Genomic DNA, 144,179 nt, shown 5'->3' with positions numbered 1-144,179 from the left:
TTCCAAGACGACAATGCCATAAGGATGCTTTATCCAAACTATTGGACGAATCGATATGCAACACATTATTTCTTAAGTTATCTACAATCATCACAATTTCATATATACCATTACAAGGTAATGCTTGAAAATAAAATACACTATTATAATAAGCATTAATACTGCCACTTTCATTATTAAAAAAAAGGTAAAACCTTGTTCATACAAACTGTGAAAGGAAATAATATTCCTCGCCATATCATACGAGTAGCAACAATTATTCAAATCTAATTTTAAACCATTACTAAGCAATAAATAATAAACTCCAATCTTGGTGACATGCGACTTTCCCCCAAATCCCATAATTAAGTTCATCTTCCTATGCTCCACATCCCTACTTCCTTTTATACCCTGCAAATCAGAACAAATGTCTAAACCACATCCTGTATCAAGGACCCAAGAATTAGCATGTGATGAGTTATTAGACAGAATAGTATAAATACCTGCGAAGGAGGGTTTGATCTTCCCATCCTTTATGTCCTGCAAGTATTCGGGGCAGCTTCGCTTCCAGTGCCCTTTTTCATGACAATGGAAGCACTCGACTTCCTTTGGATTGGAAGAGGGTGTGACAGAACCAACTTTGGTCCCACTAGATGAGGATCCAACATGGGACTTTCCCTTGTGACTCTTGGAAGGAGTCTTCCTCTTCTTTCCCTTTCCATGTCCAATTGCCAGGAGAGGGGCAGTAGCAGTAGGAGTAGAAACAACAGATTTTCCTTTAAGACTACTGTCAACAGTCCTTATAAGACCTTGAAGCTTTCTTAGAGTCACCTCCTCCTTGTTCATATGACAAGTCATACGAAACTGATCATAACAAGGAGGTAAAGAGTGTAGGATAATGTCAATTGCCAATTCTTCATCGAAATTGACATTCAGCTTTAGCAAGCGGTCCACAAACCTTTGCATCTTTTGCAAGTGGGCCGTGATAGACTCTCCATACTTCATTTTGGTAGTAATCATGGAGGCTATGATTTCATACCTCTCCCGCCGAGCACTTTGATGGTACCTTTCCATCAAATCGTGGTGCATTTCATAGGGCCAAAAGTCCTCATAGGACTTCTGAAGCTCAACAGTCATGGTAGCAATCATAATACACGACACCTTTGTCGCGTCCCTCTCATGGGTCTTGAACTCAACAATCTGTTCGGGAGTAGCAGTAGATTCATCAATCTCCTTCAGCTCTTTATCTAGGACATATTCTTTGTCCTCATAGCGAATGACCATTCGGATGTTTCGAATCCAATCATTGAAGTTCGATCCACTAAATATGACCCTCCCACATAGGTTCATGAGGGAGAAAGAGTCTGAAGGGTTTAGGTTTGAAGCAATGTTGGAAGACATCTGAAAAGAAAGACAAAATTTATATTAGATAATGATCCTTAATATAGCACCCAAATGAAATATTAAGGTTAAGACCCAATTGCAAAATATTTGAAGGTAGGTAAATGACGATTTACCAATTCCCATCATGAAAAATGAAATAGATTATTAAGTTTTAAATGAATTTTGAAATTCCTAGATTCTTTTGAGATTCATTGAACTTTTTCAATGGCATGTTTAAATCTCGATTGTGCCCTTCAAGTTTGTGATTGGGATACCGAGGATCACAAACAAGGTGTGAATAACCATGCAAATGTGCTTGGTACTCTCAATGTTACAAATCACCGAATCAATGTGCCGGTTAACCACACACGCTCCATTGATCCATGATTAACATCAAGCTACCCTTTGCCATCCTTGCCAATCCTAAATTAGTGTGTCGGTTAACCACACACGCTCCACTAACGACATAACAAGGTGCAAAGTGCAATTTCATGGAATAGCACCTTTTCACATTTTTTCTAAAGTAACTAAGATTAGGAATTTATAATAGTTTAGTTACTTTATAATTTCATTATACTTATTAATGAGAATTAACGTCCTATTCTACCTGTTCGGCTAACGACCCTCCACCAGTCAAGGAAGCGGTGGGTGAGAGTGAACACCCATTAAACCACCATTTTATAGGCAGTAACCTTATACCCCCCTTATAGACCGGCTTCGTGAATGAGGCCTACTAACGGTAAGACTGACTTGTCTTATATATATATATATATATATATATATATATATATATATATATAATTATTAAGCATTAATATTATAATAGTATAAAGGTTGAATTTTAAACTTTTAAAACTCTATGGTTTGGAATTAAAGTTTCACAAATGAGACTCTTCAAGTTCCAAAACTTGAGGGCAAGTTTTGTAACTTGTCAAGACTTTTGATTTCCATAACTTATGGGTTTTAAAGTTCCATTAATGAGACCTTTCAAATTCCAAACTTGAGGACGAGTTATGAAACCTTTCAAGACTCTTTGAATTCTATAACTTACATTAGTTAATGGTTTCATAAATCAATACGTTTCATATTCCATAACTTGAGGACAAGTTATGGAACTTTTTCAAGAACACATAAAGATCAAATTAACTAATCCCATTATGATATGATGATCATTTACCAATTTGACCTAATTTGATTCATAACTTCAAATTTTACAAATAACTAGTATATCACAAAAACAAGTAGTTATCTTAGAATTTGATAAACATCATATAATTGGATGGGGATAGACGTTACCATATCATTAAAATCAAATTTTATGAACCAAAACAGTTTGTGGTAATGTTCCAAATCCAAAACAGGCCAAAAACTCAAAAATTCTGCCATCAGATGCATCAACTCGTCGAGTGCCATAATGGACTCGTCGAGTTCAAGGCAAACATCATCCAAATCTTCGAGTTCAAATATGGATTCGGCGAGTTGGCCCTGGCAGAATCCCGAAATGCAGTTTTTCAGCTTTGAAAATTACACAATTGCATCAATACAATAGAAAACACCCATGTCTCTGATACCATTGTTGGGTTTTATGTACTCTAACATTCTTATGGTGCACATACAACCCTAATGCTTTGGATCTAAGTTTTGTCTAATTATACATGCAACATTATTTTCCAAAGCATGAAGCCTAAACTAGCATACAAAATTTGATACATGAATCATAATACTAGGTAGAAGATTACCTTTTGTGTAGCTGGTAAGACTTTAGCCTTGTGAGAACTTAGCACCCCATGTTTTGTGCCTCAAACAAGTCACAAACACCAATAAACAACTAGATGTATATGAGAGAGGCTAAGGAGACTCAAAATCGACTTCTCTTCTTGGAATGCAAGGTGGTGGTTGATTTTAGCTTATGAATATATATATATATATATATATATATATATATATATATATATATATATATATATATATGTGTGTGTGTGTGTGTGTGTAGAATATCAAGGGTCATGTGTAACCCTAATCCATACCCATATAGCTTATGACCCACCCATTTGATTTGGATAAATACTTCATGGATTAACCCATATGCCCATCACTAATCAAACCATGGATCATTAGCCCAACTCATATGTATCAATTTAATTAGTCTCTTTTGATCACTAAATTAATTCTTGATCAATACTAATTAAATAATATGATTCCTCAATTAATATATTATACTTATAATATATTAATAAATCATAAATAACCTCTTACTCAAATATCCATCTATCAAATTGTTCTGGTGAAGGCAACCCGAAATGGACCATGCTACTATCGGGTCGGGTACATACCAATTATAGTTATGGGCTTAGACACCAAATCCAACAGATTCGACTATGTGTCAGTTCCTATCCATGTTTGTCATCTTCTTGAATATTCACTAACACTTACAGTTTTAATGTGAAGTGTTTGCTCAATCAAGTTTTCAAACATCCATATACTAAATCTCGCTCTCTATGTCCTTCTTCCATCTTGCAACCTTAGGGCCTGTCATAGCTTCTAATAGCTGGCATACTCTGATTATTGCCTACCAGTGGCTTATATAACCTCTATCTAGACGACTAGTAATATGATGTCTTCTATCAAGTCTATTAGAAAGATTCGGAGGTATGCCATTTTCCTTAATAACTCATTCAATCTCGAATTGAATGTTAGGACCAACTTCAGGTTCTTCATTGGTTGAATCTTCATGGGTTTTCAAAAGCTTTGTAAGAAAATTATCCAAAAATTATTGTCGGGATGTCCAACGACACAACCAATCTATAATATTAGTCCTAGATTGTCGAGCACTTCAGAAAGAACATGAACCTCATAATCATAGACTTCCAAATGTACTTAGTAATGGATGAACCCTTACTCCAAATTTCAAAGAGTGTTCCATAACCTTCTAAATTGGTACATGACCAAGGACTCTTGTAACACTATTCATGGTACAATCCATGAATTGTTTTGTAAAGCATAATTCGACTCATCAAGCAACAAATCAAACAATTATTTATTTCTCTTCTCCAAAAACACTCACCGTGACATTGTTTTGACTAAGATGCTCACCAATCTTATTGGATACGAGTATCTTATATTTTGCCCATTTAATTCTCAAATTTCGCTTTATGAAAACTCTGAAAACCTAGAAGGTTCTGGTCTTAATGTCTATTCAGATAAACATGTTCACACAAAGTCAATTTTACTATGTATTGTGGTTTATTTGAACGATGCTTAGTGTGAACTAATTCCAACAGATATTTTCATCACCAAGAAATGTATTAATAATTTATCTTGATGAACATTATTTGCATTTACCATAAGACTCGCAACCTAATGATATCCAAGATCCGATCAAACTGGATACTTGGTAATGTATTTCATGTTTAGATGTTCAAGTCAACGATTCCACAAATACATTTTATCAAAACTTTTGGATGCATTTGAATTAGTATGTATTGCAGACAGTCTGAATGGACCATTAGTCAAAACTAATTCCAATATATATTCACACTATCACATAGTGCTTTTATCATCTGTCTTGACAAACATAAGTCACATTAGTCATAAGACTTGTGGTCAAATGATTTCCAAAATCCTATCCAACTGGATCTTTGGCAATGCAATTCTTATTTTCAAGAATATGATTCCACAATATTACATCTCATTCAAATACTTGAATCAACCTTTTGAATTGTTGCCAACATACTAGTTTCATATATTTCATGACTATTCTTTTGAACATATGAAATGTTCTACATTTGAATAAGTAAGACCATATACTAAACCTTTAGGAGATAACGAGATGTATTTTAGTCCTATGAATAGTAGCAAGAGCCCAATATGCATGATTAAATATACTTTTCCTTCTTTTTGTCCTCTTTACTCCTTTACAGTCACTACACATTCTTGTGAATGTCAGTACTTTACCCTTAGTAAAACACTTAAGAATTGGAAGTAATGTTCCAATGTCATTACGAATTATCATATCTAATCATAGACTAAATATTCACGAGTTTTTATTTGATCCTATGGATAATAGTATGGAATCGTAATCCACTATCAAATAATCATTTCCATGTTTTAGTCTTACCTATCAGACATATTGGGCTTTAATGCTTTCTTAGTCCTTTTCTTATTTTGGAAATGATAGTTTATCATAACAAGTCTCAGAATAAGCCTTCCCATTATCCTTGGCAATTGGGGCCTAATTAGGTTTATCACCATAAATCGTATGGGAAACTGACTTTCTTTCTTTTTAACACTTCTATTCATGATAGTGAATATGAGAGTATTTGAAGTTGAAGTTTATATGATCGGCTATGTTAGTCCCAAAGTGTTTCTACATCCATTCAACTCCTTAATGGACATTTATAAGTTGTTCATATCAAAATCGGAGCGAACTGATTATATGTAGATGGTTAGCTTAGTTGATAATCATAGGTAACTCCTAACTAAATGAAATTCCATTTCACTTCAATATGTTAATTTGATAATTGTTCTTAAATTTTTTGTAATGTGGTGGTTAGAGAAACCTTAGGAAGAGATTTTACTAATACATTATCTTTCTATTCATAAATGAGAACTATTCTAAAATACGTATTTGATCATCCTTCCAGCTAATCCTTTTGAGAGGTTTTTATCCTAGTGAATTTTAGTGGTTTATCTTGTAGACATCATCCAATTAATTCTATTATTGTTTGTTTTAATAATTTTTCTAACCCTAATTTATTATTTACTAAGGCTGGGATCCATATTTGGATTTGTTATGTGTACAAGGATGTCGTCAGCACACCACAAAGTTATTTAGGTAGCTAATGCACTTACTAATTTCAATCACTATGAAATTACTATATCTTTTGAGATTCATTGAAACTATTCAATGACATGTTAATATCGGATTTGCAGAACCTCTATTTGTGTTTGGGATGTAGAGGTCTCACAAATAAGATGATGAACCGACCATGCAACAATATGTCACCCTTGATTATGGCATGGTCCTCAAATTGGTGTGCTGGTTAACTACACACGCTTCACCAACAATACCATGACAACAAGCGACACCTCACTTTCTTCTTATATCTCAAATTTATGTGCTGGTAAACCACACACGCTCCATAAATAGACTATAAGGACCAAATGTGCATTATTCATGGATTAGCAACGATTCATATTTTCCTAAAACAACTAAGAATGATAATTTTGTATTAAGTACTTTTATTTGTTATACTTTTCACGATACATCATCTTATTGAACCCTTTTAGCTAACAAGAATCCACCACACAAAGAAGTGGTGAGTGGAAAGGATGTTGGATTAAGGTGTCTAAGCTCTTAACCAAATCTGTATAATTTGCATAATAAAAGTAAAGTCCTTTTTAGGCTGCCCTCGTAACCAAGAAATGGATTGGATTAATTATAGGAGAGATATAAATGATTTATTAATATATTATATGATTAATATATTAATTAAAAATAGTAATAATTAATTAAGAATTAATCATAATTAATTTGGAATTAATTTGGGGTTAAATAGTATTAGTTAGAGGTATAGGGACTGAGCTGTAATTGTTGAATAGTTGAACAAAATAGAGGATCTAGAACCACCCTAGGAGGGGACAGTTTTAGGGGCCCTAGATAGGATTTCTGGAAGCCTTTAAATCATATAAGGAAACTAGATAATTACTGGATTAAAATACTATTATTTTGAAATTCAAATTTAGGGTTTCTGGGAATATTTGGTAGCTATATAAATGGCCATACCCCTTGGATTTACGGCAACTATCTCCTTCCTCAAGAGAAATCTGATTTTCTCCCTTATCCCATCTCCTATATTCAATCATAGGGTTTCCTAGGGTTTTGGGTGTGACACATTAGAGGCTACCACACAATTGGAGCTTGTTTTCCAATGAGATCTTCAAAGTGTTTGATAACTTAATTCGAATTAAGTAAATGTATGTTTTTTACTTGTGATTTTCGATAATCATAGGGTTTTATTTTTGTTTCATCAAAGTATGTTGCTATTAATCATGAAAATTCGTAGATCTTGTTTTAGGTTTCATGTACCCTTAAGTGTTAAGTGAAATTCCGCAAGTACAATGCTTTTGTAACCTAAAAACTCCAATAAAAGACACTCATTCAACTGTCATTTTATAGGTCGTTTCCTTATACCTCTATTATAACATGGCTTCATGAATGAGCTCTAGTCTTAATTGGACTAACGATCATTAATTAAACATGTGAGGAGACATGTTGTATTATTATTTCACATATAGTAATCATATTACATATATAAATTTTGTTGGTTTTACATATTTGTTTACAATCTTTTATAATTATATGATTTAAATAAATTATCTTTAATTAACTAGTAATTAATTACTTTTAAATCATTATCTACAATTTCAAATTATGTAGGCATATTTATTCTCTTAGTCTAATTGTCCAATTTTAACAGATAAAAATAATACTTAAAACTAAAGATAAACCCTAAAATTTAAAATTATAGGCATAAATCCGAAACATTAAAAACTGCACTGTAACACCTAGTTTCCATGATGTTTCTAATTTTGGGATAATGAGTTGTAATTTGATCGAATAAAGGTCTAAGGCTTTAAAGGAATAGAGTTTAGACCCTATCAGATATTGATAATGTCGGTTGAGTGATTAAATCCCTCGAATTGTGCTTTGAAGCAAAGGGTTAAACAAGAAAAGTGATAATTTGGGCTTCTTGCATGAATTAATGGTTTTAGTTCGGTATGTTTTTAGTCAAAAGTAACTAGATAGAATTGTAGGGATTGTCAATACCTTTGCATGCATATAAAGATCGTAAAAAATAGAGTTGAAACAAATAAGTTATGATTGTTAGAAGTTGGAATGAATTGGAGCGAAAACCCGTCGCCACAGAGTGGAAAATTGTCTTCCACGACATGGAAATCGCCATGGAGTGGAGAATTGTCTTCCACGGCGTGGCAGTCGCCACAGAGTGGAGAGTTGTCTTCCATGGAATGGAAGTTGAACATGCTCAATCCCTTTATTTTGAGGGTTTTAAACGTATTTAAAAGTAAGGATTCATGTTTTAGGGCATTTTCTCAACCTCCATCTCATATAGAACTCCTTGCGAGCAACCCTAGCGTCCATCTTCATTATTTGAGCTTCTACCCTATCAACTCTCTTCTTTTGGTGCTTTTGGTGGTGTTTTGATGAAGATTGAAGATCAAGAAAGTTCTTTTGTTTGCAAGGAATGTTGTTTCAAGTTTGGATCTAACAAAGTCACTCTATTTCTGGACTATTGTGAGTATAAAGTTCATATCTTGCTCTTTAGTTCTTTAGATCTTGTCATTTTTGGTTTTCGGCACTGTTGGTCTATTTTATGGGTGATCTTGGAGTTGTGTGGACTCCAACATATTTTGATGAGTTTGGAATGCTTCTTGAACCTCATGGACTAGGAAATTTATGATCTTTTTCCTTCCCTTTAAGCCATACAAGTTATCTTGGTCCTTTAGGTTATTTTGGTATATTAAAGTTTAGATCTTGAAAGTTTATGGCATTATTATGGACAAAGTTGGAAATTTTATCGATGTAAACATCATGTTGATTCATATATGAAGGTTGGAGACTTAGACTTAATGGATTAAGTTAAGAAAGATGCATCCTTGGTCCCTTTGAGATTTAAAATCTAGATCTTGGTTGTTTGGACCATCCTAATGGATAAAGTTCGAAACGTTATCCATTATGAAGCTATTACGTACTAGATATGATGTTATGATCCTTGGTCTTTATGGATTAAGCTATTAATGAAGGAAAATGGAATTATGCCAAAGACGTGACCAAGGAAGGCCCACGACGTGGTGGTGCTCTGTATCTCGACTGTTTTGTCCTGACTTGGCCACGACACAGCTAAGATTTCACCATGGCGTGGCGGTCGTTGACTTCTGTTGACTGTTGTCCGTTGACCTGTGACTAGTTTGACTTTTGATAGAATTGAGTGTTTAACTAAGGACTAGTTCCGGTTTGGCTTTAGGTAGCTTGTGTTGACTCACCTGATGTTGAGTTTTGCTGTTGAGCCATTGTGGGTTAGCTCAGGTGAGTTTTCTCACTATACATTGTACTGCAGTATGTATCCGTGTGTGTATGATGTTAGTACATAGTGATCTGTTAGATTGGTAGATCTATTATGATTACATGTAATTGTTGGTTATTGTTTATATACATATGTCAACATATTGTGGTTGGGTTGAGGAGGTTCTGCTTTGTGCTATAGGCCAAGATATCTGGGCGATCCAGGTGTACTGTAGTCCTTGCGAGGTGGTCCAATCATACTGTAGGCCTAAAGGAGCAGTCCAATTATAATGTAGGCCTTGCGAGACGGTCCAGTTAGACCGTAAGCTCGGGAGAACGATCCATGCATCATGTAGGCCTTACGAGGCGGTCCAGGAAGACTGACGGCTCATGTGTGCATGCATTGTATGTGTATTGTTGTGTGGAGTATTTTGGGGAACTCATGTGACATCCCCTAATTTCTCGGTCAGAAAAGACCGATTTAATTTATGCTTTTTAAAATAAAATCAGAGAAATCTTTTTAAAAGATGTTGCGGAATTGGTCCCCAAAACAAAATATGATAAAAGTTTGTCAAAACCTTTCTTTAAGAAATATATAATTTCATTTCATGTCAAAACCTCGGGATGTCATGTTCCGATACAGATCAAAAGCATAAACAAGACATTATAAGCCTTTCAACAGTTATTTACAACTACTGGCCTATAATCCAAAAATCTCTCATCGTCCTCCAACTATGCTCAGGGTCTACTACCTGTAACATAAAAAGCTGAGTGGTCAGGCTTGGGAGCCTGGTGAGCATATAGGGTTTTCAACCCACAGTAATAATAAACTTATTAAGTTCACCAATCAACAATAACCCTGATTACCCGTTCCCGTTATCCTCACTTTACGTCCATAAACATTTTTCACAACGGACCTAGCCTAAAGAATATCATCGGGATGGACACTACTGCTAAGGGGTTTCCTCAGCCATACATTTCCTAAAGGCAACCATGAGGGGGATGGAGTACAGCGAATAAACACCCAAGTTCATTAACACCTACAGGTTGCGGGCCTGCTAATGTTTCCCACTGGACTGTCTAGAAAGTCTGTGGTCGTCATCCAAACTCCGCTAGATGACTGAATCTCAAATCACATCGAGACCTCTCATCACTTTATTTTATCACACACCAACTATCTACCCATGTTCTACCCAACATATTTGTAGATAAAAATATATATACAGTTTAAAACTTGTATAAAACATCAACACAACAGTTACCTCAAATAAACAATTAATATATTTACACATAACACGTATTTTAAGGTAAATACTTCATATCTATGTGTAAAATGAAAGTGACTATACACTCACTTGAGTTGATGATAATCGGGCAGCAATTCGTTTCCTAAAACGTTCGTTCCTAATAAAACCGATAGTTTTATTCAGAAACCGGGCTCTGCGAGGGTCGGGCTTCGAAACCGAAAAGATAAATTTTTCGGGCTTCTCGGGCTCTTCGTGGCGTATTCCGGGGGTTATAATCGATACCGGGGATTTGGGGGATGTTAAGATGAAGAAAATATGAAGAAAGGGGCTTAAAATGGCAAAACTCCAAATCTACCCGAGAAGGCTCGCATGACCCTTCTATTTATAGGGTCCGAAGTCGGTCTTAGAAGGAGAGGAGTCAGCATGCGAGGGCAGGTGGCATCAGGAGCAAAGGCCACGCGACAGCAGCTGGGCGAGGGTGCGCATGTGCTCGCACGTGATCTGCGCATGCGAAGCCTCGTTGTCGCCTCCTGATTGGACCGCGGCCTAGGGTCCGAAGTAGGGGGTTCGTGGCACTCTCGCTAAGGCTCGGACATGTGCTTAAGGGTACGTGTCGCCTTCTCAGTGGACCACTTCGGATCAGCTCACGAGATCGGAAGAATCAGCAGCTCGGACACGTGGCTCGCATGACTCACCAATTTCGGACACGTGGCACGTTCTAAGCGAGGGTGACGTGGCCGAAGCCACCTATGCGAAATTTCTCGGTTTTCGCGCCAAAACTTCTCAAATCCATTACTTTTGCATACGAGCTCCGTTTTTGACGTTCTTTATATGCACGCGTAGGTAAAATTACGCTCTACAACTTTCGTTTAGACTTCGTCGGCTAATTTTGACTTTAATTTTTATATTATTATTTTTAACAGACTGGGACAGGAAATCCGTTAAAAAATCATAACTTCTTCATCCGATGTCCGTTTTCGTCAGACTTTTTACCGTTGTGCTACTAATGACGAGACATTCGATTCTCGTTTAGGTCGTGTCGGCTAAAAATCACTCGATCTAAAATTCGAGTTTTTAGCTGTCTACTGCTAAGTTGAAACTTCGAAAAATCATAACTTCCTCATACGAAGTCAGATTTGGGCGTTCTTTTTATACCTACTCTCGGTTTAATGAACACTGTGAGTTTCGTTTAGATCACTAAGGACAAAAAGTAGTTTATCGAAAACTCACTTTTTACGACATTCGGCCCCGTGCCGGTTTGTCGCAAAACTTCGACAGGTCATAACTTCTTCGTTATAACTCGGATTTCGGCATTCTTTATATATCCGTAATCCTTGTCACGCCCACTACAAGTTTCTTAATAGATATCGGCTTTATCTAAAATTTAATTTTTGACGCTCATTTTTATTCTTAATTAATTAAGCCCTAATAATTAAGCATAAAACACATAATATTCACATAATCCCTTTTCATTTCTTCAAAATGAGTTACAAAGGTTAACCTAGACTATAATGTCGATATTAATGCCTAGACTAGAAACACGGGCATTACAACTCACTAAGCTTTGGCTTATAGGTTTTGGATGAAATTTTTTTTAGGTACTTATTGGATGGCAAAGGCGGGATTGTACACACGCACATCAGTCGTTTTATGATTCGAGATTCCGCAATGTTTTCCTTATAACTATGATTTTGAATTATGATTTATGAACAAATGGTTTGACTTGAAAGTAACTTCATCAAAGTGGGTATTTATTATCTTAAATAATTTATTCTAGACTTTGGGACATTACATGCGTAGGGCGCGTCGCGTCCAACATTGGGCGCGCTGCGCCTGCGATTAGCAAGTATAGTTTCGATTTTCACAGTTTTTCAATTTAGTGCTCATAAATAAAACCTAATGGAAATTATACCACTGTTGGGTTTTATATGCATCTTTACACTAGATTTAGCCAACGAAAACATTTAAATATAACCGTAAGTGTACATGCACCCTAGATCTAGGTTTTACTATTATGACAACCTACTTTCAAAACTATGAAATTAAACTAATAGGATGGATAGAATTACTAACCTTTAAAGTAAAATTATATTTACTTTGATTCCCATGTAGATATCGAATTTCTTGCAATCACTCAGAAGGACTAGCACTCAAAGTATAATGCCTCTAATGGCTCACACCAAATATTTTAAAACTCTAGAAATAAAGAAGGAAGGAGAGAGCACTTAGAGAAATCAGATTCTCTAAGAGTATGGATGAAAAGGAACGAATTTTATGAAGTACAAACGATTTATTTATAGCTGAGATAACTTGCAGGTTAAGCAGATTTGAATCAATTAGATAATCAGATTTAATTCAAATTCAAATCATTACCTTATCTGTTACATAGAAATTTTCTAGAAGGCTTCTATAGCCTCCAAAACTGTCCACCCCCTTTAGGGTTTCTAGAATGCTGCTATTGCTTAACTATTTAACTATCAATATTTAGTTCATGCATATTTAATCAATTCCTGATTAATTCTAGTTAATTACAAATTAATTCAAATTAATTCTAAATTAATTTTAAAAAGTTTCTAATTAATTTATCAAGCTATGATAAATTAATAAACTATTTTCCTCATTCTCTTAAATTTTTTTCTATATATTTTAGTTCTTGAAGGCAACCTAAAAATGACTTTGCTATTATTTCCAAAGTTAATACCAATTTAGCCATGACATTGGACACATATTTCCAACAGATTATGAGTTCAATTCTAGGCATATACTAAAAAAATAACATTAAATGAATAAATGATAAGAAAAGAAAATTGACTTAATAGGGTAATATTTTTATTTCGTACACATTTAGTGATTGTTTTTTTTTTGCCCATATTTGACCATTTAACTTGTTTTTTTTATTTCCACATTTAGTCCTTATAACTGACTACTTCAGGTTAAGCCAGAAAAAATGATTTAATGGGTAATATAATTTTCAACTTGTACACATTTAGTCGTTAATGTTTTTGTACACATTTAGTCTTTATGACTGGTTTCTTCAGATTTTACTCATAACATCCTACGTGGGACAATCATTAATGAGGTGTTCTCATACATGGATCGTTTTAACTTATTTCAGTAACCTATTTCATGAATTTGTCAAATAATATTGGTGCTCTAGTTTTCTCCAAGTAGAAGATATCTTCGGCTTCGGTTTCATCTATCTTCATAGCAGACAATGAGATTCTTTGTGATTGCTTCCTCCAACTCGAATTTGCACTTCCAAGACAAAAAAATCAAGGAAGATGCTAAAAAAATTGCACTTCTAAGACTAAATAACACCTTGACAAAAAGTTCCATCTATCTCCATAGCGCACAACGTAATTCTTTATGATTGCTTCTTCCCAACTCGAATTTGCACTTCCAAGACAAAGAAGCTCGTTGTTTGTTATAGAGTTAGATGAACCTGTAGCCGAATACATCTTATTTTTGGAGAAAACCAAGGCACCAATATTATTTGACCGATTCGTGAATTAGGTTACTGATATAAGTGAGTGGCGGACCACATATGAAAACACCTCATATGACTGTCGCACGTAGGATGCCGTGAGAAAAACTTGAAGAAAACGATCATAAAGACTAAATGTGTACAAAAACATTAAATACAAAATATGTACAAACTGAAAATGAAATTACCATATTAATTTTTTTTTCGACTTAACATGAAATAACCGATTATAAGGACTGAATGTGGAAAAAAATAAGTTAAATGGTCAAATAAAAAAAAATTAAATAACTAAATATATATAAAATAAAAAATACATTATCCTATAATAAGTTATTTTTTTTAAAAAAATATGCCGTTAATGGAAGGTATTTAATAAAAAACAAAAAGAACATAAGCAGCATCAAGAAAGAAAATATCTAGCAAAGTGGCAAAGCAGTAATTTCACATACAAAATGCACCGCTCATGGAGAAACAGTGGTCGCGAAATGAAACTACTATCTCTCTCATAAACTTTCTCTCTCTAAAACATGAAATCCTATCCATGGCCGCCCCTGGTTTTCCCTTGCCGCCACCTCCACCTCCTGCTTATAGTCTCATCATTCTCCCACTTTTCCACCACCAATTTTGTCCACACTTCAAATTTCAAAGAAGCTAACACACGGCTACTGTATATTTCTTAGAATTTAATCTTAGTTGATCGGTTGTCATACTGCTTTGTGATCGGATTCGGATCTGAGGTTTTTGATCGAGTTGTTTGTGTAGTTTAATCGATCGATCGATGACCATTGAGGTAAGGTTGGCTGGTGTGAGCAAGAGTATAAGGAAGAAAAAATGCTATCGGAAAACCAATAGTAAGAGGAAACAGTCTCCGCCGCGTCCGACGTCGACGCCGGTTTCGTTTCCGTTACAGAGGCTGTATATGTCTTGTAAAGACGTGTTCAAAGGCGTCGGAACGGTTCCTTCTCCTACCGACGTGCAGAAACTTTGCCATATTCTCGGTGAGCGATTTGCTTTTTTGGATTATAGTTTGCACGTTCGTTACAGTGATTGTTTGTTGCCATATTTGGATAAAGTTAGAATCTTACAATAGAACATCACCGAGTAGTCACTGCTAAATGCTAATTAACTTACTGTACCCCCTCATGTAGGAGATTCTTCGATTTGCTTTTGTCGACAAATTTCGTTCAACCTGTACTTGATTTGATATTATGCCCTAATTTCATCAATGGTCAACAATTCGATAACAATTTCCAATTTTACTTTTGTATTAGAAAACCACAATGCATAAAGTACATGAATTCGATCTCAATTCGTATGTAAAGATGTAATAGTCACTTTGTTCAAAATTGAAGTATAATTAAATCTGAAAAACTATATTTCTTGCTTTACATTCTTCATTACTTAACTTTATCATCAAGTCACCTTTTCTTAAATAGATCTGGATCTAGCTATATACACTCTTATCATCAGATTTATAACTAAGCTTAAATCCTGTTACAGATGGAATGATGGCAGAAGATGTTGGACTAAGTAGAAATCTGCAATTCTTTAAAACTAGAAGCATTGTAGGAGTAACTCCAAAAGTCGCATGTACTACCATATATCAATCTGAGAAATTCTCTGTAAGCATTTAGAAACATTTACAATTATCAATCATCTCATCTTAAAAATTTCTTAAATCTCGAAATTCATGTGTTTCTACTTTCTACAGCTATGTATCTTCTTTCTTCCTGCAAACGCTGTCATACCTCTTCACAACCACCCAGGAATGACGGTTTTCAACAAACTTCTACTTGGAAAAGTTCATATTAAATCATATGATTTGGTTAACTCCAGTGATTCAGATGACTCTTTATCCCCTTCACATAGTGAGTTTTTCATCTCTCTAATTATAAATTCAGGGTTAAGCACAATTACAGATACTAATTTGAATTTTGTGCAGTGAAATTGGCGAGTTTAAAAGTAGATGGCGTATATTCTGCTCCATGTGACACTTCTGTATTGTATCCAACTTCTGGAGGTAATATACATGCGTTCAGAGCTATAACACCTTGTGCGATTCTTGATGTGATGGGGCCTCCTTATTCTAAAAAAGATGGGCGTGATTGCTCTTATTACAGAGATATTCCATACACTACATTGCCATGTAAGAATAATTGAAGTGTTTTAATTTGATACCATTTTAATAAAGAAATGAAAAAGCAAATTAATTAATTTGAAAATGATGAAACTTTCAGATATGTCAGGAGAAGAGAGGGAAAGGGAGAGGGAGGGTTATTGGTGGTTAGAAGAGATTGAGGTGCCAAAAGAATCAGAAATGGAGGGGATTGAGTATATGGGTCCTCGGATAATTGAAACTCAAACTAGTAGTTCATCATAAATTCATAGGTGTTTTTTCAGTTGAAGCTTCATGTTGGGAGCATATGTTTCTGTGTTTTTTCATTTTTTTTTTTAAATTTTAAAGATGGGTGTATAGGTGTTGTTGGTGTAACAAGGTTTAATGGCTGTTTTTCTTTGTTAGTGCTATCACTGTTGATGCTTGGGGTTGGAAAAACCTAACTGATATTCTACGTGGCATAAATCAACAAAAAACAAGTTTTGGCTACTTTATGATCGATAAAGAAAAAAAATGGTGCCATGTGTCATGATGGAGAAAGTCATGTTTATGATCTCTTTAACTTTTGCACCAAATTTCTTGTCGGAAAAAGCACTGTCCGATGCATGAGTTAGCATGTTAAATTGTTTAATTTCATTAATTCATTTGTCATTTATGAGAATTTGATTATTAGTACTTAGAATGTTTAACACATTCGAGAATCTGATTATTAATCCGAGTATTTAAGAATAATTTTTTTGGTTTGTAGTTTGTACTCAACACGGGTTATAAGCTGCACGTTGCGGAGTGAGTTTAAGTAAGAATTGAAAATTGATTTTGTTGGAGAAAGTTTGAATGTGCGTGTGAAAATAGAGAAAACAATGTAGTTTCTGACTTTCTGTTTTTGCCGCACACAAACGACAATGTTGTACATACACAGTCATGAACAACTATAGACACAAAGAAAGTTTGGACAATATTCAAGAAAAAATTATAACGTCAAAGTCGTACATACAATCATAAACAACCATAAACACAAAGAAAGTTTCGACCCAAAAAAAAAATTGATGTACATACATAGTCATGAACAACCATAAGCAAAAAAAGAAAGTTTGGACAATATTCGAGAAAAATATAAAGGGGACAAAATAGAAAATCTGAAAGTTGTAAGGGGTTGCCGTATTTTTGGATTCGAGAAAAAAAAAAGTTAAAACAGTGACTATTTTTGTAATCGACCATTTGTGTCTATTTGAGAGAGAGAGAGATGAGTAATCTAACTCATATAAATGAATAATAACCAATATCATATTCTGGAGTAGTTATATTCATTCCGAAGTGGGTGATTGATGCTTGGTAGGTATCTGGTTCGGAATCTGACACCCGTACGTTTCAAACTGAAAAATTATATTCCATATTGTTTATTCTAGAATACGTATTCCGAAATATTTATGTTCATTCCGGAGTTGGTGGTGGTTGGTATGCATCAGGGCCCTAAGAAGAGCATATTTGTGTTTCATATGCCAATTCTAGCTGAATACGAACAATCGAATGAAGTCATTGTTATATTACCACTATTGATGGACAAACGACAAGTCGGATATTCACGAAACCATAACCGTATCCCATCCTAATGTGAATGCCTCATCCCAAGGTGAATGCCTGATAAAAAAAAACGCAATCGTTGCCTAAGGATCGGTCACACATCAGGAACTGTGACGCTAAGTTTCCCACAGATTCAACAAAAACTTAATCTTCAAGTAAGAGTAAGTCAAGTGTCAAAAGTAAGGGTAAGTCTAAAAGTAGATCTAATGTCAAAACTAGTCAAGAGATACCATTGATCTAAATTACTGGTAGTCATATTTGTACCAAATTATAAAATTCTAGAAATTCTTGTTTGGTCAGATATACTTGTTTTTGCTACATCATGATAAGGAAATTATTTACAACAAACACAAAAACACCATAACTTAAATATCAGGGAAATATGCAGCCTCTATCCATGACAAACTCTCAGTCCACCACAAAGCAACACACTCATGTGGAGTAGTCTACAACAGCTCGTTAGGGGAAGCTGCATAAAACAATATATTAATGTTATGTTATTTTCTCATAGAAAGTTATATATTATAAGGTTAACTAAGATACATACATTTCTAACATCAAGAATACGTTCACAATCAACAACGTGTAAACGCCTCATCCTAGGGTATGCAATTACCTGAGGGATCACACCCGGTATAGGGATACCAACCATCATACTGTTGGGAAATGTCTCCATAGTCCAAATCTACAAAATTAAGAAGTCAAACAAATAACTAACATAATAATGTTATAATAGTTGTTGCATAGAAATTGTTATGAAACATAATGGACATATCTTAAATGTGTAGACAAATCTATGAACAATATATGTAGGTCTATTGCCGACTCTTGGCTCGGTGGGGTTTAAATGCTTATCAATCTTATTAAAGACAACATACATATAAATCGAAAGTATCGTTCGATATATATATATATATATATATATATATATATATATATATATATATATATATATATATATATATATATATATATATATATATATATATATATATATATAGAGAGAGAGAGAGAGAGAGAGAAAAGTTCAATAGAGAACCATAATTATTGGTTCTCCAAGGAACCAAATCTTTTTTTTAAGTTCTAAAGCTTATTCTTTATCGAAAAAAAAAATTAAAAATATCTAAATTCATAACTTAACATTGTGAATGTTAAATATATTTTTCGGATTCACCGTGTGAATTTAGATTCACATTGTGAATCTTCAAAGATTCACATTGTGAATTTGACGAAAAATAAAATAATTTTATTTATCGAATTTGATATCATTGAAAAAAAGATAAAAAATTATGAATTTCTGTATTTTTAGTTTTTTTTTTTTGATAAAAAATAAGTTCTAAAAGTTGAAAAAAAGATTGGTTCCTTGGTTAATTATGGTTCTCTGTTGAACTTCACCATATATATATATATATATATATATATATATATATATATATATATATATATATATATATATAGAGAGAGAGAGAGAGAGAGAGAGAAGTTATATTGAGAACACGTAAAAGGTTTAGAACGCGAGAAAAGTTTATTTTTGTTATTTTGTCAAATTAATGTTCTTAAAGTGTAAAATTTTAAAATACGTTATTTTCCCTAGTTTATGCAATATTAAATTATTAAATTTTTTACTTTTAATTCGACTGATATTCATATCCAGTATAATTTGTACCTACCATCGTCAACTCCAAAATATTCATCTTCTTTCCTTCACCTTACAATCGTCACAGTTACAAGTTTCGTCTTTTTTGATTCTCCGATGATTTGCAAGCAATGTTAAGCTGGAATCGGGGGATCCTTCAAGATCAGTTTGTTCTTCCATAATATGCAACCAATGTGAAGCTGGAACGTTGGGATTCTTCAAGATCACTTGCGTTTTATCGTTCAATATCGTCGATATAAAAGCGTATGGAGGTCGAATTAAAAGGAGGTTATGCAGTCGGGAATCACAAGAGGTAAGTGCCTTTTACGTCATTGAGGATTTTTCAGAAATTATTTCGTTATTGTCATCAATATGTTGTTAATTTCACTTGGTATTCAATGATTTACATGAGTTTGCAATGTATACGCTCAATTTTGTCAAATGGTTCAAGGAAGATTTTTGCCCTATTTTCTCACTTATATGTTCACTGTTAACTTGTTTGAACAAATTTACAACATCGATTGATTATTATTGTATTTTTTTTCTTTTTAAATCATATAATTCGATTTGCATTATGTGAATGGTGTTATTGACATCACTATGTTGTTAAATTCAACTGACATTCATCGATTGAGATGAGTTTGCAATGTATACGGTTTGATTTTGTAAATATGTTCATGGATGTTTTTTGCCCTATGTTCACACTTATCTGTTACCTGTTAACTTGTTTGCACTACATTTATTCACCATAGATTGCATATAAATGTATGTCATTTCTGTTTTATTCATATAATTCGATTTGCATTATGTTTATGGGGGTAGTTAACAGGTAGATTATACTTATATATTTGTTATCATGTATGAACTACACTAGGGCGCATGAAAAGTGAGCGTATCCATAACAGATACTCACTCATGAAATTCAAAAATGATCCTTCAAACCCAATATTAATAGATATGGACGTAGATGCATCTAATTCTATCAGGACTACCAAAGTGCCAACCATTGCAAAACCTGTAGTTCTGATTCAAAGGTCAAAATTGAAATCTGGTTCAACTGTTAAACCAATTCAGAAAGAAGGTAGTTTTCTTATTATCTTTTGAATAAGTTATTACACCAAAAAGCATAGTCTTCATTATTTTTGTTTATGCATCAGTAGCAATACAAGGTCAACATTCGGGACATAATGTTTCTGATGAAACGCTTCATGAAAATCGTTCAAAGCACAAATGTGATCCACATTCCAGTTCCCATTCACCTTACAAAATTAGGTAACTCATTAATACTGAATTTTTTGAACTTGCTAGTGTAATTCATTTATCTTATTACTGACTTTTGACTAATGTATTGTATTTTCTTCCAAAAAATTTACAGATATTAGAAAAATGTTGTTTACGTCCAAAGAAAAATACCATCCATCACATGACGAATCTGATTTTGAAGACCCAAATCCAGTTCTCAGCCAAAATAAAAGGAAATCACCTCCACTTGTAAAAGTCAAAGTTCTGCAACATCAGGAGAAGAAAGCTAGAGCAGACGTGGCCAACCCTCAACTAATTAAAACCAAAGTTAAAGTCAAGAAATTGGAAAATAGAAAGTCAAAGAAGGGAGTCCATGTCGATATTCCAATACAACCAAGGCAAATACATATTCGGACGCCACCAAAAATATTATTATCCACAATGCACGGTCTGACCAATGGACAAAAGGAATATTTGTCATCAATTGGATTTGGTCCCCTTTTAAATAGAAGTAGATGGGTCGGCATCACGAATTGGGTACTATGCGGTCAACAACTTTGACCCTGAACGAATGGTTTTGACTGTCGAGCGGGGTGGGATACCAATCACTAGGCAATTGATACATGACATGTTGGGTCTCCCTTTGGGAAATATCAATAGCAATTCATTAAACTTCACATCCGATCAAGACAAAACTGTTGATTTGTGGTCTGCAATGTTCAAGTCAGAAAATGATATTAGGCCCAAAGGCGTACAAAGGGCGATTAAGAGATTAAAAGATGTTGGGTTATTGTTTAAAGTCAATTTTTTTGGTGCTCATTTGTAACACTCTTGGATAATCCAAGAGCATGGGCACATGTGATGTATCAATGCTTGCAAAGGTCTCAGAGGATTTAGATTAAAGCGACATAGATTGGTGTTCATATGTGCTAGAGTGTTTGAAAAATACAAAACATGCATGGAATCCTATGAGCGATACATCTTACTATGTTGGTCCTATTGTCCTCTTGACGGTACTTATCTTACAACCTAACATAATACATTAATTCTAATTATTCACTAATGACTTATTCACTAATGATGAAAAATACTTTATCACTATTGACTTATTCACTAAGTACTTATTCACTAATGATGTATTCATACTTTTTTTCTTGACATCTAAGCTGGTATACCCGGAGCATGTTTCATGTGATGCTGTTACGATCGAGCGTGGAAGACCTGCTATATGTTTCTGGGATGTAGAAACCATGCATTTACGTGAGGAATATGAAATCAGAAATGGTGGACTTGGTACTGGTGACATACCACAGGATGACAATGTGGAAAATGTCAATTCGGCGAATGGATCGGTTAAGGTTAGAAAATTTCCGCATCATTTTTTCATATTCATCACTTATTACTAATCTTTCATCATGTTTTTAGGAATACCTTTCCACCATTGAAAGTATGTTCAACAACCTAGTTGCGGATAATCATTTGTTGGACTCAAACCTGTTAGAAGCAATCGAAAAGCATCCTCTTATGTGTGATTTCTACGAATGGAAAGCCAAGATCAGAATATTCTTTAATGAAGCATCCGCAAAATATGAAGGAGGCAGTTGTTCTAATGATCCCGGCCATATTGAACCTTTATGCCAATGGTGGTCAGACAACTCAGAACAAATTAACAGGTCCTGTCAAATGGCAGAACATTCTGTTAAATTGTTCCACAATTCACCATTTCCAAACTTGAGCATCGGGTTGACACAAGAGTTTGCTGATATCATTATCAATTCACCATTGAAAGATATCATGAAACCCCAAAAGACCAATGTCCAAGTCCTCTTCCATTATCAATTGTTCAGTGATGACGGTGCTGCCAATGCAAGAAAGTTAAGGCCAAGAAATAAGCCCCCTGTACTACGTTCTTCGTTCATTTTACAGGCAGTAGATATAACCAAATGTATATCACGTGCTCAGAAGGACCTATCTGATTGGGTTTTCTCAACACAAGGTCATCCAAGGTATATACAAATTTCTACATAACTGATACAAAAAAAATTATTTATGTAAAGTTCATTTAACTTTTGACACGTTCTTTTATGCAGTGACGAACTGTTTCGGATCGGACATGTGCTGGTGTAGCTGCTGAACGCTTTCATGTAACGTCCCAAAATTCAAGGCCAAAACTTTCGTTTTAATTAAGTTATTATATAAAACCATCAGTATAAAAACATTCATATTAATATCTCATGTCAAAACCAAAGTGTCAATAATCAAAACATATTATCATAAAACCATATCAGAGTGTAATCTCAAAGATCTCATGTGCGGAAAACATAGTGTGATGCGCTGCGATCAAGCCGGCTCCTTTCCTTTGAAAACGAGTACCTGAAACCAAAACTGTAAACCGTAAGCACGAAGCTTAGTGAGTTCCCCCATCATACCACATACCACACAATCATATAACATACATATACTGCCAGGCATATATGGGTGCCCGACCTCCCCCTTCGGTCCTCTCGACCGGATACTGCCTAGCATATCTGGGTGCTAGCCTCCCCTTCGTTCCTCTCGACCGGATACTGCCTAGCATACCTAGGTGCTAAGCTCCCCTTCGGTCCTCTCGACCGGATACTGCCTAGCATATCTGGGTGCTGGCCTCCCCTTCGGTATCTTTCAACCGGTAACCGGGGATTATTTCATCCCCCTAACACTACCACATAAAAGCATAGCATAAACACATAAGTCATATACTGCCTAGCATATCTGGGTGCTGGCCTACCCCTTCGGTCCTGTCGACCGGTAAGTGGGGACTATTTCACCCCTACTACTACCACATAATATCATATCACATATATCATAATCTGTCTAGCATAGTTGGGTACTAATCTACCCCTTCGGCCCTATCGACCGGTAACCGGGGACTATTTCACCCCCTACTACCACTATCACATAACATCATATCATGCTAGCACATAAACATAACAGGTAGTAGCAAACATAGACAATTATCATAAAGACAATCATCTAACAACAACTCCTACTGGTGGGCCGGCATTGTGGTCGTAGACCCACCGCTACTGGAAGGTAACTCACCTCGCACTGCTGAAGTCCCCTAGACTCAACCCCACACTGTTGAAGTCCCGCAGACTCGACCCCAGCTGCTGGATGACAGATTCCCGATCTGTCAATATCAAAACATCACCCAATTAATAATTGGGTCCCAACACATAACCAGTAGTACATTCTTTGGATAATTACTACATTGCACCAAGCTTGGCTCATTCAAGCCCAAGGCCCAATCCATAGGCCCAAAGTCAATTAGGAATCAAGCCCAAAACATGGCCCAATTTTCCAAATTGGGCCCAGGCCTATACATGGTCTTATTCTAAGGCCCAACATCATATAATCATTAAGGCCCAAACTATGGACCAATTTTCCAAATTGGGCCCAAACCCCTTACATGGGCCTTACCCTAGGCCCATTAAATTATTCTAGTCCAATTGCTTGACTTTGGATGGCCCATTAATAACCCGATCATCAAGGCCCAATAAAGAGGCCCAATAATAAACCCAAATGAGATTAGGGTTTCACATAGAATGACAATTAGGGTTAGGTTTCCTACTTAACCCAATAAGGACTTAATCCATTAAGGACTTAATCCATTAAGTCCATCATTCTTCTAAATAAGTCATATGGTGTGATTGGGGCTTAATCACACAATTCCATTCCAATGTCCCAAAAGTGGGTCCCAAAGTCCAAGCTCATAAATCCAATATTAGGGTTTTCTAAACCCTAATTAGGGTTTCCAACCCCATCTTAGCCCAATAGGCCCAATAGCTAGGTCCTTAAGCCCATTAGGGTTTCCTAAGGTCAATTAGGGTCCATTAGACCCATTAGACACATGTTTGGGCTTTAATGTCAATTAGGACTTCATTAGGCCCAATAGGGTTTCACTAAGCCCATTAAGGCTTCTTTGGGCCCATTAGGGTTTCAAGCACCCCAAATGAATCAACATAACGAGACAAGGCACACCGCCACCCGGCACGGCGGCCGGTGGCGGCAGGAGGCGGCAACCACCACCCTAAGGTGGTGGTTTTCGGTTTTCTTTCATTAATCAAATTTTTTTACAGTTACAAAGCCCATCCGATCAATACACGCACACCCTAATCTAATTACAAACACATACACACGAAAATATACCCACCCATGGTGGTACACGGCGGCAGCCACCACCTCACGGTGGTGGCAGTGGCTTTTCCGGTCAAACGAAGTCACGCACAACACAAACACATGCTTCTAATTGTAACAAACACCCCAGCCACCCACCTGGTGGCGGCTGGCGACGACAGCAACAACGCGAGTGGTAACAACGGCGGCTTAAGGCGGCGGCTTGACGTTCGCAAGGTGGCAGAACGAAAGAAGAAGGAGACACGGAGCAGCTCCGACCGCGTCTTCCCGGTTGCAGCACAGTGACGGTTCACAGCAGCAACATCCGACACCGGCGACGGAACACCGTAGACGACGCGTCATCAGCCAAGAGCAGCAGCGACGCAAGACAGCGGTAGCAGATGAGTGGGGCGACGACGTTCCTGATGGTTTTTGGCTTCAACACCGGCGGGTAATGACTTCATCGGAGGTGGTGGTGTGGTACCGGAAATCGCAAGTGATGGTGGCGGCTGGAGGTTATGGTTAGAGAGGATAGCGGCTGCATCGTCCATTAGGGTTAGGGCAACCGGGGATGCGGGTTCATATATCCCGCTCCTAACAAACTTCCATCCATATTAACAACATCAGTCCCTCTTTTCCTCATTTCTTTTAAAATAAGGCCGATATTTACCATATAAACCCTCATAATCACAATCCCTTACAATTTAAGTACAATATTTACTTAACAGCCCTCCGCCTTGGAAATATTTTCAAAACTAATCCAGGATTTACCTTTTTAACCCCCGATTCCATAAATCTTTACAATAGAACCCAGAATTTACATTTTATCCCTTAGTTCCATAATTCCTTTCATATTGAGTCCTAATTGTTACCCATCAGCCCCTGTCTTCATAAATAATTATAAGCTGAGTCTGAAAATTACACTTTTAACCCCTAATCTCTTAAAGTGTGACAATTAGCTCTACGAGACCATCATTTGGTATATAATTATTTATTTTAGGGTTTCTATTCGTTCATTAATTTATTTATTTATTAAATAAATAAACATATCACTTATTCTCGGCTAAGGCTCAGCTAATCCCGCTGTGGGTGACTTGTCACTCCCCAATAAACCAGCTATTCCGTGCGCATATGCAACTAAAACACACATACTATCACTGCCCAAACGTTGAAACTGCCCGAACACTGAACTGCCTGAAGCAGTATACGCTACTACATAGTTGCTTACCAAAAGCTACCGAGACCTCCTGGGTCTCAATTCGCTTGCCAATCCTCTGAAATACTGGGTTTCCACCCAGCTGCGGAGCCAAAGGACTCCCTACTTAGTCGCCTCACACGACTTCTGAACGAAATCCTTCTCTGGAACTAGTTGCCACTAGTTATCATGCTGGTGTGACTCTACTAATTTCTGATCTAACCGATCGGGTCCATGCGTCGAATCCTGTCATCATGAAATCCAAGACTAAAAGTGATTGCTACCTGACCAATGGTAGCCTTATCTCACACGTCCTGAAGCAGTCCATTGCTTCTCTGATCTCATAACTGTAGTGACGTCCCTACAGTCTCATTTCTGGCTTAACCTGACCAATGGTAGCCTTATCTCCTCTGGCTCTTCTTCTTCTTCGTCCTCCATTTCCTCTTCCTCCTCAACCACTTCGGGGTCTTCCTCAGGATCTTCGGGGTCTTCCTCAGGATCTTCCTCGATCATCTCCTCGGGTTTTGCCTCGAGCCATCCAGCGTTTCCTTCATTAGGGAAGTAAGGATCTCCAGGTAGATGAAATCCCGCCATGTTGTCTGTACGAGAATAGGGGTGTAAGAGATATGAAATGAATCTAAATTGTCGAGTTATAAATCTACAAAATACTCCTATAGTATTTTTAAATGTTATGTTTGGTTCTTAGCGTATTCATTATAGGGTGATGTTAGGTTGTCAGATTTGTTGTCCACTACGACTATCCCCCAATATATGCAAGTCACTTCTCGGACAGATATAGTTGATCAGGCTATATCCATCCCAGACTTGACCACATATCCCAAGGCATACTCGAAACGTACAACTCCTCCTCTTTTACTTTATGTTTTTCCTAGCTATGACACTATGCGAGCATGTATGTATGTACTTATACTTTTAACAAGAAACCGTTTACTTTCTAAAAGTATAGCCATTTGAAAATGTTCAATCAGAGACTTTCAGTCCTAAATGTGTTTATAGTTTGTATATCTTATGTGGTTCGATATACTTAGTTCACTATAAACATTGCTCTGATACCAATCTGTCACACCCCCAAACCAAGGATGGCGGAAACGTCCGGGGGTGGAGGACTTCATGTATAGTATCATAACAACAAATTGCAATAGTGATCAAAGTAAACACAAACAACATAAATATAATTGAAAGAGTTACATCATTGTATGCGTTTACATGTTTCCAAATCAATTACATTATGTTGACAAAAATGAAATGTTTGACGCTTTACGTCCCATCCTCAAAAGCACTTGGTTACCTGTTTATTGATTTCCTGAGAATACAAGTAGTTTTGAAAGAGTGTACAATTAAGTTGGTGAGTTCATAAGCTTTTGAAAGCGATGCTAAAATCCTTTTCTTGTAAGTATGATGTTTGTTCGAGAAAGATCCCATATTTTCTTATGTAATGCATTGTAGCCTTAAAAATCAAGACCGAAGTGTACAAGTATTTTACCATACTTAAAGTAATTTTATGCAAGTTTAAATCGACGTAAACTCGTTAAATTTAGAAGTAAAACCCGCAAATCTTATGTTTTGTTAATACCACATGTGAGTTATTATAACCATACTATGACTCAGACGGCCTCGTAATACAACGTTCTTCAGGCGTCGCAAGTTAAATGACACTTGTCACCACAGACCTGCCGGTCTAGCTGTTGCATGCAGCTCAGGTGTGGGTTTGTCAGACCCAATATAGATCTATACAGAACTATCACGTTCTCCCTACAAGAGACTCTGGTTACAATTTACAGGACTTTTGATTTTGTTACATGGATGTAACACGAAGCGAATGTCTCACAAATTTATTCATTAACAGATTTACGTGAACTGAAAACCTTTGGTAAAGAGTTTGAAATGTAATGAAACATAAACTATACCTATTATAGTTTATTATAATCGTTTGTAATGTAAAGCAATATAAACTATTCTTCCGTAGTTTATCAAATGTTTGTATGAAATGGATGTAAACTTTGTTTATAACCTTAAACTAATTACCATACTTGTGAAGGTAAAATCCATTTGTTTTCTGGTGTATGTCATTACACTAAGACGAAATGACATATAATGTAAAAACATATATTCACATAATGATACACACCTTGCTCAACAAGTTACAAGGTACAAATGAAATTGATAGCATTTTTCTAGTATTAACATTTCTATTCTGTTGTTAGAAATTTTATAGAAAAATCATCAAAGATCCAAATCAGAATCTGTAAATTCTGAGAGTTTGGAAAATGAGTCTAGTTTGTTCATAAATTTTATTATGATTTTTAGTAACCTCCAACTTGTGTAAAAAGGTCCTTAATCACAGACTGGTCCGAATTTGTTCTTGAAATGATAGACATTTTTGTAAAAATCACCATAAATTGTATAAAAATCGTATGGAGATGTGCAAGTAGTCATTTTAAAGGTATGAACCTGAACTATTTGCACCTAATACAGTTTTGAAAACTAAAATGTTTAAGTTGACCAAAACAGTCCGTGAATGGAGTTAAACTTTTCTGATGAAGGCTGTTAAATAAGTTTAGTTATGTTCTTAGTGTTTTAACCTGTATTCCTCCCCTTAAAACTTAAGAAAAACATGAAAAGATAGGGGTATGAACTCACCTTGTGTGTTCTTAGTGGATGGATGTTGAAGTAAAGAAGTGTTCTACTCAAGAACACTAAGAAGATGCCTTGAAGGTTCGAAGATCTAACATGAATGTGATGATATTTATGTAAGATATCCATGATTTGAGTAGAAAGAAGTGAAATAATCTTGTGGAGGATGATAATACTTACCAATAGTAGAAGAAAAGCTTGGATAATGGCCTTGAATCTCGAAATTTAGAGAGAGAATTGAGAGAGAATGGTGTTTGTCTTTTGGAGGAAAAATGAAAGAAATGAGAGAATGGTGAGGAGAGATAAGAGTTTTCAGCCTTTGACCAAGAGTGTAGCTGGTCAAATGGTGGGGAAAGTACTCTTGAATGACCAAGTATGGTGGAAGGGCAATGGCTGGTCCCTGGAGTGGGTATGGGGTGGTTGCTTGTGTCATACACTAAAGTAAAGTCAACACTCCACCTCAAATATTCACCCACTAGATTTTATTCTTAAATAAAGATTTCCATAAAAATATGTTTAAATTATGAATATTTAGGGTCTTATATGTTAAAATATGATTTTTGGAGAAAATCCCGCGTTGAAATCACGAAAAACGGGCTTAATACGTGAAAATGGTCAAAAACCGGGAAAAATAGGCGAAAATCCGAAGTCTGGGCCGGAGGTTCGGTTCCTGATGCTTAGAACCGAAAGTAGGTGGGAGCCGAGAGGAGGGTTCGGTCGCTGGAGAGGAACCGAAGGTGCGAAGAGAAGGAACAGAAGGCGAGGCTCGGTCTCGGTGGCTATCTGCGAAGGTCCACAAACCCCGTTAAGCCATGATTAAGAGTCTTACACACCTCCGAAGGGTATGTAATAGTGTTTTATCGCTTTGCTACCTCACTTACCCCGATTAGGGTTCAAGAAATCTAAAAATACAACTTTTCATGTGATGATTTTTTATTAAAATAGTGAGTTGTACAGTAATTACATAAGGTGAACCCTAGTATACAAGTGTTAGTAGGGTTGATCGGTTTGACTTGTTGACTTTATTTGACTTTGACTAGACCAGAATTTTGACGGTTGTCACATCATCCCCCCCGATAGAAGGAATTTCGTCTCGAAATTTTCTTTTTGACTGGGACTTCAAGAATTTGGGAAGAGATGCGGATACTTTTGTTTCATCTGATCCTCGCGTTCCCAGGTGAATTCGGGTCCTCGCTTAGCGTTCCAGCGGACCTTTACAATGGGAATACGACTTTGCTTTGTTCTTTTGATCTCTCGATCCATGATTTCTACCGGTTCTTCCACGAACTGGAGACTCTCGTTGATTTCAATTTCGTCGAGTGGTATCACGAGGGTCTCGTCGGATAGACATTTCTTTAAGTTCGATACGTGGAAGGTAGGATGTACGTTATTAAGTTCCTGTGGCAAACGTAGTTTATATGATACCGGGCCAATCCTGGCAAGGATTTCGAATGGTCCGATATATCTAGGGTTCAGCTTTCCTCGCTTGCCGAAACGTATTAGACCTTTCTAGGGTGAGACCTTTAACAGCACACGATCCCCAACCTGGAATTCCAAAGGCTTTCGTCTGTTATCCGCGTAACTTTTCTGTCTGTACCTAGAAGCTTTTAATCGTTCTCGGATTTGAACAATCTTCTCTGTAGTTTCTCTTATTATCTCCGGGCCAGTGAGGGTGCTATTAGGGACTTGTCCCTTAGCTAGTTGCGTGTCACATACTTCAGCCCAACACAAAGGTGACCTGCACTTGCGGCCATAGAGGGCTTCGAATGGTGCAACCTTGATGCTAGTGTGATAACTGTTATTGTACGAGAATTCGACAAGTGGTAAATGGGTATCCCAAGCTTTACCAAAGTCTATCACACGCGCTCTAAGCATGTCTTCTAGCGTCTGAATAGTCCTCTCGCTTTGCCCGTCGGTTTGTGGGTGATAGGCTGTACTCATGTCCAGTCTAGTTCCCAAGGACTTCTGAACTGATTGCCAGAATCGCGAGGTAAATCGACTATCCCTGTCTGAGATAATGGATTTTGGCACGCCATGCAGTCGTACAATCTCTTTGATGTACGTCCTAGTCAGTTTCTCCATCTTGTCGGTTTCCTTTATCGGCAGGAAGTGTGCTGATTTGGTCAATCTGTCTACGATTACCCATATGGTATCTGTTGGATTAGGTGTCTAAGCCCATAACTATTATTGGTATGTATTCGACCCGAGAGTAGCATGGTCCATTTGGGTTGCATATCATTAGGACAATTTGTTAGGATGGACTTTTGAGAGAAGAGGTTATATATGATTTATTAATATATTATAAGTTCTAATATATTAATATGAAGTCATATGTTTTAATTAGTATTGATCAAGAATTAATTTGGAATTAATTTAGTGATCAAAAGAGACTAATTAAAACTATGGGGACTAATTATGGTAATTAGTTATATTTATATGTGTTGGGCTTATGATCCATGTTGGACCAAGTTTATGTATGGATACATAAAGAGTTGAGCTACATGAACCATGGATCATAAAATCCATGGATATGGGTTTGGGTTATACCCATGACTCTTAGAATTCAACACATATAAATACATATGTTATGACCTAAAACCGCCACCCCTAGTCACACCCTAGAGTGTGTGCATGTTCTTGGAGTTCATGAAGGTTTTAGAGTGCATGGAGATTCTCTCTCAAGTCCTACCTTTGTCCTTGATGTGTTGTGACTTCATTTGAGGCTTCCACACTATTGGGGCTAAGTTCTTAAGGCCAAATACATCAAGACTTCCAGCCACACAAAAAGGTATGTTACACTATCTAGTATTTTATGTAGTTTGTATGACAATTGCATGCTAGCTATAGGTTCAATACCTTGGAAACCATTTGCATGTATAATTAGTGAAAACATAGATCCAAGGTATTTAGGGTTGTATGTGCACCATAGGATGTTGTATTATACCAAAACCCAACAGTGGTATCAGAGCCAAGGGCTGTTTTCATGTTATACTTGCTGAAATGGCTGAAAAATCGAAAATTTTGGCTATCTGAGTGTTGGACTCGCCGAGTCCATGAAGAAATTCATCCAACTCGTCGAGTTGGTTCATGCACTCGACGAGTAGGACCCCCTGACAGCATATTTTCGACTTTTAAGGCTGGAATTGGACTAGAAACATTACCCTAAGCTGTTTTTTGTCTTGTAGACCTGTTTTTGATGTGGTAATGTTCATGCTAAACCAATTTCAAAGATAATTGTCAATAGATTCATGTTTTGTATTAGTTTAATGGTTAGGCTAATTTCATGAAAATTTTTGATTTGAATTGTCTTGTTCTTATGAGTTAGTTTAGATTAATAGAAAACTTATGTGATAATTTGTTTCCAATCCATATTAATCTTAAAGTTTCTCATGAAATGTGTTTTTGTAACTTGTCACCAAGTTATATGAAAAGTCACATTTATGATTCTTTAAAACTCATAAGATTTCCATAAGTTAGGAAAAATGAAGAGTCTTATTTTCTTGAATGATTTTAAAGTCTTCCATAACTTGTCCTCAAGTTATGGAACTTGAAGAGTTTATTCATTAAACTACTTTAAACTCATAGGTTATGAAAATGAAAAGTTTATTTTTCCTTAAATGTTTTTTAAAGTCTTCCATAACTTGTCCTCAAGTTATGGAACTTGAAGAGTTTTTATTAAAACTACTTTAAATTCATAAGTTATGGAATTGAAAAAGGTGTTTGAATTGTTCAAAACTTGCCTTCAAGTTTTGGAATTTGTAAAGTTTCCCCCCATGAATACTTTAGTTCCAAGTTAAACCTTAGAATTTTAATAGTTTAAAATTCAACCCTTATACTATTATAATATTATAGGTTTAATATTTATATATATGTATAAGAGTAAAAGTCAGTCTTACCGTTAGTAGGCCTCATTCACGAAGCCGATCTATAAGGGGGGTATAAGGTTACTGCCTATAAAATGGCGGTTTAATGGGTGTCCACTCTCGCCCACCGCTTCCTTGACTGGTGGAGGGTCGTTAGCCGAACGGGTTTGACAAGACTATAATTCTCCCTTCATTAAAAGTATTAATGATAAATACTAAGTAACTAAACACTTATTAATTCCCAATCTTAGTTACTTAGGAAAATGTGAATTTGGTGCTAACCCATGAAATTTACCCTTTGTACCTTACCAAGTCGTTAGTGGAGCGTGTGTGGTTAACCGGCACACTAACATGGACTAGTAAGAGTGGCGAAGGATAACTTAATGTTTATCATAGATCGGTGGAGCGTGTGTGGTTAACCGGCACATCGATTAGGTGATAATATTAAGGGTACCAAGTGAATTTGCATGGTTATTCACACCTTGTTTTGTGATCCTCGGCATCCCAGTCACAAAATCTGAAAGGGCACAATCGAGATTGAAACATGCCATTGAAAAGTTCAATGAATCTCAAAAGATCTAGGAGTTTCAAAACCAAATAAAACCTAATAATTTATTTCGTATTTCATGGTGGAAATTGGTGAATCGTCATTCGCCTACCTTCAAATATTTCATAGCTTGGATTACGGCATCCCTCTTCCAAGTCGTAAAATATTGTGTTGGGTCCTAGCCTTAATATTTCATATTGGGTGTTATATTAAGGACTTAAATCAACTAACTTGAATATCTCCCATTTTAGATGTCTAGTTTAGACATATATGATCTTCCCAAATCTCTTGGAATTTCACTTCCTCCACCCCTTCAATTAATTTCCCTAACCCACAAGTTCAAGGTCACTCAAGCCCTATTGGCAAGCAAGGTTTATGTATGATCACATCTTAAAGATGAAGTCACATATTGACAAGCAGGGAGAGTTGGGTGTCAAAGTCTTGAGAAAGTTGGATCTTCAATCACTTTCTAAGTCACATAGTGAGTTCCTTTAGAGCTACTATATGACAGACCATGACATCACCCTTAATGATCTTACCTATTTGCTTGGTGCTGCTGAGTCAGCAATGATTTTGAGCACTGGTTGCGAAGCTGGCCAAATTTACCTGATAGTCTGTAAGGACGGTAAAGTCAAATGTTTTGACTCTACTTCAGGTAAAAGTCCATTATCTAACTCTATTAAGTTCCTATTTGGAGATTCTTATTACATGATGTGACTAGATCACATTTTGATGTTTTAAGAATCAAAGTGAAGAGGAAGCTTAGAGGAAGAATTTTGAGTTGTTACTTAAAGAGTTGTGATAGATTGCTTAGGAATACATAACAACATAGTTTTTCACATGCATTTGCATTGTAAGGATAAGGTTTTCCGCAAAGTTCTAAAATAAAAGAAAAGGTTTTATTTTATTTTAAAATATCCTTACAGTGGCATTTGTGAGAATTTGTTGTTTATATGTTTCCATTGATAGCAATATTGGAAAATGGATTTGATTCTTTCGACTGTGGTAGTGTCATAATTTACCAAATAAGGAAAGATTCTCATCACCCAAGTTTCAGTTGGGTAGAAACTTGGAATCATGCAAGTTGTATGAAGAATGAGAATTTTCATCTTTGGAAAATTAAGACTAATTCCTTGTTTACATGTATATGTGAGTCAAGTGAAGGACTAAGGGATCGAGTACACATTCTTGTGCACTGGTTAAGCCCACCACAAAGATCGATAAGACTATTCGTCATGATTTACTAAAGGTTAGTAAATATGGTTATACTTACAAGTTTGGGTATATTCTGAAACATTGGAAAGGTATTAATGTTAGGCAAAACGAATAAGAAGAATCAAATAAGGCAGGAAGATAAAAGTTTCTCCAATCTGAAAAGATGGGAGAGTACTTGAGTATCTTGTTTTATGATTATCTTAGTGATTATGAAACCATATCACAATTGATTCTCTAAGGACATATTAGTGCATTTGTTTAGCTAAGAAGATAAATCGTGGATTGTTGAAATGGTTAAAATCAAAAAGATGAATCATACTTCGTTTCTAAACAAGTCTTAGAGTCATACTCCAAGATTGTAACTTGAGTGACACATCTTAAAGAAGGTTTATTAACACTAGTCAAATGTAAGAGTAAAAGGTGTCCTACTCTTGTACATTTGAAATTGGTAAGTTGTGATGTTTTGGATAAAACAAAGACCAACTAAGGCCAATTGTGTGAAGTGTTTGTCTTGATAAGAATCCGCACTATCCCTTGAATATTTGTTTGTCAAGGAATGGTTCTTGGCAAGAGAGTCTTATATATCAAGAGGACAGTGGGAGTCTTAAAGCTCTTAAAAGTTCCAAGAACTAATCAAGAATAAAAACCTGAAGTTCTTCACTAGCACACGACTTGAGGTTTATAACCTATCGTGTTGACATTTCTGTGCCCATTCCAGTTAAAGTTGGTTTTGCATTGGGTGCATAACAACTTGGAAGCAATGGCAGGCCCTTGTGCTGCCAAGTGGCAAGAAATTAAGATTGCACAAGTTCGGTCCATATGAGTTTGGATTTGTCACTAACCTTGTCTTGTGATTATGGTTTGACAAATTCACATGGATAGGAACACATACACCATAAAAATCTAAGTGTCATAAGGTTTCTCTCCGATTCATGAAAATGGTGGTGAGGAAACGCTTTCACTAAGTAGAAATCGTGAAGAGTACTCTTGAAATCTGGTCCAATCTGACACCTCAATCCATCTCCCCTGCTGTCAATTGAAGGTCTCAATCTTCACTCTGGCTAACGAATCCTCGTTCCCATTTCCAATCTTGCAGTACCACTGAACTCTAACCGAACAGAGCCCGTGCGAAAATACAATTCTCTTGATCATGCGATGACCAACCACGTATGCATCTAACACCCGCGACTGACACTACCCTCTTCATGTCACCAGCTCTGTCCTAGCAACGGTAGTGCCTTGAACTCCAAAGTTCGTCCATAGACAACTAACGACCATACATGAACAATGATAGAATCCCTGAACGTTGACCTCACTGGAGAACTACCACTCCAACCCTGACCGAGTATCCTCTAAATAATACTCCTACGTAGATCCCGACAAAGATCCAAAATGATAACGGTATGCGCGGAACCCACTCCGCAGGATGGCATATATGATCCTTGATAACCCAAACACTAGCAGAAAAACCGACCAGAGGTCTGACTTATCCAAACTCACTCACAATTCCAAAGCGATACATATTCCAAACGTCCACCTAATAGCAATGGAAAATGACATACCCGCAACATCTGGAGGAATACTGATCCCCTTTCTGCTGACATGACCAACCTCGCTACCCTATAGTAGCCTAAAACCTTGGAGCGACAAACTCCATTGTGCACTGCCCTGCACGCGTTGTAACACCGGGTTCATGGTATGATTTTATTTAAGTTTTTATCTTAATTTTGCCATGAACTCGGCGAGTCTGCGTCCCGACTCGCCGAGTAGCAGCAGGGTGGACACGGGATTTGAGCGGTGAACTCAGCGAGTCGATGCATGGACTCGGCGAGTCCACCTGTCTGGATGAAACTCTATTTTCAGACATTGCACCCTATTTTACCCATTCTAAAACACCCATTTCGTCCCATTCTCTTCCAGAAGAACTGTAGAGCGAAACCCTAGCCCATTTTGATCCTTGCGAGTGATTTTGGCTTGGTGAAGGAAGTTTGAAACTTAGAAGAAGAAGGAGGAAGTTGGAGGGTGCAAGGAAGTGTGGTAGATCTGAAATCTACCCTGAGAGAAGCTCCTAACCAGGTAAGAAAGCTCCTTCTTGATCCTTAGTACAATAGATTCCCTTTTTGTCCTTTATATGTGGATTGCAAGCCCTTAAAACCTCCCAAACTCCGTGTGTTTATGCCCTAGGGGCTTAGAATCATGGTTTGGAACCATTGCATGTCTCAGTTTTGGCCAGAATGGGTGAAGAGTCGAAGGGTACTCGGCGAGTGCCAAAGTGCACTCGGCGAGGTCCATGAAGATGGCCTTAGACTCAGCGAGTTGGATAAACAACTCGGCGAGTCCTATGAAGATTGTCTGGTACTCGGCGAGTCGCTCTTCAAACTCGGCGAGTCCCTTGAATATAGCCTTGAACTCGACGAGTTGTTCTTCTAACTCGGCGAGTCATATGATCAGTTACTAGGATAAGAAAGGTTTAAGTGTAGGAGGTCCAACCCTCCGTAGTCGCACGTGGAATTAGCAATTTAACGTGTAGCTATAGTCCCAGAATCTCCAAATCTCCAAGGATGATGTTCTGATGGAAGATTGGAGCGATTTGTGAGATCTGTTCGTCGGACTCGGCGAGTCCCCCCTTGGACTCGGCGAGTCCAGTCGCGGGTTTGTTAGTTGTCCCCGTTTAGCGAGTCAGGCTGACTCAGTGAGTGGGAACAGGGACCCGATGAGTCAGAGTCGGGCTAGACATAGAAGGACTCGGCGAGTCGCCATATGGACTCGGCGAGTCGCATTATGGACTCGGCGAGTCTAGTCAATCAGAAGGTTGACTTTGACCAAGGAGTTGACTTTGACCAGTCATTTGACCTTAAGGGTATTTATGAGCACCTAATCCATGTTTACGGATTTATAGCCGGAGGGATTACCGGTGCGGCAGCCAGGCGTAGTCTGAGCAGGTTTTCGGCGGCTACTCTCGAGGTGAGTTTCCTTCCAGTAGGGACGGGTCTAAGGCACCAAGGCCGGCCCATATAGACGATATGTTAGTATCGGAGTGTGGGCGGAGCCCTTATCTCATAGCTGATTTTGATTGTGTTATATGCCAGTATGATAGAATTGCTTATACTTGTTGTCTGTGTGATACTTGTATGTTATGGTTTAGTAGCGGAGTGTGGGCGAGGCCCGTATCTCCATGGATAGTAGAGTGTGGGCGAGGCCCGTATCTCTATGGGTGTGGGCGAGGCCCGTATCCCTTAGCTATTCATTATATAATTGCATGGTATGTGTCATTATGGGGGAACTCACTAAGCTTCGTGCTTACGTTTTATAGTTTTGTTTTCAGGTACCTCTTCAGCTAGGGGAAAGGAGCCGGCGCGGTAGCGGCATATCACACACTCTCATGTTTTCCGCACTATGGATTTTCTGGGATGTACTCTGAATATTTTACTATGATGTTACCGGTTCTCAGACATAAATTAATATTATGAATGTTTTGTAACGATGTTTTTATGTATTAACCTAATTTAAAAATGAAATTTTTAGCTGGTATTTTTGGGATGTTACAAGTTGGTATCAGAGCCCTGGTTTGAGGGATTCGGACACACCTTCGGGGGTGTCTGGACTCAAATCGAGGGTTTAAAAGATTTTTATAAAGAAATGATTTTCTAAAGACTAAGTAAAAGGGGTTTCTAAAAAGAACGAAGTGTGTGATGTGCGCGACCGGCCGAGCTCAAGTAAGTTTTCCCCAAAGTACCCGTACAAGTTTATGTTATGATTATCAGTTTTAGCTTCAGTAGAACAGCATGCTAGAATAGGACTAAGGATCTAGGAATGATGCCTTATGTGCCTGATTTATGTGTTTCAACTTATTGAGAATTGCATGCTAGTATTGAGTAGACAACAGTAGGATAGCCTGTTTAGGTTATGCCTGATAGTAGGAGCTTATCATTGTATGCTAGTACAATTTCTCGTTATGAGGATAGGTTTGCGTGAGTAGTTTCCTGTGTCCGAATGCTGCTTGCTTCGTGCTTAGTAGGGCTCGGAGTGATGGGAGTTAGCCATTATGTGAATACGTCACGTCACATGTGATCAGGGTTGAATAATCTAAGAGTGCTGGATTTGGACCTATTGCGCAGCTCTCGTTTGAGTCTAACCGTTATAGGGACGAGTCTCTTACTCGAAGGATTATCTGAGCCTCGTCACATGTGATGGTATTCAGGTGATGGCTAATTGGCATTACAAGGAGGCCTTCAGCAGCTGAGGACTGGTTTGGGTAGAGTCAGAGATTTCCCTAGGGCAAGCCTATGATGAGAGTAGTAGAGATCAGTAGCAGTAGAAGAGACTTGGTTGAGTTAAGGTAACTCTTGAGGAAAGTACGGATAGATGTGGAAGGTAGTGTGCGCCCGTACTACTGAAAGCAGAGGATCCGTACCCGACTCAAGAGGGGCCAGGAAGAAACCAAGGAAATTGTGGAGTATATGTGAGAACCCTCAACAGCGATGAGTATTCTGACAGTTATTGTGATATGTTTTCAGCATGGTGACGTTGCGCGAGATATCAGTTGGCAGTTCAGGTGCCGGGGAGGGATCTGGCTCTGACTCTGGAGCCGGGCAGCTTGATGGTCGGATGAGATAACTAAGATTAAATATGTATCAACATCATACCATATAATTTCATAAATTCAGCAATGATTTATAGATAACTAAGATTATACAAATTAGTGGAATAACAACTGTATATGTGTCACGAGTAAATTAGATACGTACATACAATTCATTATAATCATCACTGAATAAAATCATTAGTGATTAACACATTATTCAGTCATTATTAATTATCATATTCTTCCATTTAATAACTAGAGAACAACTAAGTAAATCACTATTGATTTTACTATTGATTTTATTTTCATTCACGATTGAATCATACATCAGGATAAATCATTTCAATCATTTCAATCAGAACTACATAAGAACAATAGTGATTATTACTTAATTCATTTTTATAACAAATGAATACATATCTTAAGTGATTGTTCATAATAACAATGTTCCATTCGCAAAAAAAATTAATAGAAATTAACAATTCTTTTTCGTTTTACATAATCATTAAAGAAAAAAAAGTATGAAATCAAAGTCATTTACCTTCACCTTCATCACCAATACCGATCAGTGAATTAAAGTAACCTTCATCACCATAAAAAAACCCCACCACCGGTGTGCTAAGTCACAGACGATTTCAATCAAAGTTATGATTTTATTGCGGGTATGAATCTTCCTCTCCCTATCAGCTTATGTTATGATTTTATTGTTATAGTTCTGCATCAGTAAGGATAATAATATTTCGGAATTTTATGGCCTGCTTATGATTGAGTTATATGCCATCTGCATACCTTGGATACTAGAACAATAGTTGAGGACATTCCCTGTAGAGTAGGTTACTTCAGATGCAGTATTAGTAGCAAGTATGAATAGGACTCGGTAGTGTCTCACTATTTTCAGGAAGGTGTTATTTGTATTTAGATCGGTTATATTCTCATCAGTGGTAAGCTTGAGTTCCCAGTAGGGTAACCAGAGGACGATAGGATAGTAGTTCGAAGATGTTTCCCCTTAAGCGCAGGTTCTCAGGATGCAGTCAATGAAGCAGGAACAATCGGGGATTGAAAGGTGCTCGACTAGTTGACAAGGCTGGTTTAGGTCTGATGATGGGTTAGTTGAAGAGCCAGCAGAGATAAATGTTGATTGTCAGCGGATCGAGCCTTTAAATGATAGGAGGGATGGGGAATCCTTTCCAAGACTGAGGAGCATCACGAGAAGCACCTGAGGGAGGTGCTAGAGACTTTAAGGAGGGAGAGAATTTTTGCAAGGTTCTTCAATTGTGAGTTCTGGTTGCGCGGGGTGCAATTTCTTGGGCACCTTGTCAATCAGAAGGATATTCAAGTCGATCCGGCCAAGTTAGAGGTCGTGATGCAGTGGGAGATTCCGAGGTCTCCAATTGAGATTCGGAACTTCCTGGGTCTAGCGGGTTATTACCGGAGATTTATTCGGAATTTTAGAAGTTGTGTGATCTTTTGGATTAGCTGGTATTGCAACCCTAGCAATGGTAAGCGTGGGTTCTAGGAGATTGGTCATGGGTGATCGGAAGGATTGAGAATCCTTCCAGTATTGTGTGTTGTGGAACGTTAGTTGAATCAAAGTGGGGGAGAATCATCCAAGGATTCAGAAGTAGGAACAGTCTTGAAACTGGGATAAGTTTCGCATGCTTGTGTGGAAGGAAGACAGCCCAAGCGGCTGTATGGTTAGAGGATAGTGCGAGAAGGAAGTTCGGAAAAACTTGCCAAAAAGGAGATCGTTTTCCCGTAGCATTCACTAACAGCCAAATAGCGTTAGAGTGTTGTAAGTCTACGGGTGTAGCCGTAGCATTCACTAACAGCCAGATAGTGTTAGAGTGTTGTAAGTCTGCGGGTGTAGCCATAGCATTCACTGGCAGCAGATAGTGCTTGAGTGATGTAAGTTTGTGGGTGTAGCCGCAACCTTCACTTGGTTGGTAGATAGCGTGAGCGCGTTGTTAGGACGCAGAAGGAACAGTAGTACCCACCAGTTCGGGTGTAGCAGTAAGGATATGAAAATCCACGGATTGGATTTCGGAATTACCCCGAAGGATTAGATCGGGTTGAGTCAGTGATACGACTGCAGGAATGCCACTGCGGTTGTGGCGTCAGGGAAGCAATGGACTATATAAGATTGCTTGTGATATAGGGCTACCATCGGTTAGGAGGCAATCACTTTTAGCCTGTATTTGGTGACGTCAGGATTCGACGTACGAACCCGATCGGTTGGATCGGGAGGTTGTTAGAGTCTCAGTGGCATGGAAACTAGTGGCAACTAGTTCTAGAGAAGGAATTTGTTCAGAAGTCGTGTGAGGCGACTAAGTGGGAGTCCTTTGGGTCCGCAACCGGGCCGGAACCCGGTATTTCAGATAATTGGTGAACTAACTGAGACCAGGGAGGTCTCGTTAGATTTTGGAAAGCAACCATGTGGCAGCATACTGCTTCAGGCAGTTCAGTGTTCGGGCAGTTTCAGCGTTTGGGCAATGTTAGTAATTGTGCCCTAAGTGCAAGTTCGGGCAGAATAGCTGGTTTATTAGGAAGTGACAAGTCACTCACAGCGGAACTAGCTGAGCATTGGCCAAGTATAAGTGATCTATAGGGATGTTCGGTTCACTTCCAGGTTTTGGAAGAAATTCCACGACGAGTTGAGTACTCGTCTGCATTTCAGCACCGCCTTCACCCCCAGACGGATGGCTAGAGCGAGCAAACCATCCAGACTCTGAAAGATATGTTGGGGCGAGGTTGGACAGAGAGTCATGGGGAGCACCGAAGTAGTGCTCAAGACGACAGAGAAGATTCAGCAGGTCCGGAGCAGGCTTCAGACTGCTCAGAGTCGGCAGAAGAGTTATGCCGATAGGCGCCGATCAGACCTGGAGTTCCAGGTCGGGGATATGGTTCTCCTGAAAGTGTCGCCGTGGAAGGGCGTCATCCGATTCAGGAAACGGGGCAATTTGGGTCCCAGGTATATTGGACCGTTTAGGGTTGCAGCCGAGTGGGCAAGGTGGCATATCGGCTGGACCTGCCAGCCGAACTCAGTCAGATCCACAACACTTTCCACGTCTCCCAGCTGCGGAAGTGCCTGGTGGACGATTCAGCAGTGGTACCTTTGGAGGACATCCAGGTTGATGACAGCCTGAATTATATCGAGCGGCCTGTGGCTATCCTAGACCGGAAGTCGAAGGAACTGAGGAACAAAAGGGTGGAGCTGGTGAAGGTGCAATGGCAACATCGGGAGGACTCGGAATGGACTTGGGAGCCCGCGGATGAGATGATGGAGCATTATCCGGAGCTGTTCCGGAAGGGAGCGGCAGACTTCGAGGACGAAGTCTAAAATAAGTGGGGGAGATTTGTAACACCGGGTTCATGGTATGATTTTATTTAAGTTTTTATCTTAATTTTGCCACGAACTCGGCGAGTCTGCGTCCCGACTCGCCGAGTAGCAGCAGGGTGGACACGGGATTTGAGCGGTGAACTCGGCGAGTCGATGCATGGACTCGGCGAGTCCACCTGTCTAGATGAAACTCTATTTTCAGACATTGCACCCTATTTTACCCATTCTAAAACACCCATTTCGTCCCATTCTCTTCCAGAAGAACTGTAGAGCGAAACCCTAGCCCATTTTGATCCTTGTGAGTGATTTTGGCTTGGTGAAGGAAGTTTGAAGCTTAGAAGAAGAAGGAGGAAGTTGGAGGGTGCAAGGAAGTGTGGTAGATCCGAAATCTACCCTGAGAGAAGCTCCTAACCAGGTAAGAAAGCTCCTTCTTGATCCTTAGTAAAATAGATTCCCTTTTTGTCCTTTATATGTGGATTACAAGCCCTTAAAACCTCCCAAACTCCGTGTGTTTATGCCCTAGGAGCTTAGAATTATGGTTTGGAACCATTGCATGTCTCAGTTTTGGCCAGAATGGGTGAAGAGTCGAAGGGTACTCGGCGAGTGCCAAAGTGCACTCGGCGAGGTCCATGAAGATGGCCTTAGACTCGGCGAGTTGGATAAACAACTCGGCGAGTCCTATGAAGATTGTCTGGTACTCGGCGAGTCGCTCTTCAAACTCGGCGAGTCCCTTGAATATGGCCTTGAACTCGACGAGTTGTTCTTCCAACTCGGCGAGTCATATGATCAGTCACTAGGATAAGAAGGGTTTAAGTGTAGGAGGTCCAACCCTCCGTAGTCGCACGTGGAATTAGCAATTTAACGTGTAGCTATAGTCCCAGAATCTCCAAATCTCCAAGGATGATGTTCTGATGGAAGATTGGAGCGATTTGTGAGATCTGTTCGTCGGACTCGGCGAGTCCCCCCTTGGACTCGGCGAGTCCAGTCGCGGGTTTGTTAGTTGTCCCCGTCTAGCGAGTCAGGCTGACTCAGTGAGTGGGAACAGGGACCCGATGAGTCAGAGTCGGGCTAGACATAGAAGGACTCGGCGAGTCGCCATATGGACTCGGCGAGTCCAGTCAATCAGAAGGTTGACTTTGACCAAGGAGTTGACTTTGACCAGTCATTTGACCTTAAGGGTATTTATGAGCACCTAATCCATGTTTACGGATTTATAGCCGGAGGGATTACCGGTGCGGCAGCCAGGCGTAGTCTGAGCAGGTTTTCGGCAGCTACTCTCGAGGTGAGTTTCCTTCCAGTAGGGACGGGTCTAAGGCACCAAGGTCGGCCCGTATAGACGATATGTTAGTATCGGAGTGTGGGCGGAGCCCGTATCTCATAGCTGAGTTTGATTGTGTTATATGCCAGTATGATAGAATTGCTTATACTTGTTGTCTGTGTGATACTTGTATGTTATGGTTTAGTAGCGGAGTGTGGGCGAGGCCCGTATCTCCATGGATAGTAGAGTGTGGGCGAGGCCCGTATCTCTATGGGTGTGGACGAGGCCCGTATCCCTTAGCTATTCATTATATAATTACATGGTATGTGGCATTATGGGGGAACTCACTAAGCTTCGTGCTTACGTTTTATAGTTTTGTTTTCAGGTACCTCTTCAGCTAGGGGAAAGGAGTCGGCGCGGTAGCGGCCTATCACACACTCTCATGTTTTCCGCACTATGGATTTTCTGGGATGTACTCTGAATATTTTACTATGATGTTACCGGTTCTCAGACATAAATTAATATTATGAATGTTTTGTAACGATGTTTTTATGTATTAACCTAATTTAAAAATGAAATTTTTAGCTGGTATTTTTGGGATGTTACACGCGTTGCACTGACTCTGGCCCTGCTGGCCCTTCAACCGATGATCAGAAGTCATGGGTCTCTTCTCGGGATCCTCTACTATACCCACCTAGCACAACCCTCTCTTTCTAGGGTGCTCCAAATCGATCTCGCATCTGCAACTTCTTGGAAATCATATCCTTCAGGGTCTGACACCCTGTCACGCTCACTATCTCGCTTGCCAATGGGTAAGCTGAAACAACTGGAACATCCTCTGTCCCCAAACTGGGTCACAAACTCTTCCCTGAAGCTTCTTAGATTCTCCAAGACTCTAACTAATTCGAGTATGGATCCTATGCTTTAAGTAGTACGGGCCCAATACTACCTTCCACACCTATCCATACTTTCCTCAGCAATCCTCCCGAATCCTCCAAGTCACTTCCTCAAACTGTTACACCCAAGTCTCACTGAACCTCACTACTAACTCACTGAAATATATCCTAGGCTTCCCTAGGTTCCCGACTCACCCAGTCCTCAGCTGCTGAAAGATTCCCAGTAATGTCAACTAGCAACCTCATGAATATAGCCACATGCAACAGAGATCAGATAATCCTTCGAGTAAAAGACCCATCCCTAGAACGGTTGGACTCAGACAAGAGCTGCGTAATAGGGTCAAGTCTCTCACTCTGAGATTATCGGGCCTGTGTCCCATGTGACTTAGCATATTCACTTAATAGTTAGCTCACATTACTAAGAGTCCCACAAAGCACAAAGCAAGCAGCATTCAGACAATGGAAAATCTAACCATCATATTCTAATCAGATCATTCTATCCTCTAATCAGGAATCTGTACATGCAATTCAAAGGCTCATACAATCAGGCATAACCTAAACAGGCTATCCTATTACTGGCTGATCAGTACTAGCATGCAAGTCTACAAGCACATACAATAGGCATATAAGGCATCCTCCTAGATCCTTAGCCCTAATCTAGCATGCAATTCTCATAACCATATCATATCATATCATAACATAACATGTATGGGTATCTTGGGGAAAAATTTACTTGAGCTCGACTGATTGCACGCATCACACACTTTGTTCTTCTCAAAGTTCTTTTCTCTTTTCAGATTCTTTTCAAACTCTTTTTTTTTATATAAAATGGTTTTACTTTTGAAAATTTTCATACCAAGCCCTTAGTTTGAGTTCAGACACACCCGAGAGCATGTCCGAATCCCTAAAACCAAGGCTCTGATACCAACTTGTAACGTCCCAAAATTCAAGGCCAAAGATTTCGTTTTAATTAAGTTATTATATAAAACCATCAGTATAAAAACATTCATATTAATATCTCATGTCAAAACCAAAGTGTCAATAATCAAAACATATTATCATAAAACCATATCAGAGTGTAATCCCAAAGATCTCATGTGCGGAAAACATAGTGTGATGCGTTGCGATCAAGCCGACTCCTTTCCTTTGAAAACGAGTACCTGAAACCAAAACTGTAAACCGTAAGCACAAAGCTTAGTGAGTTCCCCCATCATACCACATACCACACAATCATATAACATATATATACTGTCAGGCATATATGGGTGCCCGACCTCCCCCTTCGGTCCTCTCGACCGGATACTGCCTAGCATATCTGGGTGCTAGCCTCCCCTTCGGTCCTCTTGACCAGATACTGCCTAACATACCTGGGTGCTGGGCTCCCCTTCGGTCCTCTCGACCGGATACTGCCTAGCATATCTGGGTGCTGGCCTCCCCTTCGGTATCTTTCAACCGGTAACCGGGGACTATTTCACCCCCCCAACACTACCACATAAAAGCATAGCATAAACACATAAGTCATATACTGCCTAGCATATCTGGGTGCTGGCCTACCCCTTCGGTCCTGTCGACCGGTAAGTGGGGACTATTTCACCCCTACTACTACCACATAATATCATATCACATTTATCATAATCTGTCTAGCATAGTTGGGTACTAATCTACCCCTTCGGCCCTATCGACCGGTAACCGGGGACTATTTCACCCCCTACTACCACTATCACATAACATCATATCATGCTAGCACATAAACATAACAGGTAGTAGCAAACATCGACAATTATCACAAAGACAATCATCTAACAACAACTCCTATTGGTGGGCCGGCATTGTGGCCGTAGACCCACCGCTACTGGAAGGTAACTCACCTCGCACTGCTGAAGTCCTGTAGACTCAACCCCACACTGCTGAAGTCCCGCAGACTCGACCCCAGCTGCTGGATGATAGATTCCCGATCTGTCAATATCAAAACATCACCCAATTAATAATTGGGTCCCAACACATAACCAGTAGTACATTCTTTGGATAATTACTACATTGCCCCAAGCTTGGCTCATTCAAGCCCAAGGCCCAATCCATAGGCCCAAAGTCAATTAGGAATCAAGCCCAACACGTGGCCCAATTTTCCAAATTGGGCCCAGGCCTATACATGGTCTTATTCTAAGGCCCAACATCATATAATCATTAAGGCCCAAACTATGGCCCAATTTTCCAAATTGGGCCCAAACCCCTTACATGGGCCTTACCCTAGGCCCATTAAATTATTCTAGTCCAATTGCTTGACTTTGGATGGCCAATTAATAACCCGATCATCAAGGCCCAATAAAGAGGCCCAATAATAAACCCAAATGAGATTAGGGTTTCACATAGAATGACAATTAGGGTTAGGTTTCCTACTTAACCCAATAAGGACTTAATCCATTAAGTCCATCATTCTTCTAAATAAGTCATATGGTGTGATTTGGGCTTAATCACACAATTCCATTCCAATGGCCCAAAAGTGGGTCCCAAAGTCCAAGCTCATAAATCCAATATTAGGGTTTTCTAAACCCTAATTAGGGTTTCCAACCCCATCTTAGACCAATAGGCCCAATAGCTAGGTCCTTAAGCCCATTAGGGTTTCCTAAGGTCAATTAGGGTCCATTAGACCCATTAGACACATGTTTGGGCTTTAATGTCAATTAGGGCTTCATTAGGCCCAATAGGGTTTCACTAAGCCCATTAAGGCTTCTTTGGGCCCATTAGGGTTTCAAGCACCCCAAATAAATCAACATAACGAGACAAGGCACACCGCCACCCGGCACGGCGGCCGGTGGCGGCAGGAGGCGGCAGTCACCACCCTAAGGTGGTGGTTTTCGGTTTTCTTTCATTAATCAAATTTTTTTACAGTTACAAAGCCCATCCGATCAATACACGCACACCCTAATCTAATTACAAACACATGCACACGAAAATATACCCACCCATGGTGGTACACGGCGGCAGCCACCACCTCACGGTGGTGGCAGTGGCTTTTCCGGTCAAACGAAGTCACGCACAACACAAACACATGCTTCTAATTGTAACAAACACCCCAGCCACCCACCTGGTGGCGGCTGGCGACGACAGCAACAACGCGAGTGGTAACAGCGGCGGCTTAATGTGGCGGCTTGACGTTCGCAAGGTGGCAGAACGAAAGAAGAAGGAGACACGGAGCAGCTCCGACCGCGTCTTCCCGGTTGCAGCGCAGTGGCGGTTCAAAGCAGCAACATCTGACACCGGCGACGGAACACCGTAGACGGCGCGTCATCAGCCAAGAGCAGCAGCAACGCAAGACAGCGGTAGCAGAGGAGTGGGGCGACGACGTTCCTGATGGTTTTTGGCTTCAACACCGGCGGGTAATGACTTCATCGGAGGTGGTGGTGTGGTACCAGAAATCGCAAGTGATGGTGGCGGCTGGAGGTTATGGTTAGAGAGGATAGCGGCTGCATCGTCCATTAGGGTTAGGGCAACCAGGGATGCGGGTTCATATATCCCGCTCCTAACAAACTTCCATCCATATTAACAACATCAATCCCTCTTTTCCTCATTTCTTTCAAATTAAGGCCGATATTTACCATATAAACCCTCATAATCACAATCCCTTACAATTTAAGTACAATATTTACTTAATAGCCCTCCGCCTTGGAAATATTTTCAAAACTAATCCAGGATTTACCTTTTTAACCCCCGATTCCATAAATCTTTACAATATAACCCAGAATTTACATTTTATCCCTTAGTTCCATAATTCCTTTCATATTGAGTCCTAATTGTTACCCATCAGCCCCTGTCTTCATAAATAATTATAAGCTGAGTCTGAAAATTACACTTTTAACCCCTAATCTCTTAAAGTGTGACAATTAGCTCTACGAGACCATCATTTGGTATATAATTATTTATTTTAGGGCTTCTATTCGTTCATTAATTTATTTATTTATTAAATAAATAAACAGGGTGTTACATTTCACATGGAAGGTTTTTTCCCCAAATGTGAACTGTTTGGACACGTACTGGATTGCTGGAGTCATCTATTAAATTTCGATGAAGATTTGCGTTCCAATCTATCTCCTCGCAGACTATTTGCCACTACCACGTTGACAGTACAATCTCAATAAACCCTAACATTCATTAAGTATGGCATGATATAATCATTTATGCTTGCACATACATGAGTTCCACATTTTCACATTATACCTTCAAATTCATCTTCCTAATACACTACTCATATTCATTATCAACAACCTTTGTACTTACTTTCTATATCTTCTTCACAGAGTTTGTATCTCGAAAATAATGCGTTAACAGAGGAAGATCGTCAAAAAATATTTTTAGAAAATTTGAGCCTTTCCACTGACGATTTTGATGCAACACTGCACGATGTTCAATTAGTATGCTTCTATATCCACTTTATATAATTACTTAGTTAATACTTTAGCAGATATTGATGTAAGTTTTAGTTAGTGCATTGACAATACCAACACTAATTTTTTTTAATCATATCCTTAATATTTGTTTCAGCTATTCCTACCAGTCGTCCGTGAATTTCATATTTTCCTTTTCGTAATCGACTTTTAACAACTTGCATTTTGGATCATTGACAACATCAAAAGAGATGAAGACACCCAGGACACATATGGTCTGCTACCAGATCTCATTGTAAGATACAAATACAGACCACTATTATTTTTATATATAAATGCATCCTTTTTTAAAATATAATCCTATATTATTTCCAGCATTCATACATGAGTGACTATTTGCGGCCTATTCTCCATCCAAATGTTGAACCCTTTTCACATGTCCCAAGACAAATCCCCCAACTATCTTGGGCAACAGTAAAAAATAGCATTGACTGTGGTATTTTTACGATGCATCACATGGAAACGTTCATGGGTGGAAACATCATAGATTTCAAAACTGGATTCAAGTGAGAGTCGATTGCACATGACAACCAATTATCCAGACTAAGGGTTATATATCTGTACAAAATAATTAATTCTGACTACAACCTGCTGAAGAATTCAATCCTTCATCAGGTCGTAGAATTCCAAAAGCTTCCTGCATCTAACCGACAACAAATATTGAAAGATGCTGCAACCAGGATCCATGACAGATTGATTGAATTTGGTTAAATAATGTTGTATTAAGAAGTCTTTTTTGTTTAAGGTCTGGGAAGATTAGTAGGTTATTTACTTTTAGACTAGTATGAAGATGGAACAATGCAACTTATTTGTCTCTATTTTGCTTTTTGATTATGTACCTTCCTTTTTTCTTTATATTATATGAAAATATCTTTTATTATTCTAAAATGATTGTATCTTGTGGTTATTGTTAATCGAAACTAATATCTTAGAGTTTTGTAGCTGGCTTTTATATTACATACCCAAAATGTTACCACATGTTGGATTAATGTTTTAGACTTTTACATAATAGGATAAGCGGGTGGTACGATTTTAAAAACTGTGATTAAATTAGTTACAACCCAACTTATTTTTGTCATAAAAACATCATAAATTATGTGCATAACCAACTAATACATCACTACACATGTACCATGTATAGCCTTGTCCTTTTTTATTTTACTCCACTAAACTAGCAATAGCTTTAACATTTTATAAAATCACATACCCAATCAAAACAAACATTACAAGCATCAAACCATATCATCCTATATGATAAACGTACATAATCAACACACGCATCACCATCTCATAAAATATCATGGTTGTATACAATCGACACAAACATCACCAGCATCATACTATCTCTAATAGATTCAACCAAAACTTATGCGATAAAAACTAATTCAACATAAATAAAACAAACTTGTATTATTCAATTGAAAAAAATCCAATGCATAAGTTCAAACATAAGTCATACCATAAATACTAAATTATTAATGATAAACAAAACATCACTAAACTAACACTTATCCTAACTACAATTGGAATTCTCACGCGCAATTCTTACTTTGCAAGTCCTCCAATTATGATTCACATATAAGTTTCATCCTGTGCACTTTCGTGAACCACTTTTTGAAGATGCAGATGCCTTCTCCGCTGCACTAACCATCCGTTTCTTAGTACCACTTCCTTTTTATGTATCACTGAGGGGACATTAATTTCTATGTGGTCTGGAATACTAACCCAAAATAGTCTAAACACAGCTTCATCTCTTTCATCCAATCCAATAGTATTAACCGGATCTTGCTCAAAAACCCTCCTCATCGTGCGTGTGTTCTTCACAAAATCTTTTAATTTTTCCTTATCATTCTGAACACGCTCCAGACAGTACTCTATGTTACTATATGCTTCGGTTAACAATTTAAAAGTTTCATCTTCCATTTCACCAAGCCCATTCTTACTGACCAACAAATGGCTAGAAATAATATCCCTTCTCCACCTCCGCAGAATATATTGCTTCGGTATCTCCTCAATATGATTATTCTTCTGAACTGCAAACACATGTCGACACAAAATACCCATTCGCTTGAAGAGTTCACATGCACATTTTACTTCCTTTTCTGGCAACTTCAGTTCCACCTACAACAAAATTCTAATTCATACATTTGACACATTTTTTTTTAAATTCGTTTGTTTACATTCTTATTAACATTACGGCTGCTTGTACATTCAGATGAATCTTATGAACTAACCTTACACTTTGTCTTCAATTGTCTTCTTTTGTCCAAATGTGTAATCATAACTACCTGCCACCCATTAATATTTTCTACGCTATCAATTGAACAGTTCCAAGCTCCTTTGTATATCTCCTTTCGAATTTATGCAAAAACTGTATTTGTGGACACTTTTGCTGCATGTTGCTCTAATCCTGTGCCCATCCAAAATTTATGCTTTATTCTCTTAGTTTCATTATTAAGATGACGCTGCGTGTTACGCTGTTTTCCAATCGTCGTGTCATAGTTAACCATGAAATACAAAAGGAAATTCCCATGATGCGCGTACTTATTAAAAAACGAATTTGCACTTTCAGACCTGGAAGTTGTTTTCATCAGTCCATGCATTGGCATGTCCTTAAACTAAGTTGGTATCCATGAAGTCCGCCTGCGATACATGTCTTTAAACCATCGTTTATCTTGCAGATTGTAATCCTTCATCAATGATTTCCACGCTAATTCGAACTCAAGCGGATCCATATATATATATATATATATATATATATATATATATATATATATGTTCCATAGTAGTTTGTTGAAGCGTTTTCTGAAATCCGTGTTTTTCAGAATATCCCCACTAACCTGATACACAACCATTTTGTGGTCAACACATATGCTTGTTATACTTCAAATTACCCACACATTGTAACATATAAATGTACATTCATCAACAAAATTCATATTTGATTATATACTCACCACATGTAATCCACTTACCCATATAACATACCTTTGCCTGTAGTTTTTTTGTTATATGCCATAAGCATAATCTATGCTTGGCGTTCGGGAATACAGCTTCAACTGCCTGCAAAATCGCTGGATCCTGGTCTGTTGACACCAATGTTGGTTCTTTTCCATGAGCTTTTAAAAAAGCTTCAAGCAACCAACGATAAGACTCAATTTTCTTATTACTAAGTAGGCCAGCACCAACAGTAACATATCTTTTGTGATTATCAATAGCTCTAAAAGGGACAAATACCATTCCATACCCGAATACAAATAGTGGTCATTATTAATGACATCATACAAACAAAATAATCAAAATATACACATCATACAAAATAACACTAACAATAACACTTACTTATTTGTTCGGAAGGTAGCGTCAAAAGATATCACATCTCCAAACTCCTTGCAGAACACCTTATCTGTTTCATCAGCCCAGAACAAAGCATTCAACACGCTATCCACACATTTGTACTCAAAAGAATAATCCGGAAAATCTGTTTTCCTATCATTCATTTTATTCACTACCAACTGCGCATCCTTGTTGCCTATAATGTTACCCAAATTTTTCCTAAAATTTTTGTAATCACTCTCTTCAGGACCAACACACTCATACCCACCTTTTAACGCAACACGAAGTTTATGCGCCTTTATTGCACCAACATTTGATGTTGTTGCGCGGATAATAAACTCATTGTCCGCATAATTTAATTTTCTAGCTTTTTTTGAATGTTTGTGCTCTTCTGTGGTATAAAGAGGGTGGTTGTGCAGCTCTTGAAACTCTCTAATTTGGAACTCATTTGTTCCAATACTAACACGTTCAAACTTTATCAATGCTTTACAATCCGTTACAATAAAGTTTGAGTTTCTATGTTTCCTTCCACCATTGTCTGTATCCAGTGTATCCAGGCTTCTCTATCTGGTATTTTCCCTGCGCGATTGCAAACAACATACTTTATCTTTATTGATTTCTCATGTCGAAACCTTGAAGTTGTGTTCAACCGAACATCAAACCCAGCATGCTCTGCATATTTTCTATACATATTGATCGCATGTTTTAGTGATTCAAAGGTAACCTGATCATCAGGCATAAATTCTTTCGCGACACTAGGTTTCTATAGCTTAGATGATCCACCTGGTGAATATAAAATGCTATTGTTGATGCATTCGTTCATTCAATCAGATTCCGCACCTAATCAAAACCGTTCCAGTTTAATTTTATTTTTATATATAATAATTTTTTTTAACACTAAACAAAATTCATTACCATCACAATCATCAACACTTTCAACCGATTCATTGTCACTTTCATATGTTGGATTAGTGTCTAAGCCCGTAACTATATTTGGTAAGTACTTGACCCGGTTGTGCATGGTCCTTTTGGGTTGCCTTCACCATAGCAACTTGACAGGTTGATTTATATAGAGAGAAGAGATATTATTATATTAATATGTTAAAGGAATAATAATATTATTTAATTAATATTAGTCATAAATTAATTAGGAATTAATTTGGTGACTAAAAGAGGTTAATTGAATAAAGGGGCTTAAACTGTCAAATGTGTGATAGTTGTGTTTTTGGGCTATGAATCCTTATGGATATTAGGGTGGCCGAATTTTAGGGTTAGGATATCTTAAATTCGTCCAAGCCTTATATCTAGAAGGATCCTTGGATTGCTTAGGGCCTAAGTTATTCAATTAGGGTTAAGGATGTAACCCTAGTAGCTCATAGTATAAATAGACCCTATGGGTGAGAGAAATCGGCCACTCTTGTAAGAAAGAAACCCTAGAGCCGATTTTCTCATCTCTCCTCTCTCTCCAAATCATCCTCTTGCTAGTTGGTGTTTGTAAGCCATTAGAGGAGTGACAATTGTGACTCTAAGCTCCAAGAACAAGAAGATTCAAGCAAGCAACTTAAGGTATTCTTCTAGATCTGATTTCATGTGTTATGTTTCAATTGTTATCTCTAGATCTAGCATTGTAAGCCTTGGAAACATTGCATGTTCAATTAGAGAAACCTAGATCCAAGCATTAGGTTTTGCATGTGCACATAGGAAAGTTCTTATGGCTCAAACCCATCAGTGGTATCAGAGCCTTGATTGATTTCTATTGAATTGATGCTTTGGTTGATTGCTTTTTGCATGGAAAAATCGTTTTTGTGCCCCTGACTGATGAACTCGGCGAGTCCCATTGTGGACTCGGCGAGTAGCTCCAACTCGGCGAGTTCATAATGGAACTCGGCGAGTTCAAGCGTCAGTTAGAGTAGATTTCGGGATTTCTTGCTGTTTTGCTTGAGGATACTTGCCTTAATTGTTATGGGTCATTAAAATCTGAATTTTATCATATATTTGAGTATATCCTTGACCAAACAAAAGATAATTGCCATTTGATTGAATAATAATTTCCTTATATGATTATAATAAATTATTTGAATGAAATTGGTAAATTGTCTTGCAAGTTATATTGACTAGGTCAAATTTAGATAATCATTAAATTAATTAGTTAATTTATATTATTTGCTATTTGATCCTTTATGTTTTGAAAAGTTCAAAAACTTGCCCTCAAGTTTTGAAATTTAAGTTTTGTGATTAAAAGTTTAATTTGAATAATTTAAATTTCAAACCCTAGAATTTTACAAGTTTTAAAATTCAACCCTATACTTATAATATTATAAGATTAATATATATATATATATATATATATATATATATATATATATATATATATATATATATATATATATATATATATATATATATATATATATATATATATATATATATATATATATATATATATATATATATATATATATATATATATATATATATATATATGTGTATAACTTAAATGCTAGTCTTACCGTTAGTAGGCCTCATTCACGAAGCCAATCTATAAGGGGGTATAAGGTTATGGCCTATAAAATGGCCGTTTAATGAGTGTCCATTCTCACCCACCGCTTCCTTGATTGGTGGAGAGTCGTTAGGCGAATGGGTAGGATCGGGCAAACCCTTCCTCATTAAAAGTATAATGAATCTATATTAAGTAACTAAATGTTTTTACAAAATTCCCAATCTTAGTTACTTTAGGCAAAAAGTGAATTGATGCAATTCCATGAAATTACACTTTGTACCCTTGCTAAGACGTTAATGGAGCGCGTGTGGTTAACCGGCACATTAATTGGGTTCTAAGCAAAGGTGGCAAAGGGTGACTCATTGTTTGTTATAGTTCAATGGAGCGTGTGTGGTTTACCAGCACATTGAATAGGTAACTGTAACAATGAGGGCACCATGTATGTTTGCATGGTTATTCACACCCACTTTGTGATCCTCGGCATCAGAGTCACAAACGAGAGGGGCATATCGAGATTTAAACATGCCATTGAAAAGTTCAATGTATCTCAAAAGATCTAGGAGTTTTCAATACATTTAAAACCTAATTTCTTTTTCGTTTTTCATGGTGAAGAATTAGTGAATCGACATTCACTTGCCTTCAAATTATTTACTTATTAGATTACGGCATCCCTCTTCTAATTAGTAAATAATGTTGTTGGTTCCTAGCCCTAATTTTTCATTTGGGTGATTAATTTGGGAAATTCATTTCTAATCAAACTTTGTTCTTTTTCCATTTCAGATGTCGAACGCAAACAACAACACTTCTGGGTCAAACTCCTCTGGTTCATTCTCACTCATGAACTTGTGTGGGAAAGTGATCTTCGATGGGACCAATTTCAGTAATTGGATCCGCAACATTCGCATGGCCACTCGCTACGAGGACAAAGAGTATGTCCTCGACGAGAAGCTTAAGGAGATTGACATTGAAACTGCTACTGTCGATGAGATCGCGGCCTACGAGGCCCACGAGCGTGATGCCACGAAAGTCCATTGCATCATGCTCGCGACTATGACTGCTGAACTTCAAAAGTCCTATGAGGACAAGTACCCCTACGAGATGCATCAGGATCTGCTGGAACGCTACCACCAGAGCGCCAGGCAAGAAAGGTATGAGATCATCACTTCGATGATCACTACCAAAATGGGAAATGGAGAGTCTCTTACTGCCCATCTACAAAAGATGCAGAGATATGTTGATCGCCTGCTGAAGTTGAATGTGAACTTCGATGAAGAGCTAGCAATTGACATTATCCTTCACTCATTGCCTTCCTGCTATAGCCAGTTCCGCATGACCTATCACATGAATAAGGAAGAAGTATCTTTGAGCAAGCTTCAGGGCTTGTTGAGGACTGTTGAGAGCAACCTCAAGGATAAATCTGCTACAACACCTCCCACTCCAGCTGCTGCCCCTGTCTTGGCAATAGGGCAAGGGAAGGGTAAGAAGAGGAAGGCCTCCTTAAGGAGCCACCACAAGGGAAAGTCTCAAGATGGCACCTCTTCTAGTGGAACCAAAGTTGGTTCTGCTAAACCCAACTCAAACCCCAAGGAGGCAGAGTGTCACCACTGCCACAAGATAGGGCATTGGAAGAGAAGCTGCCCAGAATATCTGCAGGCCATCAAGGATGGAAAGATCAAGCCATCTTTCGCAGGTATTTACACAATTAAATCTAATAGTTTGTCACATGCTACTTCTTGGGTTCTTGATACAGGATGTGGTTTTCACATATGTTCTGATTTGCAGGGACTAAGAAGAAATAGGGATGTGGAGCGTGGAATGATGAATCTGATCATGGGAAACAGAAGATCGTCGCCTGTGACCAAGATTGGAGTTTATTCCTTAGTGCTTAGTAATGGTTTAGATTTAAATTTGAATAATTGTTGCTATTCGCCAGATATGGCTAGAAACATCATTTCATTTCATGGTTTATATAAACAAGGCTTTAGATATTCATTTGATAATGAAAAGGGTTCTATTTATGCTTATTTTAATAATGTTTTATATTTTTAAGCATTGCCTTGTAATGGAATATATGAAACTGTGATGGTTGTAGACAACTTAGGAAATGATGTATTATGTGTGAATTCTTCCAATAGTATGGACAAAGCATGCTTGTGGCATTGTCGCCTTGGCCATGTTAACAAGAAACGCATAGCCCAACTCTAAAAGGATGGAGTTTTGGAGTCATTCGACCTTAGGTACGATGACGTATGCGAATCTTGTTTACTTGGAAAGATGACCAAGTCACCCTTCACTGGCACTTGTGCGAGGGTGAAGGTTTATTGGATCTCATACATACAGATGTATGTGGACCCTTTAGATCCACCACAAGGGACGCAAATCGCTTCTATGTGACTTTCACAGATGATTATAGCAGATATGGGTATATCTACTTGATCAAGCACAAGTCAAAAACCTTTGAAAAGTTCAAAGAGTTTAAACAAGAAGTGGAGAATCAATTGGGCAGGAAAATCAAGATGCTTCGATCTGATCGAGGTGGAGAGTACCTAAGTCTTGAATTCCACGACTACCTCAAGGAATGTGGAATAGTTTCACAATTGACGCCACCTAGGACACCACAATTGAATGGTGTAGCTGAGAGGCGTAATCGAACCTTGCTAGACATGGTTCGTTCCATGATGAGTCGTGCTTCACTACCTATCTCATTCTGGGGGTATGCCTTAGAGACTGCCGCCCATATCCTTAACTTAGTACCTACGAAGAAGGTTGCCAAAACACCTCACGAGATATGGACAGGAAAGGCTCCCTCGTTAGCACATATCAAGGTTTGGGGTTGCGAGGTTTTCGTAAGACGGGAAACTCACGACAAGCTCAAACCTCGTAGTGAGTGATGTATTTTCATCGGTTACCCACAGAAATCATTTGGATATCTCTTCTACAGACCGAGTGACAATGTTTTCTTCGTTGCGAGAAGAGGGGTTTTCCTAGAGCGAGAACTCATAAGCCAAGGAGACAGTGGGAGGCAGATCGATCTTGAAGAGCTTCAAGAATCGAGCGATGAAGGAACCTCTAACACTGGCGCTCAACCCGAGGAGGAAACTCCAGTTGAATCGATTGACGAATCCTTACCTCTTAGACGTTCCGAAAGAGTTAGTGTTCCACCCCAGTTTTATGGTTTTCATATTACTATGGAAGGGGATACGTTCATTAGTGATAGTACACTAGTGAATATGGACGAACCTAACAGCTATAAAGAAGTCATGGCAGGCCCAGAGTCTGCAAAGTGGAAAGAGGCTATAGATAGCGAGATCCAATCCATGTATGACAACCAAGTTTGGAATTTGGTTGACAATGTACCAGGTCGTAAGACGGTCGGGTGCAAGTGGATCTTCAAGAAGAAGACTAACGTGGATGTAAACATGCACACTTATAAGGCGCGATTGGTTGCGAAGGGTTTCACTCAAACTCCTGGAGTTGACTACGACGAAACCTTCTCACCAGTTGCGAAGATAAAGTCTATCAGGGTGATGCTGGCCATTGCTGCATTTCATGACTATGAAATATGGAAAATGGATGTCAAAACCGCTTTCCTTAATGGGAAGTTGGCTGAGGATGTTTACATGGCTCAGCCAGAGGGTTTTGTCAATGCGAAGCATCCCAATAGAGTGTGTAAGCTTGAGAAGTCTATTTATGGACTTAAGCAAGCGTCTCGCAGATGGAATCTTTTTTTCGACGAGAAGGTCAAAGAGTTTGGTTTTATGCGAAGCGAAGATGAGTCTTGTGTATATGTCAAAGCCAGTGGGAGTGTAGTAAGCTTCCTCGTATTGTATGTCGATGACATACTACTCATAGGAAACGACATCCCGACACTGCAGGAGGTTAAGTCCTGGCTCGGGAAGTGCTTCGCTATGAAGGACCTCGGAGAGGCTTCCTATATTCTGGGAATAAGGATAGTGAGAGACAGAAGTAAGAGACTAATAGGACTTAGTCAGAACACTTACTTGGACAAGGTACTAAAACGTTTTAGTATGGAGAATTCAAAGAAAGGGGAGTTACCAATCCAAAGTAATGCCAAGTTGAGTAAGACTCAGAGTCCGAGTACTGAATTCGAGATAGCAGAAATGAGCCGAGTACCTTACGCTTCCGTAGTCGGCTCGATCATGTACGCTATGACTTGCACTCGCCCTGATGTGGCCTTCGCTTTGAGCATGGTCAGCAGATATCAAGGGAACCCTGGCAGAGCGCATTGGATCGCAGTCAAGAACATTCTTAAGTACCTTCGGAGGACCAAGGAATGGTTTCTAGTCCTCGGTGGAAGTGATGACTTAAAGGTGCGAGGGTACAGCGACGCCAGTTTTCAGACTGACAGGGACAACTATCGTTCGCAGTCGGGCTGGGTCTTTACCCTCAATGGAGGAGCAATAACGTGGAAGAGTTCCAAGCAGGAAACTGTAGCTGATTCAACGTGTGAATCAGAGTACATTGCAGCAAGTGAAGCATCAAAGGAGGCTATATGATTGAAAAACTTCATTGGAGACCTTGGAGTTGTGCCAGCCGTAAAGGAGCCCATGGAGATTTTCTGTGATAATGAAGGAGCGGTTGCCTTGACCAAGGAACCAAGAGATCACGGTAGATCTCGACATATCGACAGAAAATATCACTTTATTCGACATCGGGTGGAAGAGGGCCTCCTCGTAGTGAAGAGGGTATCGTCAGAAGATAACCCAGCAGATCCGCTTACGAAGGGACTGAGCAGGGTTAAACATTTGCAGCACGCTAGGAGCATTGGGCTAAAGGACGATATTAGTTTAGATTAGATAGTTTGGAAACATGTAATAGATAAGTTGTTATTAACATTTGATGATGAAATAAAGGAGTATTAGTTATTAGTAATGTTACTGTCTTATGTTAATATTTTACCTATTATTTCATTTTGCATGTTTTGACTTCCTGAATAATTAAGTTATTTGATAATAATCGAATTATTCGAATGGTCCACAGTCGTTCATATGTTGGAAGTAGATATGAATGAAGACTGTCATGAATTGGTGTGTAGATTGTCTAAAGTGTATTAGACATAGCAAAGGTTTGCTACAACGTTCATGAGTGCTTATGAACTTGATTTGAGCATTGGAATAAACCCACACTTGCCGGAATCACTTCATGGAATCTATCACGAGTGATCGCAAGATGGTAATATCATATGGTCTTAAAACCTAGATATATGGTTTATTGTTTGTTAATTGGTTATGCATTGATAATGCGCAAACGCATCAGTAACTTGATGTTATAAAACGTATTGTTGTGTGTGATTTGATTAGTGGATAGTAGATGCATATAAGTCGAAGTTTATCTGTTCCTTTTATCCTAAGAGGGTAAAAGCGATATCAGGGCCCCTCGATGATTTGATTTGACTTATGTGTCGGGCCCGGTCAGGACTGAATTGATGTGTTCAATTAAGTTCTATGTCAAATAAATCTGAGATCGAGAAACCAATTGCAGGACAATAAGTATGACCATGTTCCATGTAATTGTCCGCACGATATCTAGAACAGAGGATTATACGATCCCTTATCTGAAGGACAGGATATTGATAAGATCAGAGTTTGACAGCGCCTTTGAGAGCTACGATTGCTAATCGGATTGTGTTTGCATTTATAGTTACTAGACTTATCCAAGTGGGAGACTTTTGGATTAGTGTCTAAGCCCGTAACTATATTTGGTAAGTACTTGACCCGGTTGTGCATGGTCCTTTTGGGTTGCCTTCACCATAGCAACTTGACAGGTTGATTTATATAGAGAGAAAAGATATTATTATATTAATATGTTAAAGGAATAATAATATTATTTAATTAATATTAGTCATAAATTAATTAGGAATTAATTTGGTGACTAAAAGAGGTTAATTGAATAAAGAGGCTTAAACTGTCAAATGTGTGATAGTTGTGTTTTTGGGCTATGAATCCTTATGGATATTAGGGTGGCCGAATTTTAGGGTTAGGATATCTTAAATTCATCCAAGCCTTATATCTAGAAGGATCCTTGGATTGCTTAGGGCCTAAGTTATTCAATTAGGGTTAAGGATGTAACCTTAGTAGCTCATAGTATAAATAGACCCTATGGGTGAGGGAAATCGGCCACTCTTGTAAGAAAGAAACCCTAGAGCTGATTTTCTCATCTCTCCTCTCTCTCCAAATCATCCTCTTGCTAGTTGGTGTTTGTAAGCCATTAGAGGAGTGACAATTGTGACTCTAAGCTCCAAGAACAAGAAGATTCGAGCAAGCAACTTAAGGTATTCTTCTAGATCTGATTTCATGTGTTATGTTTCAATTGTTATCTCTAGATCTAGCATTGTAAGCCTTGGAAACATTGCATGTTCAATTAGAGAAACCTAGATCCAAGTATTAGGGTTTGCATGTGCACATAGGAAAGTTCTTATGGCTCAAACCCATCATCATATTCATCAGATCTATCTTCGTAGCCACCTTCGAGTGCTTGTGTAGAGTTATCTGTTCCACCAAAACAATTATACCCGCTATTGATTACATTACACTACAATGTTTATATAGTCTTGATTAAACAGTAACATCACAATGGAATACAACTACCATTATATAACTACATTATAACCGTTCATGAAATACACAAAACTGTTTTGATTTATAAATAATTGTGAACATTAATGATCATCACATTATTCTATTTACTAATCACTTAATAACTACAGTAAATCATTATTGATTAAACTTTAACATCTCGTGCAATTGTTCACTGAACACCCACAAAACCATGTGTTTCATTTTCTGCTCAAATAAAACAGATACCTATAGATCACCATAAAAATGTTTTAAAATTTGCATCATTACAAACATATAAACACATAAATTTATCCACAACACATCATAGAATATCATATATTCTTCAATGATTTCATTACAACTAAGATTATACACCTTATTGGTATAAGATATGTATTTGTGTCGTTATATTGTAGTGAAATCAATTGTATTCATTCATGACTAAATCAAATATATATATATATATATATATATATATATATATATATATATATATATATATATATATATATATATATAATCAAGTATAATCATAACTACATTAAATCATTAGTGATTTACTTCCTATTCAAATATGTATCAACATCATACCATATAATTTCTATAAATCAGCAATGATTTATAGATAACTAAGATTATACAACTTAGTAGAATAATAATTGTATATGTGTCACGAGTAAATTAGATACGTACATACAATTCATTATAATCATCACTGAATAAAATCATTAGTAAATCACGATTAAATTAAATATGTATCAACATCATACCATATAATTTCATAAATTCAGCAATGATTTATAGATAACTAAGATTATACAAATTAGTGGAATAACAACTGTATATGTGTCACGAGTAAATTAGATACGTACATACAATTCATTATAATCATCACTGAATAAAATCATTAGTGATTAACACATTATTCAGTCATTATTAATTATCATATTCTTCCATTTAATAACTAGAGAACAACTAAGTAAATCACTATTGATTTTACTATTGATTTTATTTTCATTCACGATTGAATCATACATCAGGATAAATCATTTCAATCATTTCAATCAGAACTATATAAGAACAATAGTGATTATTACTTAATTCATTTTTATAACAAATGAATACATATCTTAAGTGATTGTTCATAATAACAATGTTCCATTCGCAAAAAAATTAATAGAAATTAACAATTCTTTTTCGTTTTACATAATCATTAAAGAAAAAAAAGTATGAAATCAAAGTCATTTACCTTCACCTTCATCACCAATACCGATCAGTGAATTAAAGTAACCTTCATCACCATAAAAAAACCCCACCACCGGTGTGCTAAGTCACAGACGATTTCAATCAAAGTATCGAAATTTTTTTCCAACGATTACAATAATATTGTTGTACTCTCTTGCAAATTACGATTCCACTCCAAATGTCGGAGCTATGGTGTGCAGAATCAACCAATTTGGTTCCATTTATGTTTATCCAATAAACGTTTTTCATCGTCCAGGCTTCAATCATGGAAAACGGTTGTTACATGTTTATTTAATAAATTTAGGTTATTTTCATGTTGCCTAATTAATACTGATGTAAATATGAAATTTGCTATTTAGACCCTTAGCAAACGATTGGTCCACATTTGTTCTCGCGTTTCTCAACTTTTTAGTGTTCTCAATATAACATATCCCTATATATATATATATATATATATATATATATATATATATATATATATATATATATATATATATATAATTTTATACCTGTTAAATTTGTCTAAATAGAGACGAGTGCAAGATATTCATCACTAACTGGTTGTCAAGGGTATCTGCCACAAAATTCGTGCTCTAACATATATAGTAGGGACACTTGCACATCGTCTTCATCTTGTAATTGATGAAGTGAGTAATGAACACCTGAATAATGTCAACAAATTTCACTAATTTTGAAGGCAATACAAATGGAAAGACACATCGTCTAAACTTTGTCAAAGATGAAGTAGCAGGGAAATAGTCTCCGATTCGTATGTCCTGTCATGCTGCAATGAAAGAAATTATAATTAGGCATTTGGTGCATATTCTGGACTTTAAATACCTATGTTCCGGAGAACATTCCAGAATAGCATTTCAGATTGAGGCATTCCGGAATACCATTCTGGAACAGTTCTACGCATTCCAGACTTGTTCTAAAGATTCTGGACACGATCTTTGTCTTCCGGAGTCATTTCAGACTATTTCAGAATTAGGTTTTTTTTTTACAGATTTGTTGTTCTAGTGCACACAGATACCCATATAATCTTACAGTAGACTAAAAAACTACTAAAATTCGAAGAGCAATAAATAGTTATGTAATCGCACTAAATCATACAAAAAAAACGAAAATATCTACTTTTTAACATATAATCATAAATAAAAACATATAATTATAAAAACAATCGACACATACCACAAAAACTGAATCTCTTCATTGTTAGAAGAAAACATTGTTTGAGTTTGATGTCCGAAATGTTGTCTGGAATGAATGTGAGTTCAAAATGGAGCCCTAAATGAAAGTGAGTTCAAAAATGTTATTTATAAGGAAACCATATTACTGGTCAGATCACTATACTCGTTTACTCATTTTAAAATACAGGGTTGAAATAGGTATTCCAGACCGAATGTTCATTTTTCAATAATTTTTTTTTGTGGTTATTTAAAAAAAAAAAGAAAAAAATTTGTTACATTACTCAATTTCTAAAAAAAAATCTTAGGAAATTAGCTACCATTTTGTCAAATAGTAATGTACATAGCTTAATAATACAAAAACAAAAGGCATGTTTATGCCTTCGTAGATATCTTTAATTTCGCATTATTGTTTCTTTAGGAAAAACTTTATTGCTAGGAGAAGGTTATAGTTAAAGTTTTTAGATTCACAAAGCACTTGTCACTTGATACCATTGGATCTGAATCTTTGATTAGAACGGAGGGAATGGATTCGGCAAAGAGCTCGACGATGTTGAGTTGGCTTGGCAGACACCGCATCAAGAACTCGACATGTCGAGTTCGAGCATCCAATTCTCTCTCTCTCTCTCTCTCTCTCTCTCACACACACACACACACACACACACAAACACACAGAATTCAAATTTTACCTATCTTTTATTTTTATTCATATATCACAACTATTATCAATCTTTACAACTTTTAAATCTTCATCTCTCAAACCTTCAACCCTAATTTACCTTTCTCAAATCTCAATTCCATCTTAGCAATATAAATGCTCCGAGTAGTGGGAAATTTGTGATAAGACCATGAATCCCGATAAAAGACACAACTTTGGCCGGTGCATGAGTTTGTGTATCGGAAGGCCATACCGTCGGCAACACACTCAATGAGGGGATTTTTGGACGAGAATTACCACACATTTTCTCATCGAAATGAATCAATGTAATTATTGTTCGAAAGATCAAATGTATGCAAAATGGAAGTCCACGAACAAAGTGGTATCGGATTTTAACACTTTGTTTATTAACTTGAGACTCATTATGAAGATGATGGTGAGAATGATGTAGATGACATCATTTTAAACAAAACTCTTCAAAATTTCCGGTTAGGAAATGGAAAAGCTTTCAAATATTTGGAGTTTTGAAATGTTGGTAAGGAGTACATAAAGCAACTTCCAACGTAACACTAATTGTTATTTTTATGTTATGTTTTAATTTAGTGCTACCTTTCAATTTCAAGTACTATTTTAATTTAATGTATTTAGAGTATTTTATAAAATTTTATTAAGTTAATGACTTGCCATGACAAACCAATCTTTTCAAATGACAAAAACTCGGAGAGGCATGACAAAGGTGATGTGGTTATCATTTTATAGAAAAAACAACATGACAAAGTTGATATCACACCCTCTGTCCTTAATACGACTAGATATATTGGAAAATTATATTTTGTTTTTCATAACATAACAACCCAACATCTTAACTCTTTCAAAATTTGAAAGACAATCTTGTATAGAAATCAGGTCATGTCTTTTATAGAAGAAACCTCCCTTTGCAATAATCATGAGCTGAGTGTGAAATGTTAAAACGAGTTTACGTTTTTACCACTAAGATTGTTGTGTGCTACATTCATGACTTACTAAATTTAAGATTTCGGTATGTTTGACAACATCCCCACACGCCACAGGCAACATAAATCTTGTGCTATCTCATGTGCGACAACCATGACATATGTCCCACAAACAAACCAACTCAAAACACCCTTTCACATAATGCAAATCCATTTTCCCAAAACACCCAATAAACAAATAATTATAAATAAATATATTAAATCACTTCCATCAATATTATTATACAAGTTTATTACTCCCATCAACACAAAAAAAAAACCCACTCTCTTTGTAGCTTCTCACACCAAAAAACCCTACCCAACCTCTCACAAGATTTATGTGTTAATCTTTCCCTTTTCTTTCATATAACCACACCCCCTAATTATCTCCTCAAGTGTCTCCAAAACCCCACACTTCCTTCCTTCAATCCCTCCACCATGGCCGACACACATCGGGACCCACCACCACCAGGCACTCGCCGAGGAGCCAGAAAACGAACCGCCGCCGCCGCCCCATTTGAAGCAGCAACATCCGAACCAGGCTTAATCCCAAACCCTCCTTGTGGAGCATGCAAATTCTTAAGAAGAAAATGTGTCAACGGGTGCATCTTCGCACCCTACTTCGGGTCTGACCAGGGTGCAGCCCGGTTTGCAGCAGTGCATAAGGTGTTTGGCGCCAGCAACGTGTCCAAACTCCTTACGCACATTCCAGTGAACCGGCGGCAACATGCAGTCGTGACCATCTCTTATGAGGCCCAAGCCCGCTTGTCGGACCCGGTCTATGGTTGCGTCTCAACCGTCCTTGCTTTACAACAACAGGTACACAACTACACATGCAAATATGCATGTAATACACTAATAGTAATACCACTTGTATTAAAACATAAATTGTTGTGTATAGAAAAAAATTGTTATGTTCGAATCAGCTGCTTAAACATATGCAGACTGTATATAATGTTTGTGGTGATAGGTGGCGGCGTTGCAGACCGAATTAGCAATGGTGCAAAACCAGCTGATAAACAATAGACTAATAGTGGCAAATGCACTTCAGAATTCACAACAACAATTGGAACCCATGCATCATCTTTCATTGTTGCAGCCTGCGTATTCGAATGCTTCTTCTGCTTCGAATAATATACTTAACATGAACAGCTTTGATTCTAGCTTGAATAATCTTCGAGATGATCATCAGAGTGGAACTCTTTCACAGAGTTTTAATCCTCTGCAACTATGTCAACCTTGTCATGGTGAGGAAGATGACGACGAGGAAGAAAGTGGGGACCCTTTGGCCTTTGCCAATCAAATTCTCCAATCACGATGATTATTGATTTTATTTTTCAAAGTGGTCTTAACAATGATTATGCAATTATGACTTTAAGTTTGCATTTTCAGAAAATGGAATAAAAAGAACCTCTGTTTAATGTGGTTTTGTTTCTTTTTCAGATAATCTACACAGAACGACATAATACGCAAACTTTGAAAGTTAATTTGATATAAAAAAGAAACAATCTTTAATCTTTATATAGGTATACAAAGTTTTATACATCATTTACACATTCAACCACTTTATGTCTTTATCCATACAAAAAATACCTACACTAACTTGATATAAGAAAATCATTTGATAATCTTGAAGAATCTGTGATGTTTTCAAGAAAATGTCATACCTTGCTGACATCATGTATGTTCAGAAGGCATGATTCCTGTGCAACAACTGGTGCCACAAAAACACTTTGACCCATTTGGATTCAAACCCGAATCTCCATAACTAAAAGTGAGTTCTTGATCTTTTAATATATCTTCGGATGCAAAGAAGCACACGCGAGGTAGTAAAGCACCTGAGTTTCTTACCAAAACTGTTGAAAGATTCCCACCATCACAAGAATGGTTTATGAATCGTGCAATGTTGCCAATTTTTGTAGCATCAATGTTGATTCTCATACATGTGTTTCCGGATGGAAGATGTTCTCTCACAACTAAAAGAGCTGATGTGTGTTTGTTTGTGGATTTGAGTTTATCATATATTTCTTGACGCTTTCTTGCTTCTTTTGTTGTCAAAAGTTCACCTGTCAAACAATTACACTACCCATTTATTTACACTTTAATTCATTATGAGATAAAAAATAAACAATATGGTTATGTATTAATGTATGTAGGTCCTCTGTGGGTGTTTTTGGCTCATGAAACGCCCACCTAAAAGCCAACATATAGTTGTTGTATGTCCATATTTACAGCAAGCAGCACATACTTAAGTGGCATGCCAAGAATTAGGACAATTGTGAAAGCTTAAATGGCACAAACCAATGAAACTAGATTGGATTGCAATTTGAATAGATGTATGATTGTATGTAGGTCCTTTATGGGCATTCTGCTCTTCATTATGCCCATCTAAAATCCCACATTTTTATGTTATTATTTGTCCATGTTTACAGCGAGGAGCACATACTTAAGTATCCTGCTAAGAATTAGGACAATCGCAATGAATATGTTCATAAATGGAAAACTATAACGGTAGACATTTTCACAAACAGGTTACCTGCATATTCGCAAATGAATTCTCCACTTCGAATAAACTGATCCGCATGTAAGCCCCAACCTTTCCCCGGACTTCTAACGATCTTCAATCGGATTGATATACCTCTCTGGGACACTCGGTTAGAACATTCCAAATCGCAAATGCAACCCGACCCGCATTCCCATCTCAACCCGGAAAAGTTCTGCCTGGAGCACGGACACCCCGCCGAATCGTTACCGCATCTATCGCATTCACACCTAGCACCATCCTCAAGCGTCGGAGGAAGAATCAAACCTAGGTCTCGTCGTTGGAGAGGATACAAACCCCACGGCTGGCGGGGTGGGTCGTCGTAGAAACTTAGGACTTGAGTCGGAGTATAGATGAAGTATGCATATGGATGATTGTCCACGGTGGAGTTAGCGAAAGGAATGGGGAGCTTCTCGGAGTTCCTACAGGCGTCGGATGACCGGACGGCGGTAACGGATTTGGCTAAGAGATGTAGTGTCTTGCAGGTTAGCGAGATGGCGGATAGCTCCACCGGATATAGGTATGGGAGAACATAAGGAGCGGCATCGGATAGTTGCACAACCCTGTTCGGTTTCTTTCCATTGTTGTTGCTCATTGATTTACGACTCTAGGTTTTTTTCCTTATAAAAGGAGACATTGCAGCTTTGCTTACAGAGTTTAACCCTAGAAAGAAGTCCATGGAAGAGAAGTGTGGATATGAAATGGACCGGGCAAGATCCGAAATGACCCGCTTTCTCTTGCAATGCAAACAAATAAAACTCGAAAAACTCTACTTTTTTTTAAAGAAAAAAACTAGTGAAGAGACCCATGCTTTCCCATGGGTCAGAAGGTTTTTTTTTTTTTTTAATGAAATAGAATATCTTTGAAGAAATGATTTTTTTTTTACTTTTTGATGATTTTCATTCAAGAAAGATACATGTATTCTTTTTAATATTTCTTTATAGAATAAAATGATATGCTATAATTAGAAAGCTCAAAATTGTAAACCATAAAGAAATTACATTGCTAATACATTGCTATAATGAGTGAGAAAATGAATTTACATTGCTAAAACAAATAAAAAATAAAGTACATTGCCTATGCTGGCTAAAAGAGTAAAGTCCATTGTTATTCTTGCAATTCAAATGGAGTTTCTTGTTTTCTAGGCGTAGCCAACAAAAGCGATTTTGTTTCGTCCTTTATGAAATTTGGGATCCCTTCACCAGGATAACTGTTAAAATTCTTTGTGAGTTGGTAGTGAAATTACCAATTAGCCCATTGTAATAAGCAGTGTTGCAGAAATCGGCGTAATCTGTCGATTAATCGCTAATCGGACCTTCACCGATGAGATTTATTGCTAATCGGTCACTATAATCGGGTTTGGTCAATACAGGTCAAAGTCAGAATTAATCGGACCTAATCGGACATAATCGGACCTAATCGGGTCTGGTCAACGCAGGTAAAAGTCGGACCTAATCGGCCCTAATCGCCGATTAATCACTTTTTTGTAGGATTAAAATTAGATTTATAAAATTTTGAAATTTTTTCTTAATAGTTAATGGTCCCCGAATAATCTCCCGATTAATCCCCGCCTAGCCGATTAATCCCTAATTGCTAGTTCACCGATTAGCGGCCGCTTAGCGATTTCTGCAACCATGGTAATAAGTAACAGAACAAAATGCAATATAAGAGGCCAAATCATGATTTCATTATCCAAAAAAAAAAACTTCAAGAACGTTTCACCAATCTAAGTCTATGGTCTTACTACAGAAAGAAAACTCTATTATCTCATTAAATAACTGAACTCGTGACTAAATCACAAAAAAAAAAAAAAAAAAAAAAAAAACAGCTACAGCGAACCTTGTACAAAACATACCTTAAGTGTTGGGAAGCTAATCAGCCTTCACCTTCATCCCACCTCCCATACAGTGAGAAATAGATCAGTATCTAGAACTGCTATTTTCTTTCAACTAAGGTAGTAACAGTTGTAGATTTCCTGAAAAAGAAATCAAAATAAGTGAAATTAACTTAAAAAAACTTTATATGACTTTAAAAAAAAAGCTCAGGTAATGGACACATAATCTGTGTAAAATCCCAAAAAATAAAAAGTTTTCCAGGAACCTTGTACAAAAAGCACCAGTAGACCACGACCTCACTTGTTGACTGATTATATTCTCCTTGTTGGACAGCTTTTGATGCTTTTTTTCTTTTGGCTTTTTCTTGCGGCTTGTATTCATCTTCCAGATGCAATGTATCATAGTTGATGGATCTTAAATAGCATTTGTAAGCATATCCAAACTAAAACATATCTGATTGAAAAATAAGGCAACAGATTTAAAGAAACCTTTATTAATTTAAGTCATTTTTGCATATCACTCACTAACATGTTTCCTGGTAGCTTGCCATGTCATTTGTTAATTTTACTAAAAGTTGATGATAAATAAATAAATAAGACCAAGTAATTATTTAAAATGAGCTTGATGTTTTATATTTTTAGGTATAAAATATTATTTGAAATTAGTCATAATCTTGTTGATGTTTATTGATGTTTGATATTCTCAATTCAACAGCATCCACCACCACAAATACTATAAAAATAAATAAATAAATAAAACAGATTTCATCAAACAAAAACTTTACATTACCTTGTTTAAAAGGGCAACGAACAGGAGCTTCACCAATATGCATTTCCAATCCATAACTATTGCTACCTTGAAAAAAAAATGAATTACACTTTATAAAGAATTTTTTTTTATATAATACCAATTATTAACTATATACTTGAATTAAAAGGGCTTTTACTTGTTATTGCCACCACAAAGTACAAAGTTGTTACATATGCCATTTCTGATTCAGCAATGTTGATGAAATCATTAAATTTCTAACGATAGCATTTATTATATATAAAATTATAAAAAGTAAAAGTAACTTCATAAGAAGGCTTATCCATTTACCTTTTGAAAAACTTCAAAGACAGGGAAACCATTAGTAGATGCAGCAAATTCATGTTCAAACTTTTCCAGTCCCTTAATAAGTGACTGCATTTGTTCTGTTAATCATTTAAATTGTATCTACACGAAAGGTCTTTCATTTATCATTTTCTTTAAAAGAAAATAAGATTATATTCAGGAATCAAAAGCGTAGGATTGGAAAATTATGCATACCTTTCATCATGTTTGTCTTGAAAACTCTTCACAAATCAAAATATACCCATGATAAACAAATAGTAAAGGCTTCTAGGCATTTCATCGAATAGTTGGGGTGTAGAAACATGAAAGAAAATCCATGAAAAACTTACAGTCACAAATCCCTAATTCCTCAATTGACCAGTCACATATACCACCTATAACACATAACACAACGTACCCACACCAAAAAAAACACCATTCTTCTTCCCATTTCGCATAAAAAAACCAAAAAATTACGTCAAGCAAAGCTTATAAGATGTCAAACTTAAATACTAAAGTTGAAAGCAAGTTCGAATTTGTATAGTCAAGTAGAGCAAAAATCGAAAAACCCAAGTCAATTAAATTAAGAACAACCACCACAAGAGAGTTAACATCTTTCTCTATTACCTCCCCAAAGAAGATACCACATAGACATCACTTTGGGGCCATTGGAAGCTGTGAAGGAGAATTTCGATAATGTAAGGTTGCTAACCTGTGTGAAGAAGTGTATGTTGGTGAAACTGTTGGATTAGTGTCTAAGTCCATAACTATTTTGGTATGTACTTGACTCGATTATGAGCATGGTCCTTTTGGGTTGCCTTCACCATAACAACTTGTAGGATGAATTATGGAGAGATAGGATTAATTATGATTTATTAATATATTATGAGAATAATATATTAAAGGAGAAATCATATTGTTTAATTAATATTGATCAAGAATTAATTGAAAATTAATTTTGTGGTCAAAAGAGATTAATTAAACTTAGGGGACTGGAATTGTAATTATAAGATAATTGCATTTGGGCTATGGATCACCTTGCAATATAGGTTGGACGAATTCTATGGGAAGCCCATAAGGAATTCGTCTAAGGGATGTTCTAAAAGGAGTCCAGGGGCTGCTTAGGGCTTAAGCAGTCAGATTAAGGTTTCCTAGTTGAAAACCCTAATGGCCTAACTATATAAGGACCCCTAAGGCCCCAAAAACGTGATGAATGAATCCCTTAGGGTTTCTGGACGTTTTTGTGCCTCTTCTTCTCCTCCTTCTTCATCCTTATTGCTTATGGTGTTTGTGACTCCATTAGAGGTGCAACATTTGAGGCACTAAGCTTTCATAAGTCAAGATCAAGAGGAATTGAGATTGTTATTGCTACATAACAATCAATGTAAGATCTAAATCCTATTCTTATGTTAATATCGATTATCACATGCTAGGTCTAGGGTTTATTGCTTTGGTACACAATGTTGTATGTTTAATTAGAAAAACCTAGATGAAAGCAATTAGGGTTACATGAACACCATAGGAATGATGTTATGCTTAAAAGCCATCAGTGGTATCAGAGCCTAGGTCGTTTTTCTAGTTGAATAGATGCACAAGTGAACTGCCAAAGGATCAAAAGTCGAATTTTTTTACTGTCTGCACCGCCGACTCGGCGAGTCCATCAGTGGACTCGGCGAGTCCATCAGTGGACTCGACGAGTAGGCTGAACTCGGCGAGTCCAGGGTGCTGTTGACGGAATTTTCGATTTTTTGAGCAGATTTTGTTAAAGATAATTACCAAAACTCGTTTTTATTGCCTAAAATCGATTTTCTATGTTTGGAATGATTATCCTTATCAAAATTAATGAATTTGGTTAAATATGGATAATATAGGATTATTATTATTAGTCAAATATTTGACATATAAGATTGAAAAGTTTCAATTTACATCCTTAAGTTTTATAGTTTAAAATTGAACTTAATAGTTTTAGTTTTGAAATTTAAATAGTTAAACCTAATTGTTTTGAAAGGTTTCAAAACTTGCCCTCAAGTTTTGGAATTTAATTTTTGATTAAAAGTTTAGTTTTAAAATGATAAATTCTAAAACCCTAGTTTTGAAAAGTTCAAATCACACCCTTATGGTTTTATTAAATTAATTAAGTGTATAATTAAAAGAGAGTTTATAAATCCATAGTGATATGGTTTACATTTAATTAAATTAAAAAGTGTAATTTATTAAATTAGACCACATAGTATTTTAAAAGTGTAAAATACACCCTTATACTATATATAAAATTAAAATGTCTAATATTATATATGTATAACTTAAATGTTAGTCTTACCGTTAGTAGGCCTCATTCACGAAGCCGATCTGTGAAGGGGGTATAAGGTTATGGCCTATAAAATGACCGTTTAATGGGTGTCCACTCTCACTCACCGCTTCTTTGATTGGTGGAGGGTCGTTAGCCGAACGGGTAGGATAGGGCAAACCCTTTCCATTAAAAGTATAATGAATTATAAAGTAACTAAATGTTTTTAAAAAATTCTCAATCTTAGTTACTTTAGGAAAAAGTGAATTTGATGCAATTCCATGAAATTACACTTTGTACCCTTGCTAAGACGTTAGTGGAGCGTGTGTGGTTAACCGTCACACTAAATGGGCTCTAAGCAAAGGTAGCGAAGGGTGACTCGATGTTTGTCATATATCGATGGAGCGTGTGTGGTTAACCGGCACGTCGATTAGGTGACTGTAACATTGGGGGCACCATGTATATTTGTATGGTTATTCACACTATGTTTTGTGATCCTCGGCATCCCAGTCACAAAATGAGGGGCATATCGAGATTTAAACATGCCATTGAAAAGTTCAATGAATCTCAAAGGATCTAGGAGTTTTCAATACATTTAAAACTTAATCTTTTTTTCGTTTTTCATGGTGGAAAATTAGTGAATCGTCATTCACTTACCTTCAAATGTTCTGCAATTTGGATTACGGCATCCCTCTTCCAAGTTGTAGAATATTGTGTTGGGTCCTAGCCTTAATATCTCATTTGGGTGTTTTATTAAGGACTCAATCAGTCAATCAACTAACTTGAATTTTCTCCCGTTTTGTAGATGTCAAAGTATGACAACTATGGTCTTCCCAAATCCCTTGGAACAAGCTTTCCACATGAAGATGATATTCCACGATTCGATCGAGGAACAAGAGATCGTGCTTCACTTCCTCCACCTCCTCCTATTGTTCTCCCTAACCCACAAGTCCAAAGGCTTGAAAAGTTCAAGCTCACTCAAGCCCTTTTGGCAAGTAAACACGGAGAAGGAAAGTCAGTGTGTGCACACGTCTTAGAGATGAAGTCACACATTGATAGGTTAAGAATGTTGGGAGTCGTTGTCTGTGAGAAGCTGGCTGTTGACTGGGTTCTTCAATCGCTTTCTGACTCATATAGTGAGTTCGTAAGAGAGTACTATATGATAAACCACGACGTAACCCTCATCGATCTCACCTATTTGCTTGTTGCTACTGAATCAGCAATGATTTGGCGCACTGGAGAAGCAAAGTTGATTGGTGGATCTGCCTTCCAAACCTCCATGGACATAGGCAATGGCAACGAAAAGCATGCCATGGTCGAAAAGTTTGATCATAAGAGAAAGGCAAAGTCTGAGGTAGTTCTGTGTGCTGTTCCAAAAGAGTCAATTTGCTTTTATTGCCAAGAGAAAGGGCATTGGAGACGAAACTGCCCTGTCTACCTGAGAGATCTAAGAGATGGGAGAGTCAAGACGTATGGCTCTACTTCAGGTAAAATCCATTAACTAACTCTATAAGTTCCTATTTTTTATTCTTGATACATTATGTGATAAGATTACATTTTTGATGTTTTGAAGGATCGAAGAAAAGAGAGGAAGCTTAAAGGAAGAAGTGTGCTGAATCTGATCGTGAAGAAATGGATCTCGATGGCTATCTGCGAAGGTGCGAAGAGAAGGAACAGAAGGCGAGGCTCGGTCTCGGTGGCTATCTGCGAAGGTCCACAAACCCCGTTAAGCCATGATTAAGAGTCTTACACACCTCCGAAGGGTATGTAATAGTGTTTTATCGCTTTGCTACCTCACTTACCCCGATTAGGGTTCAAGAAATCTAAAAATACAACTTTTCATGTGATGATTTTTTATTAAAATAGTGAGTTGTACAGTAATTACATAAGGTGAACCCTAGTATACAAGTGTTAGTAGGGTTGACCGGTTTGACTTGTTGACTTTATTTGACTTTGACTAGACCAGAATTTTGACGGTTGTCACATCATCCCCCCCGATAGAAGGAATTTCGTCTCGAAATTTTCTTTTTGACTGGGACTTCAAGAATTTGGGAAGAGATGCGGATACTTTTGTTTCATCTGATCCTCGCGTTCCCAGGTGAATTCGGGTCCTCGCTTAGCGTTCCAGCGGACCTTTACAATGGGAATACGACTTTGCTTTGTTCTTTTGATCTCTCGATCCATGATTTCTACCGGTTCTTCCACGAACTGGAGACTCTCGTTGATTTCAATTTCGTCGAGTGGTATCACGAGGGTCTCGTCGGATAGACATTTCTTTAAGTTCGATACGTGGAAGGTAGGATGTACGTTATTAAGTTCCTGTGGAAAACGTAGTTTATATGATACCGGGCCAATCCTGGCAAGGATTTCGAATGGTCCGATATATCTAGGGTTCAGCTTTCCTCGCTTGCCGAAACGTATTAGACCTTTCTAGGGTGAGACCTTTAACAGCACACGATCCCCAACCTGGAATTCCAAAGGCTTTCGTCTGTTATCCGCGTAACTTTTCTGTCTGTACCTAGAAGCTTTTAATCGTTCTCGGATTTGAACAATCTTCTCTGTAGTTTCTCTTATTATCTCCGGGCCAGTGAGGGTGCTATTAGGGACTTGTCCCTTAGCTAGTTGCGTGTCACATACTTCAGCCCAACACAAAGGTGACCTGCACTTGCGGCCATAGAGGGCTTCGAATGGTGCAACCTTGATGCTAGTGTGATAACTGTTATTGTACGAGAATTCGACAAGTGGTAAATGGGTATCCCAAGCTTTACCAAAGTCTATCACACGCGCTCTAAGCATGTCTTCTAGCGTCTGAATAGTCCTCTCGCTTTGCCCGTCGGTTTGTGGGTGATAGGCTGTACTCATGTCCAGTCTAGTTCCCAAGGACTTCTGAACTGATTGCCAGAATCGCGAGGTAAATCGACTATCCCTGTCTGAGATAATGGATTTTGGCACGCCATGCAGTCGTACAATCTCTTTGATGTACGTCCTAGTCAGTTTCTCCATCTTGTCGGTTTCCTTTATCGGCAGGAAGTGTGCTGATTTGGTCAATCTGTCTACGATTACCCATATGGTATCTGTTGGATTAGGTGTCTAAGCCCATAACTATTATTGGTATGTATTCGACCCGAGAGTAGCATGGTCCATTTGGGTTGCATATCATTAGGACAATTTGTTAGGATGGACTTTTGAGAGAAGAGGTTATATATGATTTATTAATATATTATAAGTTCTAATATATTAATATGAAGTCATATGTTTTAATTAGTATTGATCAAGAATTAATTTGGAATTAATTTAGTGATCAAAAGAGACTAATTAAAACTATGGGGACTAATTATGGTAATTAGTTATATTTATATGTGTTGGGCTTATGATCCATGTTGGACCAAGTTTATGTATGGATACATAAAGAGTTGAGCTACATGAACCATGGATCATAAAATCCATGGATATGGGTTTGGGTTATACCCATGACTCTTAGAATTCAACACATATAAATACATATGTTATGACCTAAAACCGCCACCCCTAGTCACACCCTAGAGTGTGTGCATGTTCTTGGAGTTCATGAAGGTTTTAGAGTGCATGGAGATTCTCTCTCAAGTCCTACCTTTGTCCTTGATGTGTTGTGACTTCATTTGAGGCTTCCACACTATTGGGGCTAAGTTCTTAAGGCCAAATACATCAAGACTTCCAGCCACACAAAAAGGTATGTTACACTATCTAGTATTTTATGTAGTTTGTATGACAATTGCATGCTAGCTATAGGTTCAATACCTTGGAAACCATTTGCATGTATAATTAGTGAAAACATAGATCCAAGGTATTTAGGGTTGTATGTGCACCATAGGATGTTGTATTATACCAAAACCCAACAGTGGTATCAGAGCCAAGGGCTGTTTTCATGTTATACTTGCTGAAATGGCTGAAAAATCGAAAATTTTGGCTATCTGAGTGTTGGACTCGCCGAGTCCATGAAGAAATTCATCCAACTCGTCGAGTTGGTTCATGCACTCGACGAGTAGGACCCCCTGACAGCATATTTTCGACTTTTAAGGCTGGAATTGGACTAGAAACATTACCCTAAGCTGTTTTTTGTCTTGTAGACCTGTTTTTGATGTGGTAATGTTCATGCTAAACCAATTTCAAAGATAATTGTCAATAGATTCATGTTTTGTATTAGTTTAATGGTTAGGCTAATTTCATGAAAATTTTTGATTTGAATTGTCTTGTTCTTATGAGTTAGTTTAGATTAATAGAAAACTTATGTGATAATTTGTTTCCAATCCATATTAATCTTAAAGTTTCTCATGAAATGTGTTTTTGTAACTTGTCACCAAGTTATATGAAAAGTCACATTTATGATTCTTTAAAACTCATAAGATTTCCATAAGTTAGGAAAAATGAAGAGTCTTATTTTCTTGAATGATTTTAAAGTCTTCCATAACTTGTCCTCAAGTTATGGAACTTGAAGAGTTTATTCATTAAACTACTTTAAACTCATAGGTTATGAAAATGAAAAGTTTATTTTTCCTTAAATGTTTTTTAAAGTCTTCCATAACTTGTCCTCAAGTTATGGAACTTGAAGAGTTTTTATTAAAACTACTTTAAATTCATAAGTTATGGAATTGAAAAAGGTGTTTGAATTGTTCAAAACTTGCCTTCAAGTTTTGGAATTTGTAAAGTTTCCCCCCATGAATACTTTAGTTCCAAGTTAAACCTTAGAATTTTAATAGTTTAAAATTCAACCCTTATACTATTATAATATTATAGGTTTAATATTTATATATATGTATAAGAGTAAAAGTCAGTCTTACCGTTAGTAGGCCTCATTCACGAAGCCGATCTATAAGGGGGGTATAAGGTTACTGCCTATAAAATGGCGGTTTAATGGGTGTCCACTCTCGCCCACCGCTTCCTTGACTGGTGGAGGGTCGTTAGCCGAACGGGTTTGACAAGACTATAATTCTCCCTTCATTAAAAGTATTAATGATAAATACTAAGTAACTAAACACTTATTAATTCCCAATCTTAGTTACTTAGGAAAATGTGAATTTGGTGCTAACCCATGAAATTTACCCTTTGTACCTTACCAAGTCGTTAGTGGAGCGTGTGTGGTTAACCGGCACACTAACATGGACTAGTAAGAGTGGCGAAGGATAACTTAATGTTTATCATAGATCGATGGAGCGTGTGTGGTTAACCGGCACATCGATTAGGTGATAATATTAAGGGTACCAAGTGAATTTGCATGGTTATTCACACCTTGTTTTGTGATCCTCGGCATCCCAGTCACAAAATCTGAAAGGGCACAATCGAGATTGAAACATGCCATTGAAAAGTTCAATGAATCTCAAAAGATCTAGGAGTTTCAAAACCAAATAAAACCTAATAATTTATTTCGTATTTCATGGTGGAAATTGGTGAATCGTCATTCGCCTACCTTCAAATATTTCATAGCTTGGATTACGGCATCCCTCTTCCAAGTCGTAAAATATTGTGTTGGGTCCTAGCCTTAATATTTCATATTGGGTGTTATATTAAGGACTTAAATCAACTAACTTGAATATCTCCCATTTTAGATGTCTAGTTTAGACATATATGATCTTCCCAAATCTCTTGGAATTTCACTTCCTCCACCCCTTCAATTAATTTCCCTAACCCACAAGTTCAAGGTCACTCAAGCCCTATTGGCAAGCAAGGTTTATGTATGATCACATCTTAAAGATGAAGTCACATATTGACAAGCAGGGAGAGTTGGGTGTCAAAGTCTTGAGAAAGTTGGATCTTCAATCACTTTCTAAGTCACATAGTGAGTTCCTTTAGAGCTACTATATGACAGACCATGACATCACCCTTAATGATCTTACCTATTTGCTTGGTGCTGCTGAGTCAGCAATGATTTTGAGCACTGGTTGCGAAGCTGGCCAAATTTACCTGATAGTCTGTAAGGACGGTAAAGTCAAATGTTTTGACTCTACTTCAGGTAAAAGTCCATTATCTAACTCTATTAAGTTCCTATTTGGAGATTCTTATTACATGATGTGACTAGATCACATTTTGATGTTTTAAGAATCAAAGTGAAGAGGAAGCTTAGAGGAAGAATTTTGAGTTGTTACTTAAAGAGTTGTGATAGATTGCTTAGGAATACATAACAACATAGTTTTTCACATGCATTTGCATTGTAAGGATAAGGTTTTCCGCAAAGTTCTAAAATAAAAGAAAAGGTTTTATTTTATTTTAAAATATCCTTACAGTGGCATTTGTGAGAATTTGTTGTTTATATGTTTCCATTGATAGCAATATTGGAAAATGGATTTGATTCTTTCGACTGTGGTAGTGTCATAATTTACCAAATAAGGAAAGATTCTCATCACCCAAGTTTCAGTTGGGTAGAAACTTGGAATCATGCAAGTTGTATGAAGAATGAGAATTTTCATCTTTGGAAAATTAAGACTAATTCCTTGTTTACATGTATATGTGAGTCAAGTGAAGGACTAAGGGATCGAGTACACATTCTTGTGCACTGGTTAAGCCCACCACAAAGATCGATAAGACTATTCGTCATGATTTACTAAAGGTTAGTAAATATGGTTATACTTACAAGTTTGGGTATATTCTGAAACATTGGAAAGGTATTAATGTTAGGCAAAACGAATAAGAAGAATCAAATAAGGCAGGAAGATAAAAGTTTCTCCAATCTGAAAAGATGGGAGAGTACTTGAGTATCTTGTTTTATGATTATCTTAGTGATTATGAAACCATATCACAATTGATTCTCTAAGGACATATTAGTGCATTTGTTTAGCTAAGAAGATAAATCGTGGATTGTTGAAATGGTTAAAATCAAAAAGATGAATCATACTTCGTTTCTAAACAAGTCTTAGAGTCATACTCCAAGATTGTAACTTGAGTGACACATCTTAAAGAAGGTTTATTAACACTAGTCAAATGTAAGAGTAAAAGGTGTCCTACTCTTGTACATTTGAAATTGGTAAGTTGTGATGTTTTGGATAAAACAAAGACCAACTAAGGCCAATTGTGTGAAGTGTTTGTCTTGATAAGAATCCGCACTATCCCTTGAATATTTGTTTGTCAAGGAATGGTTCTTGGCAAGAGAGTCTTATATATCAAGAGGACAGTGGGAGTCTTAAAGCTCTTAAAAGTTCCAAGAACTAATCAAGAATAAAAACCTGAAGTTCTTCACTAGCACACGACTTGAGGTTTATAACCTATCGTGTTGACATTTCTGTGCCCATTCCAGTTAAAGTTGGTTTTGCATTGGGTGCATAACAACTTGGAAGCAATGGCAGGCCCTTGTGCTGCCAAGTGGCAAGAAATTAAGATTGCACAAGTTCGGTCCATATGAGTTTGGATTTGTCACTAACCTTGTCTTGTGATTATGGTTTGACAAATTCACATGGATAGGAACACATACACCATAAAAATCTAAGTGTCATAAGGTTTCTCTCCGATTCATGAAAATGGTGGTGAGGAAACGCTTTCACTAAGTAGAAATCGTGAAGAGTACTCTTGAAATCTGGTCCAATCTGACACCTCAATCCATCTCCCCTGCTGTCAATTGAAGGTCTCAATCTTCACTCTGGCTAACGAATCCTCGTTCCCATTTCCAATCTTGCAGTACCACTGAACTCTAACCGAACAGAGCCCGTGCGAAAATACAATTCTCTTGATCATGCGATGACCAACCACGTATGCATCTAACACCCGCGACTGACACTACCCTCTTCATGTCACCAGCTCTGTCCTAGCAACGGTAGTGCCTTGAACTCCAAAGTTCGTCCATAGACAACTAACGACCATACATGAACAATGATAGAATCCCTGAACGTTGACCTCACTGGAGAACTACCACTCCAACCCTGACCGAGTATCCTCTAAATAATACTCCTACGTAGATCCCGACAAAGATCCAAAATGATAACGGTATGCGCGGAACCCACTCCGCAGGATGGCATATATGATCCTTGATAACCCAAACACTAGCAGAAAAACCGACCAGAGGTCTGACTTATCCAAACTCACTCACAATTCCAGAGCGATACATATTCCAAACGTCCACCTAATAGCAATGGAAAATGACATACCCGCAACATCTGGAGGAATACTGATCCCCTTTCTGCTGACATGACCAACCTCGCTACCCTATAGTAGCCTAAAACCTTGGAGCGACAAACTCCATTGTGCACTGCCCTGCACGCGTTGTAACACCGGGTTCATGGTATGATTTTATTTAAGTTTTTATCTTAATTTTGCCATGAACTCGGCGAGTCTGCGTCCCGACTCGCCGAGTAGCAGCAGGGTGGACACGGGATTTGAGCGGTGAACTCAGCGAGTCGATGCATGGACTCGGCGAGTCCACCTGTCTGGATGAAACTCTATTTTCAGACATTGCACCCTATTTTACCCATTCTAAAACACCCATTTCGTCCCATTCTCTTCCAGAAGAACTGTAGAGCGAAACCCTAGCCCATTTTGATCCTTGCGAGTGATTTTGGCTTGGTGAAGGAAGTTTGAAACTTAGAAGAAGAAGGAGGAAGTTGGAGGGTGCAAGGAAGTGTGGTAGATCTGAAATCTACCCTGAGAGAAGCTCCTAACCAGGTAAGAAAGCTCCTTCTTGATCCTTAGTACAATAGATTCCCTTTTTGTCCTTTATATGTGGATTGCAAGCCCTTAAAACCTCCCAAACTCCGTGTGTTTATGCCCTAGGGGCTTAGAATCATGGTTTGGAACCATTGCATGTCTCAGTTTTGGCCAGAATGGGTGAAGAGTCGAAGGGTACTCGGCGAGTGCCAAAGTGCACTCGGCGAGGTCCATGAAGATGGCCTTAGACTCAGCGAGTTGGATAAACAACTCGGCGAGTCCTATGAAGATTGTCTGGTACTCGGCGAGTCGCTCTTCAAACTCGGCGAGTCCCTTGAATATAGCCTTGAACTCGACGAGTTGTTCTTCTAACTCGGCGAGTCATATGATCAGTTACTAGGATAAGAAAGGTTTAAGTGTAGGAGGTCCAACCCTCCGTAGTCGCACGTGGAATTAGCAATTTAACGTGTAGCTATAGTCCCAGAATCTCCAAATCTCCAAGGATGATGTTCTGATGGAAGATTGGAGCGATTTGTGAGATCTGTTCGTCGGACTCGGCGAGTCCCCCCTTGGACTCGGCGAGTCCAGTCGCGGGTTTGTTAGTTGTCCCCGTTTAGCGAGTCAGGCTGACTCAGTGAGTGGGAACAGGGACCCGATGAGTCAGAGTCGGGCTAGACATAGAAGGACTCGGCGAGTCGCCATATGGACTCGGCGAGTCGCATTATGGACTCGGCGAGTCCAGTCAATCAGAAGGTTGACTTTGACCAAGGAGTTGACTTTGACCAGTCATTTGACCTTAAGGGTATTTATGAGCACCTAATCCATGTTTACGGATTTATAGCCGGAGGGATTACCGGTGCGGCAGCCAGGCGTAGTCTGAGCAGGTTTTCGGCGGCTACTCTCGAGGTGAGTTTCCTTCCAGTAGGGACGGGTCTAAGGCACCAAGGCCGGCCCATATAGACGATATGTTAGTATCGGAGTGTGGGCGGAGCCCGTATCTCATAGCTGATTTTGATTGTGTTATATGCCAGTATGATAGAATTGCTTATACTTGTTGTCTGTGTGATACTTGTATGTTATGGTTTAGTAGCGGAGTGTGGGCGAGGCCCGTATCTCCATGGATAGTAGAGTGTGGGCGAGGCTCGTATCTCTATGGGTGTGGGCGAGGCCCGTATCCCTTAGCTATTCATTATATAATTGCATGGTATGTGGCATTATGGGGGAACTCACTAAGCTTCGTGCTTACGTTTTATAGTTTTGTTTTCAGGTACCTCTTCAGCTAGGGGAAAGGAGCCGGCGCGGTAGCGGCATATCACACACTCTCATGTTTTCCGCACTATGGATTTTCTGGGATGTACTCTGAATATTTTACTATGATGTTACCGGTTCTCAGACATAAATTAATATTATGAATGTTTTGTAACGATGTTTTTATGTATTAACCTAATTTAAAAATGAAATTTTTAGCTGGTATTTTTGGGATGTTACAAGTTGGTATCAGAGCCCTGGTTTGAGGGATTCGGACACACCTTCGGGGGTGTCTGGACTCAAATCGAGGGTTTAAAAGATTTTTATAAAGAAATGATTTTCTAAAGACTAAGTAAAAGGGGTTTCTAAAAAGAACGAAGTGTGTGATGTGCGCGACCGGCCGAGCTCAAGTAAGTTTTCCCCAAAGTACCCGTACAAGTTTATGTTATGATTATCAGTTTTAGCTTCAGTAGAACAGCATGCTAGAATAGGACTAAGGATCTAGGAATGATGCCTTATGTGCCTGATTTATGTGTTTCAACTTATTGAGAACTGCATGCTAGTATTGAGTAGACAACAGTAGGATAGCCTGTTTAGGTTATGCCTGATAGTAGGAGCTTATCATTGTATGCTAGTACAATTTCTCGTTATGAGGATAGGTTTGCGTGAGTAGTTTCCTGTGTCCGAATGCTGCTTGCTTCGTGCTTAGTAGGGCTCGGAGTGATGGGAGTTAGCCATTATGTGAATACGTCACGTCACATGTGATCAGGGTTGAATAATCTAAGAGTGCTGGATTTGGACCTATTGCGCAGCTCTCGTTTGAGTCTAACCGTTATAGGGACGAGTCTCTTACTCGAAGGATTATCTGAGCCTCGTCACATGTGATGGTATTCAGGTGATGGCTAATTGGCATTACAAGGAGGCCTTCAGCAGCTGAGGACTGGTTTGGGTAGAGTCAGAGATTTCCCTAGGGCAAGCCTATGATGAGAGTAGTAGAGATCAGTAGCAGTAGAAGAGACTTGGTTGAGTTAAGGTAACTCTTGAGGAAAGTACGGATAGATGTGGAAGGTAGTGTGCGCCCGTACTACTGAAAGCAGAGGATCCGTACCCGACTCAAGAGGGGCCAGGAAGAAACCAAGGAAATTGTGGAGTATATGTGAGAACCCTCAACAGCGATGAGTATTCTGACAGTTATTGTGATATGTTTTCAGCATGGTGACGTTGCGCGAGATATCAGTTGGCAGTTCAGGTGCCGGGGAGGGATCTGGCTCTGACTCTGGAGCCGGGCAGCTTGATGGTCGGATGAGATAACTAAGATTAAATATGTATCAACATCATACCATATAATTTCATAAATTCAGCAATGATTTATAGATAACTAAGATTATACAAATTAGTGGAATAACAACTGTATATGTGTCACGAGTAAATTAGATACGTACATACAATTCATTATAATCATCACTGAATAAAATCATTAGTGATTAACACATTATTCAGTCATTATTAATTATCATATTCTTCCATTTAATAACTAGAGAACAACTAAGTAAATCACTATTGATTTTACTATTGATTTTATTTTCATTCACGATTGAATCATACATCAGGATAAATCATTTCAATCATTTCAATCAGAACTACATAAGAACAATAGTGATTATTACTTAAATCATTTTTATAACAAATGAATACATATCTTAAGTGATTGTTCATAATAACAATGTTCCATTCGCAAAAAAAATTAATAGAAATTAACAATTCTTTTTCGTTTTACATAATCATTAAAGAAAAAAAAGTATGAAATCAAAGTCATTTACCTTCACCTTCATCACCAATACCGATCAGTGAATTAAAGTAACCTTCATCACCATAAAAAAACCCCACCACCGGTGTGCTAAGTCACAGACGATTTCAATCAAAGTTATGATTTTATTGCGGGTATGAATCTTCCTCTCCCTATCAGCTTATGTTATGATTTTATTGTTATAGTTCTGCATCAGTAAGGATAATAATATTTCGGAATTTTATGGCCTGCTTATGATTGAGTTATATGCCATCTGCATACCTTGGATACTAGAACAATAGTTGAGGACATTCCCTGTAGAGTAGGTTACTTCAGATGCAGTATTAGTAGCAAGTATGAATAGGACTCGGTAGTGTCTCACTATTTTCAGGAAGGTGTTATTTGTATTTAGATCGGTTATATTCTCATCAGTGGTAAGCTTGAGTTCCCAGTAGGGTAACCAGAGGACGATAGGATAGTAGTTCGAAGATGTTTCCCCTTAAGCGCAGGTTCTCAGGATGCAGTCAATGAAGCAGGAACAATCGGGGATTGAAAGGTGCTCGACTAGTTGACAAGGCTGGTTTAGGTCTGATGATGGGTTAGTTGAAGAGCCAGCAGAGATAAATGTTGATTGTCAGCGGATCGAGCCTTTAAATGATAGGAGGGATGGGGAATCCTTTCCAAGACTGAGGAGCATCACGAGAAGCACCTGAGGGAGGTGCTAGAGACTTTAAGGAGGGAGAGAATTTTTGCAAGGTTCTTCAATTGTGAGTTCTGGTTGCGCGGGGTGCAATTTCTTGGGCACCTTGTCAATCAGAAGGATATTCAAGTCGATCCGGCCAAGTTAGAGGTCGTGATGCAGTGGGAGATTCCGAGGTCTCCAATTGAGATTCGGAACTTCCTGGGTCTAGCGGGTTATTACCGGAGATTTATTCGGAATTTTAGAAGTTGTGTGATCTTTTGGATTAGCTGGTATTGCAACCCTAGCAATGGTAAGCGTGGGTTCTAGGAGATTGGTCATGGGTGATCGGAAGGATTGAGAATCCTTCCAGTATTGTGTGTTGTGGAACGTTAGTTGAATCAAAGTGGGGGAGAATCATCCAAGGATTCAGAAGTAGGAACAGTCTTGAAACTGGGATAAGTTTCGCATGCTTGTGTGGAAGGAAGACAGCCCAAGCGGCTGTATGGTTAGAGGATAGTGCGAGAAGGAAGTTCGGAAAAACTTGCCAAAAAGGAGATCGTTTTCCCGTAGCATTCACTAACAGCCAAATAGCGTTAGAGTGTTGTAAGTCTACGGGTGTAGCCGTAGCATTCACTAACAGCCAGATAGTGTTAGAGTGTTGTAAGTCTGCGGGTGTAGCCATAGCATTCACTGGCAGCAGATAGTGCTTGAGTGATGTAAGTTTGTGGGTGTAGCCGCAACCTTCACTTGGTTGGTAGATAGCGTGAGCGCGTTGTTAGGACGCGGAAGGAACAGTAGTACCCACCAGTTCGGGTGTAGCAGTAAGGATATGGAAATCCACGGATTGGATTTCGGAATTACCCCGAAGGATTAGATCGGGTTGAGTCAGTGATACGACTGCAGGAATGCCACTGCAGTTGTGGCGTCAGGGAAGCAATGGACTATATAAGATTGCTTGTGATATAGGGCTACCATCGGTTAGGAGGCAATCACTTTTAGCCTGTATTTGGTGACGTCAGGATTCGACGTACGAACCCGATCGGTTGGATCGGGAGGTTGTTAGAGTCTCAGTGGCATGGAAACTAGTGGCAACTAGTTCTAGAGAAGGAATTTGTTCAGAAGTCGTGTGAGGCGACTAAGTGGGAGTCCTTTGGGTCCGCAACCGGGCCGGAACCCGGTATTTCAGATAATTGGTGAACTAACTGAGACCAGGGAGGTCTCGTTAGATTTTGGAAAGCAACCATGTGGCAGCATACTGCTTCAGGCAGTTCAGTGTTCGGGCAGTTTCAGCGTTTGGGCAATGTTAGTAATTGTGCCCTAAGTGCAAGTTCGGGCAGAATAGCTGGTTTATTAGGAAGTGACAAGTCACTCACAGCGGAACTAGCTGAGCATTGGCCAAGTATAAGTGATCTATAGGGATGTTCGGTTCACTTCCAGGTTTTGGAAGAAATTCCACGACGAGTTGAGTACTCGTCTGCATTTCAGCACCGCCTTCACCCCCAGACGGATGGCTAGAGCGAGCAAACCATCCAGACTCTGAAAGATATGTTGGGGCGAGGTTGGACAGAGAGTCATGGGGAGCACCGAAGTAGTGCTCAAGACGACAGAGAAGATTCAGCAGGTCCGGAGCAGGCTTCAGACTGCTCAGAGTCGGCAGAAGAGTTATGCCGATAGGCGCCGATCAGACCTGGAGTTCCAGGTCGGGGATATGGTTCTCCTGAAAGTGTCGCCGTGGAAGGGCGTCATCCGATTCAGGAAACGGGGCAATTTGGGTCCCAGGTATATTGGACCGTTTAGGGTTGCAGCCGAGTGGGCAAGGTGGCATATCGGCTGGACCTGCCAGCCGAACTCAGTCAGATCCACAACACTTTCCACGTCTCCCAGCTGCGGAAGTGCCTGGTGGACGATTCAGCAGTGGTACCTTTGGAGGACATCCAGGTTGATGACAGCCTGAATTATATCGAGCGGCCTGTGGCTATCCTAGACCGGAAGTCGAAGGAACTGAGGAACAAAAGGGTGGAGCTGGTGAAGGTGCAATGGCAACATCGGGAGGACTCGGAATGGACTTGGGAGCCCGCGGATGAGATGATGGAGCATTATCCGGAGCTGTTCCGGAAGGGAGCGGCAGACTTCGAGGACGAAGTCTAAAATAAGTGGGGGAGATTTGTAACACCGGGTTCATGGTATGATTTTATTTAAGTTTTTATCTTAATTTTGCCACGAACTCGGCGAGTCTGCGTCCCGACTCGCCGAGTAGCAGCAGGGTGGACACGGGATTTGAGCGGTGAACTCGGCGAGTCGATGCATGGACTCGGCGAGTCCACCTGTCTAGATGAAACTCTATTTTCAGACATTGCACCCTATTTTACCCATTCTAAAACACCCATTTCGTCCCATTCTCTTCCAGAAGAACTGTAGAGCGAAACCCTAGCCCATTTTGATCCTTGTGAGTGATTTTGGCTTGGTGAAGGAAGTTTGAAGCTTAGAAGAAGAAGGAGGAAGTTGGAGGGTGCAAGGAAGTGTGGTAGATCCGAAATCTACCCTGAGAGAAGCTCCTAACCAGGTAAGAAAGCTCCTTCTTGATCCTTAGTAAAATAGATTCCCTTTTTGTCCTTTATATGTGGATTACAAGCCCTTAAAACCTCCCAAACTCCGTGTGTTTATGCCCTAGGAGCTTAGAATTATGGTTTGGAACCATTGCATGTCTCAGTTTTGGCCAGAATGGGTGAAGAGTCGAAGGGTACTCGGCGAGTGCCAAAGTGCACTCGGCGAGGTCCATGAAGATGGCCTTAGACTCGGCGAGTTGGATAAACAACTCGGCGAGTCCTATGAAGATTGTCTGGTACTCGGCGAGTCGCTCTTCAAACTCGGCGAGTCCCTTGAATATGGCCTTGAACTCGACGAGTTGTTCTTCCAACTCGGCGAGTCATATGATCAGTCACTAGGATAAGAAGGGTTTAAGTGTAGGAGGTCCAACCCTCCGTAGTCGCACGTGGAATTAGCAATTTAACGTGTAGCTATAGTCCCAGAATCTCCAAATCTCCAAGGATGATGTTCTGATGGAAGATTGGAGCGATTTGTGAGATCTGTTCGTCGGACTCGGCGAGTCCCCCCTTGGACTCGGCGAGTCCAGTCGCGGGTTTGTTAGTTGTCCCCGTCTAGCGAGTCAGGCTGACTCAGTGAGTGGGAACAGGGACCCGATGAGTCAGAGTCGGGCTAGACATAGAAGGACTCGGCGAGTCGCCATATGGACTCGGCGAGTCCAGTCAATCAGAAGGTTGACTTTGACCAAGGAGTTGACTTTGACCAGTCATTTGACCTTAAGGGTATTTATGAGCACCTAATCCATGTTTACGGATTTATAGCCGGAGGGATTACCGGTGCGGCAGCCAGGCGTAGTCTGAGCAGGTTTTCGGCAGCTACTCTCGAGGTGAGTTTCCTTCCAGTAGGGACGGGTCTAAGGCACCAAGGCCGGCCCGTATAGACGATATGTTAGTATCGGAGTGTGGGCGGAGCCCGTATCTCATAGCTGAGTTTGATTGTGTTATATGCCAGTATGATAGAATTGCTTATACTTGTTGTCTGTGTGATACTTGTATGTTATGGTTTAGTAGCGGAGTGTGGGCGAGGCCCGTATCTCCATGGATAGTAGAGTGTGGGCGAGGCCTGTATCTCTATGGGTGTGGACGAGGCCCGTATCCCTTAGCTATTCATTATATAATTACATGGTATGTGGCATTATGGGGGAACTCACTAAGCTTCGTGCTTACGTTTTATAGTTTTGTTTTCAGGTACCTCTTCAGCTAGGGGAAAGGAGTCGGCGCGGTAGCGGCATATCACACACTCTCATGTTTTCCGCACTATGGATTTTCTGGGATGTACTCTGAATATTTTACTATGATGTTACCGGTTCTCAGACATAAATTAATATTATGAATGTTTTGTAACGATGTTTTTATGTATTAACCTAATTTAAAAATGAAATTTTTAGCTGGTATTTTTGGGATGTTACACGCGTTGCACTGACTCTGGCCCTGCTGGCCCTTCAACCGATGATCAGAAGTCATGGGTCTCTTCTCGGGATCCTCTACTATACCCACCTAGCACAACCCTCTCTTTCTAGGGTGCTCCAAATCGATCTCGCATCTGCAACTTCTTGGAAATCATATCCTTCAGGGTCTGACACCCTGTCACGCTCACTATCTCGCTTGCCAATGGGTAAGCTGAAACAACTGGAACATCCTCTGTCCCCAAACTGGGTCACAAACTCTTCCCTGAAGCTTCTTAGATTCTCCAAGACTCTAACTAATTCGAGTATGGATCCTATGCTTTAAGTAGTACGGGCCCAATACTACCTTCCACACCTATCCATACTTTCCTCAGCAATCCTCCCGAATCCTCCAAGTCACTTCCTCAAACTGTTACACCCAAGTCTCACTGAACCTCACTACTAACTCACTGAAATATATCCTAGGCTTCCCTAGGTTCCCGACTCACCCAGTCCTCAGCTGCTGAAAGATTCCCAGTAATGTCAACTAGCAACCTCATGAATATAGCCACATGCAACAGAGATCAGATAATCCTTCGAGTAAAAGACCCATCCCTAGAACGGTTGGACTCAGACAAGAGCTGCGTAATAGGGTCAAGTCTCTCACTCTGAGATTATCGGGCCTGTGTCCCATGTGACTTAGCATATTCACTTAATAGTTAGCTCACATTACTAAGAGTCCCACAAAGCACAAAGCAAGCAGCATTCAGACAATGGAAAATCTAACCATCATATTCTAATCAGATCATTCTATCCTCTAATCAGGAATCTGTACATGCAATTCAAAGGCTCATACAATCAGGCATAACCTAAACAGGCTATCCTATTACTGGCTGATCAGTACTAGCATGCAAGTCTACAAGCACATACAATAGGCATATAAGGCATCCTCCTAGATCCTTAGCCCTAATCTAGCATGCAATTCTCATAACCATATCATATCATATCATAACATAACATGTATGGGTATCTTGGGGAAAAACTTACTTGAGCTCGACTGATTGCACGCATCACACACTTTGTTTTTCTCAAAGTTCTTTTCTCTTTTCAGATTCTTTTCAAACTCTTTTTTTTATATAAAATGGTTTTACTTTTGAAAATTTTCATACCAAGCCCTTAGTTTGAGTTCAGACACACCCGAGAGCATGTCCGAATCCCTAAAACCAAGGCTCTGATACCAACTTGTAACGTCCCAAAATTCAAGGCCAAAAATTTCGTTTTAATTAAGTTATTATATAAAACCATCAGTATAAAAACATCCATATTAATATCTCATGTCAAAACCAAAGTGTCAATAATCAAAACATATTATCATAAAACCATATCAGAGTGTAATCCCAAAGATCTCATGTGCGGAAAACATAGTGTGATGCGTTGCGATCAAGCCGACTCCTTTCCTTTGAAAACGAGTACCTGAAACCAAAACTGTAAACCGTAAGCACAAAGCTTAGTGAGTTCCCCCATCATACCACATACCACACAATCATATAACATATATATACTGTCAGGCATATATGGGTGCCCGACCTCCCCCTTCGGTCCTCTCGACCGGATACTGCCTAGCATATCTGGGTGCTAGCCTCCCCTTCGGTCCTCTTGACCAGATACTGCCTAACATACCTGGGTGCTGGGCTCCCCTTCGGTCCTCTCGACCGGATACTGCCTAGCATATCTGGGTGCTGGCCTCCCCTTCGGTATCTTTCAACCGGTAACCGGGGACTATTTCACCCCCCCAACACTACCACATAAAAGCATAGCATAAACACATAAGTCATATACTGCCTAGCATATCTGGGTGCTGGCCTACCCCTTCGGTCCTGTCGACCGGTAAGTGGGGACTATTTCACCCCTACTACTACCACATAATATCATATCACATATATCATAATCTGTCTAGCATAGTTGGGTACTAATCTACCCCTTCGGCCCTATCGACCGGTAACCGGGGACTATTTCACCCCCTACTACCACTATCACATAACATCATATCATGCTAGCACATAAACATAACAGGTAGTAGCAAACATCGACAATTATCACAAAGACAATCATCTAACAACAACTCCTATTGGTGGGCCGGCATTGTGGCCGTAGACCCACCGCTACTGGAAGGTAACTCACCTCGCACTGCTGAAGTCCTGTAGACTCAACCCCACACTGCTGAAGTCCCGCAGACTCGACCCCAGCTGCTGGATGATAGATTCCCGATCTGTCAATATCAAAACATCACCCAATTAATAATTGGGTCCCAACACATAACCAGTAGTACATTCTTTGGATAATTACTACATTGCCCCAAGCTTGGCTCATTCAAGCCCAAGGCCCAATCCATAGGCCCAAAGTCAATTAGGAATCAAGCCCAACACGTGACCCAATTTTCCAAATTGGGCCCAGGCCTATACATGGTCTTATTCTAAGGCCCAACATCATATAATCATTAAGGCCCAAACTATGGCCCAATTTTCCAAATTGGGCCCAAACCCCTTACATGGGCCTTATCCTAGGCCCATTAAATTATTCTAGTCCAATTGCTTGACTTTGGATGGCCAATTAATAACCCGATCATCAAGGCCCAATAAAGAGGCCCAATAATAAACCCAAATGAGATTAGGGTTTCACATAGAATGACAATTAGGGTTAGGTTTCCTACTTAACCCAATAAGGACTTAATCCATTAAGTCCATCATTCTTCTAAATAAGTCATATGGTGTGATTTGGGCTTAATCACACAATTCCATTCCAATGGCCCAAAAGTGGGTCCCAAAGTCCAAGCTCATAAATCCAATATTAGGGTTTTCTAAACCCTAATTAGGGTTTCCAACCCCATCTTAGACCAATAGGCCCAATAGCTAGGTCCTTAAGCCCATTAGGGTTTCCTAAGGTCAATTAGGGTCCATTAGACCCATTAGACACATGTTTGGGCTTTAATGTCAATTAGGGCTTCATTAGGCCCAATAGGGTTTCACTAAGCCCATTAAGGCTTCTTTGGGCCCATTAGGGTTTCAAGCACCCCAAATAAATCAACATAACGAGACAAGGCACACCGCCACCCGGCACGGCGGCCGGTGGCGGCAGGAGGCGGCAGTCACCACCCTAAGGTGGTGGTTTTCGGTTTTCTTTCATTAATCAAATTTTTTTACAGTTACAAAGCCCATCCGATCAATACACGCACACCCTAATCTAATTACAAACACATACACACGAAAATATACCCACCCATGGTGGTACACGGCGGCAGCCACCACCTCACGGTGGTGGCAGTGGCTTTTCCGGTCAAACGAAGTCACGCACAACACAAACACATGCTTCTAATTGTAACAAACACCCCAGCCACCCACCTGGTGGCGGCTGGCGACGACAGCAACAACGCGAGTGGTAACAGCGGCGGCTTAATGTGGCGGCTTGACGTTCGCAAGGTGGCAGAACGAAAGAAGAAGGAGACACGGAGCAGCTCCGACCGCGTCTTCCCGGTTGCAGCGCAGTGGCGGTTCAAAGCAGCAACATCTGACACCGGCGACGGAACACCGTAGACGGCGCGTCATCAGCCAAGAGCAGCAGCAACGCAAGACAGCGGTAGCAGAGGAGTGGGGCGACGACGTTCCTGATGGTTTTTGGCTTCAACACCGGCGGGTAATGACTTTATCGGAGGTGGTGGTGTGGTACCAGAAATCGCAAGTGATGGTGGCGGCTGGAGGTTATGGTTAGAGAGGATAGCGGCTGCATCGTCCATTAGGGTTAGGGCAACCAGGGATGCGGGTTCATATATCCCGCTCCTAACAAACTTCCATCCATATTAACAACATCAATCCCTCTTTTCCTCATTTCTTTCAAATTAAGGCCGATATTTACCATATAAACCCTCATAATCACAATCCCTTACAATTTAAGTACAATATTTACTTAACAGCCCTCCGCCTTGGAAATATTTTCAAAACTAATCCAGGATTTACCTTTTTAACCCCCGATTCCATAAATCTTTACAATATAACCCAGAATTTACATTTTATCCCTTAGTTCCATAATTCCTTTCATATTGAGTCCTAATTGTTACCCATCAGCCCCTGTCTTCATAAATAATTATAAGCTGAGTCTGAAAATTACACTTTTAACCCCTAATCTCTTAAAGTGTGACAATTAGCTCTACGAGACCATCATTTGGTATATAATTATTTATTTTAGGGCTTCTATTCGTTCATTAATTTATTTATTTATTAAATAAATAAACAGGGTGTTACATTTCACATGGAAGGTTTTTTCCCCAAATGTGAACTGTTTGGACACGTACTGGATTGCTGGAGTCATCTATTAAATTTCGATGAAGATTTGCGTTCCAATCTATCTCCTCGCAGACTATTTGCCACTACCACGTTGACAGTACAATCTCAATAAACCCTAACATTCATTAAGTATGGCATGATATAATCATTTATGCTTGCACATACATGAGTTCCACATTTTCACATTATACCTTCAAATTCATCTTCCTAATACACTACTCATATTCATTATCAACAACCTTTGTACTTACTTTCTATATCTTCTTCACAGAGTTTGTATCTCGAAAATAATGCGTTAACAGAGGAAGATCGTCAAAAAATATTTTTAGAAAATTTGAGCCTTTCCACTGACGATTTTGATGCAACACTGCACGATGTTCAATTAGTATGCTTCTATATCCACTTTATATAATTACTTAGTTAATACTTTAGCAGATATTGATGTAAGTTTTAGTTAGTGCATTGACAATACCAACACTAATTTTTTTTAATCATATCCTTAATATTTGTTTCAGCTATTCCTACCAGTCGTCCGTGAATTTCATATTTTCCTTTTCGTAATCGACTTTTAACAACTTGCATTTTGGATCATTGACAACATCAAAAGAGATGAAGACACCCAGGACACATATGGTCTGCTACCAGATCTCATTGTAAGATACAAATACAGACCACTATTATTTTTATATATAAATGCATCCTTTTTTAAAATATAATCCTATATTATTTCCAGCATTCATACATGAGTGACTATTTGCGGCCTATTCTCCATCCAAATGTTGAACCCTTTTCACATGTCCCAAGACAAATCCCCCAACTATCTTGGGCAACAGTAAAAAATAGCATTGACTGTGGTATTTTTACGATGCATCACATGGAAACGTTCATGGGTGGAAACATCATAGATTTCAAAACTGGATTCAAGTGAGAGTCGATTGCACATGACAACCAATTATCCAGACTAAGGGTTATATATCTGTACAAAATAATTAATTCTGACTACAACCTGCTGAAGAATTCAATCCTTCATCAGGTCGTAGAATTCCAAAAGCTTCCTGCATCTAACCGACAACAAATATTGAAAGATGCTGCAACCAGGATCCATGACAGATTGATTGAATTTGGTTAAATAATGTTGTATTAAGAAGTCTTTTTTGTTTAAGGTCTGGGAAGATTAGTAGGTTATTTACTTTTAGACTAGTATGAAGATGGAACAATGCAACTTATTTGTCTCTATTTTGCTTTTTGATTATGTACCTTCCTTTTTTCTTTATATTATATGAAAATATCTTTTATTATTCTAAAATGATTGTATCTTGTGGTTATTGTTAATCGAAACTAATATCTTAGAGTTTTGTAGCTGGCTTTTATATTACATACCCAAAATGTTACCACATGTTGGATTAATGTTTTAGACTTTTACATAATAGGATAAGCGGGTGGTACGATTTTAAAAACTGTGATTAAATTAGTTACAACCCAACTTATTTTTGTCATAAAAACATCATAAATTATGTGCATAACCAACTAATACATCACTACACATGTACCATGTATAGCCTTGTCCTTTTTTATTTTACTCCACTAAACTAGCAATAGCTTTAACATTTTATAAAATCACATACCCAATCAAAACAAACATTACAAGCATCAAACCATATCATCCTATATGATAAACGTACATAATCAACACACGCATCACCATCTCATAAAATATCATGGTTGTATACAATCGACACAAACATCACCAGCATCATACTATCTCTAATAGATTCAACCAAAACTTATGCGATAAAAACTAATTCAACATAAATAAAACAAACTTGTATTATTCAATTGAAAAAAATCCAATGCATAAGTTCAAACATAAGTCATACCATAAATACTAAATTATTAATGATAAACAAAACATCACTAAACTAACACTTATCCTAACTACAATTGGAATTCTCACGCGCAATTCTTACTTTGCAAGTCCTCCAATTATGATTCACATATAAGTTTCATCCTGTGCACTTTCGTGAACCACTTTTTGAAGATGCAGATGCCTTCTCCGCTGCACTAACCATCCGTTTCTTAGTACCACTTCCTTTTTATGTATCACTGAGGGGACATTAATTTCTATGTGGTCTGGAATACTAACCCAAAATAGTCTAAACACAGCTTCATCTCTTTCATCCAATCCAATAGTATTAACCGGATCTTGCTCAAAAACCCTCCTCATCGTGCGTGTGTTCTTCACAAAATCTTTTAATTTTTCCTTATCATTCTGAACACGCTCCAGACAGTACTATATGTTACTATATGCTTCGGTTAACAATTTAAAAGTTTCATCTTCCATTTCACCAAGCCCATTCTTACTGACCAACAAATGGCTAGAAATAATATCCCTTCTCCACCTCCGCAGAATATATTGCTTCGGTATCTCCTCAATATGATTATTCTTCTGAACTGCAAACACATGTCGACACAAAATACCCATTCGCTTGAAGAGTTCACATGCACATTTTACTTCCTTTTCTGGCAACTTCAGTTCCACCTACAACAAAATTCTAATTCATACATTTGACACATTTTTTTTTAAATTCGTTTGTTTACATTCTTATTAACATTACGGCTGCTTGTACATTCAGATGAATCTTATGAACTAACCTTACACTTTGTCTTCAATTGTCTTCTTTTGTCCAAATGTGTAATCATAACTACCTGCCACCCATTAATATTTTCTACGCTATCAATTGAACAGTTCCAAGCTCCTTTGTATATCTCCTTTCGAATTTATGCAAAAACTGTATTTGTGGACACTTTTGCTGCATGTTGCTCTAATCCTGTGCCCATCCAAAATTTATGCTTTATTCTCTTAGTTTCATTATTAAGATGACGTTGCGTGTTACGCTATTTTCCAATCGTCGTGTCATAGTTAACCATGAAATACAAAAGGAAATTCCCATGATGCGCGTACTTATTAAAAAACGAATTTGCACTTTCAGACCTGGAAGTTGTTTTCATCAGTCCATGCATTGGCATGTCCTTAAACTAAGTTGGTATCCATGAAGTCCGCCTGCGATACATGTCTTTAAACCATCGTTTATCTTGCAGATTGTAATCCTTCATCAATGATTTCCACGCTAATTCGAACTCAAGCGGATCCATATATATATATATATATATATATATATATATATATATATATATATATATATATATATATATATATATATATATATATGTTCCATAGTAGTTTGTTGAAGCGTTTTCTGAAATCCGTGTTTTTCAGAATATCCCCACTAACCTGATACACAACCATTTTGTGGTCAACACATATGCTTGTTATACTTCAAATTACCCACACATTGTAACATATAAATGTACATTCATCAACAAAATTCATATTTGATTATATACTCACCACATGTAATCCACTTACCCATATAACATACCTTTGCCTGTAGTTTTTTTGTTATATGCCATAAGCATAATCTATGCTTGGCGTTCGGGAATACAGCTTCAACTGCCTGCAAAATCGCTGGATCCTGGTCTGTTGACACCAATGTTGGTTCTTTTCCATGAGCTTTTAAAAAAGCTTCAAGCAACCAACGATAAGACTCAATTTTCTTATTACTAAGTAGGCCAGCACCAACAGTAACATATCTTTTGTGATTATCAATAGCTGTAAAAGGGACAAATACCATTCCATACCCGAATACAAATAGTGGTCATTATTAATGACATCATACAAACAAAATAATCAAAATATACACATCATACAAAATAACACTAACAATAACACTTACTTATTTGTTCGGAAGGTAGCGTCAAAAGATATCACATCTCCAAACTCCTTGCAGAACACCTTATCTGTTTCATCAGCCCAGAACAAAGCATTCAACACGCTATCCACACATTTGTACTCAAAAGAATAATCCGGAAAATCTGTTTTCCTATCATTCATTTTATTCACTACCAACTGCGCATCCTTGTTGCCTATAATGTTACCCAAATTTTTCCTAAAATTTTTGTAATCACTCTCTTCAGGACCAACACACTCATACCCACCTTTTAACGCAACACGAAGTTTATGCGCCTTTATTGCACCAACATTTGATGTTGTTGCGCGGATAATAAACTCATTGTCCGCATAATTTAATTTTCTAGCTTTTTTTGAATGTTTGTGCTCTTCTGTGGTATAAAGAGGGTGGTTGTGCAGCTCTTGAAACTCTCTAATTTGGAACTCATTTGTTCCAATACTAACACGTTCAAACTTTATCAATGCTTTACAATCCGTTACAATAAAGTTTGAGTTTCTATGTTTCCTTCCACCATTGTCTGTATCCAGTGTATCCAGGCTTCTCTATCTGGTATTTTCCCTGCGCGATTGCAAACAACATACTTTATCTTTATTGATTTCTCATGTCGAAACCTTGAAGTTGTGTTCAACCGAACATCAAACCCAGCATGCTCTGCATATTTTCTATACATATTGATCGCATGTTTTAGTGATTCAAAGGTAACCTGATCATCAGGCATAAATTCTTTCGCGACACTAGGTTTCTATAGCTTAGATGATCCACCTGGTGAATATAAAATGCTATTGTTGATGCATTCGTTCATTCAATCAGATTCCGCACCTAATCAAAACCGTTTCAGTTTAATTTTATTTTTATATATAATAATTTTTTTTAACACTAAACAAAATTCATTACCATCACAATCATCAACACTTTCAACCGATTCATTGTCACTTTCATATGTTGGATTAGTGTCTAAGCCCGTAACTATATTTGGTAAGTACTTGACCCGGTTGTGCATGGTCCTTTTGGGTTGCCTTCACCATAGCAACTTGACAGGTTGATTTATATAGAGAGAAGAGATATTATTATATTAATATGTTAAAGGAATAATAATATTATTTAATTAATATTAGTCATAAATTAATTAGGAATTAATTTGGTGACTAAAAGAGGTTAATTGAATAAAGGGGCTTAAACTGTCAAATGTGTGATAGTTGTGTTTTTGGGCTATGAATCCTTATGGATATTAGGGTGGCCGAATTTTAGGGTTAGGATATCTTAAATTCGTCCAAGCCTTATATCTAGAAGGATCCTTGGATTGCTTAGGGCCTAAGTTATTCAATTAGGGTTAAGGATGTAACCCTAGTAGCTCATAGTATAAATAGACCCTATGGGTGAGAGAAATCGGCCACTCTTGTAAGAAAGAAACCCTAGAGCCGATTTTCTCATCTCTCCTCTCTCTCCAAATCATCCTCTTGCTAGTTGGTGTTTGTAAGCCATTAGAGGAGTGACAATTGTGACTCTAAGCTCCAAGAACAAGAAGATTCAAGCAAGCAACTTAAGGTATTCTTCTAGATCTGATTTCATGTGTTATGTTTCAATTGTTATCTCTAGATCTAGCATTGTAAGCCTTGGAAACATTGCATGTTCAATTAGAGAAACCTAGATCCAAGCATTAGGGTTTGCATGTGCACATAGGAAAGTTCTTATGGCTCAAACCCATCAGTGGTATCAGAGCCTTGATTGATTTCTATTGAATTGATGCTTTGGTTGATTGCTTTTTGCATGGAAAAATCGTTTTTGTGCCCCTGACTGATGAACTCGGCGAGTCCCATTGTGGACTCGGCGAGTAGCTCCAACTCGGCGAGTTCATAATGGAACTCGGCGAGTTCAAGCGTCAGTTAGAGTAGATTTCGGGATTTCTTGCTGTTTTGCTTGAGGATACTTGCCTTAATTGTTATGGGTCATTAAAATCTGAATTTTATCATATATTTGAGTATATCCTTGACCAAACAAAAGATAATTGCCATTTGATTGAATAATAATTTCCTTATATGATTATAATAAATTATTTGAATTAAATTGGTAAATTGTCTTGCAAGTTATATTGACTAGGTCAAATTTAGATAATCATTAAATTAATTAGTTAATTTATATTATTTGCTATTTGATCCTTTATGTTTTGAAAAGTTCAAAAACTTGCCCTCAAGTTTTGAAATTTAAGTTTTGTGATTAAAAGTTTAATTTGAATAATTTAAATTTCAAACCCTAGAATTTTACAAGTTTTAAAATTCAACCCTATACTTATAATATTATAAGATTAATATATATATATATATATATATATATATATATATATATATATATATATATATATGTATAACTTAAATGCTAGTCTTACCGTTAGTAGGCCTCATTCACGAAGCCAATCTATAAGGGGGTATAAGGTTATGGCCTATAAAATGGCCGTTTAATGAGTGTCCATTCTCACCCACCGCTTCCTTGATTGGTGGAGAGTCGTTAGGCGAATGGGTAGGATCGGGCAAACCCTTCCTCATTAAAAGTATAATGAATCTATATTAAGTAACTAAATGTTTTTACAAAATTCCCAATCTTAGTTACTTTAGGCAAAAAGTGAATTGATGCAATTCCATGAAATTACACTTTGTACCCTTGCTAAGACGTTAATGGAGCGCGTGTGGTTAACCGGCACATTAATTGGGTTCTAAGCAAAGGTGGCAAAGGGTGACTCATTGTTTGTTATAGTTCAATGGAGCGTGTGTGGTTTACCAGCACATTGAATAGGTAACTGTAACAATGAGGGCACCATGTATGTTTGCATGGTTATTCACACCCACTTTGTGATCCTCGGCATCAGAGTCACAAACGAGAGGGGCATATCGAGATTTAAACATGCCATTGAAAAGTTCAATGTATCTCAAAAGATCTAGGAGTTTTCAATACATTTAAAACCTAATTTCTTTTTCGTTTTTCATGGTGAAGAATTAGTGAATCGACATTCACTTGCCTTCAAATTATTTACTTATTAGATTACGGCATCCCTCTTCTAATTAGTAAATAATGTTGTTGGTTCCTAGCCCTAATTTTTCATTTGGGTGATTAATTTGGGAAATTCATTTCTAATCAAACTTTGTTCTTTTTCCATTTCAGATGTCGAACGCAAACAACAACACTTCTGGGTCAAACTCCTCTGGTTCATTCTCACTCATGAACTTGTGTGGGAAAGTGATCTTCGATGGGACCAATTTCAGTAATTGGATCCGCAACATTCGCATGGCCACTCGCTACGAGGACAAAGAGTATGTCCTCGACGAGAAGCTTAAGGAGATTGACATTGAAACTGCTACTGTCGATGAGATCGCGGCCTACGAGGCCCACGAGCGTGATGCCACGAAAGTCCATTGCATCATGCTCGCGACTATGACTGCTGAACTTCAAAAGTCCTATGAGGACAAGTACCCCTACGAGATGCATCAGGATCTGCTGGAACGCTACCACCAGAGCGCCAGGCAAGAAAGGTATGAGATCATCACTTCGATGATCACTACCAAAATGGGAAATGGAGAGTCTCTTACTGCCCATCTACAAAAGATGCAGAGATATGTTGATCGCCTGCTGAAGTTGAATGTGAACTTCGATGAAGAGCTAGCAATTGACATTATCCTTCACTCATTGCCTTCCTGCTATAGCCAGTTCCGCATGACCTATCACATGAATAAGGAAGAAGTATCTTTGAGCAAGCTTCAGGGCTTGTTGAGGACTGTTGAGAGCAACCTCAAGGATAAATCTGCTACAACACCTCCCACTCCAGCTGCTGCCCCTGTCTTGGCAATAGGGCAAGGGAAGGGTAAGAAGAGGAAGGCCTCCTCAAGGAGCCACCACAAGGGAAAGTCTCAAGATGGCACCTCTTCTAGTGGAACCAAAGTTGGTTCTGCTAAACCCAACTCAAACCCCAAGGAGGCAGAGTGTCACCACTGCCACAAGATAGGGCATTGGAAGAGAAGCTGCCCAGAATATCTGCAGGCCATCAAGGATGGAAAGATCAAGCCATCTTTCGCAGGTATTTACACAATTAAATCTAATAGTTTGTCACATGCTACTTCTTGGGTTCTTGATACAGGATGTGGTTTTCACATATGTTCTGATTTGCAGGGACTAAGAAGAAATAGGGATGTGGAGCGTGGAATGATGAATCTGATAATGGGAAACAGAAGATCGTCGCCTGTGACCAAGATTGGAGTTTATTCCTTAGTGCTTAGTAATGGTTTAGATTTAAATTTGAATAATTGTTGCTATTCGCCAGATATGGCTAGAAACATCATTTCATTTCATGGTTTATATAAACAAGGCTTTAGATATTCATTTGATAATGAAAAGGGTTCTATTTATGCTTATTTTAATAATGTTTTATATTTTTAAGCATTGCCTTGTAATGGAATATATGAAACTGTGATGGTTGTAGACAACTTAGGAAATGATGTATTATGTGTGAATTCTTCCAATAGTATGGACAAAGCATGCTTGTGGCATTGTCGCCTTGGCCATGTTAACAAGAAACGCATAGCCCAACTCTAAAAGGATGGAGTTTTGGAGTCATTCGACCTTAGGTACGATGACGTATGCGAATCTTGTTTACTTGGAAAGATGACCAAGTCACCCTTCACTGGCACTTGTGCGAGGGTGAAGGTTTATTGGATCTCATACATACAGATGTATGTGGACCCTTTAGATCCACCACAAGGGACGCAAATCGCTTCTATGTGACTTTCACAGATGATTATAGCAGATATGGGTATATCTACTTGATCAAGCACAAGTCAAAAACCTTTGAAAAGTTCAAAGAGTTTAAACAAGAAGTGGAGAATCAATTGGGCAGGAAAATCAAGATGCTTCGATCTGATCGAGGTGGAGAGTACCTAAGTCTTGAATTCCACGACTACCTCAAGGAATGTGGAATAGTTTCACAATTGACGCCACCTAGGACACCACAATTGAATGGTGTAGCTGAGAGGCGTAATCGAACCTTGCTAGACATGGTTCGTTCCATGATGAGTCGTGCTTCACTACCTATCTCATTCTGGGGGTATGCCTTAGAGACTGCCGCCCATATCCTTAACTTAGTACCTACGAAGAAGGTTGCCAAAACACCTCACGAGATATGGACAGGAAAGGCTCCCTCGTTAGCACATATCAAGGTTTGGGGTTGCGAGGTTTTCGTAAGACGGGAAACTCACGACAAGCTCAAACCTCGTAGTGAGTGATGTATTTTCATCGGTTACCCACAGAAATCATTTGGATATCTCTTCTACAGACCGAGTGACAATGTTTTCTTCGTTGCGAGAAGAGGGGTTTTCCTAGAGCGAGAACTCATAAGCCAAGGAGACAGTGGGAGGCAGATCGATCTTGAAGAGCTTCAAGAATCGAGCGATGAAGGAACCTCTAACACTGGCGCTCAACCCGAGGAGGAAACTCCAGTTGAATCGATTGACGAATCCTTACCTCTTAGACGTTCCGAAAGAGTTAGTGTTCCACCCCAGTTTTATGGTTTTCATATTACTATGGAAGGGGATACGTTCATTAGTGATAGTACACTAGTGAATATGGACGAACCTAACAGCTATAAAGAAGTCATGGCAGGCCCAGAGTCTGCAAAGTGGAAAGAGGCTATAGATAGCGAGATCCAATCCATGTATGACAACCAAGTTTGGAATTTGGTTGACAATGTACCAGGTCGTAAGACGGTCGGGTGCAAGTGGATCTTCAAGAAGAAGACTAACGTGGATGTAAACATGCACACTTATAAGGCGCGATTGGTTGCGAAGGGTTTCACTCAAACTCCTGGAGTTGACTACGACGAAACCTTCTCACCAGTTGCGAAGATAAAGTCTATCAGGGTGATGCTGGCCATTGCTGCATTTCATGACTATGAAATATGGAAAATGGATGTCAAAACCGCTTTCCTTAATGGGAAGTTGGCTGAGGATGTTTACATGGCTCAGCCAGAGGGTTTTGTCAATGCGAAGCATCCCAATAGAGTGTGTAAGCTTGAGAAGTCTATTTATGGACTTAAGCAAGCGTCTCGCAGATGGAATCTTTTTTTCGACGAGAAGGTCAAAGAGTTTGGTTTTATGCGAAGCGAAGATGAGTCTTGTGTATATGTCAAAGCCAGTGGGAGTGTAGTAAGCTTCCTCGTATTGTATGTCGATGACATACTACTCATAGGAAACGACATCCCGACACTGCAGGAGGTTAAGTCCTGGCTCGGGAAGTGCTTCGCTATGAAGGACCTCGGAGAGGCTTCCTATATTCTGGGAATAAGGATAGTGAGAGACAGAAGTAAGAGACTAATAGGACTTAGTCAGAACACTTACTTGGACAAGGTACTAAAACGTTTTAGTATGGAGAATTCAAAGAAAGGGGAGTTACCAATCCAAAGTAATGCCAAGTTGAGTAAGACTCAGAGTCCGAGTACTGAATTCGAGATAGCAGAAATGAGCCGAGTACCTTACGCTTCCGTAGTCGGCTCGATCATGTACGCTATGACTTGCACTCGCCCTGATGTGGCCTTCGCTTTGAGCATGGTCAGCAGATATCAAGGGAACCCTGGCAGAGCGCATTGGATCGCAGTCAAGAACATTCTTAAGTACCTTCGGAGGACCAAGGAATGGTTTCTAGTCCTCGGTGGAAGTGATGACTTAAAGGTGCGAGGGTACAGCGACGCCAGTTTTCAGACTGACAGGGACAACTATCGTTCGCAGTCGGGCTGGGTCTTTACCCTCAATGGAGGAGCAATAACGTGGAAGAGTTCCAAGCAGGAAACTGTAGCTGATTCAACGTGTGAATCAGAGTACATTGCAGCAAGTGAAGCATCAAAGGAGGCTATATGATTGAAAAACTTCATTGGAGACCTTGGAGTTGTGCCAGCCGTAAAGGAGCCCATGGAGATTTTCTGTGATAATGAAGGAGCGGTTGCCTTGACCAAGGAACCAAGAGATCACGGTAGATCTCGACATATCGACAGAAAATATCACTTTATTCGACATCGGGTGGAAGAGGGCCTCCTCGTAGTGAAGAGGGTATCGTCAGAAGATAACCCAGCAGATCCGCTTACGAAGGGACTGAGCAGGGTTAAACATTTGCAGCACGCTAGGAGCATTGGGCTAAAGGACGATATTAGTTTAGATTAGATAGTTTGGAAACATGTAATAGATAAGTTGTTATTAACATTTGATGATGAAATAAAGGAGTATTAGTTATTAGTAATGTTACTGTCTTATGTTAATATTTTACCTATTATTTCATTTTGCATGTTTTGACTTCCTGAATAATTAAGTTATTTGATAATAATCGAATTATTCGAATGGTCCACAGTCGTTCATATGTTGGAAGTAGATATGAATGAAGACTGTCATGAATTGGTGTGTAGATTGTCTAAAGTGTATTAGACATAGCAAAGGTTTGCTACAACGTTCATGAGTGCTTATGAACTTGATTTGAGCATTGGAATAAACCCACACTTGCCGGAATCACTTCATGGAATCTATCACGAGTGATCGCAAGATGGTAATATCATATGGTCTTAAAACCTAGATATATGGTTTATTGTTTGTTAATTGGTTATGCATTGATAATGCGCAAACGCATCAGTAACTTGATGTTATAAAACGTATTGTTGTGTGTGATTTGATTAGTGGATAGTAGATGCATATAAGTCGAAGTTTATCTGTTCCTTTTATCCTAAGAGGGTAAAAGCGATATCAGGGCCCCTCGATGATTTGATTTGACTTATGTGTCGGGCCCGGTCAGGACTGAATTGATGTGTTCAATTAAGTTCTATGTCAAATAAATCTGAGATCGAGAAACCAATTGCAGGACAATAAGTATGACCATGTTCCATGTAATTGTCCGCACGATATCTAGAACAGAGGATTATACGATCCCTTATCTGAAGGACAGGATATTGATAAGATCAGAGTTTGACAGCGCCTTTGAGAGCTACGATTGCTAATCGGATTGTGTTTGCATTTATAGTTACTAGACTTATCCAAGTGGGAGACTTTTGGATTAGTGTCTAAGCCCGTAACTATATTTGGTAAGTACTTGACCCGGTTGTGCATGGTCCTTTTGGGTTGCCTTCACCATAGCAACTTGACAGGTTGATTTATATAGAGAGAAAAGATATTATTATATTAATATGTTAAAGGAATAATAATATTATTTAATTAATATTAGTCATAAATTAATTAGGAATTAATTTGGTGACTAAAAGAGGTTAATTGAATAAAGAGGCTTAAACTGTCAAATGTGTGATAGTTGTGTTTTTGGGCTATGAATCCTTATGGATATTAGGGTGGCCGAATTTTAGGGTTAGGATATCTTAAATTCATCCAAGCCTTATATCTAGAAGGATCCTTGGATTGCTTAGGGCCTAAGTTATTCAATTAGGGTTAAGGATGTAACCTTAGTAGCTCATAGTATAAATAGACCCTATGGGTGAGGGAAATCGGCCACTCTTGTAAGAAAGAAACCCTAGAGCTGATTTTCTCATCTCTCCTCTCTCTCCAAATCATCCTCTTGCTAGTTGGTGTTTGTAAGCCATTAGAGGAGTGACAATTGTGACTCTAAGCTCCAAGAACAAGAAGATTCGAGCAAGCAACTTAAGGTATTCTTCTAGATCTGATTTCATGTGTTATGTTTCAATTGTTATCTCTAGATCTAGCATTGTAAGCCTTGGAAACATTGCATGTTCAATTAGAGAAACCTAGATCCAAGTATTAGGGTTTGCATGTGCACATAGGAAAGTTCTTATGGCTCAAACCCATCATCATATTCATCAGATCTATCTTCGTAGCCACCTTCGAGTGCTTGTGTAGAGTTATCTGTTCCACCAAAACAATTATACCCGCTATTGATTACATTACACTACAATGTTTATATAGTCTTGATTAAACAGTAACATCACAATGGAATACAACTACCATTATATAACTACATTATAACCGTTCATGAAATACACAAAACTGTTTTGATTTATAAATAATTGTGAACATTAATGATCATCACATTATTCTATTTACTAATCACTTAATAACTACAGTAAATCATTATTGATTAAACTTTAACATCTCGTGCAATTGTTCACTGAACACCCACAAAACCATGTGTTTCATTTTCTGCTCAAATAAAACAGATACCTATAGATCACCATAAAAATGTTTTAAAATTTGCATCATTACAAACATATAAACACATAAATTTATCCACAACACATCATAGAATATCATATATTCTTCAATGATTTCATTACAACTAAGATTATACACCTTATTGGTATAAGATATGTATTTGTGTCGTTATATTGTAGTGAAATCAATTGTATTCATTCATGACTAAATCAATATATATATATATATATATATATATATATATATATATATATATATATATATATATATATATAATCAAGTATAATCATAACTACATTAAATCATTAGTGATTTACTTCCTATTCAAATATGTATCAACATCATACCATATAATTTCTATAAATCAGCAATGATTTATAGATAACTAAGATTATACAACTTAGTAGAATAATAATTGTATATGTGTCACGAGTAAATTAGATACGTACATACAATTCATTATAATCATCACTGAATAAAATCATTAGTAAATCACGATTAAATTAAATATGTATCAACATCATACCATATAATTTCATAAATTCAGCAATGATTTATAGATAACTAAGATTATACAAATTAGTGGAATAACAACTGTATATGTGTCACGAGTAAATTAGATACGTACATACAATTCATTATAATCATCACTGAATAAAATCATTAGTGATTAACACATTATTCAGTCATTATTAATTATCATATTCTTCCATTTAATAACTAGAGAACAACTAAGTAAATCACTATTGATTTTACTATTGATTTTATTTTCATTCACGATTAAATCATACATCAGGATAAATCATTTCAATCATTTCAATCAGAACTACATAAGAACAATAGTGATTATTACTTAATTCATTTTTATAACAAATGAATACATATCTTAAGTGATTGTTCATAATAACAATGTTCCATTCGCAAAAAAAATTAATAGAAATTAACAATTCTTTTTCGTTTTACATAATCATTAAAGAAAAAAAAGTATGAAATCAAAGTCATTTACCTTCACCTTCATCACCAATACCGATCAGTGAATTAAAGTAACCTTCATCACCATAAAAAAACCCCACCACCGGTGTGCTAAGTCACAGACGATTTCAATCAAAGTATCGAAATTTTTTTCCAACGATTACAATAATATTGTTGTACTCTCTTGCAAATTACGATTCCACTCCAAATGTCGGAGCTATGGTGTGCAGAATCAACCAATTTGGTTCCATTTATGTTTATCCAATAAACGTTTTTCATCGTCCAGGCTTCAATCATGGAAAACGGTTGTTACATGTTTATTTAATAAATTTAGGTTATTTTCATGTTGCCTAATTAATACTGATGTAAATATGAAATTTGCTATTTAGACCCTTAGCAAACGATTGGTCCACATTTGTTCTCGCGTTTCTCAACTTTTTAGTGTTCTCAATATAACATATCCCTATATATATATATATATATATATATATATATATATATATATATATATATATATATATATATATATATATATATATATATATATATGTATATAATTTTATACCTGTTAAATTTGTCTAAATAGAGACGAGTGCAAGATATTCATCACTAACTGGTTGTCAAGGGTATCTGCCACAAAATTCGTGCTCTAACATATATAGTAGGGACACTTGCACATCGTCTTCATCTTGTAATTGATGAAGTGAGTAATGAACACCTGAATAATGTCAACAAATTTCACTAATTTTGAAGGCAATACAAATGGAAAGACACATCGTCTAAACTTTGTCAAAGATGAAGTAGCAGGGAAATAGTCTCCGATTCGTATGTCCTGTCATGCTGCAATGAAAGAAATTATAATTAGGCATTTGGTGCATATTCTGGACTTTAAATACCTATGTTCCGGAGAACATTCCAGAATAGCATTTCAGATTGAGGCATTCCGGAATACCATTCTGGAACAGTTCTACGCATTCCAGACTTGTTCTAAAGATTCTGGACACGATCTTTGTCTTCCGGAGTCATTTCAGACTATTTCAGAATTAGGTTTTTTTTTTACAGATTTGTTGTTCTAGTGCACACAGATACCCATATAATCTTACAGTAGACTAAAAAACTACTAAAATTCGAAGAGCAATAAATAGTTATGTAATCGCACTAAATCATACAAAAAAAACGAAAATATCTACTTTTTAACATATAATCATAAATAAAAACATATAATTATAAAAACAATCGACACATACCACAAAAACTGAATCTCTTCATTGTTAGAAGAAAACATTGTTTGAGTTTGATGTCCGAAATGTTGTCTGGAATGAATGTGAGTTCAAAATGGAGCCCTAAATGAAAGTGAGTTCAAAAATGTTATTTATAAGGAAACCATATTACTGGTCAGATCACTATACTCGTTTACTCATTTTAAAATACAGGGTTGAAATAGGTATTCCAGACCGAATGTTCATTTTTCAATAATTTTTTTTTGTGGTTATTTAAAAAAAAAAAGAAAAAAATTTGTTACATTACTCAATTTCTAAAAAAAAATCTTAGGAAATTAGCTACCATTTTGTCAAATAGTAATGTACATAGCTTAATAATACAAAAACAAAAGGCATGTTTATGCCTTCGTAGATATCTTTAATTTCGCATTATTGTTTCTTTAGGAAAAACTTTATTGCTAGGAGAAGGTTATAGTTAAAGTTTTTAGATTCACAAAGCACTTGTCACTTGATACCATTGGATCTGAATCTTTGATTAGAACGGAGGGAATGGATTCGGCAAAGAGCTCGACGATGTTGAGTTGGCTTGGCAGACACCGCATCAAGAACTCGACATGTCGAGTTCGAGCATCCAATTCTCTCTCTCTCTCTCTCTCTCTCTCTCTCTCTCACACACACACACACACACACACACAAACACACAGAATTCAAATTTTACCTATCTTTTATTTTTATTCATATATCACAACTATTATCAATCTTTACAACTTTTAAATCTTCATCTCTCAAACCTTCAACCCTAATTTACCTTTCTCAAATCTCAATTCCATCTTAGCAATATAAATGCTCCGAGTAGTGGGAAATTTATGATAAGACCATGAATCCCGATAAAAGACACAACTTTGGCCGGTGCATGAGTTTGTGTATCGGAAGGCCATACCGTCGGCAACACACTCAATGAGGGGATTTTTGGACGAGAATTACCACACATTTTCTCATCGAAATGAATCAATGTAATTATTGTTCGAAAGATCAAATGTATGCAAAATGGAAGTCCACGAACAAAGTGGTATCGGATTTTAACACTTTGTTTATTAACTTGAGACTCATTATGAAGATGATGGTGAGAATGATGTAGATGACATCATTTTAAACAAAACTCTTCAAAATTTCCGGTTAGGAAATGGAAAAGCTTTCAAATATTTGGAGTTTTGAAATGTTGGTAAGGAGTACATAAAGCAACTTCCAACGTAACACTAATTGTTATTTTTATGTTATGTTTTAATTTAGTGCTACCTTTCAATTTCAAGTACTATTTTAATTTAATGTATTTAGAGTATTTTATAAAATTTTATTAAGTTAATGACTTGCCATGACAAACCAATCTTTTCAAATGACAAAAACTCGGAGAGGCATGACAAAGGTGATGTGGTTATCATTTTATAGAAAAAACAACATGACAAAGTTGATATCACACCCTCTGTCCTTAATACGACTAGATATATTGGAAAATTATATTTTGTTTTTCATAACATAACAACCCAACATCTTAACTCTTTCAAAATTTGAAAGACAATCTTGTATAGAAATCAGGTCATGTCTTTTATAGAAGAAACCTCCCTTTGCAATAATCATGAGCTGAGTGTGAAATGTTAAAACGAGTTTACGTTTTTACCACTAAGATTGTTGTGTGCTACATTCATGACTTACTAAATTTAAGATTTCGGTATGTTTGACAACATCCCCACACGCCACAGGCAACATAAATCTTGTGCTATCTCATGTGCGACAACCATGACATATGTCCCACAAACAAACCAACTCAAAACACCCTTTCACATAATGCAAATCCATTTTCCCAAAACACCCAATAAACAAATAATTATAAATAAATATATTAAATCACTTCCATCAATATTATTATACAAGTTTATTACTCCCATCAACACAAAAAAAAAAAACCCACTCTCTTTGTAGCTTCTCACACCAAAAAACCCTACCCAACCTCTCACAAGATTTATGTGTTAATCTTTCCCTTTTCTTTCATATAACCACACCCCCTAATTATCTCCTCAAGTGTCTCCAAAACCCCACACTTCCTTCCTTCAATCCCTCCACCATGGCCGACACACATCGGGACCCACCACCACCAGGCACTCGCCGAGGAGCCAGAAAACGAACCGCCGCCGCCGCCCCATTTGAAGCAGCAACATCCGAACCAGGCTTAATCCCAAACCCTCCTTGTGGAGCATGCAAATTCTTAAGAAGAAAATGTGTCAACGGGTGCATCTTCGCACCCTACTTCGGGTCTGACCAGGGTGCAGCCCGGTTTGCAGCAGTGCATAAGGTGTTTGGCGCCAGCAACGTGTCCAAACTCCTTACGCACATTCCAGTGAACCGGCGGCAACATGCAGTCGTGACCATCTCTTATGAGGCCCAAGCCCGCTTGTCGGACCCGGTCTATGGTTGCGTCTCAACCGTCCTTGCTTTACAACAACAGGTACACAACTACACATGCAAATATGCATGTAATACACTAATAGTAATACCACTTGTATTAAAACATAAATTGTTGTGTATAGAAAAAAATTGTTATGTTCGAATCAGCTGCTTAAACATATGCAGACTGTATATAATGTTTGTGGTGATAGGTGGCGGCGTTGCAGACCGAATTAGCAATGGTGCAAAACCAGCTGATAAACAATAGACTAATAGTGGCAAATGCACTTCAGAATTCACAACAACAATTGGAACCCATGCATCATCTTTCATTGTTGCAGCCTGCGTATTCGAATGCTTCTTCTGCTTCGAATAATATACTTAACATGAACAGCTTTGATTCTAGCTTGAATAATCTTCGAGATGATCATCAGAGTGGAACTCTTTCACAGAGTTTTAATCCTCTGCAACTATGTCAACCTTGTCATGGTGAGGAAGATGACGACGAGGAAGAAAGTGGGGACCCTTTGGCCTTTGCCAATCAAATTCTCCAATCACGATGATTATTGATTTTATTTTTCAAAGTGGTCTTAACAATGATTATGCAATTATGACTTTAAGTTTGCATTTTCAGAAAATGGAATAAAAAGAACCTCTGTTTAATGTGGTTTTGTTTCTTTTTCAGATAATCTACACAGAACGACATAATACGCAAACTTTGAAAGTTAATTTGATATAAAAAAGAAACAATCTTTAATCTTTATATAGGTATACAAAGTTTTATACATCATTTACACATTCAACCACTTTATGTCTTTATCCATACAAAAAATACCTACACTAACTTGATATAAGAAAATCATTTGATAATCTTGAAGAATCTGTGATGTTTTCAAGAAAATGTCATACCTTGCTGACATCATGTATGTTCAGAAGGCATGATTCCTGTGCAACAACTGGTGCCACAAAAACACTTTGACCCATTTGGATTCAAACCCGAATCTCCATAACTAAAAGTGAGTTCTTGATCTTTTAATATATCTTCGGATGCAAAGAAGCACACGCGAGGTAGTAAAGCACCTGAGTTTCTTACCAAAACTGTTGAAAGATTCCCACCATCACAAGAATGGTTTATGAATCGTGCAATGTTGCCAATTTTTGTAGCATCAATGTTGATTCTCATACATGTGTTTCCGGATGGAAGATGTTCTCTCACAACTAAAAGAGCTGATGTGTGTTTGTTTGTGGATTTGAGTTTATCATATATTTCTTGACGCTTTCTTGCTTCTTTTGTTGTCAAAAGTTCACCTGTCAAACAATTACACTACCCATTTATTTACACTTTAATTCATTATGAGATAAAAAATAAACAATATGGTTATGTATTAATGTATGTAGGTCCTCTGTGGGTGTTTTTGGCTCATGAAACGCCCACCTAAAAGCCAACATATAGTTGTTGTATGTCCATATTTACAGCAAGCAGCACATACTTAAGTGGCATGCCAAGAATTAGGACAATTGTGAAAGCTTAAATGGCACAAACCAATGAAACTAGATTGGATTGCAATTTGAATAGATGTATGATTGTATGTAGGTCCTTTATGGGCATTCTGCTCTTCATTATGCCCATCTAAAATCCCACATTTTTATGTTATTATTTGTCCATGTTTACAGCGAGGAGCACATACTTAAGTATCCTGCTAAGAATTAGGACAATCGCAATGAATATGTTCATAAATGGAAAACTATAACGGTAGACATTTTCACAAACAGGTTACCTGCATATTCGCAAATGAATTCTCCACTTCGAATAAACTGATCCGCATGTAAGCCCCAACCTTTCCCCGGACTTCTAACGATCTTCAATCGGATTGATATACCTCTCTGGGACACTCGGTTAGAACATTCCAAATCGCAAATGCAACCCGACCCGCATTCCCATCTCAACCCGGAAAAGTTCTGCCTGGAGCACGGACACCCCGCCGAATCGTTACCGCATCTATCGCATTCACACCTAGCACCATCCTCAAGCGTCGGAGGAAGAATCAAACCTAGGTCTCGTCGTTGGAGAGGATACAAACCCCACGGCTGGCGGGGTGGGTCGTCGTAGAAACTTAGGACTTGAGTCGGAGTATAGATGAAGTATGCATATGGATGATTGTCCACGGTGGAGTTAGCGAAAGGAATGGGGAGCTTCTCGGAGTTCCTACAGGCGTCGGATGACCGGACGGCGGTAACGGATTTGGCTAAGAGATGTAGTGTCTTGCAGGTTAGCGAGATGGCGGATAGCTCCACCGGATATAGGTATGGGAGAACATAAGGAGCGGCATCGGATAGTTGCACAACCCTGTTCGGTTTCTTTCCATTGTTGTTGCTCATTGATTTACGACTCTAGGTTTTTTTCCTTATAAAAGGAGACATTGCAGCTTTGCTTACAGAGTTTAACCCTAGAAAGAAGTCCATGGAAGAGAAGTGTGGATATGAAATGGACCGGGCAAGATCCGAAATGACCCGCTTTCTCTTGCAATGCAAACAAATAAAACTCGAAAAACTCTACTTTTTTTTAAAGAAAAAAACTAGTGAAGAGACCCATGCTTTCCCATGGGTCAGAAGGTTTTTTTTTTTTTTTTAATGAAATAGAATATCTTTGAAGAAATGATTTTTTTTTTACTTTTTGATGATTTTCATTCAAGAAAGATACATGTATTCTTTTTAATATTTCTTTATAGAATAAAATGATATGCTATAATTAGAAAGCTCAAAATTGTAAACCATAAAGAAATTACATTGCTAATACATTGCTATAATGAGTGAGAAAATGAATTTACATTGCTAAAACAAATAAAAAATAAAGTACATTGCCTATGCTGGCTAAAAGAGTAAAGTCCATTGTTATTCTTGCAATTCAAATGGAGTTTCTTGTTTTCTAGGCGTAGCCAACAAAAGCGATTTTGTTTCGTCCTTTATGAAATTTGGGATCCCTTCACCAGGATAACTGTTAAAATTCTTTGTGAGTTGGTAGTGAAATTACCAATTAGCCCATTGTAATAAGCAGTGTTGTAGAAATCGGCGTAATCTGTCGATTAATCGCTAATCGGACCTTCACCGATGAGATTTATTGCTAATCGGTCACTATAATCGGGTTTGGTCAATACAGGTCAAAGTCAGAATTAATCGGACCTAATCGGACATAATCGGACCTAATCGGGTCTGGTCAACGCAGGTAAAAGTCGGACCTAATCGGCCCTAATCGCCGATTAATCACTTTTTTGTAGGATTAAAATTAGATTTATAAAATTTTGAAATTTTTTCTTAATAGTTAATGGTCCCCGAATAATCTCCCGATTAATCCCCGCCTAGCCGATTAATCCCTAATTGCTAGTTCACCGATTAGCGGCCGCTTAGCGATTTCTGCAACCATGGTAATAAGTAACAGAACAAAATGCAATATAAGAGGCCAAATCATGATTTCATTATCCAAAAAAAAAAAACTTCAAGAACGTTTCACCAATCTAAGTCTATGGTCTTACTACAGAAAGAAAACTCTATTATCTCATTAAGTAACTGAACTCGTGACTAAATCACAAAAAAAAAAAAAAAAAAAAAAACAGCAACAGCGAACCTTGTACAAAACATACCTTAAGTGTTGGGAAGCTAATCAGCCTTCACCTTCATCCCACCTCCCATACAGTGAGAAATAGATCAGTATCTAGAACTGCTATTTTCTTTCAACTAAGGTAGTAACAGTTGTAGATTTCCTGAAAAAGAAATCAAAATAAGTGAAATTAACTTAAAAAAACTTTATATGACTTTAAAAAAAAAAAGCTCAGGTAATGGACACATAATCTGTGTAAAATCCCAAAAAATAAAAAGTTTTCCAGGAACCTTGTACAAAAAGCACCAGTAGACCACGACCTCACTTGTTGACTGATTATATTCTCCTTGTTGGACAGCTTTTGATGCTTTTTTTCTTTTGGCTTTTTCTTGCGGCTTGTATTCATCTTCCAGATGCAATGTATCATAGTTGATGGATCTCAAATAGCATTTGTAAGCATATCCAAACTAAAACATATCTGATTGAAAAATAAGGCAACAGATTTAAAGAAACCTTTATTAATTTAAGTCATTTTTGCATATCACTCACTAACATGTTTCCTGGTAGCTTGCCATGTCATTTGTTAATTTTACTAAAAGTTGATGATAAATAAATAAATAAGACCAAGTAATTATTTAAAATGAGCTTGATGTTTTATATTTTTAGGTATAAAATATTATTTGAAATTAGTCATAATCTTGTTGATGTTTATTGATGTTTGATATTCTCAATTCAACAGCATCCACCACCACAAATACTATAAAAATAAATAAATAAATAAAACAGATTTCATCAAACAAAAACTTTACATTACCTTGTTTAAAAGGGCAACGAACAGGAGCTTCACCAATATGCATTTCCAATCCATAACTATTGCTACCTTGAAAAAAAAATGAATTACACTTTATAAAGAATTTTTTTTTATATAATACCAATTATTAACTATATACTTGAATTAAAAGGGCTTTTACTTGTTATTGCCACCACAAAGTACAAAGTTGTTACATATGCCATTTCTGATTCAGCAATGTTGATGAAATCATTAAATTTCTAACGATAGCATTTATTATATATAAAATTATAAAAAGTAAAAGTAACTTCATAAGAAGGCTTATCCATTTACCTTTTGAAAAACTTCAAAGACAGGGAAACCATTAGTAGATGCAGCAAATTCATGTTCAAACTTTTCCAGTCCCTTAATAAGTGACTGCATTTGTTCTGTTAATCATTTAAATTGTATCTACAAGAAAGGTCTTTCATTTATCATTTTCTTTAAAAGAAAATAAGATTATATTCAGGAATCAAAAGTGTAGGATTGGAAAATTATGCATACCTTTCATCATGTTTGTCTTGAAAACTCTTCACAAATCAAAATATACCCATGATAAACAAATAGTAAAGGCTTCTAGGCATTTCATCGAATAGTTGGGGTGTAGAAACATGAAAGAAAATCCATGAAAAACTTACAGTCACAAATCCCTAATTCCTCAATTGACCAGTCACATATACCACTTATAACACATAACACAACGTACCCACACCAAAAAAAACACCATTCTTCTTCCCATTTCGCATAAAAAAACCAAAAAATTACGTCAAGCAAAGCTTATAAGATGTCAAACTTAAATACTAAAGTTGAAAGCAAGTTCGAATTTGTATAGTCAAGTAGAGCAAAAATCGAAAAACCCAAGTCAATTAAATTAAGAACAACCACCACAAGAGAGTTAACATCTTTCTCTATTACCTCCCCAAAGAAGATACCACATAGACATCACTTTGGGGCCATTGGAAGCTGTGAAGGAGAATTTCGATAATGTAAGGTTGCTAACCTGTGTGAAGAAGTGTATGTTGGTGAAACTGTTGGATTAGTGTCTAAGTCCATAACTATTTTGGTATGTACTTGACTCGATTATGAGCATGGTCCTTTTGGGTTGCCTTCACCATAACAACTTGTAGGATGAATTATGGAGAGATAGGATTAATTATGATTTATTAATATATTATGAGAATAATATATTAAAGGAGAAATCATATTGTTTAATTAATATTGATCAAGAATTAATTGAAAATTAATTTTGTGGTCAAAAGAGATTAATTAAACTTAGGGGACTGGAATTGTAATTATAAGATAATTGCATTTGGGCTATGGATCACCTTGCAATATAGGTTGGACGAATTCTATCGGAAGCCCATAAGGAATTCGTCTAAGGGATGTTCTAAAAGGAGTCCAGGGGCTGCTTAGGGCTTAAGCAGTCAGATTAAGGTTTCCTAGTTGAAAACCCTAATGGCCTAACTATATAAGGACCCCTAAGGCCCCAAAAACGTGATGAATGAATCCCTTAGGGTTTCTGGACGTTTTTGTGCCTCTTCTTCTCCTCCTTCTTCATCCTTATTGCTTATGGTGTTTGTGACTCCATTAGAGGTGCAACATTTGAGGCACTAAGCTTTCATAAGTCAAGATCAAGAGGAATTGAGATTGTTATTGCTACATAACAATCAATGTAAGATCTAAATCCTATTCTTATGTTAATATCGATTATCACATGCTAGGTCTAGGGTTTATTGCTTTGGTACACAATGTTGTATGTTTAATTAGAAAAACCTAGATGAAAGCAATTAGGGTTACATGAACACCATAGGAATGATGTTATGCTTAAAAGCCATCAGTGGTATCAGAGCCTAGGTCGTTTTTCTAGTTGAATAGATGCACAAGTGAACTGCCAAAGGATCAAAAGTCGAATTTTTTTACTGTCTGCACCGCCGACTCGGCGAGTCCATCAGTGGACTCGGCGAGTCCATCAGTGGACTCGACGAGTAGGCTGAACTCGGCGAGTCCAGGGTGCTGTTGACGGAATTTTCGATTTTTTGAGCAGATTTTGTTAAAGATAATTACCAAAACTCGTTTTTATTGCCTAAAATCGATTTTCTATGTTTGGAATGATTATCCTTATCAAAATTAATGAATTTGGTTAAATATGGATAATATAGGATTATTATTATTAGTCAAATATTTGACATATAAGATTGAAAAGTTTCAATTTACATCCTTAAGTTTTATAGTTTAAAATTGAACTTAATAGTTTTAGTTTTGAAATTTAAATAGTTAAACCTAATTGTTTTGAAAGGTTTCAAAACTTGCCCTCAAGTTTTGGAATTTAATTTTTGATTAAAAGTTTAGTTTTAAAATGATAAATTCTAAAACCCTAGTTTTGAAAAGTTCAAATCACACCCTTATGGTTTTATTAAATTAATTAAGTGTATAATTAAAAGAGAGTTTATAAATCCATAGTGATATGGTTTACATTTAATTAAATTAAAAAGTGTAATTTATTAAATTAGACCACATAGTATTTTAAAAGTGTAAAATACACCCTTATACTATATATAAAATTAAAATGTCTAATATTATATATGTATAACTTAAATGTTAGTCTTACCGTTAGTAGGCCTCATTCACGAAGCCGATCTGTGAAGGGGGTATAAGGTTATGGCCTATAAAATGACCGTTTAATGGGTGTCCACTCTTACTCACCGCTTCTTTGATTGGTGGAGGGTCGTTAGCCGAACGGGTAGGATAGGGCAAACCCTTTCCATTAAAAGTATAATGAATTATAAAGTAACTAAATGTTTTTAAAAAATTCTCAATCTTAGTTACTTTAGGAAAAAGTGAATTTGATGCAATTCCATGAAATTACACTTTGTACCCTTGCTAAGACGTTAGTGGAGCGTGTGTGGTTAACCGTCACACTAAATGGGCTCTAAGCAAAGGTAGCGAAGGGTGACTCGATGTTTGTCATATATCGATGGAGCGTGTGTGGTTAACCGGCACGTCGATTAGGTGACTGTAACATTGGGGGCACCATGTATATTTGTATGGTTATTCACACCATGTTTTGTGATCCTCGGCATCCCAGTCACAAAATGAGGGGCATATCGAGATTTAAACATGCCATTGAAAAGTTCAATGAATCTCAAAGGATCTAGGAGTTTTCAATACATTTAAAACTTAATCTTTTTTTCGTTTTTCATGGTGGAAAATTAGTGAATCGTCATTCACTTACCTTCAAATGTTCTGCAATTTGGATTACGGCATCCCTCTTCCAAGTTGTAGAATATTGTGTTGGGTCCTAGCCTTAATATCTCATTTGGGTGTTTTATTAAGGACTCAATCAGTCAATCAACTAACTTGAATTTTCTCCCGTTTTGTAGATGTCAAAGTATGACAACTATGGTCTTCCCAAATCCCTTGGAACAAGCTTTCCACATGAAGATGATATTCCACGATTCGATCGAGGAACAAGAGATCGTGCTTCACTTCCTCCACCTCCTCCTATTGTTCTCCCTAACCCACAAGTCCAAAGGCTTGAAAAGTTCAAGCTCACTCAAGCCCTTTTGGCAAGTAAACACGGAGAAGGAAAGTCAGTGTGTGCACACGTCTTAGAGATGAAGTCACACATTGATAGGTTAAGAATGTTGGGAGTCGTTGTCTGTGAGAAGCTGGCTGTTGACTGGGTTCTTCAATCGCTTTCTGACTCATATAGTGAGTTCGTAAGAGAGTACTATATGATAAACCACGACGTAACCCTCATCGATCTCACCTATTTGCTTGTTGCTACTGAATCAGCAATGATTTGGCGCACTGGAGAAGCAAAGTTGATTGGTGGATCTGCCTTCCAAACCTCCATGGACATAGGCAATGGCAACGAAAAGCATGCCATGGTCGAAAAGTTTGATCATAAGAGAAAGGCAAAGTCTGAGGTAGTTCTGTGTGCTGTTCCAAAAGAGTCAATTTGCTTTTATTGCCAAGAGAAAGGGCATTGGAGACGAAACTGCCCTGTCTACCTGAGAGATCTAAGAGATGGGAGAGTCAAGACGTATGGCTCTACTTCAGGTAAAATCCATTAACTAACTCTATAAGTTCCTATTTTTGATTCTTGATACATTATGTGATAAGATTACATTTTTGATGTTTTGAAGGATCGAAGAAAAGAGAGGAAGCTTAAAGGAAGAAGTGTGCTGAATCTGATCGTGAAGAAATGGATCTCGATCACATGGATCCGAAGATCGGATTTTTTGAGCTGCTACTTTAGAGTTAGGATAGATTGCTAAGAAATGTAATAGCATAGTTTTTCATTTGAGTTGCGTTGTAAGGACAAATTTTTCCGCAATAAAATAAATTTTGATTTTTTTTCTTATTTATTTATCCTTGCAATGACATGTATGAAAAATTGATGTTTGAGTATTTCTATTATTAGCAATGTTGAAATGGATGTGATTCTTAGTTATGTTATTTATGGTAAGTGTCATAATTTTCTAAGTAAGGAAAGATTCCCATCGCCCAAGTTTCAATTGGACAGAAACTTGGAATCATACAACTTGCATTGTGTGATGTATGGAAATCTTGGCACTTAGGTAATTAAGACTAATTCCTTGTTCACATAAGTATGTGAGTCAAGTGAAGGACTAAAGGAACTAGTACACAATGTTGTGAACTAGTCAAATCCACCATAAATAATAATAACGTTGTTCGTCATTATTTACTAAAAGTCTAGTAAATGTGGTTATACTTACAAGATTAAGTGTAATTCTGAATCATTGAAAAGTTTCAATGAATGGCAGAACGAATAAGTAGAATCAATGAAGGCAGAAAGATAAAAGTTTCTCCAATCTAAGAAGAAGGGAGAGTACTTTTGTATCGTGTTTTATGATCGTCTTAATGATTAAGAACCATATCACAATTGATCCTCTAAGAACATCTTAGTGTACTAGTATGGCTAAGAAGAGGAGTCGGAAGTTGTTGAAATGGTTAAATCAAAAGGATGAGTCATACTTCGTTCCAAAATCAAGTCTTAGAGTCATACTCCAAGATTGTGAATTGAGTGACACATCTTAAGAAGGTCTAACACACTCATCAAATGTGAAGTAAAAAAATTGTTTTTCTTACTCTGGCACGTTTGAAATTGGTAAGTTGTGATGTCTTGGAGAAGACAAAGACCAACTAAGACCAACTGTGTGTAGTGGTTTGTCTTGATATAGACACGCACTAATTCCTGAATATTTGTTTTATCAAGAAATGTTTCTTGATAAGAGAATTTTATATGTCAAGAGGTCAGTGGGAGTCTAAAGATCTTGAAAAGTTTCAAGAACTAATCTAGAGTAAACCTATTAAACACCAGCATACGACTTGAGGATTGTAACCTATCGTGTTGACGTATTCTTGTTTCTGTGCCAATCCAGTTGAGTTGATTATGCATATGAGTTCTACGAGTTCTCAATAGACTGCATAAGGCAAGCATCTTGTTCAATGAAAGTACATTGACTGGCATAGGTGAGCTGCTAAATAACTCGGAAGCAATGGTGGGACCCTTGATGGCAAGAAATAAAGTATGAACAAGTTCTGTCCATAAGAGTTTGGATTTGTCACAAACATTATCTTATGATTATGGTTATGACAAATTCGCATAGATAGGAACACATGCACCATTAAATCTAAGTGTCATATGGTTTCTCTCCTTCATGAAAATGATTGTGAGGAAACGCTTTCACTAAGAGATATTTTAAGGAGATAGCGATTATGTAAATTGCATTCTCAAATTCGATTATGATTACAACATCCCTCTTCATAGTTCGAATTGTGAGATTTGGCAATTAGTCTGAACATTTGGGACTTAGTAACATAAGTTCTGAATTAGTTGAGACACACATGTGAGCTATCTAAGGAAAGGTGTGTGAGTTTGAGAAGCTTAGATAAAGGCTTATCGAAGCATATCGTATTGGAAATATGAACTTTGGAAGTCAATAAGTACTGTCTTCTAGAAGTCTAACTGTTTTCTGAATACGTGTCAAAGCTAGTGAGAGTATAAATGTTATGCTGGAATGGATATAATCATCATGTTAGTGGGAGCATGATTATTATTATTTTAAGTATTGCAAGTTGGCAATATTAATTATAGAAAAACAAAAGTTTCACTTTGCAAAGTTGCAGGGATTGAAAAGTTGTTTTGCTATAATTAAGGGAGAGAATGTTATATTTCGTTTCCAATCTAAAAGTTTAGATCGAGAAATTTTAATTGAATTTAGTCAAGGATATATTTATTAATTGCATTCTCAAAGTTCGATTATGATTACGGCATCCCTCTTCATAGTTCGAATTTTGAGAACATGACAACTAGAAATATTATGACAGTATTATAGCAAGAAACTGGTAAAGTATCACATTTTTTCATTATGAATCGTATTCCATACGCTTCGGGTATAGGATCGATTGCATATGGTGTAATATTCGACCGTTCTAAAATTTTCCAAATGCCTAGGGCATTTAGAGGGAAAAAGGGAATAAAACCGGATTTGACTAAAATAATTAAACAACTGTCAAGGACAATCTAAGGTTCGCCAAGGATTGGTCGCTTACGGACAATTGGAAGTATAGTCATGGATGGACCGTATTGGCATTATTATGAATAGATAAGATTATATTTAGAATAAGTTGTCATATGACAAATATGGAAATGTTTCCTTATTGGGAGTTGGACGATAAGAATCTATGTCTGGATTAGAAATTTCTATGCAAGAAGGATGTTCAAAGGAATGTACTTTGAATGTGAGACTTCATGACTATGGAATTGTCTTGTAACAATCTCCAATAGAGCACTTTGTAATTTCATTGGCAAAGTCTTGGTGACTTTGGCGCTGTGATATTACGAAAGGACCGTTGCATAAAATGTTAGAGTCTAACATATTCTAGTAGTGGCGAGAATTTTGTATTCCTACACTAATTAATTAGGATTAGGAATTGTGAAATGAGCATCATTGGAAATATGTTCATTTGATCTATTTCACAAAGTAAGGACCATAGGAAAACATAGTGTGCATGCTAAGAGCATGAGACAATTGTTGTTATAATTCAAGTAAGAAGTTGATTACCCAAAACAACAAATAATGAGTAATCAATATGGTGATTAAATAAAATGTTTTATTTATACTCAAAGGTTTGGGGCCATATAGAATTAGTATTATTCTTGTGTTTCACTTTGCATGTTTTGACTTCCTGAATAATAAGATTATTCAAACCCTCCACAGTCGCTCATACTTTGGAAGTAGGTATGAATGAAGACTCTCATGAATTCGTCTGTAGATTGTCTAAAGTGTTTAGACATGGCACAAGTTTGCTGCAGAGTTCATGAGTGCTGCTATAAGATTAGAGTATTGGATTAAACCCACACTCACTTGGATCGCTTCATGGATTTTATCACGAGTGATTGGTGAGACGATAATATCTTATATTCTTGAAACCGAGATGTATGAGTTGTATCTTGCGAGTCGGTTACACATATGTAAACGCACCAGTAACTTGGTGTTATAAAACATATTGTTGTGTGTGATTTGATGAGTAGGAACAAGCGAGCATTGAGTCAAAGTTTATCCGTTCCTTTTACCCAAAGTGGGATAAAAACGATATTTGTTGGCCCCTCGATGATTTAGTGATGACACCCTAAGTGCTTGGCCAAGCCGGGACTGAGTTGATGTGTTCAATTGTAGTCTGTTGTCAGTCGTCATAAATCAGAAATCGGGAAACAACACATGAACAGAGAGTATGATTAAAATCTATGTCTCAGTTCATATGATATCTAGAATGGAGGAATATATGATCCCTTATCTAAAGGACACATTTCTGATAAGATCAGAGTTGACAGCGACTTTTGAAAGCTACGATTGCTGATCAGGTTTGAAGTCATACGCATAATAGTTGTTAGACTTATCCAAGTGGGAGACTGTTGGATTAGTGTCTAAGTCCATAACTATTTTGGTATGTACTTGACCCGATTATGAGCATGGTCCTTTTGGGTTGCCTTCACCATAACAACTTGTAGGATGAATTATGGAGAGATAGGATTAATTATGATTTATTAATATATTATGAGAATAATATATTAAAGGAGAAATCATATTGTTTAATTAATATTGGTCAAGAATTAATTGAGAATTAATTTTGTGGTCAAAAGAGATTAATTAAACTTAGGGGACTGGAATTGTAATTATAAGATATCTGCATTTGGGCTATGGATCACCTTGGAATATAGGTTGGACGAATTCTATTGGAAGCCCATAAGGAATTCGTCCAAGGGATGTTCTAAAAGGAGTCCATGGGCTGCTTAGGGCTTAAGAAGTCAGATTAGGGTTTCCTAGTTGAAAACCCTAATGGCCTAACTATATAAGGACCCCTAAGGCCCCAAAAACGTGATGAATGAATCCCTTAGGGTTTCTGGACATTTTTGTGCCTCTCCTTCTCCTCCTTCTTCATCCTTATTGCTTATGGTGTTTGTGACTCCATTAGAGGTGCAACATTTGAGGCACTAAGCTTTCAGAAGTCAAGATCAGGAGGAATTGAGATTGTTATTGCTACATAACAATCAAGGTAAGATCTAAATCCTATTCTTATGTTAATATCGATTATCACATGCTAGATCTAGGGTTTATTGCTTTGGTACACAATGTTGTATGTTTAATTAGAAAAACCTAGATCAAAGCAATTAGGGTTGCATGAACACCATAGGAATGATGTTATGCTCAAAACCCATCAGAAACCGCTTATTTGCTATCACACCATAGTGAATAACCTTCTTACGGCCGAATGATGGAAGCGAGAGGTCGTCAGGGAACATGACTGACATGAGAAAAAAAATGGGGCGAAAACCCTACATCAGAAGGATGATGAAGATGGTCGATGAAGTGTTGATATGTGGTGAAGAAGAGGGGGGAAACACCTACAATGACCGCCAATGGAGGCCGACGACTGCAGCTTTCTAATCGAAGGTGAATGTGGGTGGAGCTGAGGTACCTGTTGAAGCAGCTTTGCCGCCAGCGTCACCAGCTCCCCTCCATCACCGGTTTTTTCCAACTATCAACTACGAATCGAATTTGATGAAACCATCGATTCAGCCGGCTAGCATAGGACTGGTGATGGGACTATACGGGGAAATGGAAGAAGGGAGAGGCGGTGGAAGTGAACGATTAAGGGGGTGTTTGGGATTACTTTTTAAGCCTAAAAGTTCTTTTTATAAAAGTTCTTTTACAAAAAAGTTCTTTTGAGGAAACAAAAGCCAAAAGTAGTTTTTAAAAAGTGTTTGGGTAGTATTTTTTGACTTTTGAGTGTGATTTAGCTTTAAAAGTCCAAAAGTTACAAAAAGTCACACTTTCTTGACTTTTGAAAACCCACTCTTTTCTTCTTTACAAAAAGTTATTTTGAAAAGAACTTTTGCATCTTCCAAACATCTTTATAACTTTTTAGAAAAGTTAAAAGGCAAAAGTCATTTAAAAAGTATTCCCAAACACCCATTAAAAAGAATAGAGAAGTATTTGAGGCGGTGAACGATTAACTAAGGTGGAATTAAATAACCCTATGGAACAGTACCCTTAGGTACTGTTCCTAAGGGAATACGAAATTAATATATATATATATATATATATATATATATATATATATATATATATATATATATATATAAATGGAATGTAAGATTTTGGTTTGATTTTGTTTTTATATAAAACAAAGGGATAATGTAGGGACGAGCAAAGGAACCAACCCGGCTGGAACCGGCCCGAACCGAACCCGATTCGGGAACCGAAGTTGGCCGAAATTAAGAACCGAACCGGACCGCCGGTTCTACCGATTCCGGTTCCTACCGGTTCTTGTCGTGTCTTCAATATTGGAACCGATCCTCGAGAAATAGCAACATACGGTTCCGGTTTTTGCCGGCTCTACCGGTTCCCGGTTCAAAAAATCCACAAGAATATCGTCCCGGTCCCGGCCCGATCGGTTCTATCTGGTTTCGGTACCGGTTCTGGCCGGTACTCCGGTCCAAATGCTCATCCCCAGGATAATGACTTAAAATGGTAATTTATTTTTCGATTTGTACATATTTGTTCTTTAAGTTTTTTTTTCGTCCATATATACCCCTTCAACTTGTTAAAACGTACATATTCAGTCTTTATAACCGGCTACTCTAGGTAAGCCGGTAAAATGACTTAAAAGGGTAATATATTTCTCACTTTGTACACATTTACTCCTTAATATATATATATATATATATATATATATATATATATATATATATATATATATATATATATATATATATATAGTGCACATTTAGTCATTTATATTTTTTGTTGCAAAATAAGTTCTTGTTGTTTTGTTCACATTTAGTACTTATGACTGATTTCTTTAGGTTTTTCTCACGTCATAAGGATGCGGAGCAGTACGGTCACGCCTTCGCCTTGCCATGATCTCCTGAAGTACCTGAAACAATAAACTGAAACTGTAAGCCCGAGAGCTTAGTGAGCTACGCCCAAAATACCAATACCACACTGATAATACCATATCAGTAACACATAATCAACAACATGCATACTGGGCCTTCGGCCTGACTGGACCGCCCTGCAGGGCCTACAGTCTAATTGAGTCTATCCCGAGCCTTCGGCATGACTGGACCGCCCTCCTCGAGCCTACAGTCTCTCCGGACCGCTCGTAGGGTATGTTGGCCTTCAGCACAAAGCAGGACCGCCTCAACCCGAACGTCAAACAAATAATCATGTGCGCATAACTAGCATATACTGGCATACACAGGTATTAAACATATCTATCTCACTGATCATCAGTACTAGCAATCTCTCATAACCAGAGCACCGACCTAGCAGGTCACTAACATACCAATCCCTACGGATCATAAGAGCATAATAACATACTGTCTATCCTGATACCGAACTATCAGATCATAACCACGTATATCATAACATAACCAAGATAACAACTAAAGGGCCGACCTTGGTGCCTTAGACCCTATTGATGTAGTGAGGATAACTCACCTTGCAAAAGTCGGCTCGGTAACTGAACTCCAACTCTCAGATCACGGCCACAAACTCCACCTCCTATCATCATAATAGAACCATACTCGTAAGTTTTCAACCTTTCAAGGTACCCCATAAGTCAACTAGTCAACCCCTGGTCAAAGTCAAAGTCAACAGTCAATGTCAACAGTCCATGTTGACCCTTACTCGTCGAGTACCCTCGGCTACTCGCCGAGTTCCTCGAGATACTTGTCCACTCGCCGAGTCCCCGAAGTGACTCGCCGAGTCCCTATGGTTCGCGATCGAAACCCTCAGGCCACTCGTCGAGTTTTCCATCTTGCAACTCGACAGGTTCACACGCATTCATCAATTTGGGGAAACATTAACCGACTCGCCGAGTTGTTCATCCAACTCGTCGAGTCTACGACAATCTTCGTCGGACTCGCCGAGTTGTTCATCCAACTCGTCGAGTTCAATGCCTATCTTCATATGACTCGCTGAGTCGACTATGCGACTCGCCGAGTCCCTTCAGCCCTTTAACCATGCAGACACTTTTTAAGCCATGCCAAGGCCCCAAATTGCAGATCCAACTTCCTTAGGCATGCTTATCACGTAAAGTTGCAAACTTTACGTGCATGCATGTGATATCCCCAATTTCATGGCCAGAAAAGACCGGTTTAATTTATGCTTTTAAAATAACTTCAGAGTAATCATTTTATTAAAAGTGTTGCGGAATTTGTTCCCAGAAAAACATGATAAATATTTTATCAAATCATTTCCGAAGAAATGTATTTTATTCACTTAAACCATTGAGATGTCATTGTCAATACAAAAACATAAGCATAAACAAAACTTACATTCATTTACACTAGTGATCTACTTCTCTTTTAATCTCTCAGTGTAAAGCAACTTCGTATCGATACCTGTGATACAATTAAACTGAGTGGGTCAGACTTGGGAGCCTGGTGAGCATATAGGGTTTTCAACCCACAATAAATAATAAACTTATTAAGTTCTCAATCAACAATAAATTTATTAATTTCATCAACCAAAATAACCCTAATTACCCATTCCCATTATCCTCACTTTACGTCCCTAAAACAACTATCACAAGGGACCTAGCCTAAGGATTATCACTAGGGGTGACAACATTGCTTTCCTCAGCAATTTATGTCAAACAAGACATCCTAACATAAAACAACCAATAAGGTGACAACATTGCTTCCCTCTGTAATTTATGTCAAATAAGACAAACATCGGGGTGACAACATTGCTTTCCCTCAGCAATTTATGTCAAATAGGCACGAAGTCACATCGTCGCCATGTGCTAAGTCCATAACTCTTATTTATTGATAGTATTTCCCACGGGAGCCCCCCCCCCCCCCCCCCCCGCAATACATGTCAATGGGTTTTCCATGTGCTAAGTCCATAGCTCTTATTCATCGACGGTATTTCCCACGGGAGTTCCCCCCCGCAATACATGTCAATGGGTTTTCCATGTGCTAAGTCCATAGCTCTTATTCATCGACGGTATTTCCCACGGGAGTTCCCCCCCGCAATACATGTCAATGGGTTTTTAGAGTACAACTGATGAACATATAGTTCACACACTTACAGATTGCAAGCCTGCTAGCGTTCCACAGACCGTCTAGAATAGTCCATGGTTGTCATCCATACTCTGCTGAATGACGGGGGCCACGTTTGGATAAGTGATTCTCTCATATTTCACCACTCACCCTCAACTCATGATCTATATCACTGATCATCTCATTTATCCAACTCACCTTTAATCACACACCCACTATTTCATCTACCCATGTTTTACCCAACATTTTTGTAGATAAAAATACATATACAGTTTAAATTATTTAAAAACCTGTATAAATCATTCCTTCAACATCCATCTCAAATAAAGAAACAATATATATGTAACACCCGTTTATTTATTAGTTAAATAAATAAATTGATGAACGAATTGAAGCCCTAAAATAAATAATTATATATGCAAGGTGTTAGGTTCGAGGAGTTAATTGCCACATTTTTAGAAGTCGGGGGTTAAAAGTGTGAGATTGGGACTCATTTTATAAATATTTATGAAGACAGGGGCTTCGTGGTAATTATTTGAATTTAATTTAAAAGGAAATGAGGTGGAAGGGTTGATTATGTCATAATTAAGATATTGGGGGTTGTTTGGTAATTTATGGGACTTAATTTGTACGGGTTTTTCATGGATTGGGTTGAAGGGTAAATATTGGATTACATTGAAAGAATGGGGGCATGGAGGGACTATTGTTGCCATTATGGCAAACTTCTAAGTGGAGCCGGTATATAACCTCATTATCAGTCAAACCCTAACCCTAAACCCTCCCTTATGTAGCAGCCGTCACCCCTCCCCCCTTATGCCTCCCAACCGCCGTCCGCCACCCAATTCTCCCTTGTTTCTCCGACCGACCAAGCCACCGAAGGACCAAGATGACCGGCGTAGTTCCACTCCGCTGAAGATGTGAATCGTCGCTGCTGAAGACGAAGGCCGCCATGGAGCGCCATGGCAGATGGCAGTCAGAGGGAACACGCCTGGGGGTGTCGTTGTTGCAGTTTTCGGTGGATGCCGCCACTCCATTGTAGCGTTGTTGTTCCGCCGCCCGTATGACCCGTCGTTGCCGTCGGAAATGGCTCTCAGCCGCCATTTCAACTCGTTCCAACGCCACCTGCTGCCTAGTCGATGGATTAGAATGGTGGTCTCATATCAAGAAGGGATATTCGATGTTGTTGAGCCCATAAGCTTATAGCCATCGCCGTCGTGCCGCCGCTGCATCCGTTTCAACGGCCATTCCGCCGCTGCCGCCTCTCCTTGGTGCTGTCGTCGCTAACCGCCACCGGGGGGTAGCTGGAGTTGCTTTTGTGATCATATGGGGTGTGTTTCATGTGTCCAGCTCATGTGTGTGTGTTGAGGGTAGTGTTGATAGCCGGAAAATGGAAAGGATACCCACCATGGCCGCCAGCCATGGTGGCTGCCACCGCTTCTGCCGCCACCGGCCACCAAAAGGTGGCTGTGTGTGTGTTTATTTGTTAGTGTGTGTTATTTTGATATTTAGCATTGTAAAATGTAAATTACAGCTTGGTATAATAAAAGAAATTGAAAACCACCACCTTAGGGTGGTGGCTGCCGCCTCCTGCCGCCACCGGCCGCCGTGTCGGGTGGCGGTGTGCTTAGTTGTGTTGGGATTGGTAGTTTGGGGATGTTTGGTCAAGGGACTAAAACCCTAATGGGCCTTGAAACCCTAATGGGCCCAATGAGGCTTAATGGACATAAAAGCCCAATCATGTGTCTAATGGGCTTAATGGACCCTAATGGATCCAAGGACTTAGCTAATGGGCCTATTGGGCTAAGATGGGTTGGAAACCCTAATTAGGGTTTGGAAAACCCTAATGCCATGAAACCCTAATTTGGGATTTATCGGGATCGCATCGGAATTAATTAATGAACTTAGAATATTAATTAATAATCATTTGCAATCAACCTAAGTCAACATTGGACTTAATGGATTAAGTCCTTAATGGGTTAAGTAGGAACACTTAACCCTAATCGTCATTTTATGTGAAACCCTAATTTCACTTGGATTTATTATTGGGCCTTTCTATTGGGCCTTGATGGTTGGGTTATTAATGGGCCATCCAAAGTCAAGCAATTGGACTAGAATAATTTAATGGGCCTAGGGTAAGGCCCATGTAAGGGGTTTGGGCCCAATTTGGAAAATTGGGCCATAGATGGGCCATAGTTTGGGCCCTAATGATTATATGATGTTGGGCCTTAGAATAAGACCATGTATAGGCCTGGGCCCAATTTGGAAAATTGGGCCATGTGTTGGGCTTGATTCCTAATTGACTTTGGGCCTATGGATTGGGCCTTGGGCTTGAATGAGCCAAGCTTGGGGTAATGTAGTAATTATCCAAAGAATGTACTATTGGTTATGTGTTGGGACCCAATTATTAATTGGGTGATGTTTTGGTGTTGACAGTTCGGGAATCTGTCATCCAGCAGCTGGGGTTGAGTCTGCGGGACTTCAGCAATGTGGGATTGTGTCTACGGGACTTCAGCAGTGTGAGGTGAGTTTCCTTCCAGTAGGAACGGGTCTAAGGCACCAAGGCCGGCCCGTATAGACGATATGTTAGTATCGGAGTGTGGGCAGAGCCCGTATCTCATAGTTGAGCTTGATTATGATATATGCTCGTATGATAGAATTGTTTATACTCGTTGTCTGTGTGATACTTGTATGTTATGGTTTAGTAGTTGAGTGTGGGCGAGGCCCGTATCTCAGAGATAGTGGAGTGTGGGCGGGGCCCGTATCTCCCAGCTAGCGGCGTGTGGGCGAGGCTCGTATCGCCATGAGTGTGGGCGGGGCCCGTATCTCCTAGCTGTTCCTTATATGTGTATGGTATGTTAGTGGAGTGTGGGCGAGGCCCATATCTCCCAGCTAGCGGCGTGTGGGCGAGGCCCGTATCGCCATGAGTGTGGGCGGGGCCCGTATCTCCTAGCTGTTCCTTATATGTGTATGGTATGTTAGTGGAGTGTGGACGAGGCCCGTATCTCCCAGCTAGCGGCGTGTGGACGAGGCCCGTATCGCCATGAGTGTGGGGGGGGGGGCCCGTATCTCCTAGCTGTTCCTTATATGTGTATGGTATGTGGTATTATGGGGGAACTCACTAAGCTTCGTGCTTACGGTTTACAATTTTGGTTTCAAGTACTCGTTTTCAAAGGAAATGAGCCGGCATGATCGCAGCGCATCACACTATGTTTTCCGCACATGAGATCTTTGGGATTACACTCTGATATGGTTTTATGATAACATGTTTTGATTATTGACACTTTGGTTTGACATGAGACATGAATATGATTGTCTTATTACTGATGGTTTTATATTATAACTTAATCAAAATGAAATTTTTGGCCTGTATTTTTGGGATGTTGCAATATATTCACACATCACGTATTTTATATAAAATACTTCATATCTATGTGTAAGGTGAAAGTAACTACACACTCACTTGATTTAACGATAACCGGGCAGCACTTTGTTGCCTAAAACGATCGTTTCTAATAAAACCAGGAGTTTTATTGAGAAACCGGGCTCTGCGAGGGTCGGGCTTCGAAACCAAAAAAATAAATTTCTCAGGCTTCTCGGGCACTCTGGGACGTGTTCTGGGCGTTGGAAATGATCTCGGGGCATCCGGGGAAGTCAAAATAGCTAAAATATTGAAAAATGGGTGAAAATTGCCAATTTTCCAAAAGTAGCCGGAAGATCTCGCAACCCTTCTATTTATAGGGTGAGATCCGAAGTCAGCCGAGAGAAGGGAGTCAGCACCGAGGACACGAGGTATCAGGAGGCGAAGGCACGTGGTCGGATCCGGAGGAGGACACGCGTCGGACACGTCTCGCATGCGAGGGCTCGCCACCGAGGCACACGCGTCAGATCCTTATTGGACCACTTTGGACTCGTCAGCAGATCGGAACAAGGGGCGACACGCTGCCTGCTTCAGTTGGGCCTCCCTTTGGTCGAATCAGCAGCGAGCACGTAGCTACTGTTCATGCGAGGTGACTCATAAATTTCGGACACGTGGCATGTTTTGAGCGAGGGTGACGTGGCCGAAGCCACCTATGCGAAATTTCTCGATTTTTGTGCAAAAACTTCTAAAATTCATATGACTCGCCGAGTCGACTATGCGACTCGCCGGGTCCCTTCAGCCCTTTAACCATGCAGACATTTTTTAAGCCATGCCAAGGCCCCAAATTGCAGATCCAACTTCCTTAGGCATGCTTATCACGTAAAGTTGCAAACTTTACGTGCATGCAAGGCTTTAAGACCCTGAAATGGCACAACTAAGCTTGCAATGAAGTCACATCCTTGGGAGAAGGCTCAGACTAGACAAGGCTGATGGCTTTATGAATCTAGAAGCCAAGGGGAGTACAGATCTGAAGTTACAACTTCAGATCTTGGCTTCAACACAAGAACCCTTTCCTAAACTCATGCACAAGAGGGTTTAGGAGAAAATGAGCCAAGGGAAAAACGATCTAATACCTTCAAGAGAGCCCTTTCTGATGCAGAACTTGAAACCCACAAGCTCTTGCTTCAACTAGCTTGTTTTCCCCAAGTGATTCCTTCACCAAAACTTCCCTCCAAGCTTAAACCTCCAAAGAATACACATACACTCAAGTTAGGGCCTTTCTGGACTCTCAATGGACTGTAAAGAGGCCAAAGGAGGCTTGTGCTTCTTTAAATAGGGTGCAAAACCCCGGGATTTAGGGTTTCATCTGCCAGCTCCTACTCGTCGAGTCCCTTATTGGACTCGGCGAGTAGGCCACTAAATACGCGAACCAACTCGTTGCTACTCGACGAGTAGGGCAACCAACTCGTCGAGTAGGCCTTGAAACAAAAGGATTCTTATTTAAATCAATACCTGAGAATCGGGGCGTTACAACTCTCCCCCACTTGAATTAGACTTCGCCCTCGAAGTCTGATGTGATGAACAATGTCGGGTAATGCTCCCGCATTTCTGCCTCCGGCTCGCACGTCCACTCAGATCCCTTCCGATGCTCCCACTGTACCTTCACCAAAGGTATCTCCTTATTCCGCAACACTTTCGTCTTCCTCTCAAGTATGGCCATAGGCCTCTCCACGTAATTCAGTCTCTCATCTACCTGAATATCATCCAATGGCACCACTGCCTCCTGATCCACAATGCACTTACGCAGCTGCGAAACGTGGAAAGTTTTGTAGATCCGACTAAGCTCCTCCGGGAGCTCTAACCTGTACGCCACCTTGCCAATCCTGGCAATGACCTTGAACGACCCAATGTATCGGGGACCCAATTTCCCCCGCTTCCTGAAGCGAATCACACCCTTCCAGGACGAGACCTTCAGGAGCACCATATCATCCACCTGAAACTCCAACTCGGTTCGGCGTCTATCGGCGTAACTCTTCTGCCGACTCTGAACGGTTTGCAGTCGCTGCCTAATCTGCTGGATCTTCTCGGTAGTCTGCTGGACTACCTCCGTCCGCCCCATCACTCGGTGTCCAACCTCACCCCAACAAACCGGGGTGCGACATCTGCGCCCATACAGTAACTCAAAAGGCGGGGCGCCAATACTGGATTGATAGCTGTTGTTGTAAGCAAACTCTGCAAGAGGTAGATGGGAATCCCAACTCCCTCCAAAATCAATAGCACACGCCCTCAACATATCCTCGAGGGTCTGAATGGTCCGCTCACTCTAACCGTCTGTCTGTGGATGAAACGCTATGCTAAAGTGCAAGCGTGTGCCCAGTTCCTCGTGGAACTTCTGCCAGAAACGAGAGGTAAATCTAACATCTCGGTCTGAGACAATGGAGACCGGAATCCCATGGCGAGCAACGATCTCACGGACATATAAGTCAGCCAACCTCTCGGCCGAAGAACTCTCCCGTATCGCCAAGAAATGAGCACTCTTGGTCAATCGATCCACGATGACCCATATAACATCGAACCCTTTCGTCGTCCTAGGCAGCTTCGTGATGAAGTCCATCGTGATCCATTCCCATTTCCACATGGGGATCTCCAGAGGCTGCAGCTTACCATGCGGCCTCTGATGCTCGACCTTGACCATCCTACAGGTCAAGCACCTCCTGACATACCAAGCGATTTCTCGATTCATACATGGCCACCAGTAACTCAAACTCAAGTCCCGGTACATCTTGGTGGCCCCCGGGTGTATGGAAAAATGAGACTTATGAGCCTCTTCCATCACTGTCTGCCTGACTCCACCAGTCATCGGAACCCATACTCGACCACATCGGGTCAATAACCCCCGACTATCCTGAACAAACCGATTGCTTTTGCCCTTGATCCTTTCCGGCTTCCAGTTCTCTGGTCGAATTGTTGGATCAGTGTCTAAGTCCATAACTATAATTGGTATGTACTTGACCCGACTCGGCATGGTCCATTTGGGTTGCATGGCATCGGGACATTTGGATAGACCGTTTATGAGGAAAAGACATTTTGTGACATATTAATATATTATAAGTTCTAATATATTAATATGAAATCATGTTATTTAATTAGTATTGATCAGTAATTAATTTGGACTTAATTTAGTGATAAAAAAGAGACTAATTAAATATATGGGGATTGATTGTGTAAATCATTCATTCTTATATATGTGGGCTTATGATCCAAGATTCCTTTATGTTGGGTTTAACCCATGTGGTGATTCATGGATACTCCATGGAGGTTAAAACCCATGGAGCATAAGGAATGGGTAAAGTCATGAGTTACATGGTGTAACCCTAATAGCCACACTATATAAGAACCCCTTTAGTTCAAGAAATTGGCACTAGTGATACATATTTTGAGGGCTAGCCGATTTGAACATGTATGTCTTCTTCTCATGGTTATTCCAAGAGTTCATGATGTTGTGTGAACCATTTGAGGTGTCACACTTGGGGCACTAGGCTCTCAAGCTTCATGGAGTCAAGCAACAACAACAAGGTATGTATTCTATCTATTTTATTATCCTAATATCAATGTTTTGGTATGCTAGTTAGGATAATACCTTGGATAATCATATTTGCATGTATAATAGAGAAAACATAGATCCAAGGTATTTAGGGTTGCATGTACACTTAGGAGTGTTAGAATGCTCAAAACCCAACAGTGGTATCAGAGCCAGGTTTGTTTTCAATTATACCTGATGCAAATTGCTGAGAAATGCTGGGCACTGGACTCGCCGAGTCCACTGATGAACTCGCCGAGTCCATGAAGAAAATCATCCTACTCGGTGAGTAGGTTGATACACTCGACGAGTAGGAGCCCCAGACAACATATTTTCGAGTTTTTTGGCTAGAAATGGACTAGAAACATTACCCTAAGATGTTTTTGAACTTATAAACTTGTTTTTGATGTGGTAATGTTCATACTAATCCAATTTCAAAGATAATTGTCAATAGATTCATGTTTTGTATTAGTTTAGTGATTAGGCTAATTACATGAAAAAGTTTGATTTGAATTATCTTGTTCTTATGAGTTGCTTAGATTAATAGAAAAGTTAATTGATTATGTGTTTTCAATCCATTTTAATCTAAGATTTGATTCTAAAATGTGTTTTTGTAACTTGTCCTCAAGTTATATGAAAAGTCACATTTAAGTTTCATAAAACTCATAAAAGTTGGCAATGGTTACAAAAATGAAGAGTCTTGTCCTCAAGTTATGGAGGTTCAAGAGTCACTTCATTAAGTAATAACATGTGTAACCTTAATTAATTCCATAAGTTACAAAATAAAGAAAAGTTACATTCTTTTATTAGTTTAAAGTCTTCCATAACTTGTCCTCAAGTTATGGAACTTGAAGAGTTTTTTTAATTAAAACTAATTTAAACACATAAGTTATGGAATTAATTAGTTTTGAATAGTTTCAAAACTTGCCCTCAAGTTTTGGAATTTGAAAAGTTTCACTTCTGAATACTTTAATTCCAAGTTAGCCCTTAGAATTTTAAAAGTTAAAATTCAAACCCTTATACTATTATTATAATTTTAATTATATAGATATGTATAAGATAAAGTCAATCTTACCGTTAGTAGGCCTCATTCACGAAGTCGGTCTATAAGGGGGGTATAAGGTTACTGCCTATAAAATGGCAGTTTAATGGGTGTCCACTCTCACCCACCGCTTCCTTGACTGGTGGAGGGTCGTTAGCCGAACGGGTAGGAAAGGACTATAATTCTCCCTTCATTAAAAGTATTAATGATAAATACTAAGTAACTAAAAACTTGTACATTCCCAATCTTAGTTACTTAGGAAAATGTGAAAAGGTGCTAACCCATGAAATTACACTTTGTACCTTACCAAGTCATTAGTGGAGCGTGTGTGGTTAACCGGCACACTAATAAGGACTAGTAAGAGTGGCAAAGGGTAACTTGACTCTATTATAGATCGGTGGAGCGTGTGTGGTTAACCGGCACATCGATTAGGTGATAAAGTTAAGGGTACCAAGTCAATTTGCATGGTTATTCACACCTTGTTTGTGATCCTCGGCATCCCAGTCACAAACTTGAGAGGGCACAATCGAGATTCAAACATGCCATTGAAAGTTCAATGTATCTCAAAAGATCTAGGAGTTTCAAATCCAATTAAAACTTAATTATATTTCGTTTTTCATGGTGGAAATTGGTAAATCGTCATTTACCTACCTTCAACTATTTTATAACTTGGATTACGGCATCCCTCTTCCAGTTATAATAGGTTGTTGGGTCCTAGCCTTAATATTTCATATTGGGTGTTATATTAAGGACTTTAAATCAACTATCTTGAATATCTCCCAAAAGATGATCTTCCCAAATCTCTTGAAACAAGTTTTCCTAAATGAAGATGATGTCCCATGGAAATCATACTTCTTTCACCTCCTCCAATTATTCTCCCTAACCCACAAGTTCCTGAAAAGTTTAAGGTCACTCAAGCCCTATTGGCAAGCAAAGGTCTATGTGTGATCACATCTTGGAGATGTAGTCACATATTGACAAGCCGGGAGAGTTGGGTGTCAAAGTCTAGAGGAAGCTGATGATCAATCACTTTCTAAGTCACATAGTGAGTTCCTTTGGGACTCCTATGAAACAGACTATGACAAGACCCTTAATGATCTTATATATTTGCTAAGATCAACTTCCTAAAACTTTATGGACATTGACAATGATGACATTGGATATCCAGTAAAGCTCTCTCTTCCCAATGGAAAGGGATCGGTCATAGTCAACTCGGTTGACCAAATGGTAAAGAGAGAGGCTAAGTCTGAGATAGTCCCATTATCAAGGGTCCATTGCCAAAGAAAGGGGCATTAGTTGCGAAGCTGCCAAATTTACCTAAGGATGTTAAAGTCAATAAGTTTGACTCTACTTCAGGTAAAGTCCACTATCTAACTCTACTAAGTTTCTATTATGAGATTCTTGATACATGATGTGACTGGGTCACATGTTGATGTTTTAAGAATCAAAGAAAAAAGTGAAGAAACTTAAAGAAAGATTATGCTGAATCTGATCGCGTAGATGGATTTCTATCGCATAGCTTGAAGATCGGATTCTTGAGCTACTTCTTAAGAGTTATGATATATTGCTTAGGAATAAATAACAACAAAGTTTTCATGTGCTTTTGCATTGTAAGGATAGTTTTTCCGCAAAGTTTTAAAATAAAGGAAATTTTTTTTTTGATTTTATTTATTTTAAAATATCATTACAATGGCATTTGTGAAAACTTTTGTTGCTTATAAGATTCCATTAAGAGCAAGAGTGGAAATATGAATTTGATTCTTTCATTTGTGGTAGTGTCTAAATTTACCAAATAAGGAAAGATTCTCATCACCTAAGTTTCAGTTGGATAGAAACTTGGAATCATGCAAGTTGTATAGCATGATGAATAAGAACTTTCAAGCATTGGAAAAAATTAAGACTAAGTACTTGTTCACATGGATGTGTGAGTCAAGTAAAGGATCGAGTACACATTCTTGTGCACTGATCAAGCCCACCACAAATAATCGTTAAGACTATTCGTCATTATTTACTAAAATTCAGTAAATATGGTTATACTTACAAGCTTAAGTGTAATTCTGAGACGTTGGAAAAGGTTTCAATGTACGGCAGAGCGAATAAGAAGAATCAACTTAGGCAGAAAGATAAAAGTTTCTCAAATCTGAAAAGATGGGAGAGTACTTTAGTATCATGTTATATAATCATCTTAATGATTAAGAGACCTTATCACAATTCATCCTCTAAGTGCATTCTGGTAGCTAAGAAGAGGAGCTATGAATTGTTGAAGTGGTTAAATCAAGAAGATGATTTATACTTCGTTCCAAAAACAACTCTTAGAGTTATACTCTAAGATTGTAACTTGAGTGACATGTCTTAAAAAAGGTTTAAAACACTTGTCAAATGTAAGAGTAAAAGTTTTCTACTCTTGTACATTTGAAATTGGTAAGTTGTGATGTTTTGGATAAAACAAAGACCAACTAAGGCCAATTGTGTGAAGTGTTTGTCTTGATTAGAATCCACACTATCTCTTGAATATCTGACAAGAAAGTCTTATATGTCAAGAGGACAGTGGGAGTCTTAAAGGTCTTGAAAGTCTCAAGAACTAATCAAGAATAAAACCTGAAGTTCTTCACTAGCACACGACTTGAGGTTTATAACCTATCGTGTCGACATGTCTGTGCCTATTCAAGTTGGCTTTGCATAGGAGTTCTGAGAGTTCTCAATTGGTTGCACAACTACTTGGAAGCAATGGCAGGCCCTTGAGCTGCCAAATGGCAAGAATTTAAGATTGCACAAGTTTAATCCATATAAGTGTGGATTTGTCAGTAACCTTGTCTTGTGATTATGGTTTTGACAAAATTCATATGGATAGGAACTCATACACCATAAAATCTAAGTGTCATAAGGTTTCTCTCCGATTCATGAAAATGATGGTGAGGAAACACTTTCACTAAGTAGATTTTAGCTAGATAGCAATTGTGATATTTGCATTCTCAAAGTCGTTAGTGGAGTGTGTGTGGTTAACCAGCACACTAACATGGACTTGTGAGAAGTGGTAAAGGTCTAAACAATCGAGACTATGATTACGGCATCCCTTTTCATAGTTCTTAAAATTGTTTAGACACAACTGTGAGCTATCTAAGATAAGGTGTATGATATTGATAAAGTTTTATCAAAGCAATCTAGTATCAGAAATCTGAACTTTGGTAAGAAAGTCAATAAATTATTGATTTCTAGAAGTCCAGCTGATTTCTGATTACATGTCAAAGCTAGTGGGAGCATAAGTGTTATGCTAATAATCATCATGTTAGTGGGAGCATGATAATTATGATAAAGGTTGCAAGTTAGCAATGTTAATTATAGAAAACAAAAGTTTCAATTCGTGAGGCTGCAGGGGTTGAAAAAGTTGTTTTGCTATAATTAAGGGAGAGGAAATTATACTTCATTTCAATTCTAAAAGCTTAGATTGAGATTTTAATCATATTTAGTCAAGGATATATATATATGAATTTCATGTTGGAATGGCTCAACATAAGGAAATTCTATATATGGGTCCATTATTTGCGTTCTAAAATTCGATTATGATTACGACATCCCTTTTCATAATCTGAATTATGAGAACTTGGCAAATAGAAATGGAAATGTTATAGCAAAAGACTTGTTTAGTCTTTATGTGAGACATCATGACTCGAGTCCCATATGCTTCGGATATAGGATCGATTACATGTGCTATATTTATCCTTTCTAAAAATTTTCCAAATGCCTGGGGCATTAAGAAGGGAAAAGGTCTAGAACTGGATATGACTAAAAGGATTAAGCAATTGTCGAGGACAATCTAAGGTTTACCAAAGATTGGTTGCTCAAGGACAGTTGGAAGTATAGTGATAATTCTGGAAGGACCATATTGACATAATATGTAAGGAGGCAACTCTTGTTCAGAAGTGATAGTCAAAATGGAATATGGAAATGTTTCAAAGTTGGAAATTATTCAATCTGTGTAAGATTAGGAAACTTAATGCAAGAAGGATATTTCCAAGGAGATGATCTCCTTTAGAATGCTCTGTAATGGTTGTTGTCAAGTCTTTCTGACTATGTGCATAATCATTACAGGAGGATCAATGCATATAAGTTTAGAATCTAACAGATTTCAGTAAATGGCATGAATTTGGAATTCTTGCATTTGCAGTAAGGATTTGGGACTGTGAAAGAGGATCATTGGAGTTATGTTCAATTGATCTAATTCACAAAGTGAAGATCATAGACAAACATAGTATGCATACTTGGTGTATGGCATGACTAGTGTTTAGAAAACATAGTGTACATGCTTGGAGCATGGGACAACTATTGTTTTAAATTCAAGAATAAAGTTGATAGCTGAAACAGTATACAATGAATAATGTGTAATCATATGGTGATAAATAAAAGGTGTTTTATTTATGTTCATAGGTTTTGATACCATATTAGATTCTATTATTATTGTGTTTCATTTTGCATGTTTTGACTTCCAGAATAACTAGGTCGTTCTTCCTGATTGACTAAGTTATTCAAACTATCCACAGTCGGTCATATGTTGGAAGTAGATATGAATCAAGACCGTCATGGGTTGGCTTGTAGAGGTCTAAGATGTTGGACAAGGGGCTACAACACTCATGAGTGCTCATAAGTTCTGAGTATTGGATTCAACCCGCGCTCATTGGAATCACTTCATGGATTTTATCACGAGTGATCATGAGACGATAATATCTTATATTCTTCAAACCTAGAGATATGAGTTGTTACTATGAGTTAGTTGTACATTGATTGCACGAAAACGCATTCGGTAACTCGGTGTTATAAAACGTGCCTTTGTGTATGATTCAACAAGTAGTAGAACAAGCCATATGAATCGAAGTTTATCCATTCCTTTTACCTTCGGGATAAAAGCGATATATGTGGGCCCCTCGATGATTTGGTGATGACAAATGTAAGTGCTCGGCCGGGCCTGGACTGATTTGATTTGTTCAATTAGTCAATCGTCATAAATCGGAAACCGGGAAACAACAAATGGACAGAGAGAATGATTATAATCCATGTCTCAGTCCATATGATATCTAGAATGGAGGAATATATGATCCCTTATCTAATGGACAAGTCATTGACAAAGGGCAGAGTTCATCTACAAGGTCAGAGTTCGACAGCGGCTTTTGAGAGCTACGATTGCCAGTTGGTTCCTGAAGTCATACGCAATAATAGTTTTAGACTTATCCAAGTGGGAGACTGTTGGATTAGTGTCTAAGTCCATAACTATAATTGGTATGTACTTGACCCGACTCGGCATGGTCCATTTGGGTTGCATGGCATCGGGACATTTGGATAGACCGTTTATGAGGAAAAGACATTTTGTGACATATTAATATATTATAAGTTCTAATATATTAATATGAAATCATGTTATTTAATTAGTATTGATCAGTAATTAATTTGGACTTAATTTAGTGATAAAAAAGAGACTAATTAAATATATGGGGATTGATTGTGTAAATCATTCATTCTTATATATGTGGGCTTATGATCCAAGATTCCTTTATGTTGGGTTTAACCCATGTGGTGATCCATGGATACTCCATGGAGGTTAAAACCCATGGAGCATAAGGAATGGGTAAAGTCATGAGTTACATGGTGTAACCCTAATAGTCACACTATATAAGAACCCCTTTAGTTCAAGAAATTGGCACTAGTGATACATATTTTGAGGGCTAGCCGATTTGAACATGTATGTCTTCTTCTCATGGTTATTCCAAGAGTTCATGATGTTGTGTGAACCATTTGAGGTGTCACACTTGGGGCACTAGGCTCTCAAGCTTCATGGAGTCAAGCAACAACAACAAGGTATGTATTCTATCTATTTTATTATCCTAATATCAATGTTTTGGTATGCTAGTTAGGATAATACCTTGGATAATCATATTTGCATGTATAATAGAGAAAACATAGATCCAAGGTATTTAGGGTTGCATGTACACTTAGGAGTGTTAGAATGCTCAAAACCCAACACGAATGCCCTCAACCTGGGCATCCCTGATCAAACGTACCGACGGGGAGTCCACTGCTATCCTCATACACCTTTCTGGGATGGAAGACCCAGCTGACTTGCGGCTCAAAGCGTCCGCAACCACATTCGCTTTACCAGGGTGGTAAATGATCTCACAATCGTAGTTCTTGACTACATCTAACCACCTGCGCTGTCTCATATTCAGGTTCGGCTGATCCATAATGTGCCTCAAACTCTTGTGATCTGTGTATATGGTACAACGGACCCCATAAAGGTAATGCCTCCAAATCTTGAGAGCGAATACCACCACTCCTAACTCCAGATTGTGCGTAGGTTATCTCGTCTCATGCGGCTTCAGCTGCCGCGATGCATAAGCTATCACTCGCCCTCTCTGCATGAGGACTGCCCCTAAACCTGTGATGGATGCATCACAGAATACCACAAAATCCTCTATTCCCTCGGGGAGTGTCAAAACTGGAGCCTCACACAAACACTGCCGAAGGGTCTCAAACGCCCTCTGCTGCTTGGGGCCCCACCGGAAATCCACCCCCTTCCTCGTTAGACGAGTAAGGGGTACTGCAATCTTAGAGAAGTCTCGAATAAATCTCTGGTAATACCCTGCTAGCCCCAAAAAACTCCTGATGTCCGAAGGAGACCTCGGCACCTCCCACTGCATAACTGCCTCGATCTTGGCCGGATCGACCAAAATCCCATCCTGGTTAACGAGGTGCCCAAGGAACTGGACCTCTCGTAACCAAAACTCGTACTTCGAGAACTTGGCATACATCCGTTCTCGTCTCAGAACCTCCAACAGCTCCCTGAGGTGCTCCTCGTGCTGCTCTCGGGTCTTGGAATACACCAAGATATCATCTATGAACACGATGACCGAGCGATCAAGCATCAGTCTGCAGATCCGATTCATCAGGTCCATGAATACTGCCGGCGCGTTGGTGAGCCCAAACGGCATCACCACGAACTCATAGTGCCCATAACGCGTCCGAAACGTGGTCTTCTCCACGTCCTCCTCTCTAACCCGGACCTGATGATATCCCGATCTCAAGTCAATCTTGGAGAACCAAGATGCACCCTGCAACTGATCGAAAAGATCGTCTATCCTCGGGAGTGGATAACGGTTTTTCACCGTTAACTTGTTCAACTCCCTATAATCAATGCACATCCGGTGCGTGCCGTCCTTCTTTCTGACAAAAAGGATCGGTGCTCCCCATGGAGAACTACTCGGACGAATAAACTGCTTACCCAGCATCTCCTGCAACTGAGATGACAACTCCTGCATCTCTGGCGGTGCCAAACGGTATGACGCCTTAGCGATAGGGGCCGCACCCGGCACTAGATCAATCATGAACTCCACCTGACTCTCTGGAGGTATCCCTGGCAACTCCTCCGGGAACACGTCGGCAAAATCCTTGACCACTGGAACCTCTGAAACTAAAATATGGTCTCCGACCCGTGTATCCACCACATATGCTAAGTAACCCGCACATCCGTGCTGGATATACTGCCGAGCTCTGGCGGCTGAACAGAACCCTGACCCCACTCTGGTGCCCTCACCATATATAATCAGTTCTCCCCCACTTGGGGTTCGAACTACTACTCGTTGTCCCTCACAATCGATCATGGCGCCAAAGCGACTGAGCCAATCCATCCCCACGATCACACATACTTCCCCCTTGGGAATAGGAATCAAATCTATCGGGAAGGATACCCCGAAAATCTCCA

General features: G+C 38.3%; 7 protein-coding genes, 1 long non-coding RNA gene and 4 other non-coding genes across 12 annotated transcripts; 3 read left to right on the top strand and 9 right to left on the bottom strand.

Moving 5' to 3' along the window:
* The first annotated feature begins 14,625 nt into the window (after positions 1–14,625).
* Positions 14,626–16,781, top strand: LOC145154327 (plant cysteine oxidase 2-like). Its single transcript, XM_079075532.1, has 5 exons — positions 14,626–15,174; positions 15,677–15,798; positions 15,888–16,044; positions 16,119–16,322; positions 16,414–16,781. Exons 1-5 carry the CDS (start codon positions 14,955–14,957, stop codon positions 16,554–16,556), a joined length of 846 nt encoding a protein of 281 aa, XP_078931658.1. The 5' UTR covers positions 14,626–14,954; the 3' UTR covers positions 16,557–16,781.
* Positions 16,782–47,745: 30,964 nt separating this feature from the next.
* LOC145118585 (protein FAR1-RELATED SEQUENCE 5-like) lies at positions 47,746–52,974 on the bottom strand. The gene is made up of 6 exons (XM_079054285.1): positions 52,736–52,974; positions 52,242–52,694; positions 51,888–52,119; positions 51,134–51,250; positions 50,548–51,020; positions 47,746–47,977 (listed from the first exon to the last, which is right to left on the bottom strand). The coding sequence occupies exons 1-6, from the start codon at positions 52,972–52,974 to the stop codon at positions 47,746–47,748; spliced, it is 1,746 nt and encodes a 581-aa protein (XP_078910411.1).
* A 12,705-nt stretch (positions 52,975–65,679) lies between these two features.
* LOC145154300 (LOB domain-containing protein 15-like) lies at positions 65,680–66,898 on the top strand. Its single transcript, XM_079075531.1, has 2 exons — positions 65,680–66,214; positions 66,366–66,898. The coding sequence occupies exons 1-2, from the start codon at positions 65,834–65,836 to the stop codon at positions 66,714–66,716; spliced, it is 732 nt and encodes a 243-aa protein (XP_078931657.1). The 5' UTR covers positions 65,680–65,833; the 3' UTR covers positions 66,717–66,898.
* On the bottom strand, positions 66,862–68,699 carry LOC145154284 (histone-lysine N-methyltransferase SUVR3-like). Its single transcript, XM_079075529.1, has 2 exons — positions 67,932–68,699; positions 66,862–67,461 (listed from the first exon to the last, which is right to left on the bottom strand). Exons 1-2 carry the CDS (start codon positions 68,530–68,532, stop codon positions 67,073–67,075), a joined length of 990 nt encoding a protein of 329 aa, XP_078931655.1. The 5' UTR covers positions 68,533–68,699; the 3' UTR covers positions 66,862–67,072.
* LOC145151863 (small nucleolar RNA snoR103) lies at positions 67,540–67,648 on the bottom strand. Its single transcript, XR_013732413.1, has one exon. It is a non-coding gene; the product is annotated as a small nucleolar RNA snoR103 (small nucleolar RNA).
* On the bottom strand, positions 67,736–67,846 carry LOC145151865 (small nucleolar RNA snoR103). The gene has a single exon (XR_013732415.1). It is a non-coding gene; the product is annotated as a small nucleolar RNA snoR103 (small nucleolar RNA).
* Positions 68,700–68,800: 101 nt separating the features above from the next.
* On the bottom strand, positions 68,801–70,152 carry LOC145154316 (uncharacterized). Its single transcript, XR_013734798.1, has 3 exons — positions 70,038–70,152; positions 69,793–69,912; positions 68,801–69,563 (listed from the first exon to the last, which is right to left on the bottom strand). It is a non-coding gene; the product is annotated as an uncharacterized LOC145154316 (long non-coding RNA).
* Positions 70,153–97,586: 27,434 nt separating this feature from the next.
* LOC145118576 (protein FAR1-RELATED SEQUENCE 5-like) lies at positions 97,587–98,323 on the bottom strand. The gene is made up of 2 exons (XM_079054277.1): positions 98,085–98,323; positions 97,587–98,043 (listed from the first exon to the last, which is right to left on the bottom strand). Exons 1-2 carry the CDS (start codon positions 98,321–98,323, stop codon positions 97,587–97,589), a joined length of 696 nt encoding a protein of 231 aa, XP_078910403.1.
* A 12,614-nt stretch (positions 98,324–110,937) lies between these two features.
* LOC145154268 (LOB domain-containing protein 15-like) lies at positions 110,938–112,169 on the top strand. Its single transcript, XM_079075528.1, has 2 exons — positions 110,938–111,485; positions 111,637–112,169. The coding sequence occupies exons 1-2, from the start codon at positions 111,105–111,107 to the stop codon at positions 111,985–111,987; spliced, it is 732 nt and encodes a 243-aa protein (XP_078931654.1). The 5' UTR covers positions 110,938–111,104; the 3' UTR covers positions 111,988–112,169.
* LOC145154252 (histone-lysine N-methyltransferase SUVR3-like) lies at positions 112,133–113,963 on the bottom strand. The gene is made up of 2 exons (XM_079075527.1): positions 113,203–113,963; positions 112,133–112,732 (listed from the first exon to the last, which is right to left on the bottom strand). The coding sequence occupies exons 1-2, from the start codon at positions 113,801–113,803 to the stop codon at positions 112,344–112,346; spliced, it is 990 nt and encodes a 329-aa protein (XP_078931653.1). The 5' UTR covers positions 113,804–113,963; the 3' UTR covers positions 112,133–112,343.
* On the bottom strand, positions 112,811–112,919 carry LOC145151862 (small nucleolar RNA snoR103). The gene has a single exon (XR_013732412.1). It is a non-coding gene; the product is annotated as a small nucleolar RNA snoR103 (small nucleolar RNA).
* Positions 113,007–113,117, bottom strand: LOC145151864 (small nucleolar RNA snoR103). Its single transcript, XR_013732414.1, has one exon. It is a non-coding gene; the product is annotated as a small nucleolar RNA snoR103 (small nucleolar RNA).
* Positions 113,964–144,179: the final 30,216 nt, after the last annotated feature.

This window comes from Lactuca virosa, chromosome 1, assembly GCF_052849685.1.
Source record: "Lactuca virosa cultivar CGN04683 chromosome 1, Lactuca_virosa_CGN04683_v6, whole genome shotgun sequence".
In the NCBI taxonomy this organism is placed as follows: Eukaryota; Viridiplantae; Streptophyta; class Magnoliopsida; order Asterales; family Asteraceae; genus Lactuca; species Lactuca virosa.
Note: the sequence above shows the minus strand (reverse complement) of the source record. Positions and strands in the feature narration are given on the sequence as shown.

Coding starts and splice junctions, on each gene's coding strand:
- LOC145154300 (XM_079075531.1), top strand. CDS start 65,834: ATGGCCGACACACATCGGGACCCACCACCACCAGGCACTCGCCGAGGA. Junction 66,215..66,365: donor TCCTTGCTTTACAACAACAG/GTACACAACTAC, acceptor TTGTGGTGATAG/GTGGCGGCGTTGCAGACCGA.
- LOC145118585 (XM_079054285.1), bottom strand. CDS start 52,974: ATGCCTGATGATCAGGTTACCTTTGAATCACTAAAACATGCGATCAAT. Junction 52,695..52,735: donor ATAGAAACTCAAACTTTATT/GTAACGGATTGT, acceptor TGAACGTGTTAG/TATTGGAACAAATGAGTTCC. Junction 51,251..51,887: donor CAAAAAAACTACAGGCAAAG/GTATGTTATATG, acceptor TAAATTCGAAAG/GAGATATACAAAGGAGCTTG.
- LOC145154284 (XM_079075529.1), bottom strand. CDS start 68,532: ATGAGCAACAACAATGGAAAGAAACCGAACAGGGTTGTGCAACTATCC. Junction 67,462..67,931: donor ATTCATTTGCGAATATGCAG/GTAACCTGTTTG, acceptor ATTGTTTGACAG/GTGAACTTTTGACAACAAAA.
- LOC145118576 (XM_079054277.1), bottom strand. CDS start 98,323: ATGCCTGATGATCAGGTTACCTTTGAATCACTAAAACATGCGATCAAT. Junction 98,044..98,084: donor ATAGAAACTCAAACTTTATT/GTAACGGATTGT, acceptor TGAACGTGTTAG/TATTGGAACAAATGAGTTCC.
- LOC145154327 (XM_079075532.1), top strand. CDS start 14,955: ATGACCATTGAGGTAAGGTTGGCTGGTGTGAGCAAGAGTATAAGGAAG. Junction 16,045..16,118: donor CTCTTTATCCCCTTCACATA/GTGAGTTTTTCA, acceptor AATTTTGTGCAG/TGAAATTGGCGAGTTTAAAA. Junction 16,323..16,413: donor TCCATACACTACATTGCCAT/GTAAGAATAATT, acceptor TGAAACTTTCAG/ATATGTCAGGAGAAGAGAGG.
- LOC145154268 (XM_079075528.1), top strand. CDS start 111,105: ATGGCCGACACACATCGGGACCCACCACCACCAGGCACTCGCCGAGGA. Junction 111,486..111,636: donor TCCTTGCTTTACAACAACAG/GTACACAACTAC, acceptor TTGTGGTGATAG/GTGGCGGCGTTGCAGACCGA.
- LOC145154252 (XM_079075527.1), bottom strand. CDS start 113,803: ATGAGCAACAACAATGGAAAGAAACCGAACAGGGTTGTGCAACTATCC. Junction 112,733..113,202: donor ATTCATTTGCGAATATGCAG/GTAACCTGTTTG, acceptor ATTGTTTGACAG/GTGAACTTTTGACAACAAAA.